The 138,941-nt window shown below is 46.2% G+C and overlaps 10 protein-coding genes across 16 annotated transcripts in view; 6 read left to right on the plus strand and 4 right to left on the minus strand.

Annotated features, from left to right (window-relative positions):
• Positions 1-4,142: 4,142 nt before the first annotated feature.
• On the minus strand, positions 4,143-24,491 carry GCKR (glucokinase regulator; the record flags this gene model as incomplete). Its single annotated transcript, XM_080911554.1, is given in 20 exon segments — positions 4,143-4,175; positions 4,177-4,314; positions 4,759-4,893; positions 6,398-6,547; positions 14,123-14,206; positions 14,292-14,389; positions 14,919-15,015; positions 15,371-15,447; positions 15,757-15,854; positions 16,012-16,110; positions 16,552-16,670; positions 17,086-17,191; positions 20,038-20,132; positions 21,358-21,411; positions 21,586-21,652; positions 21,982-22,055; positions 22,405-22,473; positions 23,309-23,377; positions 23,768-23,923; positions 24,432-24,491. Coding segments are annotated over 20 exon segments (1,878 nt in total).
• Positions 24,492-26,286: 1,795 nt separating this feature from the next.
• FNDC4 (fibronectin type III domain containing 4) lies at positions 26,287-29,151 on the plus strand. The gene is made up of 7 exons (XM_080932521.1): positions 26,287-26,466; positions 26,643-26,788; positions 26,878-26,993; positions 27,162-27,366; positions 27,772-27,861; positions 28,140-28,264; positions 28,802-29,151. Exons 2-7 carry the CDS (start codon positions 26,656-26,658, stop codon positions 28,835-28,837), a joined length of 705 nt encoding a protein of 234 aa, XP_080788647.1. The 5' UTR covers positions 26,287-26,466; positions 26,643-26,655; the 3' UTR covers positions 28,838-29,151.
• Positions 29,152-31,160: 2,009 nt separating this feature from the next.
• On the plus strand, positions 31,161-69,544 carry IFT172 (intraflagellar transport 172). The gene is made up of 48 exons (XM_080926320.1): positions 31,161-31,280; positions 35,214-35,357; positions 35,544-35,656; positions 36,089-36,128; positions 36,371-36,436; positions 36,681-36,760; positions 36,872-36,959; positions 37,998-38,212; positions 39,097-39,220; positions 39,620-39,715; positions 40,373-40,534; positions 40,886-40,939; positions 41,137-41,240; positions 41,410-41,495; positions 44,582-44,694; positions 45,275-45,442; positions 50,152-50,288; positions 50,515-50,622; positions 54,611-54,695; positions 54,962-55,054; positions 55,926-56,003; positions 56,232-56,480; positions 56,655-56,733; positions 56,889-57,009; positions 57,189-57,333; positions 58,450-58,539; positions 58,979-59,076; positions 59,209-59,344; positions 59,421-59,537; positions 59,828-59,970; positions 61,117-61,210; positions 61,516-61,580; positions 62,177-62,357; positions 62,550-62,659; positions 62,772-62,901; positions 65,197-65,295; positions 65,479-65,588; positions 65,709-65,772; positions 65,962-66,048; positions 66,281-66,397; positions 67,009-67,119; positions 67,276-67,395; positions 67,907-68,002; positions 68,184-68,243; positions 68,328-68,426; positions 68,619-68,772; positions 68,931-69,022; positions 69,154-69,544. Exons 1-48 carry the CDS (start codon positions 31,242-31,244, stop codon positions 69,241-69,243), a joined length of 5,250 nt encoding a protein of 1,749 aa, XP_080782446.1. The 5' UTR covers positions 31,161-31,241; the 3' UTR covers positions 69,244-69,544.
• On the minus strand, positions 69,383-70,888 carry KRTCAP3 (keratinocyte associated protein 3). 2 transcript variants are annotated; one of them, XM_080926333.1, is made up of 7 exons: positions 70,781-70,888; positions 70,492-70,676; positions 70,347-70,406; positions 70,024-70,230; positions 69,783-69,917; positions 69,570-69,679; positions 69,383-69,472 (listed from the first exon to the last, which is right to left on the minus strand). In XM_080926333.1, exons 1-6 carry the CDS (start codon positions 70,806-70,808, stop codon positions 69,575-69,577), a joined length of 720 nt encoding a protein of 239 aa, XP_080782459.1. In that variant the 5' UTR covers positions 70,809-70,888; the 3' UTR covers positions 69,383-69,472; positions 69,570-69,574. The 2 variants fall into 2 exon arrangements, with proteins under 2 accessions (XP_080782459.1, XP_080782458.1); XM_080926332.1 differs by lacking the exon at positions 69,383-69,472 and having other exon boundaries at positions 69,567-69,679.
• Positions 70,889-71,055: 167 nt separating this feature from the next.
• Positions 71,056-81,262, minus strand: NRBP1 (nuclear receptor binding protein 1). Its single transcript, XM_080926330.1, has 18 exons — positions 81,168-81,262; positions 78,379-78,607; positions 78,086-78,208; positions 77,823-77,924; positions 77,354-77,443; positions 77,014-77,054; positions 76,576-76,670; positions 75,012-75,095; positions 74,674-74,732; positions 74,424-74,522; positions 72,924-73,056; positions 72,606-72,711; positions 72,457-72,507; positions 72,229-72,364; positions 71,986-72,039; positions 71,839-71,902; positions 71,654-71,709; positions 71,056-71,579 (listed from the first exon to the last, which is right to left on the minus strand). Exons 2-18 carry the CDS (start codon positions 78,586-78,588, stop codon positions 71,475-71,477), a joined length of 1,608 nt encoding a protein of 535 aa, XP_080782456.1. The 5' UTR covers positions 78,589-78,607; positions 81,168-81,262; the 3' UTR covers positions 71,056-71,474.
• A 16,978-nt stretch (positions 81,263-98,240) lies between these two features.
• Positions 98,241-114,369, plus strand: PPM1G (protein phosphatase, Mg2+/Mn2+ dependent 1G). Its single transcript, XM_080936680.1, has 10 exons — positions 98,241-98,534; positions 108,695-108,764; positions 109,033-109,118; positions 109,459-109,591; positions 110,662-111,077; positions 111,974-112,105; positions 112,397-112,631; positions 112,810-112,939; positions 113,366-113,468; positions 113,780-114,369. Exons 1-10 carry the CDS (start codon positions 98,415-98,417, stop codon positions 113,963-113,965), a joined length of 1,611 nt encoding a protein of 536 aa, XP_080792806.1. The 5' UTR covers positions 98,241-98,414; the 3' UTR covers positions 113,966-114,369.
• A 445-nt stretch (positions 114,370-114,814) lies between these two features.
• Positions 114,815-117,996, plus strand: ZNF513 (zinc finger protein 513). Its single transcript, XM_080922526.1, has 4 exons — positions 114,815-115,070; positions 115,321-115,470; positions 116,230-116,817; positions 116,905-117,996. Exons 1-4 carry the CDS (start codon positions 115,016-115,018, stop codon positions 117,729-117,731), a joined length of 1,620 nt encoding a protein of 539 aa, XP_080778652.1. The 5' UTR covers positions 114,815-115,015; the 3' UTR covers positions 117,732-117,996.
• A 120-nt stretch (positions 117,997-118,116) lies between these two features.
• Positions 118,117-123,775, minus strand: SNX17 (sorting nexin 17). Its single transcript, XM_080922537.1, has 15 exons — positions 123,526-123,775; positions 123,034-123,108; positions 122,050-122,167; positions 121,323-121,387; positions 121,002-121,112; positions 120,817-120,907; positions 120,597-120,684; positions 120,303-120,372; positions 119,946-120,038; positions 119,648-119,851; positions 119,251-119,376; positions 119,050-119,127; positions 118,833-118,907; positions 118,707-118,748; positions 118,117-118,625 (listed from the first exon to the last, which is right to left on the minus strand). The coding sequence occupies exons 1-15, from the start codon at positions 123,586-123,588 to the stop codon at positions 118,512-118,514; spliced, it is 1,413 nt and encodes a 470-aa protein (XP_080778663.1). The 5' UTR covers positions 123,589-123,775; the 3' UTR covers positions 118,117-118,511.
• A 123-nt stretch (positions 123,776-123,898) lies between these two features.
• Positions 123,899-129,288, plus strand: EIF2B4 (eukaryotic translation initiation factor 2B subunit delta). Of its 2 annotated transcripts, none has more exons than XM_080924633.1 (13): positions 123,899-123,998; positions 124,367-124,410; positions 124,712-124,847; positions 125,159-125,365; positions 125,595-125,677; positions 125,818-125,909; positions 126,135-126,249; positions 126,432-126,508; positions 126,641-126,743; positions 127,152-127,279; positions 127,404-127,581; positions 128,781-128,961; positions 129,051-129,288. In XM_080924633.1, exons 1-13 carry the CDS (start codon positions 123,968-123,970, stop codon positions 129,248-129,250), a joined length of 1,575 nt encoding a protein of 524 aa, XP_080780759.1. In that variant the 5' UTR covers positions 123,899-123,967; the 3' UTR covers positions 129,251-129,288. The 2 variants fall into 2 exon arrangements, with proteins under 2 accessions (XP_080780759.1, XP_080780758.1); XM_080924632.1 differs by having other exon boundaries at positions 123,966-123,998; positions 124,222-124,410.
• A 6,309-nt stretch (positions 129,289-135,597) lies between these two features.
• Positions 135,598-138,941, plus strand: part of GTF3C2 (general transcription factor IIIC subunit 2) — a 25,713-nt gene continuing 22,369 nt past the window's right edge. For 3 of the 5 annotated variants that reach the window (XM_080909649.1, XM_080909651.1, XM_080909650.1), the window contains exons 1-2: positions 135,773-135,781; positions 138,781-138,843. The gene's annotated coding sequence lies outside the window, so the exon portion shown is untranslated. Of the gene's footprint in view, positions 135,782-138,780; positions 138,844-138,941 lie in introns of all 5 variants that reach the window. The other 2 variants (XM_080909652.1, XM_080909653.1) reach the window with 1 other exon arrangement.

Here is a 138,941-nt window from a genome sequence, read left to right on the forward strand (position 1 = left end):
CCTATGTACTATGTTATATCTATACCTAGCAGAGAACTCCTGTTTGTAATATTCAGCGAGGTCTTTCAAATCACAGCACTACCAACCCAACCATTAGGAATATACTGAGGGCCCAGGGAGGTGGCTCAGCTGGTAAAGATGCTCGCTGCACAAGCCTGGGGACCTGAGTTCATACCTACTTAGAGTTAAGGGATGAGGAGAGAAACTCCACAAACCCGTCCTCTGAACTCTGCAAGTGAACAATGCCAAATGCGTCCACACATTCACACATGCATGCACATGCACACACACAAATTAAAAGTGCACAGATGACGTGAATGAACAGTTTACATGAGTTTCCAAATGCATAGTAAATGTGAGAAATCTCTCAGCATCCTAGTCATGGGAGAATGCACATGAACTACAACGTGACATCATACACTCACTGGAATGACTAAAATAAAAATGGCGGGTGTGTCGAGTCTGGGCAAGATGTCAGAACTATGGGGGAGGCAGACACTCATGGTTCAGAGAGGAAACTCAGAAAAGAGGCGTGACCTACTAACGTTAACCGTGTGCACCATGTCTGCAAACAACTCCTCTTCTGTCGGAAATAAAAATTCCCACCCACAAAGTTGTCACTTGCAATCGATGTTCCAAGACCTTCTTTGTCTTGTCACAAGAGTATAATATACAAAATGAACTCAGCCTTCTGCCGCCCATTTGATGGACAATATCCACCTCTCTCTTAACTCTTATCACACATAGGCTCTATGTCTGCCGGTCTGAATGACTCAGGTCAGCTCGAGCTCCTAGGAGCACCTCTTCAGTATCTGGTATGCTCTTCCTCAGTGTCATTTGATGTGATCCTAAAGCTACTACTGATGCTACCACCACCTCCTCCCCTTCCTCCTCTTCCTCCTTTTTCCTTCTTTCCTCTTCTTTCTTCTTTCTCTTTCTCGTCTTTCTTTTCTTCCTTCTTCCTCTTCTCTTCTTGGCTTCTTGACACAGTAGCCCTTGCTGTCCTGGAACTCATTATGTGGACCAAGATGACTTTGAACTCAGAGAGATCCTCCTGCCTCTGCCTCCCAAGTGCTGACCACCGTGCCTGGCCTAAAGCTTCTTTAAGTAAATTAAGAAAAAGACATTTTGGTACACTGTCTAAACTCTCCCTACCCTCTGCTCATACCCTCAGATGGCCCAGAGGCTAAGCATTTATACACACCTACGGGGGCTCAGCACAGAGAGAAGAGGGTTTTGAGAGTAGCTATCACATACCTCTGTCTTGGCTGCCCCCTGTGTCCAGCTCCGATACCTAGAAAACAACACCCAGATGCTACAAACCAAGAAACTAAGTAGAATAAGGCTGAGATGGTCCAGCAGTAGAATAGCCAGCCCCCAAATTGGCTCCATTACTCAAGCCCATGTCCCTCTCAACTAAAGAGTCTCTGACTCCAGAATGTCCCCATATGACATCACAATAGGGACGTCATTGTGAATTCCAGCCACTGCCCTTCCATGGGGCTGCCCCTGGCTCTGAAAGCCCTGATATCCCAAATCTCAGGGAAGAATACATCTATAAATCTTCCAGGGTCCAGCTTGACAAAGTGTCATTAAGGAGGAAGTGATGAGGCAGTTTCAAAGTCTTCTAGTCTGGCTTGTTCTGATTCACATCTTCTTTGGAGCTGGCCACTGACCTAAGTCTGAATTAGGTTCCCTGTCATACATTTCAAACTGCAGGTTAGAAAGCAAAGTCAAGTGGAATCAGAGAGAGTTAGGATAGTCGGAGTGGGAACCCTCATAGGCTTTGAGGTGCTTGGTTCCTAATCCACAGCTCTCCAAATTTCCTGGTTGCTGTTGACCTGAGATGCATCAAATCAAGTACTGGCCTTAGAGGAACGCCTTATCCTAGGACCTACTGTCTTACTGCCAAGTTTATTTATACTTTTTTATTTTTGGAGTAAGGAACCACAAAAGCTGCAATAACGTTACAGTATATCCCACTAACCCCTTTTCACCTACCCTTAACATCTTTTTTTTTTTTAATGTATTTTATGTGTAAGTATATTTTGCCTGCATGCATGTTTCTGTGCACATGCATGCCCAAGAGAATCAGAAGACAGCATCAGATCCCCTGGAACTGGAGTTATAGTTGTGAGGGGACATGTGGGTGCTGGGACTCAGCTCAAGTCCTCTGCCTTGCTCTAACCATAGGGCAACCTCCCCAGTCCCACTCTTAACATCTTATGTAACTTCAGTACACTTGTAATCAGGAGATTAAATGGGAGGTGGCGGATCTGGAATCATTGGTGGCATTGCCACAAGCCGAGCTGAACAATGCTACGTAAGGTGAATCAACAATATACATGTCATTAGCGAAGACTAGCGAGGCAGAGCGAAACAAGCCAACGCTCAGTGCTCCTCTCCCATTGTCTGTGGGGTCACATTTGTGCTCCTTCATCTCAGGTCCTTTCGCGTGTCTGCTTCAGCAGGACATCCTTGCACCCATGTGCCCCAGGAAAACATCATTTGACATAACTGACTTTCCGAATAAACCAGAAGTTCCCACTTCACATCACTGTGGAGCCGAGTCTGGGCAGCCTGTAAGACAGGGCTCATCTTCGATGTCTCTCACTCTGAAGCCTTCAGTCACCAGCTGAAGAGACCGAATTCTTCCCTCTCCCATGAAGGGAGTGTTTCATAACAGCTCTATCTGCAATGTTTGCTCTTTGAACACTAAGATTTGATTCATGTTTACAAACCCTGCCTTGAGTTTAGTTATGGAATATGCTGTTTCTGTTGAGTCCATATATGGAGCCAAGTTGGTACTTTCATCCTCTATCTGATTTAAACTCCCTTCTTTGACCTTACAGACTTTTAACATATATATCCAAGACCCATGCTAGCTGACCTAAGTTATGAAAAATAGCTGCTGGCTGAACTAAGAGCATGATTGTTCCACATTTAACACATTCAACTTCAAATGTGCTTGATATCTGTCTTCTACCTAAGTCCTCTCTGTTTTGATCTGGCCACTGGGTATCCCAGAGATCATTTCCTTTTACCGTCTCTGGTCCTAGAACCTTCTGGGACAGCTGAGACACACACACCCTGCCCGTCAATGGTTCAGCACCACCAAAGCCTGTTGCCCGTTTGTCTGTGAAGAACTCCGTGAGAGGGAGAGCGATCTTGCTGTGCCTCCAGTGCACACCCTGCTCCTCAGCAACTTCCCACACAAAGGGACTGAAGGCATGGCTCCACCCCTTACTCAACTCTAGCACGTTTCTGAACTTCTTTAGCTCTTCCTGGAACCCAGAATCCCGGGACAAAGACCTGATTCTCCATTATTTCACTCCACATAACTACTGTAAGCCAGAGACATTCTCAGATTTTATCTGTTGTACTTAAACTTCCTTTGTTCCACAACTCTCTTTGATTCTTGACCTCCCCTGTCATGTCCCAAAATATATCTAGCCACTAAAATTTCCCCTAACTCCATGGGGGAGCTCCCAAGGGCATCTATTAGTTGGCTATTTCCCTGCCACAAGGGGGAGCCAGATCTCAACAGTGAGAGCCTTGACTGAAGGCGCCTGAAGACTAGGGAGGAATGGGGTTCCTTTGATTTATCAAAAACCTGTGGCAGCTTCAGTCGAAAGCAATACAGGCAACTTTCTAGTGCTTACGGAGTGCACCAAAGGGTGTCCAGCACCACCCAGAATGCATTCTCTTGCAAACACAGAGAGAGGATGTAGCCAGCGACCCTGCTCACTGGTCTCTGAATGGATGTGGCATTCATCCTAGTCCGCAAAGATCTTGTCTAATTGGCATTGTCTTTCTCTCTCAGATGTCTGGAACACAGCAGCCACGAATACCTGAAGCCCTTGCTCTGTGTGAAGTGGGTCTGATGACCGGTTTTGTTGTTGTTTTTGTTTTGTTTTTGCAAGGTTAGATTCCAAAACAAGACATTTAGTTTTATTTCTGAGTTCAGAAGATGCCAGTAAAAATGAAAATGGTCTGGTTGAGAACAGGAGTCTTCCACAATTCTGGGCTGTTAGTGCCCCACCCACCCAAAACTGAGTTTGTCCCACAACTTGTATTGCTGGCACAAGTCCCCTTGGAACTGGACGGAGACTTTGCCCCTCCATGGTCTCAGAAACATCAATTCAGGTCACCGCAGGCCGAAGGGTCTCCAAAGGCTTGGGTGCTGCGCTTCTGACCTGGCCCAGAGAGCGCGGTCCTAACAACCTCACAGACTGAAGAAGCTGCGGCCAGGCGAGCCTTAGCCTCAGTGATGGAGCACCGCAGCAGGAGGCTCAGCAAGGCTGTGGGGATCACCTGTGGGGAGGAGCAGAGAGAGCTGAAGAAAAGGTACGGCCATTTGAGGAAGGACCCTGGAGGAGCTAGAGAATTGGGCACCGGGGATTAAGTCGGAAGCAAGTATATGAGGCTGTTATCCAGGCTACAAAGAAGTGTGGTCAAGAGCAGAGAAAAACAGCCACCAAAGTCGGAAAACTCCTGCGCAGACCCTTCTCTTGCTCTTTCTTGATGCCCCTCCAAAGCAAAAACAGAAGACCCCGTCTTGGTATCTTTTTTGCCTCTGTAGCTCCTGTCACAGTGGTACCTCCTCGCCCCGCCCCTACCCCATCCACCCACCCTCCAAATGGGAGCTCCACGTGGCAGGGTATCTCTGAGCTTTGTAAACACAGCGTCACACAAAGTTCCCAAGATGCTTAAAACCCTCAGAAAGTGTTTGATGAACAGCCAGCTGGGGAAGGCTACCTTTTCCTTCTCATGGGCAACCTGGACGTGGCGGGATATGGGAGCAGCACGGACGTCATCCGACAGCGGTTGAGGAAAGTGGATTGTTTGAAGGAGGCTCTCGATGCAGCGAGCCTTGGATTGTCCGGAGAACCTCTGTGGTAGAAGCAATGAGGTCAGCATCGGGGTAGATGCCCAGAAGAACTGAGAATAGTGTCGCAAGCGAGGGAAGAGACATGAGAAAGTGAGGGCTGTAATCCTGAAGACAGGGCAGAGAATTTGTCTCTTCTGGCAGTTCCTTCATCACGAGGTATAAAAAAAAATGGGTTAAAGCAGTTTGTGGTAAACCATCACCTCCCATAATGAATAGGAAATTGGTATCCAACAATCCCATACAGCAACCTTTAAGGCCATGCTCTCTGGTCAGCAGCCATTTTCTCGCCCCTCTGGCATTAGCCCCCCTTTTCCGCTGGAAAACGGTTAGTCTTCATTCTGAGGCTATAAGGTCTCCCATCCCACCCTAAAGTCGGCTTGTCAAACAAAGCAGGTGGGCAGAGCATCCTTTCCCCTGGAGGACAGTGATTGGTTCACGGTTGTGCACATGACCTAAGACAAGCCAATAAGAACCCTCTGCCAGGCACTCCTCAAGTCACTGGGGACAGAGAGACTCCTTCCCGCTGTGTTTTAGCTTAGAGGAATACAAATCGGGTTTCTGTTTTTGCCTATTTGTTTTTGTTTTGTATTGAGACGGGGTTTCTCTGTGTAGTTCTGGCTGTCCTGCAACTCAAGAGATCCGCCTGTCTCTGCCTCTGCAGTTGAGATTAAAGGCGTGCGCCATCACCGCCCCGCTAAGAGTTGGGTTTCTGTTGCATCCTTGAAACGTTAAGAGGGTTATAGTTTCACACTCATGTACTGGTCGGGGGCACAGAGGTCCGTGCTCTCACCCAAAGCACTAAGGGAACCAGGACTGTTAATCAAGCGTATTTATCTCCTCACTAAAGGAGCTAAAGATCAAATACCTGCATTCCATCCAGTAAGCTGCTAGTGAATTTTGTTAACACCTTGTAACCTTTTGCTGTCTGGGGAGGCTAACCTCCCTTGCCTTTTTGTTATTGAGACAGACCTCGCCCAAATTCCCCAGAATGTTCATCCCAGACTCTTTCCCTCCCTAGATCATTACCATCCTTAAGGAAGATGTCATGTGTTCTTTACGGCCTGCTGACCTCTGTGCTCAGAGACCTCACTGGATTAGCTACAGAACCCACCCTCATGGTCACATGTACTTTGTAAAAGAGTTCCAGCGTAACCACACCTTTAACTTTATTGTGCACCTGGAATTGGACTGATTGTTGCCTGGAAACCCTTTCTGAAACTGTACTGTGTTTTAAATATGCCTACAATGAACCAGTTGGCATTAGACTCCCTGAAGTCTGATCCGGGTTGACAATGCCAGTCCACACTGGGTTTTCATTCATAACTATCCCTGTGGTTCGCTTCCCCATGTGACACCTGCAGAGACCCCCTCAATATACCTGTGTGTGAATGAATGCATGCAGACCAGAAGTTATGCCCGAGAAAGATACGTCTACACCCCTCCCCAACTTTGCAAAAATACTTTCTGTGGCCATCTAGGTTTGGAGGCCTCCCACCACGCTCTGACCTGCAACATGGCCAGCGCCCTCCAGAAGAGTTTGGAGTTGGCGATGCGGAGGTCCAGCATGTGGTTCTGTAGAATCTTCCCCAGCAGCACGTGGGCCCCGGTGCTCACTGTATTCAACACCCACTTGGTGCTTAACTCACGCTGGAACTTCTAAAATGCAAACACACGGGAACACCGGAAGTTAGAGGCTGGGAAAGGAACAGAACGAGAGCTGCCTGTGGTAGGAAATCAGCCACCTAAACGCAGATCGTGTTCGCTGAGACCAGGCTTTAACAATCTTTTTTACTTTTTATTCTATTCTTGTGAGAGCTAAACTTAACCCGAGAGCCCCAGTTGCCCAAGGTCACAGAGGCAGAAGTTCAGCAGAATGAGCGCTTGCCCCTGATTGGATGAAGGCAGGATATATAAAGGGTTCTGCCTTTATAAGCACCCAATTAACTTAATTTGATGCCATCTCTGGGAACCCAGGTATGGACGGAGCTGGTGTCCATCTTCGCAGCGGTATTTAATAAAGCTTGTTTTATTAACAATTATTAGACAATCATGGACTTGGTCTTTCACCTAGAAATTTGCAGGTTTAATGTTCTACTTTATTCTTTAAAAACAAGTTATTGTGTTTTTAATATGTATGTGTGGATGTGTCTGTGTGCCACATGCATGCTGTGAACTTGGAGGCTAGAAAAGGGGGTCAGATTATTTGGAATCGGGGTCCCTGACAGTTGTTATCCTCTGTGCTCGTGCTGCCATTGAACCTGGGTCTTCCGGAAGAGCAAGAAGAGCTCCTGACTGGCAGGGCATCTCTCCAGCCCCTAAAGTCTTATTTAACCCTTGGGGTAGCCATAGATCCTCTGATGTGGGAGGAGGAAGTTACTGGGCACTTATCAACTAGTCTCCCTTGAAGGCAGAGGTGGTGCCTAATTCTGTTCTAGAGTTGAGCCCTTCTGACAGTATAAAATTGTCATAAAAACTCTTGGGAGAGTGTACTCTAGAGATTTTTTGTTCATTTTTAAAAGATTTTCTTTTTATTGTGTTTAACCTCTGAACAAGCCTGTGGAAGTCAGAGGACAGCCAATGGGAGTTCAGTCTCTCCTTCCACCACTTAGGTCCTCGGGATTGAACTCAGATCATCAGATTTGGTGGCAAGCACCTTTGTTCACTGAACCATTTTACCTCCCCACCCTTTTGTTGTTTCTTAAGACAGAGACTCACTGTGTGGTACAGTCTGGTCTCAGCCTCCCGAGTGCTAGGACTGTAAGCATGCAGCAGCACACCTAGATATAAGTTTACCATCACCATCACCACCATCATCATCATCACATGGACAGCAGGGATTGAACTTGGGTCTTCAGGTTTGTGTAGCAAGTGTTTTTTACCCACTGAGCCATCTCACTGGCTCACTGAAACATTTAACAAAGACATGACACAGCCTCTAAAGAGGACAATCAGATTGGTTGGTTCTCTGTCAACTGGACAGTGTCATCTAGGAAAAGGAAGTGCTAGTCGAAGAATCATTCCCCTCAGATTGGACTGGAGGCATGTCTATGGGGCATCTTGATTAATGATTGACATAAAAGGTCCCTCCTGTGCCAAGTGCCATCCCTGGGCAGGTGGTTCTGGGGCATAGAAGAAAGCAAACTGAGCAGGCCATGGAGAGCAAGCCAGTGACCTGCATTCTCTATGGCTTCTGCCCTGGCGTCCCTCACGGATGGAGTTTGACCTGTGAGCTGTGAGAATCGATAAATGCTTCTCTCTGATGCTGTTATGGTTATGGTGATTTATCACAGCAATCAAAACCCTAACTGAGACAAATGCTACAACCATTTATCACTTCGTAGGAACGAAGCCAATTAAATCTGAGTTATATTATTAGCCATTTGTCCCATAAGTATCACTAACAAAGTTATTTTAAATTTTACATGATTGACTTTAAAGTTTGAATAGAAAAATAAATCTGCAATTATAGCTGGGAACGTCCTTAGTATTTAATGGAGGGCTGGACTTTCCAAATAGTAAACGTGCCATAAACTCTTTGTAATTAAGCTCATGGCGTTAGCACATTAAAGGACAGACCAGTAGAACAAAACAGAAAATCCAGAATGTGCCAGGCGGCAATGGCATACAGTTTTAATCCTAGCATTTGGGAGACAGAGGTAGGTAGATTTCTGAGTTCAAGACCAGCCTGGTTTACAGAGCAAGTTCTAAGACAGCCAAAGCTACAAAGAGAAACCTGGTCTTGAAAAAACAAAAAAAAACAAAAAAAAAAACAAAAAAAAAAAAAAAAGAAAAAAGAAAGAAAGAAGGAAGGAAGGAAGGAAGGAAGGAAGAAAACGCCAGATTTCTCACATTACAGAAATGCATGCAAACTCACTGTATTGTTATGGGCCAGTGCACAGAGCTCTGGGTATATGGCTCAGGTAACATCCTAAATCACTCAAGCTAGACTTAAAATCAAACAGAAACAACAGTTATGGTTGTTTGGAGAGAATGACCCCCATAGGCTCATACATTGAACTTGGATCTTTTTGGGAAGGATTAGGAGATGTGGCTTTGTTGGAAGAGATGTGTCACTGGGAGTGGGCTTTGAGGTTTCAAAAGCTCACACCATTCCCAGTTAACGCTCTATTTTATGGTTGTTTTAACATGTAATCGCTCAGCTACTGGCTCAACACCAAGCCAGCCCACCTGTTACCACACTCTTCCTGTGATTGTTATGGACTCACCTCTGAAACTGCCAACAGGCTTCCAATAGAACGCTGTCTTAGTCATAGCAACAGAAAATTAAATAAGGAAAATAGTTGCTTGGGAAAACATAAATGGGCTCATGCCTTACTGTATATACAAGAGTAAACAAAATTCCTAAGAACTGCACACAAAAAAAAGAGACACAGAGGTACCACTCTAACACGGGTGTGAGCTGCTTTCTGTGCATCAAGACCCAAACAGTAACTGAGACTGACAAATTCAACCTCAGACAAATTAAAGCAGACTTTTTTGCAGATTAAAGCCAACAGAATATATTTACAACATATATTAGAAATAGAACACTAACATCTTTATAAAGAACTCAAGGTCAAGGGTCAGAAAAGATTTAAAATCTGTTAGAAAAAGGAGCAAAACCTGGGCCTGGTGGCTGACATCTGTAAGCCTGGAGACAGAAAGGATCTTTATAGATTTGATACTCGTGGATTTGTTCTGGGACAACTGAGAGGATGGGTAAAGTGGGAGAGAGAAGCAAAAGAGAACAGGGAGGGAGGTGGAGGAGACAGAAAGAAGGAGCAGGGCTGGAGGGCTCAGTGGTTAAGAGCACTGACTGCTCTTCCAGAGGTCCTGAGTTCGAATCCCAGAAACCACATGGTGGCTCACAACCATCTGTTATGAGATCTGATGCCCTCTTCTGGTGTGTCTGAAGACAGTGTACTCACATACATAAAATAAAGAGGAGGTGAGGGAGGGAGAGAGAGAATATATTAGGGGGAACTGGCATGTTGGAACATGCCTTTGGTTCCAGCCTTCTGGAGGCAGAGGTGGGCAGATCTCTTTGGGTTTGAGGCCAGCCTGGTCTACAAAGTGAGCTCCAGGACAGCCAGGGTGGCAGAGGGTGGGGAATAAAGGCTGAGTGTTGAGGGGCTGGAGAGCTGGCTGAGTGTGAAGAACTCTTGCCACTCTGGCTCTGAACTGGATTCCCAGCACCCACACTGTGAGGTCCGCAATCACCTGTAACTTCAGTTCCGGGAGACCCAACGCCCTCCTCTGGCCCACAGCACTGAATATGCATGGCGTACATTCAGACAAGCAGGCACTCACATAAATGAAATGAAAAATTTTAAAATATATTAAAATACATCTAAGCCATGCACAGTGGTGGATGTCTGTAATCCTAGTATTCTGAAGGCTGAGGTAGGAGGGTTATGAGTTCAAGGCCAGTCTGGGCTTTATAATAGTTCTGGTCCAGCTTTGGCTACATAGAAACCCTGTCTCCAAAAAAAAAAAAAAAAAAAAACCAAACAAACAAAAAACCAAAAAACCCCAAACATTTAACAACAAAAGAAAATTTATGAGTTCATAATGACATTAAACAAATACAGTTGGGGTGGGGAGTGAATCACAAGCTCCTTAGAAAAGAACACCAGTTAATTAATGTATAAGAGGAAGAGAGCTAGAAATAGAAAAATCACCAGTTGAGAGTCACCACGGGAAAAACTGAGTCAAATGGAATCAGCTGCATGTGCAGAAGCAGTGGATAAGGACGCTGGGGGGTGCTGGGGGACGCCGGGGGGACAGGATATGGAGAAGCAGTAGCCATTACCACCACTCAATGCCACTGTGGTCTCGCCAAGGAAGAGACACACTTGTCAGGTGACTCCTGATGTGACATGTTAGTTTCCTCCGAAAGGAAAAAAGCCCTTAAACCTGAGAATGAGGAAAAGACGACACAGCACAATGGTATATTCTGGAAATGTGAGGTAGATTCCGGAAAACGATTTGCCTAGACTTCTAAAAATGTCAGTGTCATGAGAGTCAAGGAAAAAAAATAAAAAGACCGAAGACTGTGGAAAAGGAGAGACCTAGTGACTATGGTGGGTAGGTTCTCCTTGGTTGTGGCAGAGGAGAGACCTAGTGATTGTGGTCGTCAGTAGGTTCTCCTTGATTGCGTTCTAGGCCTGGAAAATAAAACTGACTTCCCCAGAGATAACTCAGGAAATCTGAATTTAGGTAATGGGATCAGACTTACTGTCATTCCCAGAGTGGATAAGAATATCATACTTACAGTGGCAAAGGCTTTTGCCCTTGAGGGGCATATTCTGAAGTAATTGATTTTTGGGGTTTTTGTTTGTTTGATTTTAGACAAGGTCTCATGTAACCCAGAGTGACTTTGAACTCCTCATGTAGCTAGGGATGGCCTTGAACTCCTGATCCTGCTTTTGCCTGCAGATGCTGAGATCACAGTATATGCCACTCTGCCCTGCTGGTGTAGTGAGAAGCTGCCTTGTTTGTCTGTCATGTGCTCTAGGGAAGAGAGAGGGATAAAGGAAACGTGAAAGAGGAGGCCTGGTGAATAGGACACAATGTTTTAAATTTAGAGTGAAGACCATGACGGTATCAAAAATACCTTTACAACTAAAGCAACAAGTCTGAGCTAGGTGTTGTCAACTTGACATAAACTAGAATCTGCTGGAAGAGAAAACCTGAAATGAGAAACAGCTTCCATCACACTGGCCAGTGGCCATGTCCTGGTTGATGATTGATTTATAGGGCCTGGCCCACTCTAAAGGTTGTATAAGAAAGCAAGCTGAGGGTTGGTGAGATTATTCAGCGGGTAGAGGTACCTAACAACTTAAAGTCAATCCCCTGGGTCCAAAAGGTAGAAGAGAACCAACTCCTTCAAACACACACACACACACACACACACACACACACACACACAAAATGTGAAAAGAAGGGAAACTGAGCAAGCCATAAAGAATAAACCAGGAGGCAGCTTTCCTCCATGCCCCTGCCTCTGCACCTGCTCCCTGCTTGAGCCCCTGCCCCGACTCTCCAAAATTATGGGCTGTAAAATGTTGGAATAAACTTTCCTTTCCAAGCTGGTTATGGTCAGGGTTATAGCACCAAGGCAGACGGCAAACTAGGACAAGGTCCAGCGGGAATCTTGGCGAGCGCTGCTGCTTAGCCAAGTTCCAGCGTGGTGGATATTGCATGTCACGGTTCTCCAGCATCCTTTGACTTTCATTTTGATGATTCTCACTATACATTATGGGAGTTTCCTTAAGCCTTTTTCCTTTGGGAAATTTTGTATGGGCTTTGTTAAAAGATATGAATGTATGCAATGGCAGTCTTGCTGAACAAAGTAATTCTTTGGAAGCAAAGCTCTGCCTCGGTGGAACCATATACCATGATAACCCTGCCTACTCCTGCACAAGAACCCTCTTTGTGAAAGCATACGGTCAAGAGAGACAATGGTCCCAGGCTCACAGGACGAATGGCAAGACCTGGTGTGCCCCACGAGAAGCAGACTCTGTTAAGAAGCTAGACCGGCTTGAGCCCCCGCTGCCATACGCAGGAGCATACACTGACGGAATTAGGATGCTCTGGAACAAGGGAAAGAGTAGGATGCCAGGACCTTCCGTTTGGGGATCTTTGAGACCAGGGCATACAGCAACACAATCAGGAAATGCCTCAATGCTTATGCTTCCTGGTGCAAACACTGCATCACTGCCCCTGGAGGAAGGAAAATTGCTACCATGGGTTTGTCTCACAGGACTCCATATCTGGTACCTCCTGACCACAAAGTTGAGAGCTTGCAGGAGGGGGTACCAAAGGGCACGTGGTGGGGTTGCTGAACCTTAGAGAACAATGGGGACTTAGATGCTTGCTGAACTTATTGCTTTTGCTTCAGAAAAAAGTGCTGTATTAAAGTCGATGACCTCGTTCATAATAAGGTGTGTCCTTTTGTTCAATAACTGCCAGCTAGCCTAATTCACCCTCAGATAAGATCAGTCCCTTCCCTCTCCGACTCCACACCTCTTTGAGACCTAAACCCCCCGCTGGAACTGGATTTCACCAGAAACCTTCTTTCAGACAATTCCATGTGCAGAGATGAAACCAGCATCAAGTGAAAGATTAACAACCACCAAGGGAAAAAACCTAATAGATTGGAATACAAACCAAAATCTAAATAAAATATCACTACATTAAACAGAGAAACGAGGGGTGGTGGTGGTGAAACTGAACACTCCCACTTTGGGAGACCGCTCTGCGAACTGAGATAAAAGATGAAATATTCACCAGGGCGCAAAGGGCTGTATTTGCATTAGAAATCATGACTGTGTAAGTGTGGAGAAGAATGTAATATGGAGAGCCAAGACAATGTAAAGCTAATAAGAGAAGATTTTTCCAAAAATGGGCAGTCGGCGGAAATGTGAACATGGGAAGCATTCCAAGTAGTAGGGACAACTGAGACATTCTTTAGAACAAGGGACAAAGGAGAATGTGACCTCTCGCGGGGAAGAGACATTTCTGTAAGAGCCCTAGCTTCCTAGAGGCCGAATGCTGGCTCCATCTGGTCAAGCTTAGAAGCTTCCAGAAGGAAGCAGTTTAAGTAATGTCGAGAGACCACACCTCCCCCAGACCCCTTGTGGACCCTGCTTCTGCCCTGTGGAGGAGGAGAGGCAGGTCATGTGTGAGAACAGTAAATCACAGAGATAAAGCTTTGTCTTCTTTCTTGGGCCACACAGCAGAACTTGTCTGACAACTAGATTTCCCGGTGCACACCCCAAACCAAACTGCAAAAGGCATACAAACTACTCAGTTCCCGTGAGTCCTCTCGGCGCATCTCCTGGATTGTAATTTCACCATTGAGGGAGGACGTCATCAGAGTAATGTCTGGATTATGTTCAGCATAGTGAACCATGAAAAAAAATGCCTTGAAAGCTTTTGGGCGGTGATAATGACTTCAACGTCAACAATGAACCTGATCCCCCCTTCCCCCCAAAACCAATGATTGTATAGTAATTGGTGGCCTGTCTTGCCCTTTCTGTATATTCCCAGAAAGAATTGAACCCCGTTGCCTTGGCAACTCTCTTTAGAGACATGAGAAACAGAGTATTTACCCAGCTTGGGGAGAGGAGAAGAGTAAACAAATATTCAGGCTTTTCTCCGTCCACCTAGTGTTGGGGGTTTTGGACTCTTCTCCTTAGGAAACATTACCTTCTCGTCCCCACCTACCTGAACATAGCTCCCTTCGTAATCGAAGAAAAGAAGTGGCCAGGTGATGCTGATGATCAAGGGAAAGAGTTTCTTTAGAGGTGCCTGAGGAGAAAGAGAGGAAAAAGGTTTGTTCCAGAAGGCCTAGCTGCACCACGCCTAGGTCTTCTCCCCAGTGCCGGACGCTCACCGGCAAGGACTGCCCCACAGTGCTGTGCACCAGGGCCTGGATGTTCCGGCTCTTCTCCCTCACTCTTTCTGCCAGGGCCTGTACTTCTGTGAGGTTATCTGAATGGGACAGGAGACATCGGAGTTAAAAGGCTGGGCTATAAAGCAGTTCTTCTTGCCACCCCAGGGTCCTGCCAGGACACTCATTCGGTCCCTCTGTGCTGGACAGTTTGATGTCAACTTGACACAAGCCAGAATCATTTGGCAAAAAAGTGAGACAATGCCCCTACTAGATAGGCCTCTGGACAAGCCTGTGGTGTGGTTTCTTGATTGATTGATTAATGGGCCTAGCTCAGAGTCAGTGGTGCCACCCCTGGGCTGCTGGTCTTGAGTGCCATGAAAAAGCAGACAGGAAAGCCATGGGTTATAAGCCCAGGGCTTCTGCTCAGGATCCTGCCCTAACCTCAGTGAGAGACGTATACACTGTAAGATGAAATAAACCCTACCTTCCCCAAATTGCTTTAGGTCATGGTGTCTTATCCTGACAACAGCCTACCCTAAGACAGCCTCCCTCTGACAAGGCACCCTGAGACTCAGAAAAATGGCCATTCCTCTAAACCAACCCCACCATTCTCACCCTCCCACTCACCATCCAGGGTAAAAATGAAGACCACGGTGTCAGCTTCCGTGAGGGATGGCAGGACAGAAGTCAGGAAGTCTTCCTGGGAGAAGGTGAACTGGGGACCCTGAGACAGAAGAAGAAGATGAGAAAGTTCTTCCCAGCAGGGCACTCAAGAGCAGAGACTTAAATTCTGAACGGGCCCTTGGGGGCATCTAATAAAGCCTTTCTGGTTTTAGTTGAGAAAGATTAGAATCCAAAATGGTAGCATTGTGCCAAAGGTGATGTTGCAGGTGAGTGAAATGAAGCCAGGCAAACCCAGAGTCTCCCATAGTCCACTGCTGCAAATCTTTGTGTCCTCTGATCAGTCCTTCCTGGGACTGATTACCCACTCATCCTCCCCCACCTCCGGGCCCCACTCCCCTACTGCCTTCAGCACACCAGTGAATTCCACAGCTTCCCAAGTCCTGTCCTCTTCCAACCTGGTTAGTGAGCTCGCCCTTCTGGTTAAACATGTCATTGTGATCACCAATAAGAAAGCCACGGATATCTCGGAAATCTGGCAAATTTAAAATCAGAGAGAAAATAATGGAGGACTTTAGAAGGAAGGCTCTAGACTTCAAGGGCTATGATGATGTCAGAAAGTGAGCGCTAATCTGTGAGAGAGACTATTGCAAGCACTGGACTGGGAACCAAGAGATCAAGGACCCACGTGGAATCCAATACTTCAAATGAAAGAAGTGTTCGATGGAAGTGCCTCCTTATGTAGGATGGATAAACACTAGGGAACCTTGGGGGTCTGCAGGAAAATGTGGACCATTTGGCTGGGGTACTTGGAGTCAGGAGCACACCAGGACTCAGGACTCACCAGCACCAAAAGTGTGGATGCACTCCACTCCGTCCATGATGGCGATGATGCCCAGGGTTTGCCAACCAACCAAGTGCACGCGACCTTTCTTCTCCAGGCTGAGAAGGAGCCGGAGGCCGGGCCATGGTCATCATGAGAAGAGGTGACAGAGGAACACAGGAGTAAACAACCAAGACCTGCCGACATGTGGCCCCATCTCACCCCTGCCGTGTTAACACACCTCCCGAGGTCCCCTACAAACTCACAGCCACATACCTGGTGCCAACTTGTTTCATCAAGGTGGCAATTTTGGAACTTTGACTATAGGTCACTTGATGAGCCCGCTCAAATGTTCTAAGGATTTCCAGAAGACATCTAGAAGAAAATTTATTAACTCCTAGAGAGGGCCTAGTATTTCCCACAAAAGACCTAGGTATGCCTACCCATGCCTAGGGCAAGTCACAAGTCCCTTTTTTTTTTTTTTTTTAAGTTTTGCTAGTCCCTGCTAGAGAAAAGTGGGGTAAGAAAGAGGGAGAAAAATACCCAGACTGCCTTTCATAAGGGCAGAAAGGGTTCTAATTTAAAGGGGCTTCAGCAGGAAGAACAAAAAAGCCAAACAGAGGGTGGGTCTGAGCATTCTGGAAGCCCTGGGAAGGAAAGAAAGGCACAGCAGGGCTGGTCCTAGACTGCATGACCTGGGCCATCCTCAGGTCAAAGGTCTCTTGAAAGCTTGCCTCTGGAGGCAGAGCCTGCTCTCTTCTCCTCCATGTCACTTCTGATTGGATCCGAACCCCAACTTCTCTGTTTCCTCCTTACCTTTGAGAGGACACAATGCCTTGGTCCACAGTCTTATGGGCTGCTAGTAGCAGGGTTTCCAGTAGAATCTTGGTGGCACTTCCGCCTTTCATCCGGGAGGAGCCGCTGAGCCCCTCGGGCTAAGGAGGCAAAGACACTCAGAGGAGTTGGTAGAAAGAGGACAACCCAGGACTCTACCAGTGCACCAGTTCAAGTCCATATATATATATGGAATTTCCCTTCCTCTCTTATATGAAGATCAAGAGGAAGGTCTCAGATGTGTCTGCCACTGAGACTCCATCACTGTCTGTAAAACCCCAGTTGACTGAATGGGACCTAGCGATGGTTAGGCAAGGTTGTCTGTGCATAGATGGCAAAGGAGATACAGATTAAAGAAAGGCATCCCAAGGTGAGAACAGAAAAGAGAAACTAGGACTTCATTGATAGGAAACGCCTTGGGGATTTAAGCAAGATACACAGAGGCTTGAAGATCAAAGGGTCCCTGTGTGTGACAAGCTTGAAGAAGTGTGGGGAGAAAGCAGAGTCCCACCCTACCCCAATGGCAGGATTGAGGACAAAAGCTTCCTGTTTCTCTTGCTTCTTCTGCATTCTCTCCGCCACTTGCCGGAATGTTGATCTCCAGTCTTCAATGGGGTCATTCCTAAGGTCCAGAGAAAGAGAGGGAAAAGAACAGTCTGTGAGAATCTAAAGAAAACTCCTCAACTAGTAGTTAGGATTGGTGAGAGAGTGGGGTCAGAGGTCAACTACATCACAGAGAAATGTGCTTTGAAGAATATGGGATGACGTGTCCCCAGATTCCAAGGATGTATTTTAATAATACCTTCAGCAAAGAAAGCCCACGTGAAAGCCAACATCCGAGTTAATGTTCTAGCTGGAAACCAAAGGTCAAAACCACTGTGGTGGCACACGCCTTTGATCCCAGCACTTGGAGGCAGAGGCAGGGAGATCTCTGTGTTTGAGGCCAACCAGGTCTACAGAGTGAGTTCCAGGACAGCCAGGGATACACAGAAAAGCCCTGTCTCAAAAAGTAAAACCAAACCTTAGCATCTCACATTCCATCTTAGGGCCCTTTGAAACCCTCTTCCATTCTTGGAAATTCATCTGAAACTCTCCCCAACAAGTGCTCCCTTCACTGCCCCAGGGAAGCATGTTGGTCCCTAATGAGGGATAAACTTTACATTGTTAACTATAGCGCCTGCTGGTGGATAATCTACACCAAATTCACCATAATGAAGCAATGTGTTAATAAGACAAGAGAACCAGTACGAGCTTACACGCCTAGTTAAAATTGTGGAATCTCATAAATAAATAAATAAATAAATAAATAAATGAGGACCTTCTGAAGGGGATGAATATGTGAATTGCTCACTGTGTCAGGACTTCAAAGACTGAGCTAACTATTCACACATTATCCCAACTGTCCTTTATCGTCCCACCCCTGACAGGATTTCATCCCTTTTTGAACTATTTATTTTATTTTTTAATTTTATTTGAGTGTGCATGTGTATGTGTTAATGCATGTGTGCTCACATGTATGTAGTTCCACATGACATGTATGTGTAAGTCAGAGGCTAACCCCAGTTATATTCTCCAGTTGTTCTCCACCTTATTTTTTGAGACTAGGCCACTCCCTAAACCTAGACCAGCAAGCCCAGGCATCCTCCTGCCTCTGCTTCCCCAGCTCCAAAATAGGCACAGGCTAACCCCTTCTTGAATAGTTTTTATAGAATATTTTATAGAAATATTTTATATAAATCCTGAGGCAGATAACATCCACCTATTTCATACCTATTGTGTAAAGTGCTTCCCATGGCTGTTGTGATCATTTTTAACACTTCCTAGAGGCCCGAGAGGAAGGGAAAACATGGTGCAGTAAACATCAGGATTCCAAGACTTGACTTCACTGAACATCAAAACCTGCCAGGGAGTACTTCTGTTCTGCAGCAAGCACCTACTTCTAGACACACACACACACACACACACACACACATGCACGCACACGCACACACACCCTGAGGTTCAGCCTCTGCAGGTGTGCGTCAGAACCCCAAACTGCATTTCTATAAAGCTTCCGAGACAGTTTTGAAGATGAGCCAAGACAGGGAGCCACCACTTTAAGGAACAACTGGAAGATCTCCACGCCCACATTGTTTGAAATTCTTCATTTCACTTAGTCACAGGGCCTGAAATTAGCACGCACTGCTGCAGATATATTTTGGGTGAAGAAGAGTCCTCCATGAAAAGGATCAGGGTTAAGAGTGTCACAGACGCATTTGCACATTAGTGTGAGTTACACTACAAGCCTGGAGTCTGGGACTTGGAAGAGCATCTCTAAAAGAACTAGGCTCCTTCACTGCAGTCCCCAGGGACAGGGTGCCATTAGGTGATCCAATTCAATGGCTTACTTAGCAGAGTTCCTCAAACCTGGCTGTACCTCAAAATCACCAGAGACACTTTAAGACAAGAGACATCTCATGGCCTTACCCCAAATGAAACTATACCTACACAGTACTGGTGAGCTACATAGTGTTAAGATTAGACTGACTGGCCATTTGGATAGGGAAGAAGGAGGAGGTTTGGGATGTGGTGATTCATGCCTAAAATCTCAGCAGAGGCAGAAATTGGAGGGCTTCAAGTTTGAGGCTAGCCTGGGCTACATAGCAAGACTTTGTCCTCCCCACAAAAGAAGGTAGTTCTGTAGCACAGGGCTCGGGGTGGGAGGGGCAGAGGTATGGAGGCAGAGAGGAGCCAAAGGCAGCCAGGAATGAAGAAGGAAAGAGCGTACAGTAGGAAAAGCTGCACTCTGAAAGATGCTCACCCCAGATGAAACAGACCTTCCTAACGCTGTTTGTTTATTTGCTTTGTTTTGTTTTGTTTTTCCCTTCTAGTTCTTGTCTCTCTACCTCTCCAATCCTTGTTTGAATCCATGCAAGTTTGTGTTTTATGTAGCTTTTGTATTTGGGGGAGTGGATTATGTGTTTGTTATTTTTCAAGACAGGGTTTCTTTATGTAGCCCTTGCAGTCCTGGAACTTGCTCTGTAGACCAGGCTGGCCTCAAACTCAGATATCCTGTTTGGCTTACATAGTTTTTGTAAGCTGCCTTCCAAAATTCTTTAAAAAAAAAAGATTTATGTATTTATTTTATGTATGTGCATACATTGTTGCTGTCTTCAGACACACAGAAGAGGGCATCAGATCCCATTACAGATGGTTGCGAGCCCCCATGTAGACTTCTGGAAGAGCAGCTAATGCTCCTAACCACTGAGCCATCTCTCCAGCCCCACAATTCCGATACAAGGAGAGAACATTTCAAGTGAAGAACCCAGTGAAAACTTCATGCGCTGAGAGACCACCCCATATTTACTTTTACACCTTGAGACTCGACAAGCAAGACTGTCTACCTGTCTTTTCCTTGGCATCATATAGACTTCAACATGTCCCTTTCCCAGGCTTCCCTCGGCCTGGTCGGTCTTACAGAAGCCTCACCTGGCCATGCTCACCGGATTGAAGCCAACCAGGACCGGCAAGAAGACGGCTGTGTTCTCCATACAGTAGTCCATCTGGCCGGCCACAAAGGGCGCCTGATGTGACAAGAAAGGAAGACCGGATAAAGGAGGCTCCTCTGCATGTTTCCCCAGAGCCACATGGGATCTGCCTCAGCGTGTTTACTAGCACTAGATTCTTCAGCCAGGACTTAGTGAATCCACCACCAGATTCAGCATACAGATCTTTAATCCCAGCACTTGAGAGGCAGAGGCAGGTGGATTTCTGGGAGTTCAAGGCCAATCTGGTCTACAGAGTGAGTTCCAGGACAGGCAGGGTTACTCAGAGAAGCCGTATCTCAACAAACAAACAAACAAAAACCTTATTGAATAAAAATTTGAAAAAGCAGAGCATACTTTTAACAGGTTCCCCAAGAAAACAACTTTTTCTTTGAGCTACGATTTCCCTGTAAACAGTCCGTGCTGCCCTTGAACTCACAGCGGTCCTCCTGCCTCTCCCTCCCGAGTGCTGTTATCACAAGCAACTATCACCAAGCTAGTGTTACATTCTTCTCTTCCTTCACAGAAATCTTCCAAACGGTAAGGTTTGAGAATTACTAACTCAACTGTGAGTTCCTTGTGCTCAGGCTCCTGTTATCTTCTTATGGCACAGCTGCTGGGATCTAACTCTCTGCGCCTGAACCCTTAGAATCAAAACTGTTGGGAGGGGTAGGAAACCCAGCCAGGTGGTTTTCATACAAATATGCTGAGAGTTTGTTAAAATGCACACTGACCCGCTGGCACCCGAGATCCCATACTCCTAACCAGAGCTGATTGGGATATTGCTGGTGGGATGAAGCCAGAGGCCAGAGTCAGGTGAAAAGCCAGAGAGTAAATACTTCAGGCTTTGTGGGCCCTATGATCTCTGTCCAACCACTTAAGCCCAGCACAAAAGAGGCCATGGATTCTGAGTCAACACAAAGTTTGCATGCCCATAAAACTATCCACAAACTCAGGCAACTGGCTTCACAGACTGCGAGAGTAGCTTGCTGACCCCAGGACTGGTCTGTCCATCTTTGTTGTTGATGAATCAGTACACAGTTATGCTGAGATGAAATACCCTCCTCTCTTTTTTTTTAAGCTATAAAAATATACCCAAAACTTTCTACCAAACTTACCGATTTGGTAAAAAATTAAAATAGAATCCCCGTGATGGTTTTCTACTTCCTAGCACCCACTTCATCACTAGCACCCACCTTCCACACCAAGCTAGTCCCACCCACTTCATCCTAGTAACACTGACCCACTGTGTTCTCTCACTTACAGAGAGTCCCACAGAAATGCCTATGACGACCACTCTCTTCTTCCCAGCAGCCACCTAGGAATGAAGGGGGTGTGTGTTAGAATCCCTAAGGTACAAATCTAGTGTGTGAGTAAATCGGGGCTGGAGCAGGGGCCAGGCCTGAGCTGAAGGTTTGTTTGTTTGTTTTTTTAACCCTATGAAAAGCAACATATGGGCGCGTCCAGGTGAGTAGTGACAGGAAACACAGACCTTCTTCAGCTCCTCGATCCCGTGTACGGCACTGTCCTCTGTCCGTTCCCGGGAGGCCACAACAGACCTGAGGGTGCAAACTCCATGGAGATCAGTGGCAATAGCTAAGAGGCAGATGCCTTAGCTGGTTAGGGAAGGGGATATTGAAAGAAAGAAATGGAAGAAAGCTATCATTGAATGGACACCTACTGTTTATCGGGCACCGAGATAAACACGCCACAGAATTTCGAAACCTGACTAACTGAAAGTGGCAGGGTCAGCACTAAACATCTGTGACAGGGTCAGATACAAGACGACCAGAGATGGCGGAGACTGAGACAGGTCCAATACGATCGTTGACTAAATTCAGGCTCTGAGAGGACATTCGGGCCACGTGTACAGGTCTGGGTAACTTACTTGTCACCCCCTGCAATGAGGTAGGTGTAAAGAGGCTTCTGCCCCAGGCCCTTCATCAGCTGGTTGAAGGACACCTGTCCAGGGAGAGAGTATGAGGAGGGAGTGAAAAAGAGGACAGAACATGGATTCTCTGTTCCTAGAGGATTGATAGTGCTCTTCTTAGGCCAGTGCTTAATCCTAACTTATCTTGAGTCTGGCACTTAAAGATGCAACTTGAAGATGATTAATTACTTAGTGATACATGAGATGTGGGGATGTTAGCCAGAGAGTGCTGGGCTCTAGTGGGGCCTGAGAAATCCAGCTCCACCGTGGGCTCTAGGTTTTGGAGAGGAACTGAGGAGAGAACTTATCTCCGATGAGCCTTTTAGTTCTGGGGGTTATCCCCAGGAAGAAAAGGGAGAAACAGGAAATTAAGGTACTCACAGACATGAGGAATGCCATACGGCCAGAGGTTCCCCCTCCACTAAGCACTACCAGGCCCCCATCTGGCTCCTGAGGAAGGAAAGAAGCCCAGTTCAGGAGAAAAGCACCGTTTCTGCCTGTCAGCAGCTGAGGAAGACTTGGAACTCCTTACTCTTCTCCTCATCATAAAGTTGAGAAGCGCACAGGCCACGTGAGGCAGCCAAAAGAACAATGATCAGGAGAAAGAAATCCTCCTGGCTCTCCTCTCTAACCATTCATTAAAATTCTTATTCCAGAAGGGACTTGAGAGCAGCTTTGTCAATTAAATAAAAGCAAACAATCAAAGCAGCCATGGCGGCAGGCAGTTATTAGCTGGGTAATCTGAGCAAGCGACTGCGATCAGCCTTTCTTTGTTTTCCAGTCTGGAACAAGAAGAGAAAAATGTAAAAAGATAATACTACCAACTTCCCAGGTTTTTGTGGATGTACTATGTGAAAGTTCATTGCTGGGGATGGAGAGATGGCTCAGCCATTAAGACACGGGCTGCCCTTCCAGAGGACCCAGGTTTAATTCCCAGAACCCACATGGCAGCTCGGAACCATCTGTAACTCCAGTTCCAGTTGATGTAGCACCCTCTTCTGCCTTCCATGGGCACCTGGTACACGTATGGTACACAGACATACATGCAGCCAAAGCATCCATAAGCGTTTTAAAAAATAATAATATTTTCAAAGGAAAAGCACTGCTGTTGATAAAGTGTTATCCCTCTGGTAGCTGCCGTCACTGTCACCAATGACTAAGACAGCAATTAATATCCAACGGGAAGGCCAAGAGAATGAAGAATTGAGATGAATAAAAATGAGAAGAGGAAGTTACAGGGAACATCAGTGTTTGGGAAAATGAGAAGCAGGAGGAGAGTTCGTACCTTCAGAACTTCCTGGACTTTGCCAGCCACTTGCAACATGGTGGTCAGAACCGACTCGCTGTACAGTCGCTGTAGAGAGAGGACAAGAATCAGGATGGAGAAAAGGGGGGTAGAGGTGGGAGGGAGGAAGGCAATGCGATGGCTCAGTAAGTTAAGGGAATTGTGGCCAAGTCTGAAGATCTGAGTTCAATCCCTGGGACCCACGTAGTAAAAGGACAGACTGATTCCCAAAAGTTGTCCTCTGACCTCCACACATTTACCCATGGAACAAATCCTTCCACATCACAAGATAGATAAATAAATTTTAAAAATGGGAATGAGGGGGGGGGAAAGAAATGGAGGATGATGGATTGGGATGGAGGAAAGGACTGAGGATGTCCTGTATCAGGAAGGTAGAAGTTGAGATGTGACTGGCTTGGTGTCTCTGTTTGCAGTGTCTGAGATTTGACTCTGAGTCACCTGGTAGGTGGGCATGATTTGCCCTTCCTCCTGGAATATCTCAGCATCACACTGCCCCAGCAGTTGAACAATTTTCTCTGCATCTGCTTTGTCCAGGTTCCGGGTCAGTGGGTTGGATTTCTCTGTGATTGGCACAGCAGCTTCATACCCTGACAACTAGAGAGAAGGGGACACAAGGGTAGGGGCAGAAAGCCAAAGTGCTTTATGCCTGCTGGACTGGAGGTGGGAGTGGCAGTAGGCTCAGTATTTGGCTTAGATTCACATCCTTCACACACACACATACACACACACACACCGACTTGTGCATATACATGCACACATACAGGCATACACCATTCACATACTAAAAACAGTCTTCTTGTGATGTTCTCAGCCTATTAGGGAAGGAAGATCATAAGGGAACACAAGGAAATGGTGCCTATCACTGGATGTGTGCCTGCAATTCAGGCATTTGGAAAGTGAAAGCTGCCTCAAAGGGATCAGACGTTCAAGGCTATCCTCAGACACAGAGCAAGTTTGAGGCCAGCCTGGGCTAGACCCTGTATCAAAAGGCAAAAAGAAGAACAGAAGGAAGAGGGAGGGAGAAGTCCAGAGCTGAGGCCAGTCCAAAATAAAAGTATTTTAGGAATCAGAACAGAAGGCTGAAATTGAAAAGGGACCTCACCTCCCATTCACCAGGCTCAGGAGTCTCAATCACATGCTGGTATCGTTTGGTGCCTGGCATGGTCCCACTGTGGACTCCCCCACCTGCCTGCCTCTGCAGTCACACAAACCGTTATGGTCCCAATAACTTTGCTTCCAGTTGGCAGGGTCTTATCTGAGCTATGGAGATGATTAACCTAAGAGCACCACCCCCTGCACCCCTCTTTTCAACACCCTTTCCTGTCACTGGCTTCTAGCCCTCAAGCAAGCTCCTGAGGGTCCTCTTTGCATATACTCTGGCTTGCCAGCCTCTGCTTTGCCTTTGGAGAAGAGGACCAGAAGTTTCTTTGCTTTTGCCCTTTAGGCACAGTGCCCTCAGGAAGGCTGAGAGCCTGAGTGTGCAGAACACCCAGGTCAGAAAGAATCCCTGAGCAAAAGAACTCTGTGGCCCAAATGCCTCCCAAGGCCAGAGATCAGGGTCAGTAGAAGTCAGAGGACTCGGGTCATGGCTTGATCACATGTCAGCATGCAGTCCTTCCCTGCCCCACTGGCCCATTTTTTCGGCTCCTCTCAAAGAAAAGCAACAGAAGCTTCTGGGCCCCAGGTGTGCGAACACTGAACTGGATATCACAGGAAATTTCACAGAAATAGAAATACTGTAAGAACAAGGAGGACCGAAGAAACTGCCCTAAATACAGTCTCTGTTTCTCCCAACCCAAGTACTTTCTCCCAAATGGTAGGCATCAATGGATACATAGACACTTAGAAGTCATCGTTTACATTGTTTTTACATGAGGAAGCACCCTCACATGAGTGGTTGGTTATTTAGGATCAGATTTCAGACTCAGCTAACATATGAAATAAAAAAAAATAATAATTTAAGGACCTAACACGTGTTACTGGATGACTATAACAACTAACAAGATGGTCCACATGAATAATACTCATTCATAGTGGCGCAAGGTCTTAAAAGATCCTCGTCCAGTGTTTGGCATTCCAAGTGTTTCCATCTTTGATGTTCTAACAACTGTTCCATGTTTCTGTGCTTTGAGGGTAGGAATCCTGAGGTGCAGGTTAACGGATTTCTCTCAAATGAATGAGTTTTACACACACACACACACACACACACACTCACGAGAGAGAGAGAGAGAGAGAGAGAGAGAGAGAGAGAGAGAGAGAATTTCTATGCCCAGCCCTCTTTTTAAGTCCTCTCCAGTTCTTAAAACGATGCCAGACACATAGAAGATGATCAGTAAACATTTGCTGAATAAATGAAAGAATGAATGAGAAAGTGAACGGAATCAAATCAGATCATGAATGGGAAAGAGACTTAAAAGCTGACGCAGTCTCCTAGAGGTTGTTAAAACAATTATTATCTCCATCATCCTCTGCTCGTGGCCCCCTCCTGCATTCGGAGATGGAATGCCTCCTCCCAACTTGGCTCATTTCAAGCGTGGAAGGAGGGGCGCTCTCTCGGGTGCCCAAGACCCTCGCACCTGTGCCTGTCCGGGTGCCCTAGTCAGTTCATCTGCTAGAGCAGGGGAGGTGGAGAGACAGGGGCCCCGGCAGGCCGCCATAGGGAGGGTCGTGGGAGGAGCCCGGGGAGAACAGGGCTGGGGCGGCGCGGGGGGAGGGGGATGACGGCGGCGAGAACCCCAGCTGGGTGGGGCGGGCCCGCGCGTCCCAGCCCGGCTGCTGCGGAGCGCGCCGGGCCAGCTCTGCAGAAGGCGGCGGCTGGCTGGCCCGGACGGTCACATCCCGCTGCAGGGGACCAGCTTCGGCCGCCGCACTGTCCTCTGCACCCGGGCCGCAGGCCAGTTGCCAGGCCTCGCCGGCAACGCCCCCCGCTCAGAGTGAGACCACGCGGGGCCCTTGGGAAGGCTGGGGGCCCCCCGCAGACCCGCCGCCCCGCCTCTGCCCTCTCTGCCCGCAGCTCGGCCGTCGCTGTTGGCGGGCCCCTGTCGGGATGGGGTAGGGCCAGCGCCAGTCTGGCGATGGGCCGCCCTCTGGACACCGAGCAGCCCCCCGAGGCCTGACCGACCACGAGGACCCGGGAGGTGGGTGTGGGCTGATTAGACCGCGCGGGTGGGGGCTGGGGTGGGCAGCGGGGTTATGCGGAGGCGGGAAAGGCGCGGGGGAAATGGGCTGTGGGCCCCGAGAAGCCTAATAGAGCTGCAGCATCCCATTTGCGTTATGGGAAGCTCCTGACCACCTCAACTCCTGCCTCCTCCAGGATCCTCGCCTGGATGTCAAACGGATGCCTCTGGGCTCCTCCAGCGAACTCGATGGAAACCATGGCTTCTTTGATGCCTCTTTCCCCATATCTGAGTCCCACGGTCCTCCTGCTGGTCAGCTGTGACCTGGGTTTTGTGCGAGCAGGTGAGTGAAGAGGATGCCCGCAGTGGGAGTCCGTCAGAACTGGTGTGGAGGTGAAACCTCTTAACCTGTTAACATTCGGGCACCCCCAGACCGACCTCCCTCTCCTGTCAATGTGACGGTCACTCATCTCAGAGCCAACTCGGCCACTGTGTCCTGGGACGTCCCAGAAGGCAACATCGTCATTGGCTACTCCATTTCCCAGCAAGTATGAATCACCCCGTTTCCCCAACCTGTGCCCTTGGATTTCTGAACATCCCTCCAGTTTTCTCTACACTATTCCTTTTGAGTGGTTGATTGTTACAGAGTCCTGAGTTAAGCCTGATGTCGAGAGACTGGGGCTAGGCTGCCCTCCTTTCTCTCCATCTCCTTGCAGAGACAGAATGGCCCCGGGCAGCGTGTAATCAGGGAAGTGAACACCACCACCAGGGCCTGTGCTCTTTGGGGCCTGGCTGAAGACAGTGACTACACAGTGCAGGTCAGGAGCATCGGCCTCCGGGGAGAGAGCCCCCCAGGGCCCCGTGTACACTTCCGCACTCTCAAAGGTTCCGACAGACTGCCCTCCAACAGCTCCAGCCCAGGTAAGAGCCTGTGTTAGTGGCTTTTTACCTGGCTTTTACCTCCTGTTTACTTGCTTAGGGCTAACAACTGTCTAGCTCAGATGAATAGGATGATTTAATTCCTTCTACTGCCAGGGAAGGAAAGAAAAACAGGTGGGCAGGGGACCAGCTATAGAGACGCTGCTAATGAATCCTTTGAGGGAAGGGCTTTTAAGCATTCTTTTACCCAAAGTCACATCAGACCCGCCACAGCCTGATCTGAGCAAGTTCTATAACCACCCTTTGATCTCTAAATGCTACCTATCAAAGGCTTCTCCCTGAGCAGGACTACCCCAGAACTTCAGACTCAGTACAGTGATGGACCCAGCCTGACTCTAACCTCCAGCATCTCCCTTCTGATGTGACAGAGAATGGCTCTCTTCTTAGGTGATATTACAGTGGAGGGTCTGGATGGGGAGCGGCCACTGCAGACAGGGGAAGTCGTCATCATTGTGGTGGTATTGCTCATGTGGGCTGGTAAGTACTGCATAGGGAAGCAGGGACTTGGGTCTGAGACAGTGGGAAGTGGCGAAGTATCTATCCAAACTGGAGAAAGGGGAGCAAAAACAGGGTGGGTGGGTGGAGGGAGGTAATCAGGGCGGGGGCGGCTACTGCAAGCCCGGAGATGAGGGTTGCCTGGGCACCAAGAAGTCAAGGATATCCCTAGCTACATGGATATCTCAGTACCCTGCAAGGCTTCAAGAACCTTGAGTCGAGACTGAGGCTCAGATGCTCAGATGGTGTTGTGTTTTCAGCTGTCATCGGGCTATTCTGCCGCCAGTATGACATCATCAAGGACAACGACTCCAACAACAACCCCAAGGAGAAGGGGAAGGGGCCTGAACAGAGTCCTCAGGGAAGGCCAGTTGGGACCAGACAGGTGATGTGGGACCAGTGAGTGTGAGAAAGGGGGATTTGGGTGCAAAGGGATAATCAGTGAAAGTTAGAATAGGGTATGTGTGTACATGCTTGTTTGTGTGTGTGTGTGTGTGCGCATGCTTGTTTGTGTGTGTGCATGCTTGTTTGTGTGTGTGCATGCTTGTTAGTGTGTGTGTGTGCATGCTTGTTTGTGTATGTGTGTGTGTGCATGCTTGTTTGTGTGTGTGTGTGCATGCTTGTTAGTGTGTGTGTGTGCATGCTTGTTAGTGTGTGTGTTTGCATGCTTGTTTGTGTGTGTGTGTGTATGCTTGTTTGTGTGTGTGTGCATGCTTGTTAGTGTGTGTGCATGTTTGTTAGTGTGTGTGTGTGCATGCTTGTTTGTGTGTGTGTGTGTGTGTGTGCATGCTTGTTTGTGTGTGTGTGTGTGTGTGTGTGTGTGTGTGTGTGTGCATGGGATATCTAGGATAAAGAAGTCTAGAAGGCGAGGGTAGCACATTTACCTTTCTGGAATTCAGGATGGGTAATTTTTCTCTTACAGAAAAAGTCTCCATCCATCAACACCATTGATGTTTGAGTGAACGAAGAACCAGAACCAGAAGAAAGGATGCACTGTATGAACATGTGAGGGTGGGGTCGGGTCAGGAAAAACCTAAGATGGCGATCTGCTTGAGACTCCCACGAGGCAGTACGCTCCCAGAATCTCAGGCTGGTACCCATCCCTTTTCCACTGGGAGCAGGGCCAGAATGTAGGTCTGGTAGACTCTGTACCCCTGGACCTGGAAGTGGATATCAAATAGAACATCTCCTCCCATCCCCCAGGTCTAGGGGAGAATCGCTTATTCAACCCTATCCCACTAGGTCCCAGATAGGGGCCCCACGTCACCTGCATCAGGACGGTTGGCACCCACTAGCTGCCCCTACAGCTTGCCTCTGGGCCTCATTTCTATTGGTGTTGCCCTCCTCCGGTAAGAAGAACCATCTGGGCCTAGAGGCAGACGCTGCACTGCACTGTTCCAATGTCTTCCACGGAGCCTCGGGTGCTCCTCCCTCACCTGGCAGTCCCTCCAGCTGCTGGTGATCTCACCCCTGGGACATTTTTCCAATAAAGGTTCTTGGACAAACTGGAACTGACTGGTATACTGTATGGTATGCTGAAGACATGTCCACGCCTTGTCAGTTCTCCTCACCGCTCCACGACCTGAAAGGACAGAGTCATTCTAAGACATTTGACCAGTGTATCAATGCGTACATCTAAGATGGGCGGAGAAAGACAAAGGGGAAGGGGGATGGAAAGCCAGAGGCCTCCCTTCTTTGTCTTTGCTGAGTGAGAAGAGAGAAAATGAGAAGTTACAGACTTTTTATACCAGGAAACCAGGCCACGTCACATAAAAGGGCCAGTAGATTTGTTTTTTATCTTTGTTCAGGACCTTGTGCATACTAAGCAAATGTCCTACCACTGAGTTATATAACCAGTTCCTTCCCCACTCTTTTGACTCCACCACTCACTTTGGGGAAATGGTCAGAAGGGCTGAGCTGTCCTGGGGGCTGAAGGGAGAGCAGCCACCACTAATGTGCCCTTAGTGCCATGTGTCCTCACCCCGGGCACATCAGTGCCTATTCTTTGTTTCCTTTTTCATCTATGTCTCTGTTCATTCAAAGTTAATACTAATTGTAATCCATAAATGAGTTTATATTTATACTCTAACATATCCAGAGGATTATAGAAATAAAGCTGAGGGGTTTGGATGCCCCTATCCAGAAAATTATAATTTGAGTTCTGGGACCTATTTGTTACCTGTGAAAAAATGGGACCTGTACTCTACTGGTTCTTAATTTTCAAGAGGGATGTCGTGGCAGGAAGAGAAATACACGTTGCCATTGGCAACTACTCTGCGCTCAAGGATTTGGACCCAGCATTTGCCTGGAGAGCATATGCTATGCTTTTAGGGGGATATAGAGCTTGCCAACCTTGGACCATTTAGAGAAGGCCTATGGATAGATAGTGTTTCTGCATTTTATTCCGTCTCTTGATCTGGTGCAAGAAACGAGGCCAAAAATTGTTCAAAGGATCCCAATCAAACAAAGAAGATGTTACCTTTTCTGCTTAACTAAGCCCAGGTGTCATGCAGCTCTAAGCTAGAAGGGGAACCGAGCTCTGGTCGGCTTCCTGCACTGGCCCATAGAGACATCTGAATTTCAGCAATCAGACTCAAACTCATCATTCACTCAATGACCAAACAGGGTGCCTTTTCTTTCCCTAGCCAGTCCTTCCAATATATCCCCCAAATCCTGGACCATTTCCTGAGACTGTTGTTACAGGGTAGAGAAGTTGGGCACGGAAACTTTGAGTTGAGGAGAATTTAGTCTTTTTATTAGCTGTGAGTTGAATCCCGGTTCTACCCTTTGTGACCTGTCTTAACTTCAGCGAGTAACCCCTTTAATCTGCCTCCTGTTGTGTAAAATGTACCGCTGCTCGATTCAAACACGGTACCAGGTATATCCTTGAGCTTTCACTGTTACCCATCAATATTGAGTGGCCTCCCGTAAGTCATGTAAGTTTGGGGAGGACGTGAAGGTTTCAGCTCTGCGAATTGTCTTTCGCCTCTGCCTTGCTCCAGAATTTAAGCAACTAAAGCGCACCTGGCCAGGTATGGCAAAAAGAAAATGTAAAGATTTAGAGATGTAGAACCCCGAGAAAGATGAAGACTTGTAGGCGGGGCTTTCCGTTAGGTTTGCATGCAGCTACGGGATTGGTCGTGGAGAGAATTCGACAACCCCTCTTATGGTCCCGCCCTAGGATTCACTGCGATTGCGCACGCCCAGTTTGCACCGTCGCGAACTACTACGTGACCTTATGACGTGTGTCGCATTCACGTCGCCTGTGCGTCAGCCGCGCTAGTACCGCTGATGCTTGGCGGGTTGTCCAGGTAACCGTGGGAGTTGTCTCGGTCAGCAAGCATCGGAGAGCGGTGTGCGTCATGCAGTTGAAGCACCTGAGGACCCTGCTGAGCCCTCAGGTGAGGAATCCCAAGCCTCTCCCATTTCCCGGCCACTAGGCGTTCCAAAAAAAAAAAAAAAAGTTAGGATCCAGAAGAAGTTCATACTTTTGATTGTCTACTTTGCGCAGAAGATTGTGAAAGATCTTTCAGCAGGCGATATGCATCGCTAACGACTATAAACTTTCATTGCATCACATACAATAGTTAGTTGAGTGCCAGGCCCCAAGCTTAGGCTCTATGGGACCAAATCCATCCGCATTACGTCAAGGCTTTCTGGAGGGAGAGGCGCATATATAGACAACGATCATAACTCTACACAGGACGAAATAGACGCTTTAGATATAAACCCTAAAAAAGGTAGAGCGGAAGCTGAACCCTCTTTTGGATTGAGAAAGTGTCTCTTCGGATGCAGAAGAGGCTGGGCACTGGGGGAGAAGCCCAGAAACAAAAACGGAAGATTGGGTTTGGGTTAGCTTAGCTTTAACACTGACTTGACCAAACGGTACCTCTGACTTTAACCCTCACCATATGCAGTCTTTCTATCACTGGCTTCTTCATCTGGTAAAGAATAGGCGCAGTGAGAGAAACTGTAAGCAACTTAGGAGAATGTTAAGTAAAGTTCTACAGAGAACAGAACCTTATAAACCTAGGTGGCACAGGCTAGAGTAATCTTAGCAATCAATTGTGGAGGTAGGAGGGTCAGCAGTGCAAGTCCATTCTTGACTACATGGAGAGTTAAGGGCCAGCCTTGGCTACATGAGGCTCTTAAAAAGAAGAAAAAAGAAAGAAAAAAGGACAGAAGGAAGGAAGGAAGAAAAGACCACTGAGGGGGCTCAGTGGATAAGGTACTTGCCACTAAGCCTGCCCACCTGAGTTTGAGCCTTGTGACCCACACAGTGGAAGGAAAGAACCAGCTCATGCAAGTTGTCCTCTGCCACACATGTCCCATCCCACCGTAAATGTAAGAAAAAGGATTAAAGAGTGTTATAAACGGAAAAGCCATGAGAAGGACGACCGACAAGAGAGGGCAGTCTCAATCGAAAGGACAGGCTAGCACAACACTGATAAGAAGGTTGGCTATGGGAGAAATGACTCATCATCAGCATGAGAAACTGAGTTCCATCTCCAGCATCCCCTTCAAAGCCAGATACCCCTGTAATCTCAGGGCTACGAAGGCAGACAGGAAGGTCCCTAGAGTTCTAGTCCTAGACCTCCAGCCTAGCCACATGTATGAGCTTTCAGTTCAGTGAGAGACTCTGTCTTCAAAGAAGCAAGGAGGAGACTGTGAAAACACTTGATGTTGACTTCTGACTATCACGTGCACGCACAGACAGGTACATATGACCCCCAACACACATACAAACAGACAGACAAATCGACATTCAGAACAAGTATGCAGTTTGCAGGAGATGTTGCTAGCGACAGAGCACACACTTAGCGTGTGTGAGCCCTTGCATTCATCCCTAGCACTCAAAAAACAAGTCCTTATCTGATTGTTCTGTTACATGCTGTGATCGTAGAACCTGGGAGGTGGAGGCAGAAGGATTGCTGGGAGTTCAAAGCCAGTTTGAATACATAGCAAGACCTTCCTTTTAAAAAAGTAAGAGTAGCCAGGCATGATGGTGCATGCCTTTAGTTTGAACACTCAGGAGCAGGGGCAGGCAGATTTCTGTAAGTTCGATGCCAGTGTGGTTTACAAAGCAAGTTCTAGAGCTACATAGAAAGACCCTGTCGAAATAATAATAACAATAATAATAATAATTCTGAGAATAATATGTGGCAGAATTAAGTCATTGATACATCTGCCACAACAGCTTAATTAAAGACATTAGAATTACAGCTTATGAAGTCAGACATACATAAATTCAAATATTGCACCTGCCATCTAAAAACTGCATATATGAGCCCAAGAAAGCTTTTAAGTCTTCAGTACCTCGATTTCTCTGTACGTAAGATGGGAATAATGATAGCTTCTACTTCAGAGTTATGAGATGTGGTACTTAATGAGTGTCAAGCATTTATGAAAATGCTCACCTGGCTTCGTTCCACTCAATCCACAAGGCAGTCCAGTCAGGGCACTTATTGTAGAGGAAGGAGAACTCACTGACTCTGGGGCTCAGAAACGTTTGCAGAGTATGCTGACTGTAGTGGATGGAGCCTAAGCTCAGTGATAGAACAATAAAAAGTTGTACTCCCTGCTAGGTGAACTGGTACTGTAATCTGTAATTTCAAAATACCCTAATGGGAATATTGGCAATAGAACCCTTTGGTGTCTTAAAAAAAATAAAAAAACAGACGCCGGGCCAGCTGCCAGGATGGACTCAGCCCAGGAAGGAAGGAGGCTGATCAGCCAAGCTGATGGAACACCTGCACCCTTCTAACCTACTGTAGAGAATGGTTGGCATGGCAATGTGATGGTGTGGCTGTTTTCTGGCTCTGATTTGTGGATTTGGGTGCAATGATCCTTTCCCCTTCTGCCTTTGGGGGTATTTGGGTTAGGTCTGGAAAGTCAAAGTGTGTTAATCCAGACCTCCAGTGGCCCAAGTGGCTAATCAGACAGGAATAGCAGCCACACTTTATTTCAAGAACAGAAACCTTTAGTGGCAGAGCCTGAGGGGACCAGAGCTGCTGCAGTGAGGGACAAAAAGGAAGAATGATGTCACTGGGTGGTGGTCACTTAGTTTCTCCTTTGATTTTTTTTTTTTAAAGATGGGGTCTCACATAGCCCAGGCTGGTTTCAAGCTTGCTGTGGAGCTGAGGAAGACCTTAAACATCTGATCCTCCTGCCTTTGGCTCCCGGGTGCTAGAGTTACAGGCGTGTACCACACTGCCAGAATCTTTTTGCCTATTTACTTGCTTAGTGTTTTGAGGTGTCAGGGATCAACCTCGGGGACTCATGAATGCAAAACGAGTACTTTTCCAACCAGGCTATGCAACCCCCTTTGCGGTGGTCACTTTTAACTCCAGACTTTCGATGGGGGCTTTTGCGCAGGGAAAGAGGCCTCATTTCTATTCCCAGTTGAACAGGTCTCCGCTCAATTTGTGCTACTCCTTCCTTGTTCAGGACCCCCACTGTCTCTCCCTTCAAAGCCTCTCTCTGGAGTGGCCCCGTCTATGCTTCTCGCCCTTCCTTCCATCTTGTGTACAAACTCGCAGGTCTCTTAAGCTGCAGATCCTTGGCTTAATTAATTGTGCTATCCCTACATCTAAAGCAATGCGCCATTCATCAGTATCCTTCCTTCAGGGGTTGATTTTGGTCATGTAAGCATAAACATTGTCTTGGGCTTCTCTAAGTCATTACTGCACTCAGCACATTTTCTTCTTGTGGGGCCTCTCCAATTTTGTAGCATCTTATTAGGTCTCGGGGTAGGTTCTGCTCTTTGTTTCTCTGTCAGTTCCTGGCCAAGTGCCTTTCTTGATAAAATGCTTGAAAACGTTAATTGAATGAGTAGCTATAAAGACAAACATTCATCAGATGAATTGATTTTTTTTTCCAGTAGCAGACTTGAGAGATGAGGGAACAAGGAGGCTGTTGCTTTTGGAACAGCTGATGCCTTACATTTGTATCATGAGTCTCAGAAAGCACATTAGGGGCTCAGGAGATGGGCTGGTAGGTTAGCTTGAGTGAAGCCTTGGGTTCCCTCCCCAGCATGGCATAAACTAGGCGTGATGGTGCATGCCTTGAATCCTAGCACTCAGGAGGTCCTGGAGATCAGTTCAAATCACCCTTGGCTATAGAATGAACCTGAGGCTAATCTGAGTTACACAAAGCCCTAGAGAATATTGTTCCTACATTCCATCTGTACAAACAATTTCTTCTATTTTGTTTCATTTTGAGAGAAACACTGTAGAAGAATGGAAAGCAAAGCCACACTAGGTGAGCATGAGACTGAAAATGCTTTGTACATTGTAGACCAGCACTGTGGTTACATTAACTCTTTACCTCTGCAGGATGGAGCTGCAAAGGTGACATGCATGGCCTGGTCCCAGAACAATGCAAAATTTGCTGTCTGCACAGTGGACCGAGTGGTACTGTTGTACGATGAACACGGGGAGCGGAGAGACAAGTTCTCCACCAAACCAGCTGACATGAAGGTGGGGAGAACCCCTGTGCCCTGCACCCTGTGTCCTGCCCCCTAACCTATTACCCTAGGAAACATTGTGATCTGTCTTCCAGCTCTGGCTGTGGGAAGTGGTCCAGCCCTTTCTCAGTATGATGCCTGGACATGTGTGTGTGTCTTCTCTTTTTCATTTCTACTCACTACCTGTTTTGATTCCTAGTATGGCAGAAAGAGCTACATGGTGAAGGGCATGGCTTTCTCTCCTGATTCCACAAAAATTGCCATAGGACAGACTGACAACATCATCTATGTCTACAAGATTGGAGAAGATTGGTGAGGATAGATGTGGGGCGGGGGGTGGCCTGCAAAAGAAATGCCTGGCTAGGGTAGGGATGGGGAATTAGTGCCGGGTATGAGAAATTCCTGCAATAACAGGGTGGGAGCGGGATTGGTCCCAGGGTCAAGTGTGGGAGGCAGAGACTTTCTAGAATATGCTGTGCCCATACCTTTACCTATTCTGTACGTCCGTCAGTCCCATCCCTGGAAGGATGAATGTAAGGCCAGTGTAAGGTCTGAAAGCCAGCGTGTTGCTGTCTTTGATGCAGCTCCAGGGCTTCTTGGGCACCCTCTCACACCTCCATCAACCTTTCACAGAAGGATAGGAAACACCATTGGGCCACGAGAGGTTTTCTGTCTTGCCCTCCTCTATCACCATCATTTTGGGGCAGTGACTTTAAGCATGCTTCCTTTCCTTTTGTTTGGCAGGGGTGACAAGAAGGTCATCTGCAACAAGTTTATCCAGACGGTAAAGTTCAGAGTCTTATCTGCTTGTGACTGCAAGCAGGAGTCGCCTTTGCTCGTGTCTAAAGCTGGGTTGACCTGCTAAAGGCTGGCATTGCCTGGCTGCTCATTGTCTCCTACTAGTTGTGTTCCCCCCTTTCAGACCTCCCCTGTAGAAGACTAGAGTGCTGGCTGTGGTGGTGGGTGTTGGGTGCCACAGAGGTGCTGATCCACACAGGCGGTTGTCCCTTTGCCTTCCACATACAGAGTGCTGTCACTTGTCTGCAGTGGCCTGCGGAGTACATCATTGTCTTTGGACTGGCTGAAGGCAAGGTAAAGGAGGGGAGGGAAATGGGGGTGGAGTGGGAGGTGGAGGGTAGGTGTTAGGTGGGGAGAATGGTCCTGGGTTGGAGTGGGGGCAGCAGGGCTCATCCTTTCCCCTAGAACCCCCACTGCAGAAGAATGCATGAGGACCAGTTTTGCACATTTTGGGGCTTTTTCTTTGTTTCTCAGGACCTAGGTAAGTTTGAAAGTAGTCTAGCAGGACTCGTGTGTATTCTTTGTTTTTTTTTTTCAGGTTCGATTAGCAAACACTAAAACTAACAAGTCATCTACTATCTATGGGACAGATTCTTATGTGGTAGCGCTGACAACCAAGTAAGTTCCAAAAGTAACACTTGGAACTGTCAGGCACAGAGCATTTGACAGGAAGGAGCCTTTGTCAGCGAGGTGACGGTCTCTCCTTCTGTGTCTGCCTTTGCTCTTCAGCTACTCTGGGAAAGGGATACTCTCCGGTCATGCAGATGGCACCATTGTCAGATATTTCTTCGATGATGAAGGCTCTGGAGAGTCACAGGTATGCTTAAAGCATACTGCAGGGTCAGGGTGGACATTCCAGGAGCCCTTTCAGGGGCGGTGGGGGGGGGGGGAGCTGCATGTCTAAGCACCATGACGGAGTGATTGGGGGAGGAGTATGATCTTAGAAGCACTTGGATGCCACCACAGAGATTTGTGTTTAGGAGGCTAGAGCTTACTATTTATAGGGAGGTGTGGGTGGAAGGGACCTTGAGAGAGGGGAAAATAAAGACTCTAAGGGGGATAAAAAGTGAAAATTATTTCCGTTTATGTAAATATATACATATACACAAATATGCATATTTATTTATGTGTATACATATTTATGTAACACGCATATATATACAAATGCATAGGGGGAAAAACAGGCCAGCAAGATAGCTCGGCAGGTAAGGTGCCTGGTCCCAAACCTGACAGGACCCACGTGGTGCAAGAAGAAAAGGGACTTCTGCAAGTTATCCTCTGTCCTTCAACCATGTGCACATATGCAGTGCACACATGCAGTGCACACAGTTATGAACATGCACACACACAAACTCATACAAATAAATAAAATGTTAGAGTTTAACTTTTTATTTTAAAAAAAAAGATAGGTATAAAGGGAAATTTTCATGTTTTCCTCTATATAATTCAGTACTTTATTAATCATTTACATTGTGAATTCCCTGTATGATTAATTAGACATGGCCATCCTTGAAAAAGAAGCCATATGCTCTCTTGGATATAGACATTGTTGGTTACTGTGTGCTGTCTCCCTTGGGGTGGCCTCACTTTGAACATTCCCAAGATCTGTAACACACCACTATGTTGCAATTTCTTTAGAGTACAATGTCAGCAAATGTGTAAAATGGTTTGTGTGTGTTCACGGTACAGAGCATAATTTGCTAAGTCTTTAGAACTAGGATGTGTTTGTGTGGGGAAATGTTGGTAGGAAGGATTTTTTTCCTATGGTCAGTCAAGAATGTGTGGATTAGCCTCTGGGACTGAGGAGTTTCTAGGGTGGCACCCTCACAGTAAAAACTGGAATGTTGTGTCTCAGGGGAAGTTGGTTAACCATCCATGCCCGCCCTATGCCTTGGCCTGGGCCACCAATAGCATTGTGGCTGCTGGCTGTGACCGGAGGATTGTGGCTTATGGAAAGGAAGGTCACGTGCTACAGACTTTCGACTACAGCCGTGACCCTCAGGAGCGGGAGTTCACCACAGCTGCGGCAAGTCCTGGAGGCCAGTCTGTCGTGCTGGGAAGCTATGACAGGTAGATCTCTGTGCAGTTGCAGCTCCTACCTTCCTCCTCTGTGAGCTGTGCCAGGCAAGTCATTCTGAACCTCAGTGGGAGCCTGGACGTAGGCCATGTCTGTTGAAAAGGATTCTCAGATTGCCATCCATTGGCGCATGGGCAGTTTCAAAGTGCAGGGTGCTGGCTCCGCCTGCAATTCCATGGCAGACTTCATCACATTCTTCATATTCCCCTTGCCTCCTTCAGACCTTGAGTTCATTCCACAGAAGCAGTTGTTGCTTATATTTTGTGGGGTCCTTCAGAAGAAGGCTGAGCAGTCATTTTTTTCCCCTCCAGTGCCTACATTGGCATCTGGCATGTGATTATAGGCCCTGGTTGGTGAGTGAATAAGAAGGAATCGGCAGATGAGCAGCTGTCTGGGTCCCCTCTCTGACAGTCCTCTGGGTCTCTTTTGGTCTCATGCATCTCTGCTCCTCTCTGCCTTGACTCCCACGCTTCCCTCTCCCTCTGCCTGTATTCCTGGCTGCTCATCTTTCTTGTTTGTCCTGCTTTCTCCACGGCTGTCCTTTTGTGTCATTTTTTTGTTTGTTTGCTTTTGGTTTTGGTTTTTTTTTTTTTTTGAGAAAGTGTCTCATTCTGTAGCTCTGAATAGGCTGGAACTCACTAGGTAGACCAGGCTGGCCTCAAACTTGCAGTGATCCTCCTGCCTGTGTTCCCAAGTGTCTGCATTTCAGGTGTGTGCGTTTCTTTTTGCCTTGACTTTGCAAACTCCCTTTGAGCCGTTTTGCCATCCCTTCCGGGTGCCTCACTGGGCGGCTGTTTTGTTGTCGCTTCACTTCTGGTGCTTGTCTTCATTCTCTTGCTCCACCCCTATCTCATCTAAAAGCCACAAACCTTTCTAGACTTCGTGTGTTCAACTGGAGTCCTCGAAGGAGCATCTGGGAAGAGGCGAAGCCCAAGGAGATTGCCAACTTATACACCGTCACCGCCCTGGCCTGGAAACGGGATGGCTCACGACTCTGTGCGGTGTGTCATTAGTAACCCCTTTCTGTAGTGCTGATGGCCATCAAACTAGAATAAATGCTTCTTATGCCAGGGCACTAGAGAAGCCCAAATTGCCTTGTGACTTCATCCTAAAAATCTGCTGTTAAAAGCGAGAAAGGGAACTATGTACCATCGGAGGCCCCAAGGGACAGAGTTTTCCAGGCCAGCCTGATTTCTCCCTCTTTATCCAATCCACATGAGATTTCTGTAAGTCCTAGGGTTGCCACCTTTTGGATTTTGTTAGGTCTCAAACCTACCTGCCCTTTTGCTAGCCACTCATCTTTAGACTGTGACAGTGAGGTTTGAGGTCTTGGGGGTATCTCGCACCTTCCCTGTGCCAATGCATCATGGGTTGCCTCTCATGCTGTCTCTCCCCTTCAGGGAACACTCTGTGGTGGGGTGGAACAGTTTGACTGCTGCCTCCGAAGGAGCATTTACAAGAACAAGTTCGAGCTGACCTATGTGGGCCCTAGCCAGGTGAGCAGCCGATGGCCTATCGTGCTGAGATCTGGGGCTCCTTCATTCCCCGCAACCATATGGTGGCTCACAACCACATGGATCTGATGCCCTGTTCTGGTGTGTCTGAAGACAGCTACAGTGTACTTATATATAATAAATAAATAAATCTTAAAAGAAAAGAAAAGAAAATCTTAGAATTCAGGAGGCTGAGGCAGGAGAATGGCCAGTTGGAGGTCATCTTTGGCACATAGGGAGACTGTCTTAAAAACCCAAAATAGTAGTAAATAATCATTATTATTTATTATGTTTAATTACCTACTACTACTACTACTACTACTACTACTACTACTACTACTACTACTACTACTATTATTATATAGTAGTCTGTCTTAATAGGTAGAAAGACTTGTACTAAGAGCTGTAGAAACAAAGTGAGAGATTGTGTGATTCTGTAGAACTTTTGGGATCAAATGTATTATGAACAGGGACTGTGGAAGTATCTCCCAAGTAGCAATCCCCATGTAAGTGTAAGGTATTGCTATTCAAGAGCATCCCAGGCCATGTGCGGATGCAGGCATTAGCTGTGTTCAGCATCATGGAGGTGTATGAGGGACACACACCTTTGCTCTTCCTCTGTGCTGGAAAAGCCTGAGGGTTCCGACTTGTCCTTACCAGGTGATTGTGAAGAACCTGTCTTCGGGGACCAGGGTAGTGCTCAAGTCACACTATGGCTACGAAGTAGAAGAGGTGAAGATCCTGGGAAAGGAACGTTACTTGGTGGCTCACACATCAGACACACTGCTGCTGGGAGACCTGAACACAAACCGCCTCAGTGAGGTGGGAACCAAGGATGGAAGACTGGGTAATGGGATCAGTTGAATAAATTCTGGGGACCAGGACCCCAGTAAGTAAGATCCCCAAAAGAGACCCTGGCATTCTGATGTTGGTGACCTTGTTTCAAGGAGTGAGGGGTGTAGAATCCTGGAGTATGAATTCCCATAGCTGGGCTGTCTTCATGCTGCCTTCTCTTGGAAGTGTAGGAATCAGGGCAAGAATCTGATACAGAGCATCATTGTTGGTGTGATATGAAGCCTTCCTGACGAGGTCCCTCGTCCTCCCCAGTGACATCCTTCCAGCCTCGTCTTGTGTAATTGTCTCCATTGTCTCTGGTGTCCCCTTACTTTGCAGATAGCCTGGCAGGGATCTGGTGGCAATGAGAAATATTTCTTTGAAAATGAGAATGTAAGTAGAACTCAGCCCCCGCCAACATTTCCGTAAACCCCATTTTCCAGCTCCTAGTCAGGAGGTTGAGTGGGAGGGGCGGGAGGCAGCAGGGAGAGAGAGGGTAGGGGTCAAACAGGAAGCATGAGGAGAGAGATCACCCTAAAGTACACTACCTCTTCCACTGTTTTTCTGTGCTTCCCTCCCGTTCTCCCCAGGTATGCATGATCTTCAATGCGGGAGAGCTGACCCTGGTGGAATATGGGAGTAATGACTCCTTGGGTTCTGTGCGCACTGAATTCATGAACCCTCACCTCATCAGGTAACCTTCCAAGGTTCTCTGAACCCCCGAAAGCCAAAAGAATTCCTTTTGAACTTCTAAACTATGTTTAGATTGCCCCCAGATGATCTGAAACTTCCATTCGGTCCCCAGAACCCTCACCAAGACCCCAGGCTGAGCCTTTACCTCACCAATGTCCTTTACATTTCAGTGTCCGGATCAATGAGCGGTGCCAGCGGGGGATGGAGGACAATAAGAAATTGGCGTATCTTGTTGACATTAAGACGATTGCTATAGGTAAGATGCTCTTGTGTGATCACCAGTGAAGAATCTAAGAAACTGAATGTTTACGTCCCTGTGGATGTTCCTCTATGTAACTCCTTAACTGCGGATACAGATAAACAGGCCGGTCCATATCATTACCACATTCTCTGGTCATGTATCTCAGGTCCAGCAAGTCGTGAACAGTAGAGAACCATCAGCAGCTGCAGGAATTTTCCTTCTTGGATATCATCTAATCACAGATGCTTTAGAACCAGAAGGGCCATCAGTTTTTAAATCCCTCCTTAGTAACTAGTAACAATAGAAACTTAATTTGCATTCTGCAAGTATTTCATTTATAAATCTTTATCACTTTACCCCCCAATGTTACAGGCATCAAGAATAGCATAGCAGCCTCCAGAAAGTATAGGCATGAGAAAACACGCGCAGCTATGGCTGTAAGAACGGGACTCTGGTCAGCCCGCCACCCCGTGAGCACTTGCTGCTGTGTGAGTTCACCGAAGTTCTTTAGTCTTTCTCACCCTGTGGGAACAAAGACACTACCTACCTCAGATGGAGGCGCTTAGATCCTGGCCTGATGCAAAATTGCTTAGTAAATCCCAGCTGTCGATCGTCATGACATACTATTAAAACTTGCTTACCATGCCTAGTTCTGCCGGACCATAACATTGTGTCCTTTTATGTTGAGTATTTGCTTCATATCTGACTCATGGCATTTAAAGTGTTAAATTTTAAAAGATTTATCTTTTTTTTATATGTATGGCTGTTTTGCTCGTACTCGAGTGTGTGTACCATGTGCATGCTGATGCTCTTGGCGGTAATGCTGAGAGTAGAATTGCTGTATGGTGTAAGAGCTGTGTTTCCCACTTCACTAAGGGGTTCCCGGCTGATCGCCATAGAGCTTGACCAGCTTCCGGTCCTCTCACGCCCTCTCTGGGTCTTGATTGTCTGGTGTGTGTGAAATGCTCCCGAATTTCTTGTCGTCACTCGTGTCTTCTGTGAATTGCAGTTCTCACCCCGGACACATTGTGAAAGTCAAGTTGTCTCTGTTAGAGATGTGAAAGTCTTTATGTGTGTATGTGTCTGTGTGTGTGTGTACATTCGTGAGTACATATTTGGAGTCTCTGATGGTTACTTACATTGCAGATTTTTTTTCTCAGTCTTTGGTTTGATTTTCTCTTTTTAGCGTCTTTAGTATTCAGACATTTAGAATGTCACGCTTATTTCTGCACTGGGCTTGGGGGAAGCATGTGCACATGACACTCAAGTGGAGGTCAAAGGGCAACCTAGGGATCAAACTCCAGCCCTGCATCAGCACCTTTACTTAATGTAGGGCCAGGGAGTTGACTTACATCTCGAGGTGCTTGGCACCACGCCGGAGAGCTTGAGAAGGAGGGAACTGTCTCCTGTAAGCTGTCTCCTGACTTCTGCCTATGCTCCTTGCAAATTAAAAATAAGTAAATAACAGTGATTAAATGTTGGGTTTGTTTTTGTTTTTTGAGACAGGGTCTCTCTGTGTAACCTTGGCTGTCCTGGAACTCACTCTGTTGACTAGGCTGGAAAACAATTTTAATTAAAAAACCACTGAGGTTCGGATGTAGCTCAGTGGTGGAGAGGGGCAGGCAGGGACCTGGCACCAGTACTGCCAACATGAAAGCCACAGTGTTGCCGATTTTAAGGTCTCGTTTAGATGCCCTCCTATACTTCTACATCCATAAGTTTAGCTTTTCACCTGAACTTTATTTTTGTATTTGATTGTGGGTAGGGTTTTAACTTTATTTCTTCCACCTGTCTAACCATTTACCCACTGGTTTGTTCTGCCATCCCTGTCATAAGTGAAGCTTTCATGGACATATGGGCCTCTTCTTAAGATAGTTTCATATTTCATGAATATTACATTTCAATTCTGAGCTCAGAAATGCAGGTATCTGCAGTGGAAATGATACGTAGGCCAAGAGGCAATGCCAAACTATGAAACTTTAGACAAATTCAGTGTGTGTGTGTGTGTGTGTGTGTGTGTGTGTGTGTGTGTGTGTGTGTGTGTTTGTCAATTTTCCGAGTTGCTAGTCCCTTTAAATATAATGAAAATTATCAACATTTTCCCAGGAAAAAAAGTGCATATACATAAAATTTTGCATGTAGTTTCAGGGTTCATGTGGCCCTTGCTGCTCTAACATAGTTTGGTTTGGCTTAGTTTTGGTTGCTGTTTTGTTTTATAGTTTGGTGTTTTAAGACAGTGTATCATGTAGCCCAGATTTGCTTTGAGTGCCTGATCCTCCTGCCTTAGACCCTTGAGTCCTGGGATTACAGATAGGAGTCACAATGCCTGCTGTCATAATCTGTGTCTCCAAAGTACTCTAGCACACTACCAGTCTGCATGCTGGCTGGCCTCTAGTTGGTCACCTCCCCGACTAGGCCTTCCTGCCTTTGCTGGCCTCCTGGTGTGAGCCACTGAGTTCACTGAGCCTGGCTGACTCAGAGACTTCCTCTGCCCTGGCCCATGCTGTCTCACCTTGAGTGCATTTGAGCTCAGGTGGTTCCTTGGAGTACGACATCCCCAAGGTCATTTTAGTTACCAGTTATCTCTAGGACTCAGTGACACAATCACCCATTTTCGACTTGTATCAGAACAGGGTCAGACTAGGTACTGGAGCTGACCTCCATAGAAGGGACTGGCCTCAAACTCCTCTTTGTGCCTCAGTTTTCTGAGGGCTGGGTTGATAGCCATGTATCACCATTTCTCCATACGACCTTTTAGTTAGCTCCAAGGTCAAGTAAAACCATCTGTAATTCTAGACGAGTTCCTTAGCCTTCTTGTGTGTGTCTTTGTGTCTGTGGCTGCATCTAGCCTGGGTTGGACTCAAATTTGCACTATGACTGGCTTTGAACTGATTCTTCTGCCTTCACCTCCTAAGTTCTGGGACTATAGACACGGAATACGGTGTGACAAGACCCAGTTTTGGAAGCATCCTCAAAAACCTGTTCTGTTTTGGTTTTTGCCATCCCCACTGATCCCTGGGCATGATCATAAGATGAGAGTTGTACAGATCAGCTGCTGCCGTACACATGGCTGGAACCACCTTCTCCTATCTTCTTTGCAGTGGATCTGGTTGGTGGCTACAACATTGGTACTATCAGTCATGAAAGCCGTGTGGATTGGCTGGAACTTAACGAGACTGGACACAAGCTTCTCTTCCGGGACCGGAAACTTCGAGTGAGAAGGGTTATTCGGGTCTTAGGCATAGGTTGGTCCACGGGTGTGAATTAAACTGTTCCCAGGCCTGTGATGGGCGATGCAGAACTAAGTTAGCATAGCAGAAGGAACAAAGGACACTGTACCATGACAGAGCAAAGTCAGGAAGGGCGTTTGAGAGTTGTCCTCGTGTCTGGCTGACCTTTGCCACACTTAGCTCAAGGCATGGAGGCTTGAGTCGTCACTCCCAAACCTTACATATTTTCTCAGCATAGTGTCACCAAAGAGATTTAGCCTTTCTTGTGATTGTCCATCTCAGTGAATTAACCCTGTGCATTGCCCACTCATTGAGTTTTGTTTGGCAGCCTCTTTAGTCTGGTCCAGGCTCACTCCGAGAATGAAAGTCTGACCACCTTCTCCTAACAACACCTTGACTGTAGGTCTTAGCTCGTTTGGTCATCTCATCCTTCACCAGAATTAGGATTTACCAACTTAGACTAAACTCCAGGGGCTGTAAACTCATTTTATCGCTGAAGAAATTGGGAAATCCAGATGATGTCATCACACCCTGTTTAACTGTGCCGTCTCCCTCCTTCTCCAGTTGCATCTGTACGACATTGAAAGCTGCTCTAAGACAATGATCCTCAACTTCTGCTCCTACGTGCAGTGGGTTCCCGGGAGTGATGTGCTGGTAGCCCAGAACCGAAACAGCTTATGTGTCTGGTACAATATTGAAGCTCCTGAGAGAGTCACCATGTCCTCTATCAGGGTATGTTGATACCAGGAGACCCCAGACATGTGTCAGTCTAATTGATTACAACCCTGAGAAGACTGCGCAGGCTGCTTGGCTTTCTCTTTGTACCACCCATAATCTCTATGATGAAATTGACAAGTGCACCCTGCACCCCTCCCCATTAGTGGCCTGGCCTCCACAGGCATCCTCCATTAGGTTTCCTGACCTTGTATTAGATTCCTAGAGATTATCTCACATTGCAGTGACCCTGACACTATGACATCACTGTGTGCAGTTCTCTCTAGGCTAGAAGATAGATCCAGTGGGAGGGATGGTCCCATGCCTTCACCAGTGGAACCTTGTACCTGTCACTGTTATAGGCCATTCAAAATTTTTCCTTCTTCACACCACTGTTCCATCCCAACATCTCACACACACACACACACACACACACACACACACAGCAGCAGCAGCAGCAGCAGCAGCAGCAGCAGCAGGAGCAGCATCCTGTTAGAGGTATCCTTGAAAGCTCAACTAAGTACTTAAAGGCTCAAGTTAGCCGACCTGTAACCTTCTCTCCCCTACAAAATACAAGAGCCTTTAAAGTCTTTGGATTACCTCCCTTTTTCATTTATTGTCCAGTATTTTAAATCAAACGTTTAAATTTTTTAATTAGATTTATTTATACACACACACACACACACAAGTCATAGATACCGTGACATGCATGTGGAGGTCAGAGGACAACTTGTGGGAGTCGGCTCTCCTTCCACCATGCGGGAACTGGCGTTGAATGCAGGCCATTAAGTGCCTTTACTTGATGAGCCATTTCTCTAGCTCTTAGTTCTAATCTTCATTGTTGCTGCTGCTGCTATTGTGCTGGGATCAGACCCATGGCTTTAGGTACAGTGTGCAGGTATTTACCACTGTGCTTTTAGATTATGTGCAGTGGGTTTCTAGAAGTGAACCTTTAGTTTAGTCCTTTTTTAAAAAGAAAAGATTTATTTATTCTTATGTGTATGTTTGTTTTACCTACATGTATGTCTGTGTACCACATGCACGCCTGGTGCCTGTGGAAACCAGAAAAAGGGGTTGGGTCCCCTAGAACTAGCAAATCAGTGAGCTTTGAGTCTTTCAGTACATAGCCTGGCGGCAAGCCCATACTAGTCTTGAACTTTCTGTCCTCCTGCCTTTCCTCCCCAGGGTCTCATAACTCCCACAATAATCGTCATTCATATTCATTTTCTAGCTCTTTCTCCCATCTCCACCCAAAGACCTAGAGCTCAGGCTGGCCTTCTGCTGGCACCACAAGCATGGGTTACACACGGTTCACAGCTTTATAATTTTTTTGGACAGAACTTGGATTCACCACCACCGTGTGTGTTTCCACCTTTTCTTCCTGAAATGTTGCTCTTCCCTCAGGAATGACTTTTCTTCTTGGAGAATCACTTAGAAATCCCTTAGGTGAGAGTCTCATTAGTGGAAAATTATAATCTCACAGTTTTTGATGATCTGAACATGTTTCTGTTTAGCTTTTGTTCTATAAACACTCTTGGGCTCAGTACCTAAGCTTAGACCAACAGCTAACTTTTCTTAGTGTTTTGTAACATGTGATCCCAATAATTCACTTTCATGTTCTGAGAAATGTATTAGCAGCTCTTTTTTCTTTGAAGATTTTTTTTGTTTTGTTTTTGTTTTTATTTTTTCTCTTTTTTTATTGGATATATTTATTTACATTTCAAATGTTATCCCCTTTCCTGGTTTCCCCTCCATACTTCCTATCCTATCCCCATACCTCCTTCCCCCGCTTCTATGGGGGTGTTCACCCACCCAACCCCTCCTTCCTCCCCACCCTGACGTTCCCCTACACTGAGGCATTGAGCCTTGGCAGGACCATTGATGCCCAACAAGCCCATCCTCTGTTACATGTGCAGCTAGAGCTATGGGTCCATCCATTTCTACTCTTTGGATAGTGGTTTAGTCCCTGGGAGCTCTGGTTGGTTCGTATTGTTGTTCTTATGGGGTTGGAAACACCTTCAACTCCTTCAGTTCTCTCTCCAACTCCTCCATTAAGGACCCCGTTCTCAGTTCAATGGTTGGATGTAAGCATCCACCTCTGTTGTGTCGTGCTCTGGCAGAGCCTCTCAGGAGACAGCTACATCAGGCTCCTGTAAGCATGCACTTCTTGGCATCAGCAATAGTGTCTGGGTTTGGTGGCTATATATGGGCTGGATCCCCAAGTGGGGCAGTCTCTGGATGGCCTTTCCTTTTTTTAAATTTCTAATTCTGTTTGTGTGTGTGTGTGTGTGTGTGTGTGTGTGTGTGCGCGCGCGCATATACATGTATACACAAATGAGGGCAGGTACCTGCTGAGGCCAAAAGAGGGCATCAGATTCCCTAAGCTGGAATTACAGGCTGCCCTGAGCCTCCCAATTTAGTTTCTGGGAACCGAACTCAGGTCTTCTGCTGGAATGGTACACACTCCAAGTCTTCTACTCAAGGCTTCTTTGATTGCTTTTCAAATGACTTAGATGTTTTGACACTATATTATAATTCTTCTACATAGAATTTATTTTTCTTTGTCATGGCTTCTTGCTATAAAGGACGGACTGGGCTCAGGCAACCCTGCCCTAGCCGCCTGAGAGTAGGGGGCTACAGGCACAAGTCACTTCAGGTTAGAGGTGTGGGGTTTATCTAGTGGATGGCTAGCAATGGAACCTATGCATTGGAAGTAAAATCTCTAGTACCGAGCTGTATCTCTAGCCTTTATATACACACACACACACACACACACACACACACACACAGAGTAAATGTTATTCCATGTTATTCCATTTGGCATACGTTGTGTTTCCTGTAATTGTGAACTCAAATGCCTCCTCGGTCTTGGGACCTTGTCAGCCATCCTCTCCCAAGATTCTCAGCAGGTGTAGGCTGCACTTCTCCTTGTGTCTTGTTTGCCTTTTCAGCCTCTTCTCTGTTTCCTTCTTCTTGCCCGAGAACATTCTGGATGATCTTTAGCTCCATTCCTCAGTCCAACCATTCAGGCTTCATGCTTGCCTGTTACCCAAGCCGCCATTGAGGTTTTACTCCAGAAGTTAAATCTGGGCTGGGAACTCGCCCATGTTCAACATCACAGATAAATTTTGATTTGATTCTTTTTCCAGTTTCCCGACCACTGCATAACTTTTCCATGTCATCTCTGTAGCTCTAAAGATTTCATACGTAATCGTATAGCAATGGATTGCTTATGCTTTTTTTAAAGATTTATTTATTCATGTATTTTATGTATACAGTAGGTGCTCTGTCTTCATACACACTAGAAGAATTGGATCCCATTACGAATGATTGTGAACTAACATGTGGTTGCTGGGAATTGAACTCGGGTCCTCTGGAAGAGTAGTCAGTGCTCTTAACCACGGAGCCATCTCTCCAAACCCCCTAACTGCTGTTCTTAATACCTAAAATTCTTAAAACTCTAAAGTTGCTTACAGTTACAAATAACCCTTTCATACTGGTTGTATTGTGTGTGTGTGTGTGTGTGTGTGTGTGTGTGTGTGTGTGTGTGCGCAGATCACACTCCTGTTACTCTCCATGCAGTCTTCAGATCTAACTTTAGAACCTACTATAGACTTTATAAACTACTGTCTACAGTAGGTGTTTGTTTGCTTCTGTGGCAGTCAGGGTGCTAAGGATGAGTTCCACATGCTTTGAGCCCAGGTTTTCTGAGATGGTCTGCGCCTCAGCCTCTCCCCCTGGTGAATTCTGGACGCTCATCTCCCTGATCGTGTGGCTGCTTCAGGGCAGCTCTGCCGCTGTCACCCACTCACTTTCCATCTTCCTTGCTTCTTGGCCTTTGCTCCTCTGTCTGTCTGCTCTCTTTCGCTTTTATGTTTTTAAGAGGGATGGATAGCATTCTTAGCTTCACGTGAACTCAGCAGCCATGAAAAGGAAAGGTGTGTTCTGGTTTCGGGTTCAAGTTGTAATTTAAAAGGAGGACCCTCAAGGATAGTCTGGGGCCTGGTGAGATGGTTCAGTGGATACGGGTGCTTGCTGCCAAGCCTGACCTGAGTTTAGTCTCCGAGGCCCACATGGATAAACACACATGCCCTAAACAAATAAATGTAAAAAAAAAAAAAAAAAAAAAAAGTAAGATATTTTAAAAGAATACTTAGTCTGGGAGTTGAGGATAACTCATTTGGCAAATTGCTTATTTTGTAGAACATACACCAAAAACATGAGGCATTATTCACACTTAAGAGTTCTAGACCTGGAGAGGCAGAGACAAGCAGATCCCTGGGGCTCAGCCCAGCTTATTTGGTAAATGCCTAGGCCAAAGAGAGATCCTGGCTCAGGAAAGAAAAGGTGGAGCCCTGAGGAATGAGACTCAAGAAGCTTGTCTTCTGGCCTCCTCACTGGTGTACACACGAAGTGCACACAGTCACACAAGTACACACACACACACACACACACACACACACACACAGGAGTCATGTGGCACTGCTGAAGAACTGGTTCCACCCTGTTAGTGTCCCTGCAGGCAGGAGCTGCCATCTCTTAACTTTAACCCAGGGATACTCCGGAAGCTCAGACATTTTTATAAGCCTGAGAGAAGTACAGTAATAAGAAGCAAGGCCACTGTCATTCCCTCCTGTGAACCCTGGGTTAGGTGAGAGCAGGCCTGCTCAGCCACTGGGGGCGTGGAAGCACTAACCTGGAATTGGGTGGGGGGTGGACTGTTTCAGGGTGATGTTGTCGGTCTGGAGCGAGGTGGTGGGAAGACGGAGGTCATGGTGACAGAAGGTGTGACTACTGTGTCCTACACCCTGGACGAGGGCCTGATTGAGTTTGGAACAGCCATCGATGACGGCAACTACACCCGGTGAGAGGCTGCTAACAGCCAATGTGGTGCAGAGCAAGTGTGGAACACCTGCAGTGACCCGTTAAACTGCCATAACTAACAGGGTCTTGTGATCCTAGGAAGAACCTAGACAAGAAGGACAAATACTTTTGGCCTTTGTTCCTCCCCTCTTCCTGCCCAGCACCAGTGTTCCACTGTCTTTCCAGATCTGGCTTCACTCCTGCACTTTGCTTTTCTTCCTCTCCAGGGCAACAGCCTTCTTGGAGACCTTGGAGATGACCCCGGAAACAGAGGCAATGTGGAAAACCTTGAGCAAACTGGCCCTGGAGGCAAGACAGCTTCACACTGCTGAGAGGTGAGAGTGATGTGGTGTTGCAGTAAATATTAAAATGTGGCTTAACTTTTTATCCTGCACACTAGAGTCACCCAGAGGCACTCTGGCACTGCGGGGATTTCAAGCTTCACGTTCCATGTCGCCTCTAAGAATTCAGGCTTGGTTCACTCCACTGCCCCTACTGTTTCTGTCCCAAGTGGATACAACCTCCCGATGTATTCCTTTCCTCCACCACCCAGTACAAACATGACTCCATATCCATTAACTTATCAAATAGGTTTATATGTTAAATTCTCATTCCACAAACCCTCTACACAATAAGCTTACAACCAATGGACAAAGCTATAAACTGCCCATCTATATGAGATAAATTAGACCCATAGAAACGCTTAGAAATGATCATGACAACCTCATCAAGGTAGAGATGTGCTAAGAGGAACATACACATTGGCTTCCAGCTTGCCTCTGTCAATCTCCTCCTCCTCTCCCTCTCTTCCACTCCTCCAGCTTCTTTCCCCGCCTACCTCTCCACTGTCCAGTCATGTATTGCTTTAACATAAACCTACAGTGTGGATCCAAGATGCTGGCAGCTAGGAGGCCTCTGAGTGCTCATCTGTGCTACTCCTCTACCGGGTGCAGGCCCTACCCCACCCCCACTACAACACTATCAGCACTCCCTGATGCACTGACAAACACCCACCCACCCTAGATTTGAAGAATATATCTTTTTAAAAATAGTTTAAAATTTTATATATAAAATGTTAGTGTGTGGGTCTGTGCACCTGACTGCAGGTACCCACCAAGGTTAGAAGAGTATCAAATCCCCTGGAGCTGGAGGTTCAGGTGGTTGTGAGCTGCCTTGATGGAGGTGCTAGAAATCAAACACCAGTCCTCTACAAGAGCTCTACACATTCTTAACTGCAGAATCATCTACCTAGCTTTGACTATGCCTTAATATTTTTTCTTCCCTTTCTTTGCATGGTTCCTTTTTTAGAGGCTGTTTGTCAGCTGGAGAGTGGTTTAATCTCAGCACTCAGGAGACAGAGGCTGAAGGATCTCTGAGCTCTAGGCCACCCTGGGTCCATAGAACAAGTTCCAAGACAACCAGGACTATACAGAGAAACCCTGTTTCTACCCCACCCCCAAAACCCAAAAGAATCCCAAGTGCTTGGATTAAAGGCATGTGTTGCCACCACCACCTGGCTAGTTACTCCTAAGGGTGTCTGTATTAGTCACTTTTGTATTGCTATGATAAAACACCATGACCAAGGCAGCTCATAAAAGAAAGCATAAAATAGGCTTATAGTTCCAGGGGGTTAGACTCCATGATGATAGAGTGAAATCATGGTGGCCTAGACAGCTGAGAGCTCACATTTTAGAACCAGCAAGCAGAGAGCACTGAAGTTGGCAGAAAGCTTTGAAACCTCAAGGCTCCACCCCCAATGACACACCTTCTCCAACAAGGTCACACCTTTTAATCCTTCCAAAACAGTTCCACCAACTAGTGACCAAGTCTTCAAGCATCTGAGCCTGTGGGAGGCATTCTTATCCAAACCACCACAGTGTGCATGTGTGTGGGTCTGTCCACATGAGTGCTGGTTCCTGCAGAGGCCTGAAAGTATAGCTTCCCCAAGAGCTAGAGTTACAGGCAATCGTGAGCCTCTTGATGAAGGTATTGGGAATTGAACTCAGGTTATCTGTAAGAGCAGTATACACTCCTAACCACTGAGCCATCTCTCCAGCCTGCCCAAGAGTTTCTATCATGCCTTCCATGTCTGTCATGGTCACAGTATACATGTAATAGACAGGTTTGTGACTTCAGAGTCCTTCAGACCTTGGCTCCACTTCCCAGCAGTGATGATGTCATCACCATATAGCATTATAATTAGGTGTGGCAGTGGTGATGGTGATGAAGAACATTAAGAGAATTATTCCAAAAGGATTATGGGACTGTTAAATTCTCAGCACATATCAGCTGCTTATTGCCTTGAGCTTTCCCATCCTCTCCCCCTCCCCTCTTGCATTCACACAGACTAGCAGCAAGTCCTAAGGATTCCATCTTACCTGTTTACTGTTTACTTTTTTAGGTGTACTTATTTTTATCTGTATGGTATGCTTGCATATATATTTTGTGTATCTGGTAAACATAGAGGTCAGAAGGTGGCATCAGGTCTCCTGGAACTGGATTTACAGATAGTTATGAACCACCTTGTAGGTGCTGGGAACCAAACTCTAGTCAAGAGCAGCAAGTGCTCTTAACTGCTAAGCCATTGATTTTTTTTTATAGCCTAGGCTGGCCTAAATTTCATATGTAACTATGGGTAACCTTGGAATTCTGATCCTCCTGCCTCTCCTTTTTGGTGCTAAGATTACAGCCTTGTGCTACCACACCCTGTTTAAGCAGTACTGGGTGATGTGTGCCACCAACATCTGGCAAAAACTTTCTTGAAATCATCAATGAGAAGGCTAGAGATGTAGCTCAGTCAGTAGACACTTGCCTGACATGCTTGAGGCCCTGGGTTTGATCTCCAGCACCACATATACCAGCCATTGTAGCACGTCTGTAATTTCAGCACTCGGGAGGTGGAGGCAGGAGGATCAGAAGTTCAAAGTTATCCTTGACTATATAATGTGTTCAAGACCAGCCTGGGCTACATGAGGCCCTGTTTATAAAACAACAAAATCCATTATATTATATAATTGGTTTTGCCCAGAATATTCCAATAGCTTAGTGTTTATTCAGTATAAAATCTAACTGCTTGCCTTGGCCAGTGGCCCTGCAAGTATTTGCTTCTGTTTCTTTCTTATTCCCTTTATCTGCTTGCCCATCCGTCTCTAGCCACAATGTCTCCTTTGACTCTGAGCATGCCCTACTCATCCTTGCTCAGAGTGTTACATGGCCATTCCCTGCATCCCATCTTGCCAAGACAAACTCTGTTAAAAATGTTTCTATTTGCATATATTAACCATACTATACATACTAATGGGTTTCCTTGTGGTATAGCAATGTGCTTTTCCATATTCACCTCTTCTCCCTGTCTTGTCTCTCACTCTCTCTGATCCCCTTCTTCCCAGCCAGTCCCCTTCTACCTTAATCTCTCTTGTTAATGATTCAGTGAGTTTCTCTAGAGTTGCTTACAGGAGCATGGGTACCTTACCAGTGGTTATACACCACTGAAAAAATATCTCCTCCCCTGACCCCTGCACCAACCATTAAATAAATGCTCATAGATCCCAAGGGAAGGGCGGGGCCTTGTGAGTGTCTCTGTCCCCATAATGGGATATTGATGGTCCCCACATGCCACAGCCATTCTGGCCTGGAAGAAAGCATTCCTCCACACTATGCTTTCTTCCCTCTCTTACATTCTTCCCAGTCCCTCTCCTGAGATGTTCCCTGGGCTGTAGTGGGGTGCACATGCACCCGTTTATGGCCAAGGGCCCAGTAGTCACTTATCCCCAGCACTCAGACCTCTGCAGTTCTGGCTCTGCAGTTAACATCTGCCCACTACACAAAGCAGCTTCCTGACTAACACTGACAGCAGCGCTGGTTGGCGGGCCTAGCCACATTATTTAGAAGGCAATCAGATGATAAAGCATGTCCATTTAACAAAAATAACAGCAGTGGCTTCCCCACTGGGGCCTGTGACTTCCCCAACACAGACTTTGGACCAGGTTTACAGCCTCACATTTGGGTTCCCTGTTGTAGAACAGCCGTGAAATCCAACGAGAAAGTTCCTGGTTACCCCCTTAACAGAGTTCCACTTTGTAGCAGTGAGCATATTTTTCCTGGCCAGTGAGGAGCTGCTCTTTGTTGCCAGTGCCTCCCCAGCTGTATTCTCTCCTTGTCATCCACAGGCTTTCCTCTTCCTTGTCCTCAGGGCTCTCTGAGACCCTATCAGCGCAGGGTGGATGGGGACACAGAAGATACTTGTGACATGTATGTTGGACCGATGGTGTAATGACGGTCCTGCGATAAGGTGACTGTTGTGTTATTGCTTTTCTGCTGTAGGTGCTTCTCTGCTCTGGGTCATGTGGCCAAAGCTCGGTTCCTGCATGAGACCAATGAGATTGCAGATCAGGTGTCCAGGGAATATGCAAGTATCACCTCTTGACTCCTTCAGCCTCCCAAGCTGTAACGTCTGGTAGTTTTTAGTTCCATGATTCCTAGTTTACAGCCTCCCTACCTTCTCTACCCTGCCCACCCCCATCTCTAAAGTTGGACCACCTTGGAATTGCCCATGAAACCTCAGGCTGCTAAGTGCCTTAAAGATCCTCAGCTTTCCAAGTCTCTTAGCCTCCATGTCCCCTGGTCTTCCTGGGTCTGCCTGTGCCGAGTGACCAAAGCTCCCTTTCCCTGCAGGGTGGAGAAGGCACAGACTACTACCAGGTCCGAGCCCGCCTAGCTATGCTGGAGAAGAACTACAAACTGGCTGAAATGATCTTTTTGGAACAGGTAACGGGAGAAAGGGGTCCAGACAGAAGACATGCTCCTGGGCGGGGAAGAGAATGAAAGAGCACTACTCAGTGAGTCCTCCAAAAGCCTGGGGAGAACATAAGCTTAGAGCGCTTAGCCTATGCCTTCCTTAGGTTCCTCCTCTGTGTTACTCTTTATCTAGGCGAGCATCCTCCTTTGGACTTTAACTTTTTTTTCTTTTCAGAATGATGTCTTAGCTTCTCTCTGTAATTCTTGTGTATAGAATTGTGTATAGAATAAAATCCAAATTTTTGTAGAGCCCCAAACTTACATAGTCTGAGAAACCTTTAAGCTTCTTTATAGTAAATCCATCACTGGAGCCAGGAGTGTAGCCCAGTGGTTGAGCATGGGCTTAACATGTGCAAGGCAGTCAATTAAACTTTCAGTGAAAGCATGAGCATATGTACACACACATACACACAGACACATACATACACACAGACACACATACATACACACATATACACACATACATACACACACAGACACACATATATGCACACATACACATACACAGACACACATACATACACACACAGACACACATATATACACACAGACACACATATATACACACAGACACATACACACATACATACACACACAGACACACATATATACACACATACACATACACACATACATACACACACAGACACACATATATACACACATACACACACAGACATAGACACATACACACACATAGACACACACACATACAGACAGACACACAGACACAGACACAGACACACACACACACACACACACACCTTAGCCAGGCTGAGCAGGGCTCGCTAGTATTTGACCCTGCCTTCTGGGCATCCTTTTCTTCCATGTGGTACCCTAGAATGCTGTTGAGGAGGCCATGGACATGTACCAGGAGCTGCACCGCTGGGATGAATGCATTGCTGTGGCTGAGGCCAAGGTATCGTTTCTGTCCTCTCTCCACAACTGTTCAGAATTAGGCATCACCAATTCCAGAAATCTTTCTAAGGAAGCCATGGGATCCGGAATGGATTTGGGGCTGTCTCATATGATTCGGAATTAACATACTGGACCATGGGAGGAGCCACACTGTCACAGAGGAACCAAGAGAAATGAAAAGTAGGAGAGGGAGGCAGGATGGGATTCCCAGTTCCCTCTGCATGTCCAGGGACACCCAGCCCTGGAGAAGCTACGCAGAGATTACTATCAGTGGTTAATGGACACCCAGCAAGAGGAACGAGCAGGTGAACTTCAGGAGAGTCAAGGGGATGGGCTGGCAGCCATCAGCCTCTACCTCAAAGCTGGGCTCCCTGCCAAGGCTGCGCGGCTGGTGCTGACTCGAGAGGAGCTGCTGGCCAACACAGATCTGGTAGAACATATCACCACAGCCCTCATCAAGGGAGAACTCTATGAAAGGGTATGCTGATTTCTGTTTCCTGGCTCTTCTCCAGGACCTGAATCCCTCTCCCACCCAAAGGAAGCTTGGGGAGGGACACATAACTGACTGTACACATCCCTTCCTCGGGGAGCTGATTCTTGATTGTTTGTGTTCTGTGGGTTTCATTCACTGTAGCCATATATGTATTGATAGGCAGGGGATCTCTTCGAGAAGATTCGGAATCCACAGAGGGCCCTCGAGTGCTACTGCAAAGGCAATGCCTTCATGAAAGGTACTGGCCACGAGCAAGCCAGCATCCTTGACCCTGCATACTGCTGCCATCTAGCTCCTCCCTGGGACATCTGCTTTCCTCTGCTCCTCGCCCATCGGCCATGCTTCATCCCTGCCCTGTTTTCCTGAGCCAAGTGCCTCTTCTCTCCCCGGTAGCTGTTGAGCTGGCTCGACTGGCCTTCCCAGTGGAGGTGGTGAAGCTAGAGGAGGCCTGGGGGGACCACTTGGTACAGCAAAAGCAGCTGGATGCGGCCATCAACCACTATATCGAAGCTAGGTATGGTGGTACAGGGACAGAATGGGGATTTGGGCATGAAGTGGGATTCTGCGCAAAGGAGGGCACCGTAGCCTGAGAGGGATCTTGGGATATGGGGTAGAATGTGCAGGGGGGTTTCTTTACTCCATCTCACCCTCCCCTTCCTCATACATATTCACTGTCCTTCCTGCCTGTGCCAGGTGCTCCATTAAAGCAATTGAGGCTGCCCTGGGTGCCCGCCAGTGGAAGAAGGCAATCTACATATTAGATCTCCAGGATAGAAACACTGCGTCTAAATACTACCCTCGAGTGGCCCAACACTATGCTTCTCTGCAGGAGTATGAGGTGAGGAAAAGTCCCTTTCTGCAGCTTTGAAGCAGAGCAGTGCAGAGTGATAAGGAGGTCCCCTAGAACAAGATGTGGGGGCGGCTCATCCAGCCCCTCTTGCTGGAGCTCAAACAACATCACTGCGAATGAGGAGGCTCACTTCCAAGCTGCCATCCCAGTCAGTTCAGGTGATCCTTCATGAATAGCTTCAGCATAGCTAGCATAGTGCTTCCTCCATGGCAGAGACGGGAGGCCCTCTCAGTCCCACTGGACGAGACAGATGCCCCAGCAGTTAAGAGAACCTAAGTTCAGATCCCAGCACCCACATGTCCTTGTACACACCTGTAGCCACAGAGCTGCAGGGTAAAGCCTGGGGCTTCATGGGTACCAGCCCAACTAAACATTACAAACTCCTGCTTCAGACAGAGACCCTGCCTCAAAGAAATAAGGCAGAGGTGATAGAAGAATAACACTCTCTCCTTACTTCTGTGTCCATGTGTGTACCTAACACACTTACACAAGCACACACATGAACACTGACACAGCACACACACATATCACACACATGCCATATATACCACACAAACACCATATATACCACACATACACACACACACCATATACATACATCAGATGCACACCACATACATCACAGACACACACACCATATGCACCAGACATATACAATACACACACACATATACACAATACTACATATATACACCATATACACACCATATACATCACACACACCATATTTACCACACATACACACCATATACAATACACACATACCATATACAACATACACACCATATTCAATACACACACCAAATACAGCATACACAGACCACATACACCACACCACACATATCACACACATATACCATACACACACCACACATACACCATACACATACCATATATACCACATACAAACAAACCGTACACACACTATATATATCACACATATCTCATATACACCACACAAGCACACACACACACACACACACACACACTTTGATAGAGTCTTTTTTCCTGGAGACACACTCACTTGTACACACCTTTTTCAGCATCGCTACAAAGTGCTGTGTCAGGCTCTGCACCATCTCACCTGAACCCTTTCGATTTCAGATTGCTGAGGAGCTCTACACCAAAGGAGACCGGACCAAAGACGCTATAGACATGTACACCCAGGCTGGCCGCTGGGAGCAAGCCCACAAGGTAGAAAATGGTAGTGTCCATGAGGAAAGAACTCTGCATTAGTGGCCCTGTTGCTGCAGTCCTTGATCTTCAATACCTCTCCTTTTCTGATTCCCTGAGAGCTCAGAAAGACTACTGAAATATACCCAAGACAACATGGATCCCTAGCAACTGGGGACAAGATGAAGAGAGGTCCCCATTCCTTAGGCACCCCTGGTTACTTGATAACTCTGTCCTCTCCCCTGCACTGAAGATCTCAGTGGAATAAGTGGGAGTGTGGTGACGCAGAGTGTGCCCTGCACTCAGGGCCTCACAGTCTAGATCAAACCTCAGCAGAATAGTTCTTTGTCGGCTCCTCGTAGAGCTGTAGGAACGAAACACCAGTGGTTGTTGGGAGAATCGAGTCCCTGAGCTGACGAGTCTCGCTTGGTGGGAACCCACCTGGGTTCCGTGTTCACAGCTGGCCATGAAGTGCATGCGACCGGAAGACGTGTCAGTGCTCTACATCACACAGGCTCAGGAAATGGAGAAGCAGGGCAAGTACCGAGAAGCCGAGAGGTGAGTGTGCGGAGATGCTGAGGCACCAGAGTGTGGAGAAGGGGTGGGCTGGAGGATGTGTGGCCTCTACCCCGAAGCAGTCGCAGCGGGGCTCTGGGTGTAGGCCGCTCCAGGTGCCTTCCCTGTCCTCAGGCTGTATGTGACAGTGGATGAGCCTGACCTTGCCATCACCATGTTCAAGAAGCACAAGCTGTATGACGACATGATTCGCCTGGTGGGGAAGCACCATCCAGACCTCCTCAGCGACACACACCTGCACCTGGGCAAGGTGAGCCTTCCCCCTGCCCACCCCATCCTCCCGGCCAGAGTCCATCACCCTCCCATCCTGACACACCACCCTACAGGAGCTGGAGGCGGAGGGCCGACTGCAAGAGGCTGAGTACCACTACCTTGAGGCCCAGGAATGGAAGGCAACCGTGAACATGTACCGGTCCAGCGGGCTCTGGGAGGAGGCCTACCGGGTAAGAAGTTCATGCATCCCTCTTTCCTGTTCCCACATGACTAATTTCAACTAAAGAGTATTTTTGTCAGAAGCATGGCCACACCTGTATAAACAAAATTTTACTTAAAATTGTAAGGGCTTACAGATTTTCTGAAACCCATCCTCTGTCCTTAAACACCGTGACCTAAGTTAAGAGACCTGATGCTTGGCCCTCTCTAGTGCTGACCCTCATCATGGCTGAGGCAGGAGGCCAGTGTTGACAAGAGGCAGCTGTGCAGTGAGCAGTGCTCCAGCCGCTTTGCTTTACAGGTGGCCAAAGCCCACGGAGGAGCCAGTGCCCACAAACACGTGGCCTATTTGTGGGCGAAGAGCCTGGGCGGAGAGGCCGCAGTTAGACTGCTTAACAAGCTGGGGCTTCTAGAGGCTGCCATTGACCATGCTGCTGACAACTGGTGGGTCCTGGATGACGTTTCCTCTCTATCCCTCCCAGAGCATCTTCTACACAGAGAAAGAAAACTGACCTGCAAATATAAAATAATCCCAAAAGCTGAGGCAAAAGTGAAGACCCGTGAGCCAGGCATGGTGGCCAGCCTATAATTCTGGCATTTGGGGGTGGAAGCAGAAGGAGAGTTCAAGGCCAGCTTTACCTACATAGTGAGTTTGAGGCCAGCCTAGACTACCTGATACCATGCTCCAACTAAAACAGACAGACAAAGAGAGAAAAATTGACCAGACATGACAATGTACACTTTAATCAAGAGACAGAGGCAGGCAGATTCAAGGCAAATTCAAGGCAGTGTGGTCTACACAGCAGGTCCCAGGTGAGCCAGCCTCAGTTAAATTTAAAACCCCATCTCAAAAGAGAAGTAAGGGAGGGAGGGAGGGAGGGAGGGAGGGAGGGAGGAATGGAGGAAAGAAGAAAAGGAAGAGAGGAAGGGGGAAGGAAGGGAGGGATGAAGAAAAGGAAGGAAGAGAGGAAGGGAGGAAGGAAAGGAAAAATGGAGAAGGAAGGAAGGAAGGACAGACATAGTAGAGATCTTTGGAAGGAAGGTGTTTTGTCCATGGTTCTGAAGAGAAGGGTTGAGCAGGAACAGCTTGAAAAGCTAGGACTATGCTAAGTCAGCAACACTGCTGGGTCATCAAAGCATAGTCGGACAGTTTCATTTCTACCTGCGGTGCACTGCGATCATGTCTCTCCAGCACCTGTTTATCCTCTGCTTCTGCTGGCCCCCTTCTTATTCACAGCTAGTGTCCCCACTTCTGACAGAGATTGTCTGTGACCCACTGTGTTTAATTAGCATTGCCTGTATTACTGTGGGTGGGGATTCGTTACTGCAGCACAGGCAGCCATCAGTGCATTGTCTGGATTTCTTGAGCAAATATCACAAAGACCAGGAGCGAGTCAGGGGCTGGGACCTGGTAGCACCTGGGGAGCAGGGATAGGAGGTGCAGGAGCCCTCCTGCTGGCCTCAGGAAAGTACAGGATTGGCCTGACCCCTTCCATCTGGTATCTTTAAATCTGCCCTGTTCTTCCCCCTCTATTTTCTCCTTCCTTCTGTAAGTATTAAGTACCAACTATTCCAAATTGTCCATTTCAGCTCCTTTGAGTTTGCCTTTGAACTCTCTCGGCTAGCCCTCAAGCACAAAACCCCAGAGATTCATCTCAGATACGCCATGTACCTGGAAGATGAGGTATACCCCTAACGTGGAGGTTCTCAACCTGTGGGTCATGATCCCTTTAGGGGTGGTATTGAATATCTGCATATCAGATATTTACATTAGGAGCCATAACAGTAGCAAAATTACAGTTAGGAAGTAGCAATGAAAATAATTCTATGGCATGGGGTCACCAGAACATGAGGAACTGTATTAAAGGGCTGCAGCATTAGGGAGGTTGAGAAACACTGCAGACCACAGTGACCAGTTCAAACCCCTGTCTCCTAGTTGCTTGTAATACTAGGCTCTTTCTCACCACATGTGACTGTCCTTCTGTCTAGGGCAAATTTGAAGACGCTGAAGCTGAATTCATCCGGGCTGGTAAACCCAAAGAGGCAGTCCTCATGTGAGTTTTCTCACTTCCTTTTTTTTTCCCATTTATTTATGGGTATAGAAATGCATGCACTATATGGAAGTCAGATATTCATGCACCATATGGATGTCAGATATGCAAGCACTATATAGAAGTCAGATATGCAGGCACTGTATAGAAGTCAGATATGCATGCACTGTATGGAAGTCAGATATTCATGTACCATATGGAAGTCAGATAGTCATACACCCTATGGAAGTCAGATAGTCATACACCGTATGGAAGTCAGATATGCAGGCACCGTATGGAAGTCAGATATGCATGCACTATATGGAAGTCAGATACAGGCACCGTATGGAAGTCAGATGACAACCTTCTGGAGTTGTCTCTCTTGCCACGTGCTTCTAGGATTTGATCAAGTTATCAGTTGTTGTGGCAAGTACCTACCCATTCCAGCCCCTGTCCCTTTATAGTAGGATAAAGATAGTGCTCCTGGACCTTTCCTGGTCATTTACTTTCAAACCTAGTATAAATAGACCTAGTAAGTCCTCAGCTATATGACTGTCTGCTCCCACTACTGAGGCTTCAGTCCTGTACTCAACATCTCCTATGTCCTCCATCTTGGGCAGGTTTGTCCATAACCAGGATTGGGAAGCAGCTCAGCGTGTGGCTGAGGCCCATGATCCTGACAGCGTTGCTGAGGTTCTTGTAGGTCAGGCCCGTGGGGCCTTGGAGGAAAAGGACTTTCAGAAGGCTGAAGGGTTGCTTCTTCGGGCCCAGAGACCAGGCCTGGCCCTCAATTATTATAAGGTAAGTGCTATGTTTGTGCCACAGAGGACAGATGAATTGGTATGATGTAAAAGGCAGGGGAGGGGAAGGACAGTTGAGAGGAGGGACGGGAATGTCTAAGAAGACAGCAGTCAGGCCCGAGGAGTCTGTAGTGAGTGGCAGGAAGTGTTCAAGCCCTCACTGTGCCCTTCTGATACCTGAAAATCTGAGCAGGAGGCAGGACTCTGGAGCGATGCTCTGAGGATCTGCAAGGACTATGTGCCTGGCCAGCTAGAGGCCCTACAGGAAGAGTATGAGAGAGAAGCTACCAAGAAGGGGGGCAGGTAAGAAGCCCTGTGCCCTTTGTTATCAGGACTCGGGATGGAACACAAGGTATGCACACAATGGCCCCTCCCCCTCCCCAGTCCTGGTCATTAAATGCCCTGATCCCCACAGAGGCGTGGAGGGACTTGTAGAACAGGCACGGCAGTGGGAACAGGCTGGAGAGTACAGCCGTGCAGTGGACTGCTATCTCAAAGTTCGAGACTCAGGAAGCAGTGGCCTGACAGAGAAATGCTGGATGAAGGTGAGGCTCCAGGCTCCTGCCCTGATTCCCTTAAGCCCATTTCCACATGGCTACCTTTACAAATACTCATCTTGATCCCCCAGTGACTCCAGTTCAAGTAGATGTCTACTAAGTACCTACTGTGTGTGCTAGAGCCAAGATATCTGAAGACTAGATGAGATGTAAGACAGGCAGGATTAGGGACTTAATTACCAAGTCTGAGTACAGATGGAGGTGGATAAAGTGAAGTGCAGAGACACTGAGCTCCCTATGGGCTGAGGAGGGAAGGAGAGCTTGAACAGTAGCTAGAAGGGCAGCTCCACACCCAGGCCATAGGTGAAGGCCATGACAAACATGGGCTCCTCTTCACACCTCCACACAACAGCCAGCTCCTTCAAAGAAACCACCCCTGCAGCAGACTAAGCAAACCCAATGCACTTCACCAATTCTAACACAGATTATTAGTCAGGGACACAGAACTGATAGTGTGTGTATATGCCTGAGATGAGAAATTGGCTCAAACAGTTACCTAAGTAGGCAAGTTCTAAGATCTGCATGGAAACTGGAAAGCAGGAAACCCTGGGACAGAAAGTGATGTACTTCCTGTTTGAAGGCTGGAGACCCAAGAAGAGCTAGCATTTTAGTTCCAGAGTGAGGGCAGGAAAAAGCCAGTGTTCCAATCTAGACAACATTTGGGCAGGAAGAGTTTTCCTTTACTCAGGGTAAAATAAACCTTATGTTTGGTTCAAATTCTTAGCTGATTGGATAAAGCCCATCTGCATTGGGAAGGTCCATCTGCTTTACAATTTAAACACTAACCTCATCCAAGTACATCCTCAAAGAACACCCAAAGTGTTTGAACATTACCTATTTTCCATGTATCTCCATCATTACAAAGAACTAAGCAATAAGTCAGCCCATTTATTATCTTTGCAGTTGGGCATGCCTATATGGTTTAAATGATGAACCTCAGGTGCCGGGAAATGTGCTACTGGGAATCTGAGAGGCTGAGGGGACTGGCTTTCTAAATTAAATATTGTTGTGTTGATACCTTTACATATCTGGGGTCCTTGACTAGGTCCCAGGAGATGGGACAAAAGTAAAGGGGCTGGTGTATGGTTGTCAGATTTGAGACTTTAATCTGCAAGCACTGGATACCTTCTGTGCTGTTTACTAAAGTCTGCGCAAAGATGTGCTTTCAGATTGCTCACAGGATGGCTCTCAGGATGGAGGGAAAGCATGCCTTAAGCCTTGCAGAGTTTCACAGGCCAAAAAAAAAAAGAAAAGGGAAAGGGCAGGGGAATTAATGTAGACTATAGTTAAACTGGATCACGTGGAAGATGAAATCAGTGAGGATGTAGACATCCAGTGGAAACAGAGTTAAGCAAAGCTGTCGAAACCATCCAGACCACCCCTGCCTGCTAGAAACATAATGCAAGGTACAAATGTGTTCTTTCCTTTTTTGTTTTTAAGATTTATTTATTTTATGTGAGTACACTGTTGCTGTCTTCAGACACACCAGAAGAGGGCATCAGATCCCATTATAGATGGTTGTGAGCCACCATGTAGTTGCTGGGAATTGAACTCAGGACCTGTGGAAGAGCAGCCGGTGCTCTAACCACTGAGCCATCTCTCAGCCCCTTAACTGAACATTTAAAAATTGACATCTTATACTGGAGAGATGGTTCAGTGACTACGGCACTTGCTATTCTCCCAGAGGACTCAGATTATGTTCCCAGCACCCACATGACAGCTCACAACCATATGGAAGCCTAGTTCTTAGAGGCTCCATTGCCTGTTTTTAACCTCTATGGGCACCAGACACACAGACAAAAATGCAGTCAAAACACCCATACACATAACTTAAAATAAGTAAAATCTTTAAAATGCTGACATTTCAACATAATTCCCATTGAACTTAATATTATTAGTATTTGCCATTCTTTTTTTGTACCAGTGAACATGAATAGTCTGAGGCTCACAAATAGTTGCAAGGTCTCCGCAGCTCTTGTCTCAGTTTTCTCTATACTTTGCTACCAAGATTCTATCTTTAACAGAGAAAATGTGGTGGCCTCAGGTAGCAAAGGAAGCGTCTGAAGAGCTCCAGTGAGCCAGATGGAACAGAGCTAGGTTCAGTGGTGCTCAGCCAGAAGACCCTCCGGCCAGGCTTAGCTGGGGGTGGGGGCCGGAGGTGGAAGTTGAGGAAGGATCCCAAGGACGCTGGAAGCTGGAGGACAGCATGAAGCCTCCCCACCCCCTAAGCCTTGGCACACTTTGTTTCTTCTGCTCACTTCCAATCTCTGTCCAACCACCCAGGCGGCTGAACTGTCCATCAAGTTCTTGCCTCCCCAGCGCAGCCTGGAAGTCGTTCGGGTTGTAGGTCCCCAGCTGATTGGAATTGGAAAGCACAGTGCCGTGAGTGGGGACTGACCCAATATCACATGCATGGTGGAAGGATGACCTATCGCCCGGGTGTGTGGGACTGGGCCCCGCGGCAGGTGTGGCAGTGTTCTGGAAAGAGGGAGGGTGGAGTTCACCAAGTGGAAGGAAACCCTTGCATCAGATGGATAGTTTTCTCTCTGATATCTCATTATGCAGGCTGCAGAACTCTATCTGAACCTGGACCTTGTCAAAGAAGCAATTGATGCTTTCATTGAGGGAGAAGAGTGGAACAAGGCCAAGCGTGTGGCCAAAGAGCTGGATCCCCGGTAACTGCTAGGAGCTTCGCTTTTTTAGTTCCTTTTGTAAACACCGGGGTTGGGGTGGGGGGAAGCTCTTATGGGGAGAGTGTGGTGTCCCAGATTAGCAATCTCTGTATATCTCCCCAGGTATGAAGACTATGTGGATCAGCATTATAAGGAGTTCCTCAAGAACCAGGGCAAAGTAGATTCGGTAAGGCTCTCAAATTAGGAGGCAGAATGTGGGAAGAGTCTCACCAGGAGGCTGAGCTCAAGCCTAGCATATATAAGGCACTGGGTTCAGTCCCCAGCAACACAGGAAGGAGAAGAGTAACACCAAATTCCTGAAGATGTACCAGAGACCCTCCCTGTCCCCTCAGCTCATCTTTTTCTTGCTCCACAGCTGGTAGGTGTGGATGTGGTAGCTGCCTTGGACCTGTATGTGGAGCAGGGCCAGTGGGATAAGTGCATTGAAACAGCGACCAAGCAGGTACTGTGGCTCCTTTCCATCCCATCTGATTCCCTCCTTGCTTCTGAGCATCCCAACTCTTAACTCCACCAGCGGCTAACTTGCAAAGGCCCCTAATGAACATCAGCCATCAGTACTGTTACTATGGTCAGAATTGTACGTGCCCTTTACTCACTAAACAAAACCCAAGTCTCTTGTCGCTGCCAGTTCTTACTGATCTGAGCCTTGTCTGTGTTCCCCCACCCCCACACAGAACTACAAGATTCTGCACAAGTATGTGGCTTTGTATGCAACTCATCTGATCCGAGAAGGTGGCTATGCCCAGGCGCTGGCCCTCTATGTGCAACATGGAGCCCCTGCTAACCCACAGGTACAGCCTTCTTGGGAAGAATGTTTCCACTAAGGAATGCATTCTGCAGCCTCTAAAAGCAGCCATCCTTTCAGTCATCTGTAAGGACCCTGTCCTTAGAGAGCAACAAGCCCAGAATCCTGTCCTGAGACACACGGACTCCTTGGAGGATTTACCCTTTGAAGAGGTTACTCAAGCAGCCGTTCGTGCTCTTACTAAAAACACACAGACTTGTCTGTCCAAGAGTGGACACCCTAAGACAGATCTCATGCAGGCCAGGCTAGCCTGAAACTCACTGCAGAGCCTAGGATAACCTTGAGATTCTGGTCTTCCTGCCAAAATAGCCTTTTTTTTTTTCTTTTTAAAAAATTATTTATTTATGTATGTGAGTACAGTGTCACTTTCTTCAGACACACCAGAAGAGGACACTGGATTCCATTACAGATGGTTGTGAACCATCATGTGGTTGCTGGGAATTGAACTTAAGACCGCTGAAGAGCAGCCAGTGCTCTTAACAGCTGAGCCATCTCTCCAGCCCTAAAATAATTTTCTTAACACCTTCTCCATCAGTCTAAGCTTGGCTCCTCTACAAACAGCTGGCTCACTCAGGTCCCCTCCCCCTTGACCTCTAGAATTTCAACATATACAAAAGGATCTTCACTGACATGGTTAGCTCTCCTGGCACCAACAATGCTGAGGCCTACCATAGCTGGGCTGATCTTCGGGATGTCCTCTTCAACCTGGTAAGGAAGGAGGGTCAGCGATGAAATAGCAGGGTTCCTTCTTCTGTTCCCATCCTGGTCTCAGTATAGATGGCCAGCAGTAACCACTGTGCAACCCTGTATGGCTTTCCTCACACCCCAGAGCCTAGCTGTGCTCTCTTGCTCTCCCTTTCCTAGTGTGAAAACCTGGTGAAGTCCAGCGAGGCAAACTCCGCAGCTCATGAGGAGTTTGAGATGATGCTGCTGATTGCTCATTACTATGCTACACGATCTGCAGCCCAGAGTATCAAACAGCTGGTAAGATGCAGCCAGGGAGATCCATAGAGCCCTCAGTCACAAGGATGCATGTTCAAAGCTATGAAACTAAACAAGGCCCAGTTCTGGATCTTGGAGCTTAGGCACTTAGACTGCCATGTTTCCCTCTGTGCTCCTCGACCTAATCAGTCTGCAACACTTGCTGAGTTTCTTCACATACTGCTCTGATGTAGGGCTCTGTGCCCATAGCCCTACCACCCTCAATATATTGAAACATTTGGATGTCATAGTAGTTTTCATGTACCTCCTACAAGTACACAAACTTCTGACTTACTTGGTTGTAACTATGTGTACATTTCATGTACTTAGTCAAATTCTAGAAGGAACCCTGTACGTAACCTGGGCCCAGTTACATTGTGCTGATGAAAAGAACTAAGACCGGAAGAGCCTGAGATCTTGAGTGGTTCAGAACCCGTTTTCTAGCTCCATGCTACCTCAGTTAATAGGCTCAGTCACCATAGGCCTGGGATCATAAACTGCCTTTAATCCACAGGAAACTGTAGCTGCCAGGCTTTCTGTTTCACTCCTACGCCACACCCAGTTACTACCTGCAGACAAGGCCTTTTATGAAGCAGGCATTGCTGCCAAGGTGAGCTGGGACAAGGGAGGGGTGGGGCTGAAGAAACAAGGAAATCTAAAGTGGGAAGATGGAGACTCCCTTGAGCAAAGCTGAGTATGGGGCTGATGCTGAGAGTAGTCTGTCTCTTCCTGGAGTGTCCTAATGCCCAGAGTGCTCAAGCTCATGGCCATTCGCAACTTTTCTGTTACAGGAAGTTGGCTGGGAGAACATGGCTTTCATTTTCCTCAACCGATTTTTGGATCTGACTGATGTAAGTAGGGAAACTGTCCAGAGATGGGGAGGCCTTGCCTGTCACAGGCTGTGCCTATCTCATGGTTGACTGCTATGCCCTCAGGCAATCGAAGAAGGGACTCTGGATGCCCTGGACCACTCGGATTTTCAGGATACAGACATTCCCTTCGAGGTCCCACTTCCAGCCAAGCAGCATGTCCCGGTAAGGGAAAGGTGTTACCGGTGGGCTGGCACTGAAAAGGGAGAGTGGCTCTGGGTTGTGATCGTTCAGTGACCTCAGCCCTCACAACTATTCAGGGAAAGCAGAGGCAGTGTGACTGTGTCCCTTGGCTGAGGGCTTAGGAAGGCGCTGTCCTCACCCCATATGAAGCCAGCGCTACCTCTCTTTCCCCAGGAGGCCCAGAGAGAAGAGGTTCGAGACTGGGTGCTCACAGTCTCAATGGATCAGAGGCTGGAGCAGGTTCTGCCCCGGGATGAGCGTGGTGTCTATGAGGCTTCCCTAGTAGCAGCGAGCACTGGAGTCCGGGCACTGCCCTGCCTCATTACAGGTACAGAAGCCCACATTGCCCCATAATAAAGTAAAAAGGAGGGAAACACAGCAGCATCCAAACTTCATCTCAGTGTCAGGGCCACCCCTCCCTACTCCCAGGCGCCTATTACACTTCCCGTTCTCTTGCAAACGCCACCTTTTCACCTTCTACCACAGGTTACCCCATTCTGAGGAACAAAATCGAATTTAAGCGGCCTGGGAAGGCTGCTAACAAAGACAACTGGAACAAATTTCTTATGGCCATCAAGGTTAGAGAAGGAGTCTTAAAGGCAAAGTAAACAGTGGTGGGTGGGGCGCTGCAAATAGGGTTCTCAAAAACCTGCTCCTCATAAAGGCCAGGAGCTGATGATTCCTCTCCTGTTCTCTACTTTGCTCACAGACCTCCCACAGCCCAGTGTGCCAGGATGTGCTCAAATTCATCAGCCAGTGGTGTGGCGGGCTCCCCAGCACCAGCTTTTCCTTTCAGTGACTGGTGCAGCTGAGAAGTTTAGAGCTGTTCCTCATTAAAGCTCTTCGAGTCGTGGAGACCGTGCATTCTTTGCTCAACATCTCTCCACCACGGCACATTGCCCTCTAACTGAATCAGGCAGAAGACAAAAAACCAAGTTCTTTTATTAAAGTTATTTACACCACCCTAGGGTCAGGGTCCCGTGCGTAGTAGAAAACACCTGTGGACTGCACCTCTGAAGAGCACCTGCCTGACAAAGAAAGAGAGACAACCTGAGTCAGAGAGCAAGTAAAGTAGCAAAGGCTAGCCCCAGTCCCCAAGAATGCATCCCACCCCAGGGCCTTCACCTGTACTAAACCCAGGTTTTCTGGAAGGCCTGGGAGTCCTGCTGGTGGAGCAGCTGCACATTTTCCTGCCTTTTCCACTCGGGATGCTCAAGCTCCATCAGCTCCTCCAGCTGCAGGAGAGGAAGAGTTCGGTAAATGGCTTTAAATGACACTCCACCCCCTTTTCAACACAACCAGGGTATGGAATGAGCCCTTCCTGTTCCTCTTCCTTACCTGTCCCTGCAACCCTTCCTTCCTGCAGGGCCCAATTCCCCGTAGCGTGAGTGCAGCCACACAACAGTAACCAGAAAGAGCAGCCTCAGCTGCAGACATGAACAGAGAAGGGATCCAGAGAGCCAAGGCTGTATCCTAAAACCCAAAGTAACAAAAAGGACTAGGCCTTGGAAAGAGGCAGGAGCAGCTCACGGGGCAAAGGTGAGGACCAGAGTTTCTCGAACAGCAAGAATAAGCTCACATAAATTCTTGTGGGATCAAAGGGGCAGTCGGTGTGTCCAGACCCCTGGTCCAGCGGTATGGAAGGATCCATCAGTCCTGGATGGCAATCAGCAATAAGACGGCGGCCACCATTGGCAACAGTGAGCGATACAGCCAGGAGGAGGCCCATGGAGCAGGCAGCAGACAAGAGCAGGTTCACCAAGGCCAAGGTCAGCAGGGCCCAGTGCTAGTGGGGTAGAAGACCTGGGTCAACAGCCTGTTAAGTTTCCCCGTGTTACTTCAGTTTCTCTATGAGGCTCCTGCCCAGGCAGTCTGCTGAGACACCTCCTCCACCCCTCTCACCAGTCGTGGGCGAAGAAGGTTCCTGGATGCCAAGAGGGCCACAAGTCCCACGGAAATGCTCTGTGGAAGCAACAAGCCTATGACTTACTGGCTCTCAGCGCCCAGCCCAACCCGCCTTGCCTGTCCACCCTCCTGCGACGCTCACCAGTAGTCCCGAACCCACAGAAATGACATTGGCTGTGGTGTATTCAGGAGTGACCGCGCCACGGGGGTTGGCCACGTGCCGCAGGACAGTACCATGCAGCACAGCTCCCACCAGGAGGTTCACATGACCCACCAGGATCAGCGCGAGTCCCACGCGCATCAGCCGCCTGGGCCCTCGGGCGGCATCTGCAAAGTAGGGGGAGGGGCAGCTGTTGGCCGTGCAGGGCGGGGCCACAGGCCCAGCGTCGGCCTGTGGGAGCACAGGTGCGGATGAACGCCACCCAACTTACCGAAGGCGCAGACGCGGCAGCACCTCATGGTGGCCGCTCTGCCCCCTCCGTCCGTCAGCTCTACCGGGACCTGTCTTCGCCCAGACGCCGACCCGAACCCCGGCTTCCGCACCGCCGCAGGCAGCTCCACCTGTGCCCGCCCCGCCCCGCCCCAACCCTAAGATCCGGCCTCCAAGGACCCGCCCTACCTGGGCCTGCCCCGCCCCAACTGGGGCGGCTGCGCCACCCACTGAGCCGCAAGCACAACACAAGATGCTTTAGCAAAAGTAGACTTTATTACAGCAGCAACTGAGGCGATTCGAATGGCCCTCCGGGGCCACCCCTGCAGCACCACCTTTCTCTCCCGCCCATGCGCCCCAGCGGGATTGTAGAACTCTGCTCCCCTAGTGCCCGTGGGCCTCCTGTCCACACAGGCAGGGCAGGAGCCAGCAGGTCAGCTACTAGCCCCCAGCTAGAAGGTGGCTGCTGAGAAGGCCCAGGCCCACGTCTGTGCAAAACAAGTAAACAAAGTGCAGAGGGGAGGAAGAGGGGGGAGGGCAGGATGATACTCAACCAGGGAGCCCCTAAAACCCTCCTGAATAATATGGGGAGAAGGGGCTTCACAGGGTAATACTGACTGGGGAGAGGGAGCAGGAGGACTGCAGCATGCCCAGGGGCAGCCACAGCTTGGCTAGGGGCCTGGCTCAAATGAGCTCTATGAGGAGACCGTGACAGCGGCTGAGTTGAGTGTGCTGTTCCTGGCGAAGTTGAACTTGTTGAGCGTCTCCTCCAGCAGAGAAGTCAAGCGGCTCTGATCAGCCTGGGGAAGAAGCTCAGTGAGACAGGGCTGAGAAGGCAGGGAGGCACCCAGGGAACAGAAGGCAGGAACCTCACCTCACTAATGAAGCCCAGCTGCACCAGCTCAGCTGCCAAGTCAGGTATGTTCTCATCTGACAGAAAAACAGGAGAGGTGCCTGAGTATAGTCTGGGACTGTGAATCAGTGTCCCTGTCCCCGACATGTCCCCTCGAAGGATAAGGCTCACAGATCCTCCCGCTCCAAAAGAAAGGAGACCCTCACTTGGCATCAGGTCACAGCTCAGGTGCCGGTTCAGTTTGTCCTCCAGCTTCAGCAGCAGTGTGAGCTAGAAAAAGGATGACGAGAATGAGGCTGCTCCTTCCCACAGGCCCTGCGGCCCGCCCTGTGCAGCCCTGGCCCTGAGCTTACATGGTGTTTGACTCCCTCCTCCACTGACTCGATGTTGCACTGCATCAGCACCACCTGAACAGAAGAGACACGGAGGACCGTCGGTAGAGACTGCTCAGTGACATACCAACACCTGAGACTTCCCAGCCCACAGAAGAACGTGGTGGCCAGCAGGCAGAAATGCAGTCCATACAGGACAGACGGTGCCTTAGCTAAGACATCTCTACCCCATGGCCAAAAATACAATCCCACCAGAGTCCCCACCTTTCGTGTCTCCACTTCAGCTGGCTCAGGGGTTGGAGTCTTGACAGAGGGGGGCACAACAGGTGACGTCACCTCCTCCTGCTGTGGCTGCTGAGGCCGAGGCAGCCCAAAGGCTGTTAGAGGGTAGATCCCATTCCTGGTGGGAGATGACATAAGTCACTCTTATGACTCTGTGAAAGCCTCAAAACACCTGCCTCTACTTCCTCCCAGAAGCCCATCCTCTCTCACCTGACATCTTCAAGGAATTTGTCTAATTCCAGGGCTGGTGACTGAGAGTACCTAGAAGAAAAAGAAAACCAGCATGAGAATCACTCTCCAGAGCCTTGGGTAGTAGTGAGCAATCTATGCCTTTCAGACCCTCTCAGTTGATTACTCACAAAGTCTGAACTGGTTCCCGTCCTGGCCCTGCAGGGATTTCAGCTAGTACAGCACTGGTGTCCATGTTTTTGGTGATCTCCTCTAGAGCATTCTCTGGGATCATGTCTGGTGGGTATAATGGGGTGGAATATTATGTGAAGACGGGCTTGTTTCACACTAGGCAGAGAAGATAGGGGTAAAGAATCCCTTTGATAACAGAAAACTGAAGACACCATGCCAGTAATGGAAGCCCTGCACTGGATGAAAACTCCTAGTAATCTTTGCATAGCATGGACTCAGTCCCAGGACCAATTCCTAGTAGTGTCTAGGTGACTCACGTTGGTGTCCCACAATACAGTGAGCAGCAAGAAGTTTGAGTGAGGGCACTTCAAACAGTGCTGGGTGAAACAGAAGTTCTCTGGCTGTTGGTCTCCGAGCAGGCTCAGACTGCAGGCACTTTTGAATAAATTCCTGTAAGAGAATAAGAACCTGGAACAGGCATCTGGCAAGACTCTCAAGTCTGTATAACTTTCATAAGATTTAGCAAAATGTTTCCTACATGCTTGGAATTCAAAACTTACTGGGGACATCGATACACTTCCTGACGGCTTTATGTCTATACAGCAGTATATATACACTTACCTTTCTAAGTCATTCTGGGTTTTCTTTCTAGGGTCTCATTACATGGCTTTGGTATTATTTCTCTACTCTCCAACCACAATTGTTTTTGGAAACAAGGTCTGTCTGCATATCCCTGGCTGCCCTGGACCTCACTCTGTAGACCAGGCTGGCCTTGAACTCAAGAGATTTGCCTTCCAAGTGCTGGGTTTAAGAGACACACCATTACTGTCCAGCATTATTTTTTCTTTAAAGTTGAAACCTAGTATATCTTTTTATTGTTTTTGTTTTTATTAGCTCATCCAAGCCAACCTTTCTTGGATCTTTGCCAAATTTAGTTTTTCCATTCCCAGACTTAGCAAACAATTATGGTCAGTGATGTTAACTATCTTCTTTTGTCTCCCAAGTCTATTACCACAACTTCCTTCATCTACAACTCCTGATTGCCCAAGTTCTCTCTAATCATTCTACCTCCCTTCCTGCCTCTAGTCAAATCCCACACCAACATGCTTTCTTATTTCAGTTTTAAAGGTGACAAAGTCACACACCTCATCTTTCACCTAATAATCCCACCCTAGTGTGAACTAGAACCTGAATTCTCTCTTAACCCTTCTATTAGTCCTCTATTTCTTGCTCCTCACTATTGTCTCTGATTAACACTAACTGTTCCCTGTTTTTGAGACAGGGTCTAATGTAGCATAGGCTAGCCTTGAATCTTCTATGTAGGGGAGGATGACCTTGAACTCCTGATCTTACTATCTCCCCAAGTTTTGGGATTATAGATGCATTGCCTCCATGCCTAAACTGAGTTAGTTTTTCTTGTTTAGACTGTCCTGTCTCACTATAGTTAAGTTACATACTGATTCATACATAATTCCTTCATCCTTTAAATCTTACTTACCTCATTAAATATAAAATCCCAAATGACTAGTTTGATATTTAGTGCCAAGATATTGTATAAAAATGTGTGGCAACTGCCTAAGGTAACCACCCAATCAGCTCACCTCTATGTAGAGACACTTAACTAGCAAACAATTCTTAACTTCCATAGTACCTTTCTCAACCCTCTGTGCCTAGAATTAAAATTTTCTCACAGGTAGTAGTTTAGGCTTTTCTATTTTGCTTCTCTTCTTTTGCTCTTAGAACATTTAGGACCTCTTGGGAGGTATAACAAGCCAGAAAGTCAGTTAAGGAGGAAAGTTGACCCTGATGAGTCTTACCCTCTGTAATGAGTCTTCTAGTAGCTGGATGGCACTACTGATGGCTTCCTGTGGCACATATGAGGACTCGCCATTGCCCTGAATCTCCAGCACTGCCATCTGTAGTGAGGAAAAACCCAAAGGAACAACTGAGATCTAAGACACAAAAGCACAAACCCAGTGTTCCCACAATCTCTCCCCGAAGACCAGCATTTCCCTTCCCATGTTCTAATTTCTTATGTTCTCTCACCCTTCCCTCAGGTCTCCTCACCTCCAGTGCACACATGCCAAAGGAATATATGTCCACTGCTGTTGTCACGTTTGTGACTTCTAGAGAAGACAAATGGTTATTAGGAGAGAAAAGATTGGGGGTAACAAGTGACAGGAATACTAAAAAAAAACAACAATGTGTGCAAGTACAAAAGCTGACGTTTTTGTTGTATTATCCCTGTATCTCACTCAGGTTATAAAGTATAAAATCAAGATTTGGGGTGGCTCTGGCTGACCTTTCAGGGAAGGAGTAGGTTTAGGAGCACAATCTGTCTGAGGGACTTCTTTTTCAAAACAAGCTGAGTCTGAGAATGGGGCAGAGAGACACAGCTATCTCACCTCCATACTCTGGTGCAAAAAAGTGTAGGTTCTTCTGTTCTTCCCGGCAAGTCTTCACATGATTGTTGATAGTGTCAGGAGCCACTAGGAGTAGGGAGACACCCACAATCTGACCACCACCAAAGCATGATCTTGCTCTAGAGAGTCTCCAAAAGCCATTTTTCTCCTGAAGCCTCCTTTCTAATACTCAACAGACAAGAACTATCACTTTCCCAATCCTGAGCTATAAACTACATATTAACACCACCTAGGTCTCCTTTCTATTTCTCTTAACTCAGGAACAACAAAGTCTATACACTCTGCAGGCAAACACTGAGTGGGAGCTTTAGGCTCATCAGGTAACACAGTCAAGGAAAAAACTTTCATTTATGACCTGCTCATCTTTTCAAAGTCCCAGATCTATGAAATCCACAGCCCCACAAAAATGCTAGTTTTAATTCATTCATCCATCCTGCAATTAACAAAAAAAATACAGGCAGCCCTTCCTACTATGAGACCTCATGAACCTGGATGAGAAAGGCAAAGCAGCAATAACATAGATCCAAGGAGCTAGCCTCTTCCTTACCCATCTGTGATGACTGAGACTTAAACAAACAAAAAAGAAAAACCAAAAAACCTCAGAAGTGAACCAATACCTAAAATCAGTTTCACTTTTTAATCTACCAAAACACTTTAGACCCTCGTCTGCAACCTTATTCCTCAACAACACCTACCACAAGACTGAACGAGGAACCAGGGCCAGGCCCAAGCTGGACTCACTCTGATTGTAACAATGACTACAAATCACAGAGAATCTAGGAGCACAGAATGATTTAGGGAGCCAGCCTGATGATGAAGGGGATATGACTCCTAGGAAGTGTCCAGCCAGGCAGAATCCACAGGAGACAAGCAGGTTACAAAGGGGCAAGCAGGTGAAGGGCTGGCAGGGCAAAAGCTAAGCAGGCATAATTAAGCACAGGAAACAGGGAACAGGCCTTGCTCCCACGACTGCATGCACTGGGCAGCCGCAGAGGGAGCAAAGGGAGCACAAACAGAGCCCCAAATGGGGCAGAGGGAGCTCTCACCATTAGCAAAAATCCTATGAAAGACTGTTGGGAACAGAGCAGCCCGTAAGCGGGAGGGAGGAAAACAGAGAAAAGTTGTGAGCGATGGAGCAGCCAAGCCCCAGACAAATGGTAACCACACACAGACACGGCACACAGAAATGTCACTGCACACAAATACACAGCAAATGAAAACACTCACAGCAGGCATAGTCTGGAACCTCTTTGGTAGGGTTTGGCCCAAAGGGCTAGAGTCAGACCTCAAATCCATCCTTTGCCCATTCCCAGCCTCCTATCAACTTCTCTGTATTATTCCAAGGTTCTCTTCAAGAAGTACAAGATTAGATAACCTAACCCATTTCCACTAATTGGTCTCTCCCTATGAATTACCTCTACTAAAAGCCTATCTATTATCATCAGCTCATACCTCAAAATGTGCTGTTCTCCCATGCCTTTTCTCTTACCCCCATGGTTCCCAAATTCCCGAGGCTCCCCTGCCCAGAATCTCTCCCTCCCCTCACCAGAGCCAATCTTGATGAGTCCGTTGTGCTGGATGAAGATGGTGTCACAGGTCAGGTTCCCATGGATGATGGGAGGGTCACAGGAGTGCAGGTAGCTGTGGGGGCACTGGGCTGTTAGAGGGGCCACTAGGAAATTAAGGGCAGGGGGAACCCAAGGGTTAAGAGGAGTAAGGACCAGCTCTCCTCATCATCATGACAATCCCTATGCTCTGAACCTCCATTATGCCAGGTATCTTAAACAGGATAAGCACTAGGAAAAAAGGTTGGGACACTGATGGTTAAGACATCAGGAGAACCCCACAAGGGGGCCTAATCTTTTCAGCATGTGACTCAAAGAAAAAGGGGGAGGCAGAATAGAAAAGCAGAGTAGTGCCTTGTAATGTGTGTAAGGAACTAAATCAGGAGAGACTGGGGAAAAACTAACCAGATATTACCTACCTTAGGGCAGAAAGGATCTGTGTACACCAGCGTTTCCAAGCCTGGAAAAGTTTGATCCCAGGATCAGAAGTAATATTCTCTCTCTCCCTCTTCCTTCTCCCCTCTCTACCCACTCTCCTCCATGGTTTCACTATATATATTGCCTTAGGTGTCCTGAAACTATAAAGACACATTGGCCTCAAACTCTCTACCTTCCGAAACAAAGGCATGCAACAAACACCACACCACAACTAGTGATCCTTTCCTCTCTTAGCCTTCCCACTAGTCCCTGCCATCCCTCCTAAATGGCTTTACAATTTCCACCATCTTTTTAAACCCTATGTCTAGCTTCTCTTCGTACCTTTTCATTCATAGTCTTGTGGTTCTTTTTGGTCTTCTTCAGAAACTGCTTAAGACTCCCAGAGGACATGTATTCTGTGATGAAAATCACCTAGGGAAGCAAAGCACTTACTATTAAGGTTTAATACTAGAAATTCTCTCTATAGCCTGATGACTTTTACACCATATACAAAATTGTTTTTTCAACTTTCCTTTTCTTTAGTGTTACTTTCATAGGTGTAACAGCATGATGAGAACAAAGGGGCAAACAAATGTCTACTTACTTCTCCCCATCTTTAACTGGGAAACGCTATGGGTATCAGAAGAAACCCTATTCTCCCTGCCATAGCAGCAGATTTCAGTTCTTGTCTCAAAATTGCCTAGTTGCAACCTCTGAATGTAAAATGGACGATAAATGCACTTGCTCTCTGGCAAGTTCAGGAAACAATAGGCAAAAAAAGAAAAAAGAAAAAAGAAAAAAAAAATCTTACCCTGGCCTTGTTCTCTTTAACATCAGCCCAATACTTGTGAAACTTAACAATGTTAAGATGTTCCAGCTGAATGAGATTATCAAACACTGCACGGACCTTTTCCTGGAGCAAGGAAGACAGAGGTACAACAGAGTTCACAAATGATTGTAATGATATGAAAAGCCATTCCCTACCCATCCCCATAGATGATCTAACCATGAAAGCTTTCCTCACAGTACCTCCCATAATAGCTTCTTAAGTAGGCCCCAGGCCTCATCACCTACCTCCTGCAGTTTGTAGTTCTTGCGTTCAGAGAACTGTACCTCATTCCACACAACCTCCACACCTTCCTCTGTATCCATGGCCAGGTATGCACTGTCAATACCTGGTACATTGCGCTGATTCACCTGAGAAGCAATTCAAGTGGAATTAAGTACTTCAAGAAGCTGCCATTTTAGTGTTCTGTATGGTCATCTTCCAGCCCTGCCCTACTCAAGTCTGCTCTGCTCTTCGGGACAGCTGCTCCAGGTCTCGCTGTTTACAATTTACTCTCCTAGGAACTCCATCACCACCTCACCTCTTCTCGCCTCTTCTGCCAGCGCCCACAGGGTGACTCTTCCAAGATCTCAGACTCATCTTCACTTTCTTCTTCTTCCTCGGGAGAAGCAGCTGAAGTTGTAGAGGTCACAGGAGGTGACACAGAAGTCAGGCCAGGAGCTGAAGATGAGGATTCTACCTTTGGGTCTGAGCCACTGCTGACTACTGTTTGGGACTCCCCTTCCGACATGCTGGAATGAACACTCAGCCTGCATTTGTTAGGCAGAGTCAGAAGACAAAGGTCAGAAACAGATGTACAAAACTTTAATAGTCTTAACTTCATCTTCAGCCTCAAAAATACATCTCCCTTGTTTCCTTTAAATCTAAATTCAGATTTACTCCTACCTAAATACTGAAATGTGAATGACTCTCCAGCTTCTAGAAGAGGAGTTACCTTGGTTGAAGATCACCCAGCAGTGCCACACAGGAGACTAATGACAATACAGTCCACTTTAATCAAACCCAAAAATACAGTAAAATCTGGTACCCCATTCCTTCTCAGCAAATAGTGTTGCAACTAATATATTTTCCATTGGCTCTCCATGGGCCACAATTCTCACTGTGCTCACAAACTAGGGCATACAGGCATTGCTCAGAGCAGATGGCTCTGGACTCTAACCCTAATGTTCCACTCGAACAGACAGCCCTATGGGCCTATACCATACTTAACCAAATAGCAAAAACTCCCAAGGGTGATGTATACTACTAACAGTGACATTACCCATTTTTCCTATACATAGGTAGAAGCTGCCTTTGGGTCAGGTGACTGGCAGGCATGACCTCACCTTCCTTATGATGTGTGAGTGTGACAATTGGGTACTGTCTAACAGCATTTTTTTTCATTTACTCACTTAGATGTTTAGTAACATTTGTAGGTTATTGTAGGTCACACACTGGGAGGGTGCTTGAGATAGATCAGTGAATTAAATGAAATGCCTGCACTTAATTAAGCATAAATTCAAAAGAAAAGCAAAGACCTTAAATTTACACCTTTCCTTTCATTTACATTGCTCAAAGGCTCTAACTTTTTCAAGATCTGAGGCACTAGCTCTGATACCAGTTACTTCCTTTCAGAACAAATAATTCAAGCTATAGCTTTTGTAGGCAAAACAATAACATTTCTGCAGGGGCAGAATTGCTTTAAGAAAAACCAAGTTTCTAATTAACCCATACCAAAACAACAACAACAACAATAATAATAGAACAATCAAATAAACAGAGACTGAAAAAAACAAAAAACAAAACCCTGAAACCTGTGTGTAATTAGCTCAAGGAAGAGCTGCCTAGTAAGAAATCAATACCCTGGAGAGTAAACTTAACTGCAAAGTCAGTTCAGAATACCTGAAACCTGCAACCAACACCACTATGGCCATACAACTCTCTGACACCCCTTTCTACACATCTCTCTCCAGCCTATACTGTTTTACCTGAATCAGTAGATTTGTACTAACGTTAGAGTAAACTCAACGAACACATCACTACGGGGGTGGGGGTAAATCTGGTAGGATACGTCCCCACTTTAAATGTGTAAAGAAAGTGCTAGCCTAGAAAGTCTCTTTTAAACCAATAAAAAAAATCGATGAGTTAAGGATCACTTTTTCCTCCTTCTCCTACGGCAAGGAGCTAAGAAAATAATAGTCTGTTTCAGTTACATTCATACGAAGTGCCTCCAATCTGAACTGTTTAAGTGAAATTCTACCAAGATATAACAGAAAATACTCTACAATGTCAAAGCTGTAGTCTATGGAATCTAAAACTACTGGACCAAGGACAGAGACAGCCCCTTCACAGGGCACTTGGAGAGAGGATGAACTGTCATCAGAGACAAACGTCCAGAAGGTACACTGCCCTCCCCAATCATGTCCCAGGGGGTAAAATAAGAGCAGTGCCTAAAGATCTCCAAGCACTCCCTCAACAGATGCAGAAACTTGTGCAACACTGGGGGTTATGCCTTAGAGCTACTGGCAGTTTTAACAGGGATCACACGTGGAGAAACTCATTGACATAAGTGAGGGCTATCTCCTCGGAGCCTCTAGCTACCCTGCGGGCGCATAGTACATTCACTCCAGGGCATTGTCTGTCAACTCGCAAAGTGGTTCTCCCGGCTTCCTTTATTAGTTGGAAGCCCATCCCGCATATCTCGCAGCCACAGGCCGCTCTGAGGAAACCCAGGTCAGCAGACCTGCATAGTCGGAGAGAAAGCAGGCTCGGAGGCAGGAGGCCCTCAGCACGTCAACACTCCAACAGGTCGCCCGGCCAGTATCTGGAAGGAAGCGGCGGCGGCGGCGGCCAGTGGACCGCCAGGCGAGAGAGCAGCACAGCCACCTCATCAAAGGCCAGCCCAGCCGCGCCGTCAGGCCGCAGACCACGCCCCCGCGCTCGGCGCACCGCCCCGCGAGCAGGCCCGGCCCGGACGCCGCGCTTCCTTCCGCAGGCCCTCGGGCCAGGGCCCCCGCCCCGCCCCCGCCCGCGCCGCCTGCCCCGCCTCTCGCGGCCGGAGTTCCAAGAGAACGCCGGGGCCCCCCGACCCGCGCCCGCAGAATTCCGGGCCGCCGCGGCCACGCCGGAGACACCAGGAGGGCGGGCGGCGCCCTGGGGCCAAGGTGGCCCCTCAGCTGCGACGGGCCGGGCCAGGTCGGGCCTGACTCCCGAGAGAACACGGCCGTCCGACAGCACCCGTCGGCCGCGTCCCGCCGGCCCGCGACTCGGGGTGATCCTGCCGCCCTCCCGCGAGCCCCTCCCTCCAGGGCCTCTTTCTCCGGAGCTCACCTCCCGACTCCGCGCCCGCAGCCTGCGCTTCAGCTCCAGCTCGGATTCCGGGGCCTCGGATCGCAGCGACTCCCTCACAGCTGCGCTCCGCAGCGCAACCGAACTGCGGGCCCCGCCCTCGCGGCGTCCGGACCAACAGTGGGCGGTGCCGCACCGCCGCCAGGTTTCCATTGGACAGGGCAGCGGGGGGCGGTTCCCACAGACAGGCGCTCTCAGGGCAGTCTCCTCCCCTTGCGGGGCTCTGGAGGACAGCCTGCCAGCGTTGTCTTGCCTCTCTGTCCATCCTCCGCCCAGTCGAGGTGCCCCCCAAGTAATTCTGCCGGACGAAAGGAAGGCCTTCTCTCTCCTTGAAAGCGCCATGACAGTTCTAATCCTCCGAAAAGACAAAAGGAACGGAAGACGTAGCCTCAATCCAAGGGACGAACCCACCCACATTCCCCATTTGGGAAAGAGACAGGTCATCAAATTTTCAGAAAGCTTTTTTTCTTTGTTTGTTTGTTTAATCGCTTAGCCTGAAAACTAATAGCCGCTGATTTGTATAACATTATTTACCCAAACTTAACCTGATTCAACTCTCATAAGGGAGAACTCATTGAAATTATCCAGTGGTAGTTGGCGAATGCGAAAATGAAACAAACAAAAAAAGTTACTCAAATTTAATTGACATGAGCCCAAAATAGAATCCGAAGTAAGAAGACCCATCAAAACTGTTTTTGAAAAGGTAATTGGAAAGTATTTACATTTGACTGTGAGTTAGAATTACAATAGATACTGGGTAAGCCATTGGTCTTGGGAACTTAAAGGCCTGGGATGAAAATTCATGCTGCCATTATACATGTATTATCAAGGAAGAAGGATGAATCATCTGAATCTGAGATTTTCACAGTCAACAATTTTACTGTCCTTAAAGAGACTAATTAATCCTAGTTCACCGGTTCAGACCGAAATTCTGTAGAGACTCATTTTTTCTCATCTCTTCACTTTAAAATGCTTGCTTTAAAAACTGAAATTTCAACAAGCATGCCAGGCAGATCTCTGTGAATTCGAGGCCAACCAGGGCTACATAGTGGGACCCTGTCTCAAAAACAAAAGCCAAACTTTTTTTTTTCACCCAGCATAGTGATGAATACCTGTAACCCTATCACTCCATAAGCTAATGCTGTGAGTTCAAGGTCAACCCGAGCAATATCAAAACACTGTGTCAAGGCAAAATAGAATTCTGATGTTGGGTTAAAAGATGCAGTTACCTAAAATGTATAGCGCACCATTTCAAAGTTTGTTCTAGTCTCAAAGAGGAGTGCTCATCCTCTCCAGATTAACCTTTTGGCCTCCTGGGCACCAATGTAATCGGAACTCCTGAACCATGGCAAGCATTCATTACATATCTGTTCATGCTGCTTTAGTTTCCATTATTTCCTGTCAGCACAATCAACCTTTGCATTCCAACTAGCTATTTCAAATGTGCGTAGAGGGTTCTGTGGCAGCCTCATTTCCTGTCATTTTTCTCGTGTGTACCTAAAATGGTCAACCACTACCTACATCTTTACCACTTCGCTTATGTTTCCTGCTTACAAAAGGGATAAATCCTAGCCAGACGATGGTTGTGCATGCCTTTAATCCCAGCACTCTGGGATTAAGGATTTATACAATCACTCCTGGCTGCAGGATGTAGTCTTGATTACTAAATCATCTCTCCAATCCCTATACCATATTGCCTATAAAATTTTTATTTTACCTTCTCAATAAAGTGTTACATTTCCCAAATGTATCCACATTTAATAGATAAACACCACCACTGGACAATAGAATGAATTCCAAGAATTCCAGTATTCACTATTACAATATTAGTTTATAGTTAGTTAATAGTTTTTGTTGTATCTTGTCTGTCTCCAAAATGATTAATTGGAGAAATAAACACAGGTATTGTACTAATGTGTTAGGTTTTATAGAGAAGGTTTATTGAGGTTCTGCTGGCTGGGTGATAATATGGAAGAATATGTGCTCCATATCCACTCCTGCCTGCTTGAACGTTATGCCATTTATATATCTGTACTTACTAAATAAAATAGGAGTGGCTCACTAGTAAAACGCATACCTAAAATGTGTAAGACTGTGTTTGATCTCTATCATGGAAAAAATGAGGATGGGGGTAATGGAGGGAGAAAGGAAAGGGAGGAAGAAAAAATTGGAGGGGAGAAAGGAGCTAGTTAATAAAGGGGCACTTTACTGAATGGTTAGAGGTTGTATAGCAGATCAGCAATAGAGTGTTTTGCTTAGCATACTCAACACCCTGGGTTCAATTCCCAGTACAAAAAGAAAAACTTGTTGTCTGCAATATGTTTGTTTTCGTTTGTTTGTTAGATAGAGGCTCACCATGTAGATCAGGTTGGCCTGGAATACACAGAGATCCACCTACCTATTCCTCCCAAGGGCTGGGGTGAAAGATGTATATCACCATGCCAAGACTGGGCTTAAACTTACTATTATCATACCTCAGTCTCCCAAGTGCAATAGCCCTCTCCAGCCTCACCTGGGTGTTCTGCTACATGTGTTTATTAATCACCTTAATCATCACCACCGCCATGCTATCTGGATCATCCATCACCTTACAGTTACTCTGTGGTGTGTGTGTGGGGGAACCACTTAAAATCTACTATTATGGGCTGAGAGATGGCTGAACTCGTCCAGAGGTTCTGAGTTCAAATCCCAACAACCACATGGTGGCTCACAACCATCTGTAATGAGATCTGATGCCCTCTTGTGGTGTGTCTGAAGACAGCTACAGTGTGCTTATATATAATAAATAAATCTTTTTTAAAAATCTACTCTTATTAGGTGGGTAGGGAGGTGAAGAAGCTCTAGGTGGAGTTGGTGGAAGACAAATAATATGATCAAAATATATTTTTAAAAAATTAACCAAAGGCGATAAAATAAATACAAGATGAAGCAGAAACTATCATATTGAAGTTGGACACAGCAACCCATCAGAAAAAGGGTCCCAAAAGCAGGTATAACAGTCAGAGACTATTGGCTCTCACAGTCAGGAGTTCTATAAAAATACTAAATAGCTATAATATATGTGCAGAGGACCTGGTGCTGTACCATGTAGGCCCTGTGCTTGGTGCTTCAGTGACTATGAACTCAATAGGGCCTTGCCCAGTTGATTTGGAGGAACTTATTCTCCTGGTGTCCTCCATCCCCTCTGGCTCTTGAAATCTCTAAAGGGAGAGATTTCATGGAGACATCTCATAATTTAGACTCTCTGCTGTGGTTCTCTGCCTCTGTTTCTGTATGTTACTGGAGGAAGCCTCTCTGATGATGACTTGACAAGGTGCTAATCTACAAGTATAGCAAAATATCATTAGGCATACGGTAATTTTTTTAACACGATTTCTTTTTTTAGCAGCCCTGGTTGTCCTGAAACTTGCTTTGTCAACAACCTGGCCTCAGACTTTCAGAGATCCTCCTGCCTCTGCCTCCTGAGTGTGGGGACTAAAGGCCTGCATCACTGTGCTTGGCAAGTCTCTCATAGTGCTTGGTGTGGATTCCTTCTTATGGAGGGGACTTAGGTCAAATCAGACATTGGTTGGTTAATCACACAACTTCTGTGCCACCATTGTCCTGGTATGGTTTGCAGGCAGGACAGACTGTAGATAAAGGTTTTGCCGTTCGGTTGGTGTCAACATGTCTCTCACAGTAGCCTGCAGAGTACCTTTTGCAGTACTTCTGAAGTATACCAAAGACACTTCACTAGGGCGATGGCTCCATGTAGGTACCAGCTTGACTTCTCTGTGTTCAGTGAGTTCAATGGGGCCCCACTATCAGTTTGTAGATAGCAACCCAACAGCCTGGGTTGTTTGGGAATTTTCATGGGACCCCCCTCAACCAGTGATTCGGCTGAATGCAAATCAGTCCTTCCACCGTAAGCCTTTCTTGGCAACAAGAGATGGCTAGTTGAGAATCCATATCGCTCATTGCTAGGAGTCCTCATTGGGATCACCTTCATAGATTCTAGGCAGATTTCCCATGCACTAGGTTTCCACCCCACCCCAATGGCCTACCAACTCCAACCTTTTTTGCTGCACTCTCTCCTCATCTACCTACACTCATCTCTCTAAATCCTGATCCCTGTATCCTTCCCCACACCAATCCACAATGGCTCCCAGTCTGCCCATAAAATCTATTTCTCCTTCTCAGAGAGATCCAGGTGTTCCCCCCTAGTCTGTCCACTTTAACTTTTCTAGGTCTACACATTGTTTATCTGTAGATCAAGATAACAGCTTGGTTATGTTTTACTTAAGGGCTAATATTTACATGACATACTTATCTTTCTCAGTCTGGGTACCTCACTCAGGATTTTTCTTTCTAGTTCCGTACAATCAGAAGCCTGCAAGTTTCATGATAGTCTTTTTTAAAAATTTATTGGGCTAGAGAGATAGCTCAGTGGTTAAGAGCATTGACTGCTCTTCCAGAGGTCCTGAGTTCAAAACCCAGCAACCACATGTTGGCTCACAACCATTTGTAATGAGACCTGATGCCCTCTTCTGGTGTGTGTGAATATCTTTTTCCGACTCTTTACCCTAAGCTAATGTTTATATTTGATGTTTCTTGGATTCAGCTGAAGGATGGATTTTTTTTTTCTTCCATTCTGTTAGGCTGTGTCTTTGTATTGGGGCATTGAGACCATTGATATTGACAGAGATCAATTAATGGTGCTTATTGATTCCTGTTGTTTTGTTTTGGTGGTGGTTGGTGGTCTGTGTATGTGTCTTTACCTTCTTTTGATTTTGCTGGTGTAAGATTATTAATTTCTTTTGTTTTCATGGGTATAGTTAATCTTCTTAGATTGGAGTTTTCTTTTAGCACTGTTAGGTTGAATTTGTAGATAAATATTGTTTAAATTTGATTTTATCATGAACTATCTCATTTTCTCTATCTATGGTGATTGAAAGTTTTGCTGGGTATTGTAGCCTGGGCTGGCATCTGTGGTTTTTCTCAGAGTCTACAGCACATCTGTCCAGGCCCTTCTGGCTTTTAGAGTCTCCATTGAGAGATCAGGTGTAATTCTAATATGTCTGCTTTTATGTTACTTAGTCTTTTTCTCTTGAAACTTTTAATATCCTCTCTTTGTTCTTTATTGAGTGTTTAATTATTATGTGCTGGGGAACTTTCTTTTCTGGTCCAATCTATTTGGTGTTCTGTAAGCTTCCTGTACCTTTATAGGCATCTCCTTTAGGTTAGGAAAATTTTCTTTCCTTTGTCAGTGAAACTTCCTCTGTAGTTCAACACCTGAGACTCTCACTTCCACCCCTGTATTCTATCAGTGAAACTTCCTCTATAGTTTCTATTCAAATTCCTACATTTTTCATTTCCAGATTTCTCTCTGTTTTTATTTTCTTTATTGATTCTATTTCCATTTCAGGTCTTGAAACAGCTTTGTTTCCTTTAACTGTTTATGGTTTTGGTTTGTTTGTTTAAGGGATTTATTTACATCCTCTTCAAGAACTGCTATCATCTTCATATAGCTGTTTTTAAGGTTTTTTTTCCTGTGCTTTTGCTATTTTGGCATGTTTAGGATCTGCTTTGATAGGATGGCTGGACTCTTGTGGAGACACATTTCTGGCTGTTATTGTGTTCTCTTCTAAGAACCTGGGTTTGGGATGATTATAGGTCTAGGTGCTGACTTTTTGATTTGTCTTTGTTGGGAGGGTGTTTTGTTCCTTGGTTTCTGATTCCTCCCTGGATTTCTAAAATCTGGTGGCTATATGTTGCCTAATTTCCTGTTAATGCAGCTGGTGTGTTTACAGGGAATACCTGCTGGTGTTGAAGGCTGGGATACTTAGAAGAGTTGACAGAAGGAAGGTTGGAGAAAGTCTTTGTGATTCCTTGGGAATGGTGTCAGAGAGGAAAGGGAGACCACAGCAAATTACCTGCTACAGAGTTTGGGATGAAACTGAGGGACTAGATCTCAGGAGCAAGAGTAGTAGTTTGCCTTCAGCCTACTTGGTATCTTGAAAGGAGCAGTCCTTGGATTAGTAGGGGGTGCCTGCTGGGGTTGGGGTCTAGGATAGAGAAACAAGTGGAGGGAGAAAGATTATAAGGGGGAAGATTGTGAGAGCCACAGGAGATGGAGTGTTCTTCAGTAGAACTGGAGATGAGACTGGGTAGCTGGAGGAATAGAGAGATGGTGCCTGGGAGAGGTGAGGGCTGGGAAAGGGGGCAAGAAGTTAGAAGGGAAAGATCTGTGGGATCCACAGGAGATGGGGTCAGAGAGACAAGGGCATGTTACCAAGGGTGTTCTGTTGCAGAGCTGGGGATGAGACTGAAGGACTGGATCTTGGGAACAAGGGGAGAGAACAATTGTAGGCAGCCTATCTGGTTTTATGACAGGTATGGCTTGTGGTTCGCTTGTGTCTGCTGGAGTTGAGGGCTAGTCCCTGTGTTCTGCTAGGCTGGTGTGTTCCCAGTGATTGAATTGCCTGCTGGTGTTTGGGATAATGAATCTCCTTCTATTTGTTCTTCCTCTTCCTTTCCCTCTTTTGGCTGCTGCTGCTACTCTTCTTCCTCTTCCTCCTCCTCCTCCTCTTCTTCTTCCTCTTCTTCTTCAACATTTTTTTCTTATTTCTGAGGACCCAAGTTTGGTCTAAACAAACAGACAGACAAATGCCAGGTGTGATGGCACAGTGCTGAGGAGGTAGAGACTAACATAATCAGTGAACCATAGGTCCTAGTGAGAGACCCTGTCTCAAAAAGTAAGGTGGACAGGTCCTAACCTCCATTTCACACACACACACACACACACACACACACACACAGGAGGGAGGGAAGAGGGAGAGGGAGGGAAGAGTGGTGCCATACAAGCTGGAGGTAAGTGATCAAAACATGAACCTGTGGGAACAAGACTTCAGATTCAAACTATGACATTTATGTTCTGACTGTGATATTTCCCGGGTAAGAGATATGTTACATGATACTCGGGATGCTAAGTGGCTCTTAGTGAGCCATCTCTCCTGAGATAGGACAGGCACTATATCCCATACTGTACTTACCACATACTGTGCTGCTCAGCTTCGATGCTTGGTATGCTAAGTGCATTTTCAGACCAGCAAGATTGCTCAGTGAGTAAAGCCCTTTCCACCAATCCTAACAACCTGAGTTCAATCCCCAGGCTCCAAATAGTAGAATGAGAGGCCACAAGTTGTCCCTTGACTTCCACAAATTTACAGTGTTATATATGTATGTGTGGGTATATGTATATCACACACACACAATAAATAAATAAATAAAATATAATAAAAAGACTAAGAGAGGACCTTTAAGAGGTGACTAGAGGGCTAGGGATGTAACTCAAAAGAATGCTTTCCCAGCATACACAAAACTCAAGGATCAAACACTAGCACCACATAAACCAGGCATGAGGATGCTCTCATGTAATCCCAGCATGTGAGAAATGGAAGCAGAAGGATAAGAAAGAAACTCATCATCCTTGACTACATAGCAAGTTCTAGGCTAGCTAGGAATACAGAAGACTCTGGCTCAAAATACCAACTTGCCACACCCATGTCAATGAAAGAAACCTATTAGAAGGTGTGAATGAGGATGTAAAGTGTAAAGTAATTGTGAGTGGGGGCTAGAGAGATGGCTTGGCAGGTGAGATTCTTGCTACAACTGATGACTCACAACTACTGGTAACCAGCTCCAGAAGGATCAGATGCCTCTGGCCTTCATGGGTACCAGCACTCTTGTATACATACCACACACACACACGTAATTTAAAATAATAAAATTTTTAATGTGACTTTTTTCAAATTAAGAGTATAAAGACTGATAAAATATATTAACATATATAGATCATAAACATGGGTAAACAAAATCATTTTGTTTTGAGACATTTTGTAGCCCTGGCTGGCCTTGAACTCACAGAGATCTGCCTGCTTCCTGAGTACTGTGATTAAAGGTGTGCACCACTGTACCTAGCTTGAAAGCAAGTTTCTACAAAAGTTAAACAGAAATAGCATATGACCTGGGCATTTACACTCTAGTATGTAACTCAGACAACATGGAAGCAGAGACTCAAAATGTGTACCACTAGCGTTATGCCGAGAGTAGAAACATCCCAAATGACCACTGAGAGATGAGGAGGTAGGGCTAGGGAGATAGTCCAGTGGGCAAAGCACTTGTGCACATGTGTGAGGACCACAGTTGAGTCCCCAAAATCTGTATAAATGCTGGTAGGTATACTGGCCCCCCTGCAATTCCAGAGCTCTGGAGGCCGAGACAGGTAAGCTGGCTAGCTAGGCTAGCCAAATAGGTGAGCTCTAGGCTCAAGTGACAGAGCCTGCCAAGTGTGTAAGGTGGAGAGTGACTGAGGAAGACACCTACATCAATCTCTGGCCTCCACATGTACATACACATGCAAGTACACATACAAGTATACACACACTCATGTACATTGCACATGTGAAAATTCTTTTTAAATGACTAGACAAAATGTGATAATAATGGGTAAGCAGAGCCAAGTATGATGGTCCATACCTGTAATCATAGCACTGTGGAAGCCAAGGGAGAAATAGTATAAGAAGCTATGTAGTGAACTGAAGGCCACCCTTGGCCACATCGAAAGACTCAGAACAACAAAAAAGATAAAATATGTGTAAGTAGATATGTGTACATAAGATGAGGGAGTTGGGAAGAGTGCTCACACTAAAATTGTTTGGTTTTGGAGGCAGGGTTTCTCTTTGTGATGCCCTGGCTGTCCTGGAACGTACTCTTGTAGGCCAGGCTGAGATCTACCGGCTTCTGTCAGTTAAGTGCTGGAATTAAAAGCGTGCACCACCACCACCTGGCTTCACACTACAATTTTTTTTAAAGAAATATTTTTTCTAAAGACAGTACTGTCGCTGTCTTCAGACACACCAGAAGAGGGCATCAGATCCCATTCCAGATAGTTGTGGGCCACCATGTGGTTGCTGAAAATTGAACTCAGGACTTCTGTTAGAGCAGTCAGTGCTCCCAGCCACTGAGCCATCTCTCCAGCCCTTCACACTAGAATATTATTCAGTTTTAAAAAGGAATGGAGTTCTGAAGGTATATGCTAAGTGAAATTAGGCAGACACAGAAGGAGAAACTGTATAATTCTAGTTACACAAGGAACCCAGAATTATCAAATTTACAGAGACTGAAAATATAGCTGGACTGGGGAAGTAATTTAATGGTTAAGTATTTGCCTGACATGCATGAGACAATACCCTGGGCTCAGTCCCTAGCACTGCAAAAACAAAACAAAACAAAAAAACCCAAAAAACAGAAATGAGAAGAAAAAAGTAACATAGAAACCACAATGGTAGTAGTATTTTGAAAGTGGAAGAAACAAAGTTACAAAGAGAGAATTGAGCTTGAGATGATAAACTTTTAAGGAAGGCAATGATGGCTGCTGCTTTTTGAGGCATATTGATTGTTTCTGAACTGTGTACTCAAAATGACTAAGATAGCAACATTTTGCTATGTGTATTTTACCACAATATATTTTTTAAGGAAGCTTATATAAATTGAGGAGCTTGCAGGATGGCTGGCAGGTTAGGCATTTGCCATCAAGCCTGATGACCTGAGTTCCAACCTGGATATTACACTGCCTTGTGACTTCTACATTTATGATGTCTCTCTCTCTCTCTCTCTCTCTCTCTCTCTCTCTCTCTCTCTCTCTCTCTCTCACACACACACACACACACACACACACCAATAAATAAAATAAATAATTTTAAAAATGTAAAATAAACTGAAACTACAACTTTAGATAATCATAAAATTGAAAGTGCTCGCAAGGTATTTAAAATTTGCTTGTATCTTTTTAAAAGGATAGAATACTAAATACCTCTAGATTTTATTATTTTTGGTGTGTGTATGTGTGCAAGCATCCACTCATATGTCTACAGAAGTCAAAGATGACAGGCGCCCTCCTCTATTGCTCTCTGACTTCCTCCCTAGACACACGGTCTTCACAGAACCTGGAGCTCACTATTTTTCAGCTATGCTAGCAGCCATCAAGTCCTAGTGATCCTCCTGTCTCTACCCTGCCCCATTGCCCAGGTCCATGTGACCCATGTGGCTTTTTAGGTGGATGCTGAGAATCTGAACCCATGTCCTTCTCACAGAGCCTTTTCTGTTTGGAGACTCCTGTATCCCACACTGGCTTGAGACTCCGATCTGTGGTTATGGGTGAACTTGACATTCTGATCCTCTTGCTTCCACTTCCAGAGCTTTAGGATTATAAGCTCATACCAACCACCAGTGCTGAGGTTCAGACCCAGTGCTTTGAGAAGGCTAGGCGAGCAGTTTACTAATTCCCAGCCATTTTGTTTGTTTGAGAAAGAATCTCGCTCTGTAGCCCATGCTAGTCTATCATTCAAGATGTAGCTCAGGTTGGCCTCAAATTCAAGATGATCTTCCTGCCTCAGCCTCTTTAGTGCTGGGATTACAGGTGTGATTTACCATGCCCAGTTTTAGATTTTTATAATAAATATTTATAGTAAGCTTAAATGTTAGAACATTAAAGACAAGGGCTCCCATCCCAAAACACAAAGCTTCCAATGACAAAAGAAAACAAAGGGAGAATTTAGGAAACATTGTTAATGCAATCCAATGAAAGGCAAGAAATGGTAAGGGGGCAAAAGCAAAAGTTAAACGGGAGAGTAAGCAGTAAGACAGCAGGGATAGATCTGAGTATCCCAGGAATCAGCACTGACACATGCTCCAGTCTTAGCAACAGAAAGAAAACTCACCTTGGACTTTCTAAAAGTCTAGCTGCATACTGAATAAAATGACTTTACAATATAATGCAGGCTGGTGGTGCACACCTAAAGTCCTAGCACTTGGAAAGCTAAAGCCAGAGGATCTTAAGTTGAGAACCAGTGTGGGCTACATTGCAAGACCCTGCCTCAAAACAAACAAAACCATAGTAATAAAGATGATCTGATCCAGTTAAGTTTAAAAATCCAAGCAGTGGCAAGACAGCCGGGAGACAGGCACGCACAGCCGCCATGAGAAGGCATCTTGCAGATGGCACAGGATTCCAGCTGACAGCTTTCCTGTTGCATTAGTTACCACTTCATACTTACAAGTACACCTGGAGTTGGCAAGATGTCTCAGCGCATAAGAGCACCTGTAGCACAAGCCTGGTGGTCTGAATTCATCCCCTGAAGCATCCGCATGTTAAAAGCCAGGTGCAACCTCAGCACTCCCATGGAGAAATGGGAAGTAGAGAGCAGAGGATTGCCTGGAAGATAACCATTCTGCCTCCAATAAAGGAGTCCTCTGTTCTAAAGAATGAGAAGAGTGAAGGAGTCTCTTATTCAGGGATTTTCATGGACTCTCCTAAAGAGAGGTTAACTACACGCCCCCCACCATGTTATTCCTATTTTTGCTTCTGTTTTTGTTCTAGACCACTACTGTCCTGGACTCTACCTATCCCTTCTTCCAAGTTCTTCACATGTCTCATCCCAATGAACATAAATTTATTTCATTGGGGGGTGGGATACAAGAGACTGAATTGGGGTTTTACATGTGTTAATTACACACACACTACCACTGAGCCCCCCCATCTCTTTTATTCTCAAGGCTACGATCTCTCGACCTTTGTCCAGACTCTTCAGTTTAACACGACACAGATGCCACAGGAGTGGACGCTTGGATTTTTTTTTTTTTTTTTAGTACAGAATAAAGTTTATTCAGGTCATGGGGAAGAGAGAGAGAGAGAGAGGAGAATAGAGGAGTAGAGGCCGGCCATGAGCACGTGGGGGGGGGGGAAGGGGAGGGGAAGAGGAGGGGTAGGGACAGAAGAGCAAGAGAGAGAGCAAGAGTGCAAGAGAGTGCTTGGATTCTTGATACTGCAGGTTCATCCTCCCAGGAATCTCCAAACTGTGCCATACCTTAAAATCCTAATGCCAGTGACAGACAAGAGTACTGAAAGATCCTTTCTTTTTCTGCTCTCAAATGGCTTCAAAAGAATTATACTTTTCCTTTATAGAGAGAAACACTTACCTCTTCCATTGGCAATATCAGGAGTCTCCAGTGATATCAAGAATTTGTATGATCTACCTTTAAATGGTACAACCTGTGAGATACTAGTGGTTCTGGCCTGTCTACTTTCTGAATGAAGCGTGAGGATGAGGTTCATACCTTCTCTGCATGGCCCCAGTTTTGTGATCTCCTGTGAGCAAAGGCTTGAAAAAAATATATAAATAGAGCACCTAGAAACAAATAAGGATTTTACAAGATACTTCCATGCACATTCTTATTTGGTAGGAAGAAAATTATCTTTTCTCCTTTCAAGGGTACAATCTTGCTACAGGCATCTTTTATACTATTAATAAATAGAAAAGCCCCAGCATCTCAAGTAACAAATTTGAATTGATAAATGGTCATTTCGTAATTTTATTGAGGACAAATTAATTTCCAGCACGAATGTGTAGGAGACCCACTCTACTAGTGATTGCTCAGAGTGAAACCAGACCACATCAAGATTGGTGTCTCACCTCCTAGAAACAAAAATACAACTGTAACTATACCTCTCTGGCTTAAAAGGTCCATGTTGGGAAGCTGACTTTGGTGGGACATGCTTGTAATTCTTGTACTTGGGAAGGAGAGTTTGAAGCCAGTGTGGACTACATGACAAGATGATGTCTCAACAACCAAAGCAGATGTGGTAGCGCTCAGGAAACAGAAGTAGATGTATCTCTGAGTTTGAGGCTAAACTGATCTACAGAATGAGTTCTAAGACAGCCAGTGCTACACAGAGAAACCTTGTCTCAAGCACACACACACACACTTTGAGTACAAAGAGGAAGATAGACTTAACACAGAGGCTCAGACACAGACTCTTCCTTAGTTCTTCTAGTAACTTCAAAATTCTGTATTCCTTCTTAGCTCTAAATCTATAATCTATCTCTGGTCTCCGGCTTCCAATGTCTCACTCTGTGTCTCTGTGTCTGTCTGTTTGTGTGTGTGTGTAACCACTAGACCAGGCTAAGTAGTCAGCAAACCTCCAGAGATCTATCTCTACCTCGCATCCCACCATGGCTGGCATTAGACACTCCCACCGCTGTGTCTGGTTTTTTATTTATGTTGAGTCTGCATATCTGTACTTAGGTCCTAATGCTTGTGGGGCAGAGACTTGTTATAGGTATCCAAGGATAACTTGAACTTCTGACCATCCTACTTCCACCTTCCTGGGGCCCAGCATGCCCAGGTTTATGTTTGCCATGGCTTTGTGTACTTATGGAAGCACTCTACCAGTATCTTGTCACTGAGGTGTTCTTCCCTGAACCAGTCTTTCACCTTTATTCACTCTGGGAAGGAACATACTAATAAAAGTGCTACTCTCTTGAGAAACAAGTATTAATTTTTTTAACCAATCATGTTTTAAGACCTAACAGATCGAGTGCTTTGCATGCATGTTTAGCCATTGGTTCAGTCCCCAACACTGGAAACAATGCTGCTAGGTTTTTATACTAACACTTTTATGAGTCTTCAGTGTGAAATATACAAAAAGGGATCAAAGCTGGATTTTGGAGCCCCCCAAAAGCCTTAAAGATAAAAGGCCTGGAAGGCCTGCTTGCTGCTCTTTGCCCTTTCCCAAAGCACACTCATTAACGTATTTCCTGTTCAAATTATTTTCTCATGTTGGCTTTTGATGATCATATGTTTCCAAGGCACTGTCAGAAAATGTATTTAAAAATGAATATATGAAATATATGAAATACAAACAGCATATTTTGCATCATATGGACTAACATTTTTTGAGTAGTCTTGTGTTTCCATTTACAACTGAGTTGGTCTCAGAATTAGAGCATTTGGCTTTTGAAGCAATATTGTCTGCACTGGGGTCCCTTGAATTCCAAAGATCTGCAAGTGTATGTAAGGAGTTCATATTACCCCTCCCCACATGCTTCCTTTTTTCTTGTCAGTGCTGAGCATTGACCTGGGCCTCGTGTTTTGTAGGTAAGCACTCTCCCTCAGCTGCACTCCTAGTCCCTATTTCTTGTGTTTGAAAAGCCATGGCCTAAAGCAACTTGTCTTTTCAAGCACTTTTTTTCAGGAGAGCCAAATGAAAATAAACTTTTAAAGATGACATTTGGAAGCATTTTTTTAGTATTCAACCAATCTGAAAATGGTCAAGAAAATCTTAAACAACCTATTGATCCTTAGATATGTTGTTGTAGGAGCTGTCAAGTACAAGGTCTATTCACAACCACCAAATCCACGTCTTTTATTTTTGCTGTTTCTGCTTCTTAATCCTTTGCTTTTAAACAAACTGTGTACTGTTGAGACTACTTTATCCTTCAGGCTAGCCCCTCACGTAATAGATGCAGGGGTTTTTCTTTTAATATTTGTGCAGAAAAGCTGGCACTTCTTTTGGTTTTTGAGTTTTGATTTGCAGACAGTCTTTCTGTGTAGCTCAGGCTTGGTCTGGAACTCTGGAGGTACTATATAAGTAAACCAGGCTGGCCTTGCCACCCTCTACCTCCATCCCTGGAGTACTTGGGATAGATTATCTTTTCTTATTTTAAAATCAGTCTTGAGCTGGGCAGTGGTGGCACACACCTTTATCACCAGGAGGCAGAGGCAAGTAGATCTGATTTCTAGGACAGCCAGGGCTAAACAGACAAATTCTGTCTTAAAAACAACCTTGAATATTAAATTTTTGTTTCTTACAGATGAAGAAATCAAGCTGAATAACTTGTAAGAAAACAGTTATATATATACACATACATACATATAATACACAGCAAAACCATGATCCTCTCACAAGGCCTTTGTCTGTGTTTATTTTCATATGGAGTCTAACGCAGGCCAGGCAAGACTAGAACTTAGTATGTAGCCAAGGCTGACCTTGAGCTCCTGAGCCTATCTGCACCTTTCAAGTGCTAGGATTATATATCACATGGCTCTCACCAGTTTTAGGGAAAAAAGCCAAACCTAAGATTAGCAGCAGAGTAATTTCATGCTTCCCCAAGTACCACATTTTCAGAGATCTCATTGAGGTTCACAGCAACTTGCAAGCCCCATTCAAATCTACCCAGAACTTTCACTCTTTTATAGGGAACTCTCACCTTAAATGGGACACTTTCTCTCCAACTTGTGCAGATACCAAACAGCATCATTTTTTGTTGATGTGCCCATCAAATTTTGCCATCATAAGTCAAAACCTTGGTGCTATTTATAAATTCAACAAAATTTAAGATTTAGCACACACAGTATGCTAGGGACAATGAGGAACAGGAAAGATTGATGGGGATCCAAACTACTGCAAGGGATAGAGAGAGCCTGGAGAAGTTCCATTCAAGTAAGGTAGGTAGAGAGTTGTAATTTGTGGGTGAAAACATGGCTCTGAAGGCCCAATAAGGCTAAATGCTGAACTATGAGTTATTAGGGAAATGCAGGAGAGTTCTAGAACCCACAGAAGGAGAGAGTTGTGGAGAGGAGACCAACTTTAGTGATTTCTTTTTTTCTTTTTTAGTGATTTCTGATAATTAAGAAATTTGTGCTGAAGAGATGGCTCAGAGCACTGACTGCTCTTCCAGAGGTCCTGAGTTCAATTCCCAGCAACCACATGGAAGCTCAAGACCATCTGTAATGTGATCAGATGCTCTCTTCTGATGTGTCTGAAGACATCAACAGTGTACTCATATACATTAATTAATATTTAAAACAAAAAATTTGGACCGAAGAACTATAACTAATTCTGGGATTTGCTTTTGAGTTGAGGGTCTAATTCTATAGCCCAGGTTGGGTTGAAACCTGAAATTTGTGATCTTCTTGCCTCAGCCTAAGTGCTGGAATTACTGGCATGAGCTATAATGCTGGGCTTAGTTTTTGTTTTTTAATTTATGTGTGTTTTGCCTGCATGCAGGTCTGTGCAACACTTGTATGCCTGGTGCCAGAAGAGGGCGTCTGGTTCCCTGGCACCAGAGTTAAGGACAATCTTGTGGGTGCTAGAATTGAACTCGGCTAATGTGAAAGAGCAGTCAGTGCTTTTAACCTCTGAGCCAGCTGTCTAATCCCCAGTTATGTTTCCAATGAGTTGATTTTTTTAAAAACTTTCCGAGAATTACTCCCTTCCGTTATATACAATCTATACAATGAAAACAATCTGCTGGATTTCTCCCCTCTGGCTACTACCCGTGGCCAGCACCCCAGTTTTAGTTCATCACGTTCAGATTAAGAGCATTCTAACCAGTTACAGTACCCGCCAGACTTTCTCTGCTGTACAGTGCACACACAAAATCAGACTAACAACGCAAAAAAGGCCGCACTAGTGTAATGACGTCCACATTACCCATCTCGATGCTTAAGGCCACAGCTAGATCTGTTCCTACTTAGAACCTTTCTTCCTCAATAAGTCTCCCCAATCTAGCTTATACTTTCCTCAGTCCTCCAGCATTGAAACCGTATTCCCTTCTCCCGTGGCTTAACACCACCCTCGGCACCTTCTCCGAGGGTCTTAAATCTACACTCGGGAAGAAGCAGCTCGTTCCCGCCTCTTTACTCTCGTCTCACCCAGCACTGCACCAAGCAGTTTTTACCCTGGATTAGTTCGAATTCTTTTCACAGACCTAGGTCTCCGTTTTCCTTTGTCAGTACAGGCCTCACAAAGCCTGGGCCAAATACCGCGGAAGCGCAGAACAAACGCTCGTCAACTTTAATAGAACCGAATCCGGCGGGGTTTGTCGGAATCGGAGGGCGTGTGGAGGGAGGGACAGGAGTGACAGAACCGCAGGACGCAACTGGAAGTCCCGGGTCCCACACAAAAGAGACTTCGGGGTGAAAAAAGAAAATACTGAGCCCAAAGCCCGGGAGTAAAGCACGGCAAGAGAGGAGATAGCCGCACATTGCCGCCGCTCCCTCCGGCCTGGGCCGTTGGTGGGCGTGGCAATCAGTCTCGCGGGAGCGGCGGTTGGGCGGGCCGTTGTCCCCGAGGGCGGGGCGAGTTGCTAAGGAAATGACTGCCCGCAGCGGCTCACCGCGCCAGTAGGGCGGGGCCTTGAGCAGCGCGGTTTCCGCTTCCGCCCTCTCCCCGCTCCCGTCCCGTTACCGCCTCCTAGCCGGCCTCGCGCCTTTCGCCGGCACCTTGCGTCGGCTGCGCAGCCGGGCCCGTTCCTTGCCACGCGCGCCCGGGGGGGCTCCGGCTCCGGCGCCGGCAAGGGTCGCGTCCCGCTCACTTGCCCCACAAGCAGCCAGCCATCCACCGCCATGGGTGCCTACCTCTCTCAGCCCAACACGGTGAAGTGCTCCGGGGACGGGGTTGGCGCCCCGCGGCTCCCGCTGCCCTACGGCTTCTCCGCCATGCAAGGCTGGCGCGTCTCCATGGAGGTGAGACAGGGCCCCAGAGGCTGGCCACTGCATGACAGGAACCTGACAGAGAAAGGGAGCGAGGGGGATGGGGTTCTCCCGAGCAAGGGTCCCTGACGAGTGCCTGCAGCTACGGTGCGGGAGGCGGCGGCGAGCGCGGGATTCGGGCGGAGAAGGAGCGGCTGGAGCTTGGGGACCGCGGCCTGATGGCTAGTGGCTGCGGGAGCCCTGCCATGTGAGAAGAGGCACCTTCCGCCCACTGGCCGCCGTCTCCGTACCTTCGCGCCATCCTCTGGTGGCAGCCCAGCCCTCCAGGTTTACAGGCGGCATGGGGTGTAGTTGTCAGAGTGAAGAGGGGAAGACTCGCTATTTGTTCGCTTATTGGTCGAATAGATATGAATATCTGGCTCGTTTTTATTCTTCAAATATGTGATGTGGCAGGCCTCTTGGGGCTACAAACTTAATGGCAAGAAGGAGCCCGGATAATAATGTGCTTCCTATTCTTAACCCTCAGTTGCTTTTGGCCTTAGACACCTCGTGTTAATTTCAGAAGCCCCGCTTGACCTTCGAGAATTGTCCCTCGTTCGTATTTTTTTTCCCGAAACCTTTTTACTACCGTTAGGAAAAGAACTGTGTCTGTCACTAGGCTTGCTTTTATTTTAAAAATATGCTTGTAATTTTTTTCTTACTCAATTTCTTTAAAACTTACTGAGTTGTCATTTTCCTATGCATATAATTTAGTTTACTCGATTTTTCAGCCTTTTTATCAATCTTTTTCGTCACCATGTACCAGTAACTTTTTTTTAGAAGAAGAAGAATTCACTTTGGATGAAAGGGAAAATAGCCATGTGGATTAGCGTTGAGCAAATGGATGTGAAACTACAATGAGCAGGGAAGCTGGTGTTAGGATGGAAAAGATGGACAGTGTGTCTTTGAGAAATTTTGTGTAAAGTCTAGGTGGAGGGACTAGTCAAATGTTCTAATTATGTCTGGAATCGAGGATTTATCCATTTAGTAAATGGGCTACAGGTAACAGCCAAATAGTTTCCCTTGGGGATTTTTCTCAAATTCCCTCGCTCCTCCCTGTGGTTAGCTCTGGAATGACAATGCAGACCTAAATGGTTTGTTCTCGGACTCAAAATTTATTCACACCAGCTTTTGATGATGGCTCTAGCATTATCTAGATGTAGTATCTAGATGGACAGTTTCAGCAAGGAGAGGGTCCTATTCATCTGGCTCAGTTACCCACATTTGACAGCTTGGAAATTGAGGCCTAGAGAGATTAGGGTGCTTGTACCTTGATACAAAGAATTGTATTAAGTTGTTCAAGACAGTAAGTGCTGTTCTTATAGGTGTCAAACTAAAGCACGGCTTTCATGTTTCTCAGTGACATGCTGTAGAACTGACTGGGTAAAGTTAGAGATACCTGAAGATAGCTTCAGAAGGAAAGCCTTGGGGATGGCTCAGTAGCTAAGAGCACTTGCTGTTCTTACAGGGGGCCAGGGTACAATTTTCAGTGACCATGTCAAGGAGGTCACAACCACCTTTGAGTTCAGCTCCACCAAACCCATTGCTCTCCTGGCCTCTGCTGATACCTCATTTTCTCAGAAGGGGGTATGTGGGGGAGCCATAATGTTAGTCTGGCTGGTGTTTTCTTTAGGCTATGGTGTTTTTAGTCTCATCTCATAGACTTTTCAAGTTTCTTGTTTCTTAATTTCCATTGATGTAGAGTGAAATGTTTTTTCTACTTATGGGAGAACTCTTTCCAGTTTTCTTTATGAATTGAGTTGCTTGAGTGTTTTCAGATCTAGGAATTACGTGATTTTACTTCTCTGCTAAGCATTTCCCTTTGATTGTTGGTTCCTCCATTGGTGATTAGAGATCGACTTCATTTTGAGTTTAGGGCTTCTTGGTATGGAGAATTTTGCTCAACTGTTCTTGAGACCATAGCCTTCATTCTAAAAGGCTATCTATTAAAGCATTAAAGCCTTCCTGTTGTGCTATTCCTGGATTTACTTTTGTTTGAGTAAATATGCCTAATCTTGAAGTACTATTTCATATCCTTTTCTGCTTCGTGGATACTTCTTTCTAGGTGTGTTTCCTCCCTGAAAGTATTATATTACATAGTATCTTTGCTATTGTAAGAAAGTTACTAGATAATATAGTTTCTAGTCTCTTTAAGAATCTTTAGGAAAGTAAGATCTTGACCTAAGAGTGTTAATATATCTCAATAGGCCAAAAAGGTAGTGAAGGGTTATTCTGTGTCTCTGTTCCTATTTTCCTAAGGAACAGGCTTGGTTCTACGAATTAATGAAGCCCATTTACATTGTTGGCTTGGTTCTAAAGACTGGGTTCAGGTAAGGTTATATTAATGTACCTTACAGAAGTTACTAAAAATCCTGACTCAGCCTTAGATCTGTTTTATTCCCTCTCTTGATCCAAGGGTGGATGGGAAGGTAGCTGGCATTTTATGCCTTTTGCCTCTTTGCTACCCTCTTGCTGTGGAACTAGAATTGGAGGGCAGGGGTGTCAAAATGTTGAAGTTATGTTCACCTTCTTTGTGGTTTGGAGGGATCCTCCAACTTACTGAGCTATCCTGTGGAGTTGGGGTGTGCTGAGAAACAAAATTGGGATGTTTTGGTGGCTGATGAAGTTCAATTAAAACACAATGTATTGTTAAAAGAGGTTCCTCTGACAGCAGCAAAACAGTTTGGAGAGTTGAGATTTTACAAAATTCAGTAAACACTCTCCATTTAAATTATTTATTTATTCTTTTGAGGGCATCAGATCCCTTTATAGATGATTGTGAGCCACCATGTTGTTGCTAGAAATTGAACTCAAGACCTCTGGAAGAGCAGCCAGTGCTCTTAACTGCTGAGCCATCTCTCCAGCCCACTACTTTCTTTTTAAAACTCTGTCTTATTATTTTTTTTAAACATTGTTTGTGTGTGGGTATGAATGTGTCATAGTACACATGTAGAGTTCAAAGGACAGCTTGTGGAAATTTCATTTCTGTTCCTACCATGGAGGTCCTACGGATTGAGCTCAGGTTGCTCAGACTTGGTGGCAAGTGCCTTTACCTACTGTTACTTCTGTAGCGTTTTTTGAGAGGCTGAGAGGAGGAGACAGGGATTTCCGATGTAGCCCTGTCTGTTCTGGAACTTGCAGTTACCCTCCTGTCTCTGTCTCCGTGCTAGGATTACAGGTTTGGATCACCATCCCCTATTTGGTATTGGTATGTTTTGAGTAGTTTTTATAAAAGATTATTGAAGGGCTGAATAGATGTGTCTCTGCAGATAAGAGCAACTTGATGGTCTTGCAAAGGACCCTGGTGTGGAGGGTAACAACAGCCTTCTGAAACTCCAGTTCCAGAGGACTTTACACCTTTGCCAGGCCTCCTTAGGTACCAGGTACACATGTAATGCACAGATAATTCAGGCAGAATGCCTGTATACATAAAATAAAAATACATGTTACAAATTTTTTAAAGAACATCTTGAATTAAATATCACGCTGAACAGAAAACTCAGGATGCATTGTATGATTTATTTGTTTTGATTTAAATGGTCTTATATAACCTCAAACTTATTGAAGATGACCTTGAACTCACAGGAATGTCTTATCTGGTGCCCATAGAAGTTAGAAGAGGGTGTTGGATCCTCTGGAACTGGAGTTTCAGATCATTGAGTCATCATGTTGGTGCTGGGAATGAAATCCAGGTTTTGGTTCAGTAAAAATAACCAATGCTTTTAACCAGTGAGCTCTTTCCTCAGCCTCCTGGATAGTATCAGTGACACCAACTCATTCCATCATTTTTTTAATAGCTGAATAACGTTTCTCTTAATTTTGTTTCTTCATTGCTGATAGATGTTAAGATTTGCACATTTGTCTACACATGTATACAACTTTGTGTGTGGAAATATATCTTGGGTATATACCTAAGAATAGAATTGCTATGAGTGATATTAGGAAGTAGATATTTGCTCTTTTCCCATATTTTCTGTCATTAAAATCCTTGAATTCATCAAATACTGTCTTTTTTATGCTAATGAACTGAGTGATAGCTGTTAGCTCCTGTGTGTGTCTAGGATGAGGACTTGTCACAAGGAAAAGTGATGTGCAGTAGATAGTTAGGACTTTTCAGCACACATCCTCAACCTCCCGGACAGTAGGGGGGCTGATCAGTTAATGACCAGTAATTTAATTAATCAGTGCCTATGTAACACCAAAGGAGTTTCAGGGGGCCTGCAATAGAATGTATGAAGATTCTTGAAAAATGTGACCAGGCTGGAAAGATGACTCAGTGATTAAGACCACTGACTGCTCTTCCAGAGGTCCTGAGTTCAAATCCCAGCAACATGTTGGCTCACAACATCTGTAATGGGATCCAATGCCCTCTTCTGGTGTGTCTGAAGACAGCCACACTTATATATAATAAATAAATAAATCTTTAAAAAAAAAAGAAAATAGAAAAATGTGATCACCAGAACTGAGCCTTAGTCTGCTGAGAAGATTCAGTGATGCCCAATCCTAGACTCACTAAATGCTTTCCTGAATTTAGAGATTTGCACTAGCAAACTAATTGAACACAAGGAAGGAGTTTCAGGAACTTCCTGTGCACTGCCTGTGTGTAAGGAAAGAGACCTGTGGCCACAGAAGTTTGTGTATTTGGAGAATACTGCCACTGAGGTATGTCTCCATCCCTTACAGATAAGCTCACCAGTGTTTTTTCCCCCTAGTTTGGTTAAGTCCTAGGCTTTGTTTAGTACTGTCTTTTTTAAAAAAATAAGGATTTTATTTTATGTCTGTTTATGTGTATGTACAGTTGTCCACAGAGTCCAGGAGGGATTGTAGAATCACTTGGAGGTAAAGTTTTGGGTATTGGTAAGCTGCCTAATGTGTATGGGTGCTAAGATTTGAACTCTGGTCCTGATAGAGCAGTAAGTGATCTTAATGGCTGAGTTTTCTCTTCACCTTTGTCAAATGCTTTTATTTGTTTTTAAATCTATTAAGCTAACCATGTGGCTTTGGCATACTGCATTAATTTTGAATGCTAAGCTTAGCTATATTCAGCATATGAATTTTTTTGGTCATTAAGTAGAAATAACCCTTTTGAGGAGTTGCTAGATTTGGTTGGCTACTATTTAGTTGATGTTTGTTTTGTTTTTGTTTTTTGTTTTTTTGAGATCGGGTTTTTCTACAGAGCCCTGGCAGTCTTGGAACTCAATTTGTAGATCAGGCTAGCTTTGAACTCACAGAGATCCACCTGCCTCTGAGATTAACAGCATGTACTATCACCAAGTGACTAGTTTGTTTGGTGTTAGTATGAGAATAATAGAGCCTCATAGAATGAGTTAAGAAATATTGCCTCTTAATCTATGTTTTGGAGAATTTGTGAAGAATTGGTACAAGTGTTTCTTGGAATTCACAAAGGCCCTGGTAATTCAAGTCACCCTGTTGATAAGATTATCAAGCCCCTTATATGAAATGATGAAGGTATGATGTTGAATGCCTTTAATGCCAGCACTCTGGAAGTAGAGGCAGTTGGATATCAGGCCAGCCTGATTTTTATAGTGAGTTCCAGGCTAGCCAAGGATATATATATATAGTAAGACCCTGTCTCAAAAACCAAATTATTATTAATAATAGTAGTGTCATATTAAATCATCTCTAGATTACTTATGTTATCCAATAGGACCAATTTTATTAATATTTCTATTGGTAGAATTTACCGATGCAGCCATCTTAGCTTGGGCTTACTGGTGTGGAAAGTTGTGGGTTGTTCTCAGACCTCTGAGACAGTGCTCGCTGGTTGGCCCAAACTGGCCTCTAACTCACAGCGGTGCTCATACCTCCCAAGCCTCCCAAATATTGCAATGCACTGGTGTGTGTTACCACTCCATAAACTTTACATGTTAACTACCTGTGTACAATTGAAAGCTGAATGTGGTAGTACATCTGTAATCCCAGAACTTGGGAGGTCGGGCAGGAAGGAGTTCAGTGATTCCCTATGCTACACAAAACCCTATTTCAAAATGAAAATGGAAATGCGGTTTTGTAGTGTTGAGCATATTCACTGTGTAACTAAATTTTAGCACTCTTTACTTTGGAAAACTAGAACTCTACTTGCATGATGACAGCTGCTGCTGTTGCTGCTACTACTTTTTCCTCTCCTCCTCCTCCTCTTCCCCCTTCTCTCTCCCCCTCTACCTCTTCCTCCTCTTCCTTCTCTTTCCTTCTTTTGATTGTAGAGGAACTGAGGCAGGATCTCATCATGTAGCCCTAATGTAGGCCTAGAATTATTTACATAAATTGAGCTATCTTTATGTCTGTGCCTTCCAACTACTGAGATTACAGGTATGTACCAACCATGCCTGATTTAATGTTTATTCTTCAACAAATACATGCATATAATGTATTTGCTGTGTGCTTGTGTGCATGTGCTTGAGTGACAGCCAGAAATTGGCATCGGGTGGTTTCCTGTGTCTTGTTGAATCTGACATTTTTTGAGATGTCACTGATGAGCTCACACAACCAGGTATAGGTTCACAGACGTGTGGTGCAGTCCAGCTTGGTTTGTTTGTTTGTTTTCCAAGACCAGGGTCTCTTGTTTCGCTATTTGGCTTTTATCTGAGTGCTGGGAATCAAAACATAATTGCATGGTAGGCATTTTACCAACTGAGCCATCTCTCCAGCCTGAATGCACCTAATTTTTAAAGTTATATGATATTATATTATCTCTTAGGGCTGTTTGGCTTATTATTATTACATTTATTTCTTATGTGTATGTGTGGGGAGAGCCATTCACATGCCATAGTGCATGTGTGAAGGTCAGAGGATAACTGGCAGGTATCAGGTTTGATGGCAGGCATCTTTACTGCTGAGCCCTATCACCAGTCCTTTTGTTTGGTTATTTGAGGCAGGGTCTGGTGTTGTCTAATCTGGTCTTTTGTTTGGTCTTAGTTTTTTGTTTTGTTTTGTTTTTTTTTTTTTTTTTTGACAGGATTTCTCTGTGTGGCTCTGACTGATCTGGAACTCACTGTGTAGACCAGGTTGGCCTCATATTCACAGAGATGTGCCTGGCTCTGCCTCCCAAGTACTGGAATTAAAGGCGTGTGCCGCCAATGCCCAACTAATCTTCTAATTGTTGATTCGCCAGATTTCACCTCCCATATTCTGGAATTATAGGCGTATGCCACTACAACTGGCTTTTTAATTAAAAAGATAATTAATTCCTTTTCTGCCATTGAGTCTTTTATCTTTACTTACAAGGATATATATGTATAATATATATGATATATACATTTTATATATTTATATATATATTAATCTCATAAATCTTAAGTGGTTGATTTGAAAGCAACAGCTGTCAGGAGATTGGCATCAGAGAATTACCTAACCTTTTATTAATGTGGATGAACCCATTGTTTAGAATGTCAAAGACCAAGGCCTAATAGCCTTACTCAGGTGACTCATGCTGTGTGTATTCTGAGTCATCTCTCCTAGACATCACAATAATTATTATATTTCTGGGTGTCATGCAGCAAATGAAGAAATTATCTTTATGGTAGTTGTCCCTGAGACATTTGGGAACACTTCATCTTTGTTGAATCTATTTTGCATTGCTGTGACAAAATACCTAAAGCCATGTACTTTATAAAGAAATGTTTCAGCTCACAATTTGGAGGTTCAAGCACAGTTTGCTTCACTCTTTTGAGAACCATGTGGCAAATGTTAGGAGTACATGTAGAAGAAATCATTTGTTGTTAAGACGTAGGAAGCAAGAGACTAGGGATGACTCAGGCTCTCTCTGTCTCTCTCTTTATGATAAGCAATCTAGTGGGAGTAATACACCCTGCCAGACTTGACCCATTCCTGAAAGCCAACATTATTCTGTTCATGAGGTTGGGGTCTTTACCTAAATCTCTTCTACTAGGTCTTACTTTAAGGCTCTGTTACTTCAACAATACCACACTGGGGGCCTGGTCTCTATAGAGCATATGCATGCTTCTCTGGAATAGCAAACCATATCTAAACCATAGCACTATCCTAAGCAGACATGGAGGATCTCCCATATGTGGTAGCATTAGACCCCAGAGCAATAAGGAAATTTAAGACAGCCTTTGCTTTTGCATGCTGGTTTAAAATCTGGCTTTGGACATAGGACTCCTCTTTCTCCTGGAACATTGTATGACAATATGAGGTAGTATCTCTTCAGTGTCCAATGCACTGGTGTAGTTGGGAAAGGCCTCCTAGTGTCACTGAGATTTAGAATATAACAGACAGGAATAAGTATGGGGAGGTAGTGTTAGGAAGAAAAGACTGAGTACAGACATTGTTTGCTAGGTAGTAGAAGGAGCATTTGTGTTAAGCTGGGAGTAGTTGGAAAATAGCTTTAGAGGTAGGAAGATTGGGTTATACTCATGTGTAAGGGTGACTGAGTGCCTTAAAGCAAAGGCAGGAACAATGTGATGAAAGTTACCATGGATCATTCAGCAGCCCTCTGTGATGAACAGCAGCTAGGAAGGTGAATATGAATTGCTATGAGGTTTGGCTGGGGCAGTTAAAATTCCTCAGGAAGAAAGAAGACCAGGGCTAAAGCTATGATTTAAGAAGTTAAGAATACTTGTTGCTCTTGCGGAGAATTTGGATTCAATTCCTAATATCCACATGATGGTTCACAAACATCTGTAATCCTCTTTCCAGGGGATCCAGTGCCTCCTGACCTCTGAGCATCAAGCATACATATGGTATACACACAAACATGCAGTCAAAACACACACAGAAATTAAAATGAGTAAACCTAGTAATGTTAAAAGAAAGAAGATAGAAGGTGGAAACTCATTTTTTTTAATGGCATCTTCTGTGTTCCTGTTTATGGGAGTATTAAAGTAGAGGACAGAACCTATAGGGACAATCAGCCTAAAGTATAGAAGTATTGTTCTTTACTAAACTCAAGAAAACGTGAAACTGACAGGTTGTACTATTTTCTAAATATTGATATACATTTTTAAATGCTGGTACCTGAAAGAGAAAATTATGATTGAAATTAATTCATGCAAGGTAAGTAACCAAAGTAGAGTGCTGAATAGCATTTAACCCTCTGTCTGAAGAGAGTGTCTGAAGGGAGTACGGACTGTCTCCAGGGTGTGGTAGAATAAGCTGCAGTACACATCTACCAGAGACTTGACATACTTGCTTGAACTTTGCCCTACTTTGCAATATTAGTTTGAGGCATTAGAGATTTGTTAGAATACAAACATTTTTTAATGAAAAAAATGTTAATGTGACCAGGGCCTTTTCTAATTTCCTTTCAGATGTGTTGTGCCTTTGGAATTGAATTTGTTATCAAGAGAATTCCTTTGTAAATCTAATTTCTCTAAGCTAAGGCTTTAGGAAACCTTAGGAAGTTAAGCTTTAGGAAGAATTTGTTAATGTGTTGCAATGCTTTTTTAGAAAGTATGTGCAATATTGTTTGGTACTGTTAAAGTCTTCTGTAGGAGTCTCTGATTTTTCAGGTTTGTGAGGTCCTAAGGAGGTTTTCTTGCTCTTTAACATTTTTTTTCCTTGAATATCACTATTTATTTAGAGAATGGGTCTAGAAATAGCTTTATCTTAAAAAAAAAAAAAAGATTTGGGGCTGGAGCAATGGCTCAGTGGTTAAGAGCACTGACTGCTCTTCCAGAGGTCCTGAGTTCAATTCCCAGCAACCATATGGTAGCTCACAACCATTCGTAATGGGATCTGAAAACAGCTACAGTGTACTTACATATAATAAATAAATAATCTTAAAAAAAAGATTTATATGTTTTCTTAGGTGAGTAAACAGTATCTGGCTCAAGACACACCAGAAGAGAGCATCAGATCCCATTTCAGATGGCTGTGAGCCACCATGTGGTTGCTGGGAATTGAACTCAGGACCTCTGGAAGAGCAGTCAGTGCTCTTAGCCACTGAGCCATCCCTTGCCCCTGATTTTGCTTTTCATATTCCTTTCTTGTGTCCTTCTTTGCCTTTCTCTCCTGTATTCTTATATCCCCAACCTTCCTTTCTCGTTTGTAGCCCATGTTTGGATAGCCAGAGAAGGGTTATGCTACAAACATGAAAGTACCTTGTGACCTGAAATATAGGAGAAATAGTGTTTGAACTTGGTGAAACATTCTGATTATGTTCTTTCTTGTAGGATGCTCACAACTGTATTCCTGAGCTGGACAATGAGACAGCCATGTTTTCTGTTTACGATGGACATGGAGGTAACTTTATCAGATCATATTGGAAACAGTCTCAGGCTTACAAATGGGCAAGAAAGGGATTCTTTGTTCTTCCACTTTTCAGGATTGAAACAAGTATAACGGATACGAAAGTGTCGAGGAATTTATTAATGGACTTAGAGGAGTCATAGTGAAATGTTTTCAGGGTCACACTTTACTGGTTATAGCTAGGTCTCAGGTGTGCTAAAGTGTTCATCACCTGTGTCCTTGTGTGGGACACACTGTTATATTAATAAAGCCTTTCTTTTAGGGGAAGAGGTCGCCTTGTACTGTGCCAAATATCTTCCTGATATTATCAAAGATCAGAAGGCCTACAAGGAAGGCAAGCTTCAGAAGGTCTGTCTGTCTACATTGTCAATTCTTCACTTGAAGGGCTCTCTTGCTTATCGTATTTCTTTTTAGAGGGTGTTACACCCAACAGGCTTCTTCCCACTTGGGAGTTTTTAGACTTACCTTATTTTCTGAAGTCTTTAAACTACTTTGTCTATTTGTGTGTCTTGGCGTGATTGATTTCCCCCTGAATGTGAATCTATATGGTGTGCCTATAGCTTGTGTACTTGGTGATTGACACCACCTGCTCCTCACCCCCATGGATTCCCTTGTGTGCTACAACTGTGTGTACTGGGCAGTTGATTTGTATGCGTTGTAGTTGTCTTACACTGCTTTGCCTATTCAGGCTTTACAAGATGCCTTCTTGGCTATCGATGCCAAACTGACCACTGAGGAAGTCATTAAGGAACTGGCACAGATTGCGGGGAGACCCACTGAAGATGAGGATGATAAAGAAAAAGTAGCAGATGAGGATGATGGTGAGTGTGGCGTCTGTGTTAGAAAGAAATGAGCAGTTGATTATCAGTTCTGAGAAATCATGGCTTCCCAGGGACCTGAGGAATTGTCCCATGAAAGGACACCACAGCAACTAAACTGGCTTATGGGGGCCTACAGAGGCTGAACCAACAATCAGGGAGCCTGCATTGGACTGACCTAGGCCCCTACATATATGTTGTGTACCTTGATCTTCTGGACTCCAAACAGTGGGAACAGGGGCTGTCTCTGACTCTTTCCAGCTTTTGGGACCCTTTTCTTCACACCAGATTGCCCTGTCCAACCTTTATAAGAGGGGAGGTGCCTAGTATTATTGCAACTAGACGTGCATGTTTATGTTTGATTGATAGCCTTGAGGTGTCTGAAGAGAAACAGAGGAGTAGATATAGGTGGAGGCACTGGGAGGAGAGAAGGGAGGGGAAACTTCAGTCGGGATGTAAGAAATAAAATAAGAAAAGAACCCTATGTGGGCTAGATGGTAGAGGCATGCCCTTAATCCCAGCACTTGGGAAGCAGAGGCAGGCAGATCTCTGTGAGTTCAAGGCCAGCTTGGTCTACAGAGTGAGTTGCAGGACAGCTAGGGTTACACAGAGAAAAACTTTTTAAAACACCTAACCCTTCCACCTATACTATATAGGTATATATTATGATAGAATAAAGTAACCTTTGTTCAGTACATAGCTCTAAGCATTTTTGCATGAATTTTGTTACTCTGATGGGGTTTTCCCAGTTCCTGTTGTTATGTATATGCTGACTTTTTCTTCCAACTTAGCCCTTCTCCTAAGCTATTATTTGGGCTTTCTGGGCCTCAGTCAGAGTAAAGGTTTCAACTTAATACAAAGGAGAGGAGGTACAGTGGGGAAGTATAACTGTTGTTCTTCCGACTAAGAAAGGTGTAAAAAATCAGAAAAGGCCTACTGAGAAAAAAGTGAGGGACTGTTCTGACTCATAGTGGGGTGATGAGGAAGTTCAGCCTCGGGTTACAAACATTAGTGAAAGGCATGCTGATCTGTGAGGAGTCCGGGGTGGGCTCTGACATAGCCCTTCCCTGCAGTGGACAATGAGGAGGCCGCACTGCTGCATGAAGAGGCTACTATGACTATTGAAGAGCTGCTGACACGATATGGGCAGAACTGTCAGAAGGGCCCTCCCCATACCAAAGCTGGAACTGGGACAGGTGATGAACCAGGGCCCCCAGGCCTCAATGGGGAGGCTGGACCTGAGGACCCATCTAAGGAAACTCCTTCCCAGGAAAATGGCCCCACAGCCAAAGGCCACACAGGCCTTTCCTCCAACTCGGAACATGGGACTGAGGCAGGCCAAATTGGTGAGCCCGGTACTGCTACTGGTGAGGCTGGACCTTCCTGCTCTTCAGCCTCTGACAAGCTTCCTCGAGTTGCTAAGTCCAAGTTCTTTGAGGACAGTGAGGATGAATCAGATGAGGTGGAAGAGGAAGAAGATGACAGTGAGGTAAGGGCCTATGAGGACAGACGGGACTGAGGTTGCTGTGGGGATCTCTTTGGTACTTGAAGGTTTTTATTTCATGGGGGGGTGGGGTGGGATTCATGGCTTGTTGAGGTCAGAGGATAAGATAAATTGCATGAGTCAGTTCTCTACTTCCCTTCATGTGAGCCTGGGTTATTGGGCTTTATAGCAAGTGCTTAATTGGCCATCTCATCTCTTTTTCCTTATACCTTAAATCATTTTCCAAGACTCGTGTATTCTAAATTTTAGCCTTTGAGTGCATTGTCTCCACCATTACAAGTTTCTTTAACCCTCTTACCTTTTTTTATTTAGTTTCAGAGAAAAGAAAAAGCTTTTCTTTAAAATTTAAAAATAAACATTTATCCAATTTTGTTTTGTCTGTGTATGTACCTGAGTGTCGGGGCATGCTTATGGAGTTTAGAGGACAACTGGAAAGGGATAGCTTTCTCATGGAAGCTCTGAGGGTTGAGCCTCAGAAATGGGTCACCAGACTTTACCCATGGAGCTATCTCTCTAACACAACAGAGTGATTTATTCTGGCCTTTCAGGATCTGACTCCTAGAGAAGAACAGGGAGGTGTTTTTTTTTTTTTTTTTTTAATTACTTTAGGCATTTGGGGTTCTCCTTTTTCCAACAATTTATTCTCTGGAAGGTGTTTCAACTGGTTAGTTTGATCTTCCCCAGAGAAAATTGCACAAACACCTGTGCTGATAACATCTGAGCCCAGTTCAGAATGCGAGTTTTTCATGCTTTTCCTAGCTTGTCCCCTGCCCCAGATTTTCATATTGAGATTAATTATATTTTTGAGTGTTAAGTTGGGGAAGGTGGGCACCAGGGAGCCTCAATATCCCAGTCTCAGTAGCTTGGAATCTTTCTGGTAGGAATGTAGTGAGGATGAGGACGGCTACAGCAGTGAGGAGGCAGAGAATGAGGAAGATGAGGATGACACGGAGGAGGCCGAAGAGGATGATGATGAAGAGATGATGGTCCCTGGAATGGAAGGCAAAGAAGAGGTGTGTGTGGGAGGGAAGGAATGGCTTGGGAAGTGACAAGGAACAAGTCCCCTGGATTTGATTTTAGGAAGTATATCCCCTTGGTGTTTCAGTCTTTAATTCATGATCAGGAGAATTCTACAGTAGAAACTCTAAGGGTAGTCTGAATAGAAATGTTTTGAAAAGGGCAAGGGAACATGCTGCTGTCTCTGGACAGCTCTTCCTATAGGTTAAAGCTCTCCCATAGATAGCTGTGTCAGGAGTGCACTCATACCTAGAGGCTTCCATAAGGCTTTGTTTCTTCCTTTTAAGCCTGGCTCTGACAGTGGCACAACAGCGGTGGTGGCTCTGATCCGAGGGAAGCAGTTGATTGTGGCCAATGCAGGGGACTCTCGCTGTGTGGTGTCTGAGGCTGGCAAAGCTTTAGATATGTCTTATGACCACAAACCAGAGGATGAAGTGGAGCTGGCGCGCATCAAGAATGCTGGTGGCAAGGTCACCATGGATGGACGAGTTAATGGCGGCCTCAACCTCTCCAGGGCCATTGGTAAGGACTAAGAAACTAGGGAAGTCTTGGGGTCTTCTCCTTGTATTCTGGATGATAAAAATGGCAGATGAGCTCTTCGTTCTGAGAGCAGATCTGAAACTAGATAAGATGGAACTTTGACCTACCTCTTATACAAGTCTTGGAATTATTCAAACTGCTCACTGCTCTTACCTTTCAGGAGACCACTTCTACAAGAGAAACAAAAACTTGCCACCCCAGGAACAGATGATTTCTGCCCTTCCTGACATCAAGGTGCTGACTCTCACTGATGACCATGAATTCATGGTCATTGCTTGTGACGGCATCTGGTGAGCACTGGTGGAAGAAACACCTTAAACACCCTTGTGCAACCTTACTTCTGTGAGCCTTGGAGCTACAGTAGGGTAGCTTCTTGTAGGATGGCTTCTTGGTGAGTTAAAACCACCGAGCCTGGGCTCAGCAATTAAGAGCACTGACTATTCTTCCAGAGGTCCTGAGTTCAATTCCCAGCAATCACTTGGTGGATCACAACCCTCTGTAATGGGACCTGATGACCTCTTCTGGTGTGTCTGAAGACAGCTACAGTGTACTCATATACATAAAATAAATAAATATTTTAATGATATTTTGAAAACACCCACTAAGCCTAAGGCAGAGCTGAGGAGCATTTACACATTGGCATTGGCCTGCATCAGTACTACTGCCTACATGCCTTTGGTAGGACTAAGGATTCTGACTGTCGTTTTTTGACCCAGGAATGTGATGAGCAGCCAGGAAGTTGTAGACTTTATTCAATCAAAAATCAGCCAACGTGATGAAAATGGAGAGCTTCGGTTATTGTCATCCATTGTGGAAGAGGTGAGTCTAAAGTTGCAGGAGGGTGCCTGGTTTACACAGAAACATCTTGATGAGACCAGAGGCTAGGAGTAGTATTAATCATGAAACACACTAGAAGACCTTGATTAAAAAGGTGGACCTTTCTTCATTTCCCTGATGTAACCTTAGGCCTCAAAAATTCACCAAAAAAAAAAAAAAGTCTGTTTTGTGATAGCTGTTGCCCATTCCTTCTCTCCTGCCACCATTTATCAGCAAGGACAAGCCTTCTTGTATTCTTGGTTCCCAGGAAGGTGTTCAAACCCCATGGCTAAACTCCCTCAACCTTTTTGTAGTTGCTGGATCAGTGCCTGGCACCAGACACTTCTGGGGATGGTACAGGGTGTGACAACATGACGTGCATCATCATTTGCTTCAAGCCCCGAAACACAGTAGAGCTTCAGCCAGAGAGTGGCAAGAGGAAACTGGAGGAGGCTGAAGAGAACGGCAACAGTGACAAGAAGAAGGCCAAGCGGGACTAACAGTCAACTGGACCCTGCCCATCTAGACTGTTTTTGAGCCCTTGGACCCGAGACTGAGTTTTGTCCTTTTCCTTTAGCCTTAGCAGTGGGTATGAGGTGTGCGGGGAGGGGGGCTGGGTGGCTTCCCTCAGCCCATTCCAAAGAGGGTCCTCCCTCTGGACGCGGCAGCCTGGGAACCTCTGCTGTCCTCTGCAGCCTCCTCATTACTCCTTGGGCTCATCGACTATCGGTTCTGTGCCTGTGCTCTGTTGTGTTGGAGGGAAGGACTGGTAGTTCTGATTTTTACTCTGTGAACACTTTATTTAAGGACATTCTTTTTTATTGGCGGCTCTGTGACCCCTAGCCGCTTGCACCCGCTCTCTGTTGTACACTTTCAAGCAACACTTTTTCAGACTAAAGGCCAAACAAAAGCTATTCGTGCCCATAGTGTCCTTTTTTTCCTCTCCTACCCTAACCCCATTTGGGGGAGCTGTTGGTGTATGCTTGCCTGTGTGTGAGTCCCGAGCCTCTGGAGGGGGGAGCAGTGAGTGTTGAGCAGAAGCTGGAAGTAATAGCTAACTCTTGAGCAAGCAGCCCACTGGAGGCCATCCTGGCGCTGTTTGCCTTCAGGCATGACTTCCTAGTTCGTAAGCGGAGGGGGCAGGGTACCTCTTGCCTGGTTGGCTGGTCGGCTCACTCATTTAGCTTCTGATTGGTCGGCTAGCAGCGCATCACAATCATTTCCTGGTCATGCTGCGGTTGAGCTCCCGTTGACTATCTCATGAACTACGCGTCCCGAGTTGCTCTTCGGTGGCGGAAGCGGAAGCGGGTACGGAGGTACCAGCTGGTCTTCGGAGGGGGGTAGGGGGCTCCATGAATGGAAGCGGCGGCGGCGGCGGGAGCGACCTGAGCTGGGCTCCGGGGCCAGGGCCAGGGGCTGCCCAGGGCCCGCTCCGGTGTATGGGGGCGGCTCGTGGACCTTAAGAGCAAGGACCGACGGCTGGGCCGAACTGGGAGGGGCGGGGCCGGGCGGCCTCGGGCCGGAGGCGCGTCGGGCTGGAGCCGGTCACGATGCCCCGAAGGAAGCAAAGCCATCCACAGCCCGTGAAATGCGAGGGGGTCAAAGGTCAGGGGTCAGGGGCCTTGAGCGGGGAGGAACAGGGGTGGGGTCAGTAGAGTGGGCTCAGGTCAGGGTGGAGGGGGATTCCTGAGGGTTTTAGGGGCGGATGATGTGGTATCTTAGCTCCCTACCAAAGTATTAAAGGAACCTGAGGGTCACCGAGTACGGGAAGTGCAGTTCACAACAGCTGGCTCCCTGGTTCCGATTATGGGTACGGCTTGGGAGGGAGATTCCACAAGCACCCTCCCCTCTTTAGTCGATACTGAAGATTCCTTCGACGAAGGACCTGGAGCCCTGGTGTTGGAGAGTGATTTGCTACTAGGCCAAGATCTGGAGTTTGAAGAAGAGGAGGAGGAAGGTGACGGCCACAACGACCAGCTCATGAGTTTTGAGAGAGACTCTGAAGGTGTGTTTAAGGGTCGTGGTTAAGGATTAATGGCTATTGGTAACTCAAGTCCTTTAGAGGGCGGTGTCAGCAACTAAAACACTTCTTTCTACAACCTGGGAACCCCTCCCCAAAGGTCCCTCAACAGCATCATTTTGCTGAGGTGAAGTTCTGGGTCTGGGCTAAAGGTGGTGTGGATACAAGAGTTGGTAGTCTCATTTCTTATGTGCACCTCAGGAGGTTCATGGAAGGGAATTATGTAAATAAGCTACTCATAAAACTCTTTGACCGGTAGCAGCAGATCCTTTTTGTACTGAGGTTTCAGTTTCTACCCTTAGGTCTCTCCTCATTTATTTCTTGGGTAATTCTTAAAGTTAGAGGAAACCATATAAAAGAAACTGTCCCCTGTGTAATTAGCCCTACATTGTTCCCACTTTCTCCAGATTGTGCCTACTTGAGTTGGCTTTCATAGTTAGCCTTATATGAAAAGGAGTCTTACCAAACGGGGCTTACAAAAAAAAAATAATAATAATCCCAGGGTCTTTCATATTTTTACTTTTCTTATATTAAGGATTAATGTTGCTTCACATCAGCCTGCACCCCACTTCAAGCCCTTGATATTTTCCATTTGTTGAAAATATGTCAACCCTAGTGATCGAGAGGTAGAACAAAGTCAAGGTTGAGGCAGAGTAAGTAAGTGGGGCTGTATGTGAGAAATGAGAATTTGGAACTCGGTCTTGAGCCATGTTGATTTTTTTTCCCATATTTCTGTTTTACCAGGAGACTCTCAGGGGGCCAGACCTGGACTTCCCTATGGGCTGAGTGACGACGAGTCTGGGGGCGGCCGGGCACTAAGTGCCGAGAGTGAAGTTGAGGAACCAGCCAGGGGTCCAGGGGAGGCCAGGGGTGAGAGGCCAGGCCCAGCCTGTCAGCTGTGTGGGGGGCCGACAGGTGAGGGGCCGTGTTGTGGGGCAGGAGGGCCGGGTGGGGGGCCCCCGCTGCCCCCACGGCTACTGTACTCATGCCGCCTCTGCGCCTTCGTGTCCCACTACTCGAGCCACCTGAAGCGGCACATGCAGACACACAGTGGAGAGAAGCCGTTCCGCTGTGGCCGCTGCCCCTACGCCTCAGCCCAGCTCGTCAACCTGACACGACATACCCGCACCCATACTGGCGAGAAGCCGTACCGCTGTCCCCACTGCCCCTTTGCCTGCAGCAGCCTGGGCAACCTGAGGCGGCATCAGCGTACCCACACAGGGCCTCCCACTCCTCCCTGCCCAACCTGTGGCTTTCGATGCTGTGCTCCACGACCAACCCGGCCTCCCAGTCCCACAGAGCAGGAGGGGACAATGCCCCGGCGATCAGAAGGTAGAAAAGACACTGGAGATCTTGGGACATGGGTAGGTAGCAATAGGGATATTTGGATTAATGGCCCATATCTCATTGTTTCCACAGATCCTCTGATCCTTCCAGATTTGAGTCTCCACGTGCCACCAAGTGGTACCAGTTTCCTGCCAGACTGTGGGCAGCTACGGGGTGAAGGGGAGGGTTTGTGTGGAACTGGATCAGAACCACTGCCAGAGCTACTGTTCCCTTGGACCTGCCGGGGCTGTGGACAAGAACTGGAGGAGGGTGAGGGAAGCAGGTTGGGAACTGCCATGTGTGGGCGTTGCATGCGAGGAGAGGCTGGAGGGGGTGCCAGTGGGGGACCCCAGGGCCCTAGTGACAAAGGTTTTGCCTGTAGTCTATGCCCCTTTGCCACTCACTACCCCAACCACCTGGCTCGGCACATGAAGACTCACAGTGGTGAGAAACCCTTCCGCTGTGCCCGCTGCCCATATGCCTCTGCTCACCTGGATAACCTGAAACGGCACCAGCGTGTCCACACAGGAGAAAAGCCCTACAAGTGCCCCCTCTGTCCGTATGCCTGTGGCAACCTGGCCAACCTCAAGCGTCACGGTCGCATCCACTCTGGTGACAAACCTTTTCGGTGCAGCCTTTGCAACTACAGCTGCAACCAGAGCATGAACCTCAAACGTCATATGCTGCGACATACAGGGGAGAAGCCCTTCCGCTGTGCCACCTGCGCCTACACCACGGGCCACTGGGACAACTACAAGCGTCATCAGAAGGTGCATGGCCACGGTGGAGCAGGAGGGCCTGGGCTCTCTGCCCCTGAGGGCTGGGCCCCACCTCATAGCCCACCCTCTGTCTTGAGCACTCGGGGTCCAGCAGCCCTGGGTGCTACTGGTAGCAGGGCTCTTCATACAGACTCACCTTGAACTAGGTTCTTTTTACCTGGGGCCCTAGGAATTAGCCCTACACCTCCTGCATTTTATACAAATGGACTAGAAAACCACCTTTCCCTTTTTCCCCCGCTGGTCAGGGGCTCCACACAGACTAACCTAGGCCATATAGACCAGGGGGCCTTGTCTTGGCTCATGTACCTGATGAGCTAAGTGATTAGGACCTTGGATTCACCGCCACTGCTCCCAGGGGCCATGGATGAACTGGTTGGGAACTGCCCAACCTTTTACTGTTTTAACTTATTTCAGTGCTTTATAATAAAGGAAACACTAACAGAGCCATGTCTATGCTGAATTGGCAATGGCAAATATTTAGGCCTTACCCCTTGTTGTGACGGGGGCAGTGAGAGGGAACCAAAGGTAGGCAGCAATCAGGCTAAGTTTAATGATGGGGAGCTGCTTAGAGCATTCACAGACCTCTGCCCACCCTTTGCCCATGGCTTGGCCCTAAAAAGCCAGAAGCAACCCATGGAGAGCTCTAGTTCCTCTCCAAGGTAGGTAGCCACTATCACTGTCCCTTGGACTTTGTGCAAAATACTAAATGCTAATTTGGCATCAAGGGCCAGCTCTGACACAGAGACAGTGATCTTTTGTGTAACCAGCCCAGGAAAGGGAAGGTACGTTAGGCCCCTGGCCAAGAGGGAACAGAAGTAGGAAGGGAGTAGGAAAAGACTCCCCTAACTTGGGAGTATAGGCACAGGGCAAGTTTGTATAAATCTCCTCTCGGGTAGAGGGCAGACATCCAGGCAGCTGAGATTACAGATCCTCATCTCCAATGCCCTCGAAGGCGAAATTGCCGTGGACGGCACTGGCACTGGCATCTGTGCTGGGACTGCCAATTCCCCGCAAGCTCACAGCGCTAAGTTTGCTCTGTAACAGAGGTGGGAGGTGGGTCAGAGGGTGGCAGCCTGTGAGGCCCCCACAGTCAACCTCACCAACCCTGTAACTCACTGAGAGTTTGACCATGGATTCCCGGCTGGCATCTGGTGACTCCTGGGGGAAAGGCAGAACAGTTAGATTTAACAGCAGAGGAAAAACAAGGCTGAACTGGGAGCCAAGGCACTGACATTAACTTACAAGCAATGGTGGGGACTTCACTGCTTGCTGGCTGTCTGACCGTCTCAGGGTGCCCCCCACCCTCCGACGCAGCATCTGCGGACAGACCAAAGTGCTGATCCAGTCAGGAAAATTCACTTCTGAACCCAACCACTTCCCCTTCCTCCCGAGAGAGACCTTATTCCTAGGACAAAACAGGAGGGCACAGCCACTTGGCTGCTTAGTCTCTGCCACTTACCTTCCTGATACTGCCACCAGATTTCTTCACCATCAGCTCATCTACCATGGACTGCAGGCAGATGCTCATCATAATAGCCTGAGGGTAAGGTGAGGGCTCAGTCTGACTAGAGAAGCCAGCCCTGCCCACTCACATGGGGTCCAAGAAACCTAGACTCGGGGACCTGAGGGCTCCATAAGCGTTCTGAGGGTGGGCTCATACCTGTGGGCTGGTGATGGTGACCCACTGTAGCCGGTCCTTGCTCATGAGGTATTCAAAAGCCAGTTCTAGACGCACCTCACCCCGACCCCGGTTTGGACTGCTTGTACCCCCACTGGGGAGTGGCACCTAGAAGAGAAATAGGGCTCAGGCTGAATTCATCTTGGACAAGTTGTGGACCTCTGCAGCCTGGAAGCTTATGGCCAGAATGCCTCCAGTCTCAGAAGAAGTCTTCTTCACAAAAGAAAGCCAGGATTGCTAATCCCAGCCACTGGAAAGCTGAAGCAGGAGGGACATGAGTTTGAGAATAATTGAGCTACACAGTTCCAGGTCAGCAATAGGAACATAATTATGAGTTGTCTTTAAAAAAGAAAGAAAAGAAGAAAAGAAAAAAACTCACAGAGGAGGTGACCCGCCAGCATCGCATTCGAGTGACCCGGAAAGAGCCTTCACGGAGTTGCTGGCCTGGCAGTCGCAGCTGGAGACTGAGCTCACTGTTGCCTGCGCTGACCACAACAGGGCAATCCTTCTCTGGAAAGTCAGCCACACAGGCATCAAAGCGCAGATAGCCATAGTGCCGCAGAGTTTGGGCCAGCCGCAAGAACTGAAAAAGAAGGTTACCAGGTTTGCTTAGTTAAGAGAAAGGAGTAGCTCAAAGCTAGTAACCCTTGCAGGGAGACAAGGCAAAACCAGCTCACCTCCTTTTTGGAGACCTTCTCTTGCAGAGATTTGAGCTGCCGGTGCTGCTCTTTGGTGACCAGGATCCAGCCATGCTCAATGTCTGACACCGTCTACATACAGTGGAGACAATGAATGGAAAGTTGGGGCTCCCAGTTAGTACTTCCAGTGAAGTGATCAAAATGAGCTCTGTCTTCGTGAACTGACAGTTAACTGCAGTGAGACCTTGACCTTATCCGTTTACAGAATCAGTGTCAGGAGCTCTGACCATACTAGGAACTTCCCCATGAACTGGGAACCAGTCATGGAATTTTCTTGGGAAAGTGGAATACCATAGTCACTTCAGGGCAAGGGTTCTGAGACAGCTCCAAACTTACCTGAGCATAAAGCAAGTTCAAGCCAACCCGGTTCTCCATGACATCATCGTCATAGGCAGAGTCCCAATAGCTGTGAGGCCAAGAGGTAGAAATGGGTAATAGGCGGCTAGGCAAAGGCAGAATGTAAAATGGGCAAGCAAACAACTGCAACTATGGAGTCACTCATGGTGGGCCAGTAGAAGGGTGGGAGGTGTGGGTACAATAGTGCTGTTCCCTTGGCCAGATAAAGCTACTTCCGTGTGTGGCCCAGCCATCCAACCCACGCTCCCTTCTGCTTTAAGGCTTGGCCCTGACCTCTTTCTGAGCACAATCTTATACTCTTGACTTCGAAGACTGGTGACAGATACGTAAGGCAGCTCAAACTCCTGCAGCTTCCGTACAACTGCAGATTAAAAAAGGAAAGTGTTCAGACTAAAGAGGAAGGGAAGACCAAGGACGCTTGGAGGAAATGTCCCATTCTGACATCAGGAACTCCCTGCCTGAAGTGTAAGCAGTAAGGGCCAATGGCACTCACAAGAAAAGGCGCCATCTTCTTTTTCTCGAACAAGGAAGAGACTAAAATATCCGATCAAGTCATCTGGAAGATCCAGCTTTGCAGCCACAGCCTGGGAACAGGAAGTACAACTTATCCAACCAGCTATTTTAGTGCAGAACCTAGTGTGCCCTGGGCACTTGGGCTATTTTCAACAAATACCTCACCTCTAAGACATCTTCTGTCTGGTCAGAAGTTAGCACATTGACCAGAACTTTCTGTCCATTGCTGAGTAGCACTTCCAAGGAAACCTCCTCTGTGGGGACCTGTTGTGTCTCCTGTATGAACAAATGAGATTGGGGGGGGGCTGCCTTGTTAATGTAGGCCTAGGGTCCAGCTCAGATGCACCCCACTTTCATAACTTCCTCTGGTATCATCCTTAAATAAAGGCTGGCCTTCCCTTGACTTCAGTGGCACATCAGAAGCTTTGTTCCATTAAAAAACAAAAATGGCATGGTTCCCCATCAGGTCTTTCTCTTAAGCCTTACCTGTTGGGCCCGACGTAGAAAGCTATTAAAGGTCTCACTGCTCCCAAGCAATGGGTCTTGCCGAACTGTGGGGTCAAGAGAACAATATTCTAGTAACTTAAGACTCATTCTTGGCTTCCCCAGAGTCCTGTTCTTAGTGGTTCCCCCAACCCCATTTCCTGGGCTGATGGTGGCCTGCCACATCCCCCAGCTGGCCTCACCTCACATACTGTTTGCATAAATTCTTCACCTGCCCCACCCTTGGCTGCCATCTAGTTGAGTCCAGTCTACAGAACTAGGGAAATAACAATGATGTTAATCTAAAGCACAGATACAAAGTACTCTTAACTCTAGTATTTCTCATAGAGATCAGTTTCCACAATGCTTTACTAATATGGAAAGTTTAAAGTCCATGATGGCTATTCACTTTGCTGATTAACGTCTGACAAGAGACTTCCTAACTCTAACCATTAAGATGGGGCAATTAAGACTGGAGAGATGGTTCAGTGGTTAAGAGCACTGACTGCTCTTCCAAAGGTCCCGAGTTCAATTCCAGCAACCACATGGTGGCTCACAACCATCTGTAATGGGATCTGATGCCCTCTTCTGGTGTGTCTGAAGACAGCTACAGTGTACTTATGTATAATAAATAATTAAAAAAAAAAAAATGGGGCATTTGATAGAGCCACCTGATTTAAGTCTCTCCCTGTGGTCCTCAAAACAGCCTAAAGTTCATCCATACACTCACCAGCTTGCATGTACTTCTCTAACTGTTCTCTCCTCTGTTCTACCTCAGCAGGCGTCAAAGAGAAAAGCTTCTTTGGGGGGAATGCAGGAAGCACATTGGCCCCATACTCCTTCCGAAGCTATGTAGAAAAAGAAATACAATTCTTCACACAAACACAGGAACTGAGGTGACAACTGAGATTAACCCAAGTCCTCCTGGGTTTCTGTAACAACTCTAAGTCACATGACAAAAAGATGACTTTGGCAGAGTCAGGACCCCCAAAGATCTTAGGTATAAATTCTCGTATGTAATAATGTGTATAATGCACCTTCACATTATAGGGTGGGTTTTCATGGGGTTCAGGAGCCCTTTGACTTACCTAGCAAAACTGTTCAGTGGTGAACATTTATAGGGAACACTAATGTGTACAAATAAAGTCACAGTGTGCTTAGTGTGTTGAAGGGACTTTGCTGATCAAATAATCTATTTTTCATCTGGAGAAACTGAGGCCCGAAGAAATAAGGCATCCTGCTTCGGACTGACAGCTAGTAGAGCCAGGGTTATCTACAGACTTAAATACAGAGCTCACCCTCTGGCGAGGAAGGGAAACTCTGCGTCAGTGGTACATGGCCACTGGACATCTTATACACTGAAAGGGACCAAGAACATACAAGGAAATCAATGAATGGTTTGTATTAAGCAGGGGAATGAACTTCTAAGTTATAGCTTAGGTGACCAAAAGGATGTGCTTGGGCTAACAGAGTTCAGTTTTTCCATGCATGGTCAACGGATGAAAAGACAGCAAGAAAAGGAGGAAGGATGTGAGTATAGGAAAGAGCAGGAATTGTGAGAGACAAGTTGCTCAGAGTTTCCGGAAATGTCACACTAACAAAGTCCACTTTCCACTGTAGCAGTGATAAAAGGGTAATGTAAATGAAAGGGGATTAATGTTCACGAGTATGGAAGGGCTTGAAGCTGCATCTAAGACAGGGGTGCTAGTCCCACCTGCTCGTGCAGCCCCAGGAGCTGGCTGTAGCGCACCCGACAGTGCAGGACTCCATTCACGTGAATGTTATAGGCCTGAGGACACAAAAGCAGGCAAACGTCTCAGGGTCGAAGTCCAAACCACCTCTTGTCCCCAGAAACCTGGCCGGAAGTTGCCTGACTGACAGATCAGTCTGCGCGACGCTCAGAGACTTCCCGGGATTGAGTCTGTTTTTTCCCCAGGGCAGGGTTCCAAACAGAAGGCCCAATCCGGAGGAAACTCAAGAGCTTATGCGGCAGTGTCCCTCCCAGAGATGACAGCAATGGCCACCACCAGAGCAGTCGCGGCCTGGCCGGGGGCGGCAACTGCCCTAAGAATCTATTGGAGCTTGGGGTGACTTCAGTACGAAGCTGAGACATGAGATGGCTTCCAGTGAGGTTCGAAGGCTGGAGGCCGCTCCAAGAGCTCCGGCCCGTTATCCCCGCCCCGGCCCAGCTCTAGCAGCTCCTCACCACATAGGCGGAGCCGCCGCTATCCCCGCTGCGGGACTCGGTTTCAGGAATGGAAAAGTGCATGTTCCCTAAGGCAGAGCTCCGTACAACCAGGGCCGCAGCGGCTCTGCTCGCTTTTTCCGCCACTCAACGCGTCTCCGCAGCCCAGCTCGCCATTTTGGGGGGCCTGAACTCCGAGGTGGGAAGGCTGTAGGACGTCGGCTCTGCGAGCAGCAACCTCGGCATGCTGGGAGCTGTAGTCGTGGGCCGGAGACTATCCTAATTGGGACCTCAACAGTGCTTGGTCCTCACCGCGACCCGTAGTCCGGGGCGGAACCCAGTGCACGCCGGAAGTTGTAGTCCGCTGAGGACTGACTCCGCGGGAGGCGTCAGGGGAGCCTGCAGCCCAGGTGGCGCTGTAAGTGTGAGTGACCTCGGCGGGAGGAGCTTAGGACCCACAGTCATGGCTGCGGTGGCGGTGGCCGTTCGCGAAGGTGAGTGAAGGGTTAGATCCACCAAGTGATAGAAGAGCAGATGAGCACTGGCTGGCTGATGCGGGGTACCGAGGGCCTTTGGGCCTTGCCGCCGAGTTTCTGCGCGGTCGCGGCACTCTGGTTTACAAGATCTAGGGCGCAGCCGGGTGCTGCTTGAGGGCTGTTCCCAGAAGGGTGACTGACCCTTTTCCTCCCCCGCCTGTTCTTTGATCCTGCCGCGCAGTGCGTCCCCACGCGGATCCCAGAGCGCCTCGCGCCCGGCAGCCGAGCTGTGGTCATGCCAACCCAGCAGCCAGCTGCGCTGACAAGTCTCCCCAAGTCCTCCCGGAGCCTCTCTGGCTCACTCTGTGCCCTGTTTTCTGATGCAGAATCGAGATCCGAGATGAAGACTGAACTTTCTCCTCGGCCCGGGGTAAGTGAGGAAGAGATCTCCCAAGTCGCCTGTCAAGAGCTACACAGAAAGCTGTGTCACCTTCATTCGGTCCCATCTCCCACCCTTTTCGGTTCATTTCTTAGTAGAACTAGGATATTTTTACAGAGCCAAAATGGTGTGTGACTATGGCTCTGAAGAAGTTTCTTTATTTATGTAGACTTGTAACAGTAGTCCGAGAAAGTTAGCGACTTAACCTTATAGGAATCTAGTAAGCATCCAGTGTTGTTGATACACTTTTGGAATTGCCTGGGGTAGAGCAGTTCCCGTGTCTGTGTCTCAGGCAGCGGGGCGGGAGTTGACCCAAGAAGAAAAGCTTCAGCTTCGGAAAGAAAAGAAACAGCAGAAGAAGAAACGGAAGGAGGAAAAGGGAGCAGACCAAGAAATTGGCTCTGCTGTATCTGCAGCTCAACGTCAAGGTGCGGGTACTCTTTAAAAGGCTGGGGGTGGGATGCTGGTTGAGGGATTTGCAAAGGGAGATAGAACAAAGTTGATTTGAAAAAAGTACAAAAGAGGTTACTTGGAAGGCAAAGACAGGTGGTGGTAGTTGATGGTGGTTTCACAGCACACCTTTAATCCCAGCACTAAGGAGGCAGAGGCAGGTGGATCTCTGGTGAATTCCACCCTGTCAAAAAGGGGGGAAAATTAGATAAGGTAAAAAGGAAACTTTGGTTGAGTCAAAGAGCTAACCCTCCTAGGGCTTGTGCAACTCTTCCCTCTGCTTTAATAGACCCAATCAGAGAACTTCAAGGACCCGGTAGTCAGTTGGGAGGCACTGCTGGAGAGAAACTTCCAACTGGCCGGAGTAAGGCAGAACTTCGTGCCGAACGGAGAGCCAAGCAGGAGGCAGAGCGGGCCCTGAAACAGGCAAGAAAAGGGGAACAAGGAGGGCCCCCTCCTCAGACCTGCCCCAGCACAGCTGGAGAAGCCACCTCAGGTATCTATCTCCTCTTCATGCTCACACTCTAGTTACCCCAATTCCCCTGCCCACACAGGCTTTACCTTGGGAGACAGTTTAAAGTTTTTCTGTGAACTCCATCCCTGCCCCTGTAGTGTCTCCTCAGCTCCGTCTTCCCAGTTCCCTGTGTGCTATGCTGTCCCACATGCACCGAACATATCACCTGTCTCGATGTATAGAGTCTTGGTAGAATCTCCTTAACTTTCAGGAGTGAAGCGTGTCCCTGAGCACACCCAGGCTGATGACCCCACACTTCTGAGGAGGCTCCTTAGAAAGCCAGATCGACAACAGGTAGGAAGTAGGTTTGATACCTGCAGAATCTCCCTGGGCAAAGAAAAGGTCTGGAAAAAGCACAGAGTATTGGTCAAAAAAATGAGTTTACTTTATTTCCCGCCTTGTCCCATTTGATTACATCTCTTTGTTTCATCAAGGTTCCTACACGAAAGGATTATGGATCCAAAGTCAGTCTCTTCTCCCACCTACCCCAGTACAGCAGACAAAGCTCCTTGACCCAGTACATGAGGTAAGATCTTGGTGTTGTAAGTCTGAGGAGATTGAGGAACTCAGTGTGTTAAAACTAATTGGAAATTGGAGATAGGATGTGTGGGTGGGTGGGGTACAAACTCAAAGCAAAACTGCAGGAAATGGGGGAGCCCCTGCTAGTGAAGGCAGTTCCTTCTCATGAGGGGCAGGGGCCAAGAGGAGCTCAAGTTCCCTTAAAAAGTATGTGACACCACCGTCCCATCAGCATCCCATCCTCTGTGATCCACCCAGCCATGGTGCGACTCGGTCTGCAGTACTCCCAGGGCCTTGTCAGTGGCTCTAATGCCCGGTGCATTGCGCTGCTTCACGCCTTGAAGCAGGTACGTCCAGTTCTATTATCTATGACCCTGCCCCATTCCCTAAGACTGCACCAGTATGACTCCCCCAAGGTCCTCTCTGGGACAAAGAAGCAATGATCCTCACAATCTGAACACTTCCCTAGTGAAGCTTGCCCCTGTCCCATATTAGAGACCTTCTTTAAGGGGCATTTTGTATTCTATAGGTAATTCAGGATTATACAACACCTCCCAGTGAGGAACTCTCCAGGGATCTTGTAAATAAACTAAAACCCTACATCAGGTGAGCACAGCCTTTCGGGTTCATCTACACTTTACCTGGTTCTTTCTAATGCCCTTCTTGACTTCCATCTTGCTCTTCTCTATCTCTTTAAGTCCTAACCAGTTGACCTAACCTAAGGTATTATTATTGCAGCTTTCTAACCCAGTGTCGCCCCATGTCAGCAAGCATGTGCAACGCCATCAAGTTCCTTAACAAGGAAGTCACTGGCATGAGCAGCTCCAAGCGGGAAGAGGAGGTGAGGAAGTATTCTGGGGGTGGGAAAGGCAAACACCTGTGGTTAGGATAAGCTGCATGTTCTGAACTCCCAGAATACATGTATAGACATGCCACAGGGCCCTAGTCATGGCTTAGGGGAGCACTTAGGCACTTATACTCAAACCCATTGTCGTGTGTGTGTGTGTGTGTGTGTGTGTGTGTGTGTGTGCGCGCGTGCGTGCGTGTGCGCGCGTGCGTGCGTGCAAGTTTTAAGATTGTCTATGTAGTCTTGACTGACCTAGTGCTCAGTAGCTAGGCCAAGTTGGCCTTGAATTCAGAGATCCCCATACTTCCTGAGTGCTGGGATCAAAGTTGTGTGCCACCATGCTTGGCACTTGTGGCATGTCAAGCAGAGGGTGACCTGCATCCATGTTCTCTGAACATTTAGGCCAAGTCAGAACTTAGAGAAGCCATCGATCGGTATGTGCAAGAGAAGATTGTGCTTGCATCTCAGGCAATCTCACGCTTTGCTTCTAAGAAGATCAGTGATGGGGACGTGATCCTGGTTTACGGATGGTATGGTCAACACCTGGCCAGGAAACCTTGGAGGGGAATGTCAAAAGAAAAGGCTGCCCTTGTCTTTGCAGACAGGCTGGCTACCAGTCACGTCAATAACATCTCTTCTCCATCCATATTCTAGCTCATCTCTGGTGTCGAGAATTCTCCAGGAGGCCTGGGTCGAGGGCAGGCGGTTTCGGGTTGTGGTGGTGGACAGCCGACCCCGGCTGGAGGGAAGGCACATGCTCCACTCTCTTGTCCGTGCTGGGGTCCCTACCTCCTATGTGCTGATTCCTGCGGCCTCCTATGTGCTCCCAGAGGTGAGGGTTCTCGCAGGAAAAGGAACACCAGAGATATAGTAACACCAGCATAATGGTCTTGTCTTTTGTTTTGGTTTTTTTTTTTTTTTTTACATTTATTTATTGTGGCAGGGAGTAAGGGAATAGTGGTGGTGGGGTAGGCAAAGGCATGTGCCCCAGTTCCCATGTGGAAGTCAGGACACCATTCAGAAGAGTCAGTTCTTTCTCTCTGTCTCTCAGTTTATTTTTTTATTTTTATTTTTATTTTTTTTTGAGACAAGGTTTCTTTGTGCACCAGTCCTGTAGTCCTGGCTGACCTGGAGCTCAATTTGTAGACTAGGCTGGCCTTGAACTCAAATCTACCTGCCATCATACCAGACTGAGTCAGTTCTTTTTTTCTACCATTTATGTCCTGAGGCTAGAACTCAAAATGCCAGGCTTCACAGTAACTTTACCCAATAAGCCACCTCAGTGGCTATTACCTATTATTTATTTGTGTATTTGTTTGTTTTGGGACAGAGGATTTTCTGTGTAGCCTTTTTTGGAGGGGAGGAGGAGAGTCAAAGTCTCATTGTGTAGTCTTGACTGGCCTGAACCGACAGAGTTCTGCTTGTCTTTGTTTCCCAAGTACTGGTATCAAAGCTGTGCACCATACCCAAAATAGGGAAAAGCAACTAGCTTCTAGGTATGACATTTGGGAGGCTGAGGCAGATGGATCTCTGAGTTCAAAACCAGCCTGGTCTACCGAATAAGTTCCAGGGCAGCCAGGGCTACATAGAGAAACCCTGTCTCAAAAAGCCATCAGAAATGTTTGGTGAGGTAGCTCAGCTAGTTAAGAGCACTAGCTATTCTTCCAGAGATCCTGAGTTTAATTCCTAGCAACCACATGGTGGGCTCATGACTATCTTTTAAGGCAATCTGATGCTCTCTTCTGGTATTTGGACGTATATGCAGCAGAACACTCATACAATAAGTAAATTTTTTTTAAAAAAAGGAAAAGCATCTGCTACATGAAGTGCAGTAGTATAGTTTAGCTTTTACAAGAACATTACAGTAAAGTAGCAGCTATTAATAGGACTAGGCAGTTTCACTGTTCTGTGATGATACAAGCTGGCAGCGTATTTTCTAAGAGCAGCCACTGTGGTTGCTTACCGTTGCTGTTCTGGGCAGTTATACTGATATAACATGACATTCTTTTCTCCATTGTCTAAAATAAACAGGTTTCTAAGGTGCTATTGGGAGCTCACGCACTCCTGGCCAATGGATCTGTGATGTCCCGGGTAGGGACCGCACAGTTGGCCCTGGTGGCTCGAGCTCATAACGTTCCAGTACTGGTCTGCTGTGAAACATACAAGTTCTGTGAACGCGTGCAGACTGATGCCTTTGTCTCCAATGAGCTAGGTAAGCAGAACAGAGACTTTCAGGGACCTGAGGAAACTGGACACAGGGAGGCGAGATAAAAGGATGCTTACACCCACTTCTCATTGCAGATGACCCCGACGATCTCCAGTGTAAGCGGGGAGACCAGGTAGCCCTGGCTAACTGGCAGAACCACCCATCACTCCGGTTGTTGAATCTGGTCTATGATGTGACTCCCCCTGAGCTTGTGGATCTGGTGATCACAGAGTTGGGCATGATCCCTTGCAGTTCTGTGCCTGTGGTCCTTCGAGTCAAGAGCAGTGACCAGTGAAAGGGAACAAGAGTCAATAAAAAACTTACTCCCTACTGTCATAACTCTGCTGCCTTTGTATCTCTTTGAGCATCTCTACCTCTTCGGTCAGGAACCCACTCTCTGCGACCTTTATCACCTACTTGAACTTGTCTATGGAAATTCTTTTAAGGTGGTTAGCTCCACAGGTCAGTGCCTCAAATCTAATCATAGGCCAGACATGATGGCTTTAATCCTAACAGAGGTAGCCAGTCTCTGTAAACTTAAAGACCAGGCTGGTTTACCTGTAAGTTCCAACACAGCTAGGGTTATAGAGCCAGACCTTGTTTCAAAGGCAACTACTGGAGTTGAGAGGTGGCTCAGTGGTTAAGAGCACTGGCTGTTTTTCTGATGAACTTGTGTTAGATACCCAGCACCCATATGGCGGCTCACGTCCATCTGTAACTCTAGTTTTAGGATATCAGGCACCAGGCATGCTTGTACATATACACACAGACAAAATACTACCATACACATAATAGCTGGGTGTGCTGACACTTGCCTTTAATCCCAGCACTCAGAAGGCAAAGACAACTAGATCTTCCAAGTTTGAGGCCAGCTTGGTCTATACCGAAAGTTCCAGGATTACATAAAGAAACCCTGTCTCAAGTAAAAACCTAAGTAAATAAAAATAAAAACATTTTTAAACAAGAAGCTATTCATGTTTTGAGTCATAAGTGCTAGTATTTTGTGTAGTACCTGAGGCAGGAATTAAGAGGAATATAAATATAAGTCATAACTATCCCCAGTGCTCAGATGCAAATACAGAAAGACCAAGTCAGAAAGCCAAGGGCTAGAGCTATAACTTAGTCTTAGAACACATGCTTACCTTGAACAAGGCTTTGAGCCCATTTACAACACAAGTCCTAGCCTTAACAAGTTGGCACTTAAGTCATTAATTTGTCTACTGGTTTTTTAAGACAGGGTTTCTGTGTGTATCCCTGGCTGTCATAGAACTCACTGTGAACACCTGCTTCCTGAATGCTGGAATTAAGGTAGGCACCAGGACACCCAGCTCTAAATTGGCATTTATGTCAGAAATAGTCATGCCCTTTCCTAATGTTACAAAGATTAATATATCTATATGAAATCTTACAGATGAGAAAAGGAAGTCACAGAGAGGTTAAGTTACTTAGCCAAGGAAACCAGATGAGGCTTAGAAAGTCATTTACTTAAAATCATCAGAACTTAAGTCAGGATGTGGTCACAGCATTCTGAATCCAAATCATCCTCAAGATTTTCACTTTGGGCTGGAGAGATGGCTCAGACCTTAAGAGAACTGACTGCTTATCCAGAGATCCTAAGTTCAATTCCCAGCAACTACATGGTGGCTTACAACCATCTGTAATGAGATCTGATGCCCTCTTCTGGGGTGTCTGAGGACTGCTACAGTGTACTCATATATAAAATAATAAATCTTAAAAACAACAACAACAACAAAAAAAAAGATTTTCAGTTCTTGGGCAGGGTTTTTGAGGTAAAGTGGTAACACACCTTCCATTAGGAAGCAGTGGAGGATCTCTAGTCTGAGGCCAATCATGGATCACCATCTCAAAAAAAAAAAAAAAAAAAAAAAAAATCAACTGGCAGGCATAAGCCTTTGCCTTTAATCCCAGCACTCAGGAGGGAGAGGTAGGTAGAGCTCACCCCCACCCCGAAAAAGGATGACCCTGAATTTAACTTTTTTGGCTTCAACTTTCCAAGCACTGAAGTTACAGACTGCACAAACACCTGTAGAATTTGAGACACTGGGGACTGAACCCAGAACCCAGAGCTCCATGCATGTGTACCAGGCAAGCATTCAATCAGCTCAGCTATATTCCTAGTCTTTGGTGGTGGTGGGGGGGATGTTTTGAGACAAATTGTTGGCTATGATGCTGGGGATGATGGCTCAGGCAGTGACAAAGGAATTAGATTTCAAGGCCACAGTGAATTTGAAGCCAGCCAACTACAAGGGAACCTTTCTTAAAAAGGCTAAGAGACGTGGCTTGCTACTCTCGAAGAGGACTTGGCTTCAGATTCCAGAATGCAGGTACTTCATCCACTTCCAGTTCCAGAGGATCTAATGCCCTTGGACCTTCAGTGGCACATGCATACACATAAACTCACACAGGCATACACACATCATTTTTTAAAATGGTGTTGGTTTTCCTCGTGTCTTCCAAGTTCTGGGGGTTGCAGGTACAATGCCTTGATTTCTATTATGGACTTCAGGTTAACATACAATGTTGGAAGACAGACAAAATTTCTTCAGTGTGAGCTAAACTCTGGGCAGCACAAACAGGATCCTAGAATGATGTGACTTGGTCTATCATAGTTGTCTTCACTGAGTAACATCTGACCAAGTCCTTAAAAAATATTTTCTCAGGAGGCTAAGCAGCAGAAAACAGCTTAGACATGAAAAATCGTCCTTAGAGGGAATGGCCAGTTCAGAGTCAAGAGTAGTGATGTCAGAAACAAAGCTTAATGTTGGTAGCTAAAGCTGCAAAGGTAAACTGGGGCTTGACTGAGAGACAACTACCAGTAACCTATGCAGCAGAAATCATCTGTCTACAAAGGTGTATTTTGTTGTGCTTTTAAATTTTCATGTAGGACAAAGGGAGAGTGAACTGCGCACAAAATTCTCATCATAGATGCATCAGTTACCAAAACTTTTTCCTTTGAGGCCAGGTCTTAACAGCCTGAAACTCTAGCTGGTGCTAGCCTTGAACTCAGGTTCATCCCACCCCACTTCCCAAGTGCTGAATCAGTCAGTATGCCACAAACTGGCTTCTGTTTTTTTTTTTTTTTTTTTTTTAATTACATTTACTTGTGGGGTGGGGCACACAGCTGGTAGTCAGGTGACAACTTTATCTCTCCAGCCCCTAGTTTTTTCCTTGCTGAAGTTACTGTATGGAAAAATCCCAGATACTAATCATTTTAGATCTTGCAGGCGTAGATGTGTCTTTTAAAAATATGGAAGACCATGCATTCCAAATAATGCTTTCTTAGTATTATCTAACCCATAAACAAATACCTCAATATTGGCTTTTTACATCAGGTCACTTTGAACCAGAGTCAAACAGATGCATACAACTAACTTGTATTTCCAAAAGCAGGCTGAGCTGTGGCTCAGTGGCAGAGTATCTCACCTGCCTAGTCTATAGATCTTATGATCCCATCGCTGGCATTCAAAAGAAACATGTTTCTCTTCTTCTTTTAAGATTTATTTATTTTATGTGAGTACATACATGGTCGCCATCTTCAGACACACCAGAAGAAGGCAATGAATCCCATCATAGATGGTTGTGAGCCACCATGTGGTTGCTGGAAATTGAACTCAGGACCTCTGGAAGAACAGTTAGTGCTCTTTAAGTGGTATAGATTCATTTCTCTAAGCCCTGTAATTTCCTATTTGCCTTTTTGTAGGGATACCTAAATGCATCAAAGTGCTTCATATTGCTTTGTATCAGGAAGCAAACAATGGTATGTAATTTTATTTTTAGTAATGGGTGTGTCCTGGCATTTTAAGTTTTCCCTGAACTTTTCATCTAGTGGTTTTATACAACTGCTAATAGCTACTGAATAGTTGCACTGGAATATAAAATTTTTCCCTCTCTTTCTTTCTATATTTAGTAATGACAATTATTTTATAGGGTATGATGGCACACATCTGTAAGAAGGCCAGCACAGGAAGGTTGAGGCAGAGCAATCATGTACTTGTGGCCAGCATAGGCTGCTACATAACTCAAATGAGAAAGGGAGGGTGGGAGACTAAGTCCTTCATGACACTTTATTTTTTTAAACTCTATACTGGAGAGGCAGGATAAATACCTAATTGTTCTTTTATACTCTCTATAGTTTTTGTTTTTCCGACAAGGTCTTATCACGTGGGCCAAGCTGTCCTTAAATCTGTATTAGCCTTCCAAGTGATTCTACGTGCTGGGTCTCTAGGTTTTGGCCTACCATACTTGGTGGCATCTTTTTATTTTAGGTCAGAGTTTGCAGGATTTTTATATTGAATGTACCCCTCAGTCATCACATTAGAGCAAATCAACAGGTTCAGATTCATGCTTTAGAAAGCTAACTGTCAAGAAATTAGAGAATGAGAGAGAACAATTAAGGGAATGTTTATTGACTAAAAAAAGAAAAAAAACTACAAATGTGCTTACCTAAACATTGACCCAGTAATTCAACTTCAAGGCATTCATCCTAGCTATACAGTAGCATGTCTTAGACATTAGATTAATTATAACAGCAATATTTTTAAACAAAATATCAACTGTTCAATTTTATCAATGAAGGCTCATTAGGAATCAGATGCTGGGGTGAAAGCCTGCTAGCTCAGAGAGGCAGAGAAAGCACCTAGCTGACCTTCTCAGCTGACATCCCTTAAGTCCCTCCTTCAAATCAAATGTCCCTCTATGTCCTGTTCTCCATCTGTCCCCCTGATTCGCTCTGAATCTATGGTTTTTTTCTTAATAATCCTATGTTCATATCCTGTCAACTGGTTGCTTGTTCTGTTTCTTGACTTTATTTATTCCTGTTTACAATATTCAAGCAGAAAGGTCTTGGATTAAAGGTGTGAGCTGAGCCACACCAAACTAAAAACAGGTTTTTCCAGTAAATAACCATCTCAGAGGTCACAGTATGATTAAATATCCTTCAACAGCAATGCAGTAACAGCAGAAACCACATATTCAGTAGTATTAGCAAAGGACTAAAAAATTAACTATACAGTTACATGCTAAGTAATTAGCTACATAGTTACATACTAAATAATTAACTAAGCAGGCAAGTAGAAAACTTTCATGTACAAAAATAGAACAATATATAGGAATATGTCCAGTTAAACTTAGCCAGATAGTGGCTTACAGCTGTTACCTCCAGCACCAGGGGACCTAACACCCTCTTCTGGCCTCAAAAGGCACCCACATGAATGTGTGTATATTCTCTCACACATGCACACTGGTAAGACCTGATTTGCTTTGTTGCTTACAACAAACTAGACATGGAGATTTGTGCTTGTTATGAACACACTTAAAAGGCTGATGCAAAGCAGTGATGAGCTCCAATCCACCTGTGGCAAGATGAGATCCATAAAGTAGGAAATTTCAGTATAAATACATAAAATGTATTGGACCAACAGTGAGAAATGGATTAATTGCCTGCGGGTTTTGTGAAGTTTGAAAATAGCCTTCACCCGTTGTATTTTAAACTTTGATCTACAAGAATCTTTTTTTCCAAAACTAAAGTTATTTAAAATTTTTTTGTGTTTAGGAGCCATTATCTAAGAGGAAGAAGACAACCATTCAAAATGCTGTTGTTTGAGCATGAGGGGATGTGTATTCTCTTTCCTTTCAGATTTTGGCTAAATCTTTTTTCTTTCTCCTCCTCCTTTTTTTTTTTTTTTTTTTTTTTTTTTGGATACGGGATTACCCAAGTAGGACCTGAAGTCCTGAGTTCAAGAGAACTTCCTGCTTCGACCTTGAGTACCTAAAGACTAATGGTGGGAGCTGACGTGCCCCGCTGTGTTCTCCCTTTTTAATTTTTTTGAGACAAGGTCTAGTATCGTACAGGCTGGTTTCCAACTTCCAAGTAGTCAAGGATGACTTTGAATTGCTGATCCTCCTGACTCCAGCTCTGGTGCACATAAGTGTGCACCAATATGCCCGACTTCCACACATTTCGTAAATATTTAACCAACGGAATTAATGGACAAGACTATTTAGAAAGGGGAAACCTGGCTTATTCCACCTCTTCGTGTTCATTTTATTCACCTGTGTAAGAACAGACCTGTGAAATTTACATGGTTTTAAAAGGCTCTAGAAAACTTGTTGCTCTTGTTTTCTCCATCGGAGGCCACCTCCCAGTGAGGCCTGGGTTGACGTTCTCCTTAGAAGGGAAACCTACGCATCCAGGCGAGGCTCCCCCGGCTTGTTTCTTCCCTTGGCCTCTTTCCAAGCCCCCCCCCCCCCCCTTTATCTTCTTCCTGTCTTGGCTCATTCTCTGGCAGCAGAAAATCAGTAGACCTCTGGCAGCCTGCGGCGAGAAGTTGTCTCTTACTCCGTCGAAGCTCAGGACTGCAGTTAAGCAGCGCTGTGGTCCGGCTCTTTTCGCCACAAAGCCAGCAACCTGGGTGGAAGGGCAGGTCGGAACGCTCGGCGACAGCTAAAGCGCGACACTTCCCTCTTCAAAGCTTTTCGGCAAGGCTACTGGTGAAGCCACTGTGCCGCGCAGGCGCCGACCTCCCCTTCCGGTCGCTGAAATTCCCAGAAGGCCCTGCACTGTCCTAGGGCCGCGGAAGCCACGCTCCAGCTCGCGGGCGTCGGAGGGCTCAGCGCTGCGCCGCGCTGCATTATGGAACACAGAGTTTAATAGAAAGCTCGGCGGGGAACGCATTCCAGACCAAGCTTGCGTTTACCTTGTCTCGGGGCGGGGCAAGGAAGAGCCGATCAAGATTTCGTCATAAAACCGCGACCCGACAGGCGGCGCCATCTTCGAACTTGGACTTCCGGAAGGACTTTGGCGCGGGTGAGTGTACCGCAACGGGGTGTGCGGGGGACCCAGAATTACTCCTCCCATTCTTTTGCCGTAGGGTTAAAGCAATGGGAACCGATTCCTTATTCCTCTCTTACCCCCTCGCAAGGCAGCGCGCCTCCTAGCCTTTGCGCTTCTCCCGAAAACCGTCGAGCTCTCTCTCACCTCCGTCCCCACTGGGGCCACTGAGCATCCCCCATCTCTGCCAGCCGGTCTTACCTTCTTCCCCAACTCGGTCTATGCTTCGCGGTAAACTGGGTCCAGGCTTCCGCGCTGCTGACGTTAAATTGGTTATGTTGAGCCTTTGGACTCGAGTGAACCTGCGGTTGTCCTCAGGCTTAGGGAAATCAGGGCTCGCCTGCTGCTCGAAAGCTGCCCCCACGGCCCGGATTGTGGAATGGCAGGTGGTGGTGTCTTGACTGATTGCAGTCAGTCCTCTTGTGCTCATTCCCTCTTACTGTGTCCCAGCCTTCTCCTCCAAATGGCTCTAACCCCGGGGGTTGTGCCCCGCGCGCTGCAACCCCATTGGCGCAGCCAAGGGCCAGTTATGTTTCCTTGTCTAGTCCTTTTATCCCGTGGCAAGTTGGCCGTCTTTTGGACAAGACAGAGGTGGCAACTTCACCTCCCCCAGGAGGTAATTCACTTTTCTGGAGAGGTTTAGGATATAACCAGATCTTTTTGCCCTTGGAGGCATATTGTTACATTAAATTAGCCTTTGTTAACGTTACCTTTTACCGTTATCAACTGTAGTGCCATTTTCTTAATAATTTTAAGTTGTTCTACTGTTCAAATGTACACTTTTTAGTTTCTAGAAGTAAATAACGTTCGTTTTTGTACAAGTAAAATTATCAGATATATCACCAGTTGCATAATAGGAATACTTTGGGAGCCAGTTATTAAACAGTGTATACGAAGTGAACCCATGTCTAAGATGTAGTATTATCTAATTGTTTTTCTTTTGCCAGAGTAGTCAAGTTAGCAGCCTGATGCAGCAAGGAAATTAGACAGTTTGGGATGTAAAAACTCCAATTAGAATTTACTGAACATTTCTTCCTTTACTGTTTAAATTTTGTATTGTAATATCCTAAATAGGAATTCTAACACTCACTGCCACTGCCTTTCACAAGAAGTGAATCTTTAAAAGGACTCTTTTTTTTGTTGTTGTTGTGGTATGTTGAGTCACTCAGTGATAAAAAATTATATGCTAACTCATGCATCAAGATCAAATACTGTAGTAAGCCAGGTAGGCAAGATCCTATGAACTTTCAAAGAAGGTAGATTTTTGTCTTGGTTTACTACAATCTGAATATTGTTTTGTTATTTGTTTTGCAAGACCACTCTCTTTGAGACAGGTTTATATTCCTGGTTGACCTGGAATTCCAGATCCTTTAACTTCAGCTCCCAAGGGCTGAGATAACAAGCATTCACCATCATGGTCAACTAAAACCTTTAAAATTTGAAGTTAGAACCTGTTTCATAGCTACAGTTATGAAATCTCAATTTTACGTTCCACAGTTAGTAAATGATACCAGTCTTTGATATTATAGTTTCTCTATTAGAAATTCTTCCCTCCTTCCCTCCATCCATCCCTTTGTTCCTTCCTGCACTGGAGATTGAATCCAGGACGTTGTGAAATGCTAAGCAAGTGCTCTCTACCCCTGAACTATTTCTCTAGCTCATAGATAAGAACAAATTTAAGGATCTTAAACTTGCATGTCCAGGATGTCATGCTGCTGCCTGTACATGAATGATTCTCAGCCCAGTGAAGGCTTTCTCAAGGCTGTAATTCTTTTCTGGTTTCAAGCATTTGTGAGGATTTTGAAGCAGGTCTGGTGCTGTTCCTCAGCACCCCAAAAGTGCTGAGATGAGCAGAGAATTTCGGAATTTTTTGTTTTCACTCAGATAGTTTTTGCTGTAATACTTGTTTGTTGATTTTACTTTTTTTGTACAATAAGCCATTTCTCTATTCAATGTTTATGGGTGTTCTGCCTGCATGTATTGTATGCATGTGCACCTTTTATGTGCCTGGTGCTTTCAGAGCTCAGAAGGCATCAAATCCTTTTGAATTGGAGTTGTGGTTGGTTGTGAGCTACCACATGGGTCCTGGGGACCATACCCAGGTCTTAAGAGCATCAAGTACTCCTAACTGTGGAGCTATCTCTGCAGCACCCCAGTAAATGTTCTTGATTTATATATTGAAGTTTTCCTTATTGCAAGGTATTTCTTATTTCAGTATTTTGGAGGGAGAGGGTGTGAGAGGAGACAGGGTCTCATCGTATCCCTTCTGGCCTGCAAGTCTCCCTCCCTCTGCCTGAGATACTTTCCACTGCTGGGATTGCACGTGTGCTACAACCCCTCTTTTCTATTACATTTTTTGTTTTGTTTAAAACAAGGTCTTAACTATGTACCTCTGCTTGTCTAGTACCCCTGATGTAGACCAAGCTGGCCTTGATCTCACAGAAATTAAAAGCATGTGCCAATAGCCCCACCTCTTCTAAGTTTTTTTCTCTCTTAAACACTGAGCTCTCTCTTGCCATCTTGCTCTCCTCACCCCATCCCCCATTCTCATTTCTTTATTTGTGAGGTGGGGCCTTTCATGTTTTCCAGGCTGCTCTTGAACTCCTGATCTCAGCACAACACCTTCCAAGACACGACACTTGTCTTCCTTAAAACATACATTTCTTAAATCAGGGATGGTGGAACACACCTTTAATTCCAGCAGAGGCAGGCGAATTCTTGTTAGATCAAAGCCAGTCAGGACAGCAGAGTGTGAACCTGCCTCACAGACAGCAGAGCCCATAGATTTACTACTGTTTACTAGAGTCTTTCCTTCTCTTCTGTCATTAGCGCCATGTTTATCATGTCCTTCAGTCCAGGGCTTTCCTCAGCCTGCCTTCATCTCACTGTTGAGCAGTACAGTTTTCACTTGACTCCTTTCCCTACTGCTTCCAGTTTACTCAGGCCCCCTGCCATTGTTTTCTTTTGTTTCCTAGATCCTGTAGTGTTTGTGTTTGCTGAAAACTTTCTTCTGTTTTCTGGAATAGTTCTTTTGAAAGGTACTTTTCCATGTTTTTCTTTCTTCCTGTCCTGTCTGTGCATAAGTCTCACATTGGATCCTTTTTTGCTTATTAAGGGATACAGACAGGTCTACTAT

The sequence above is a fragment of the Micromys minutus genome (genome assembly GCF_963924665.1).
Source record: "Micromys minutus genome assembly, chromosome: 1".
In the NCBI taxonomy this organism is placed as follows: Eukaryota; Metazoa; Chordata; class Mammalia; order Rodentia; family Muridae; genus Micromys; species Micromys minutus.

Coding starts and splice junctions, on each gene's coding strand:
- FNDC4 (XM_080932521.1), top strand. CDS start 26,656: ATGTCAAACGGATGCCTCTGGGCTCCTCCAGCGAACTCGATGGAAACC. Junction 26,789..26,877: donor CCTGGGTTTTGTGCGAGCAG/GTGAGTGAAGAG, acceptor GGGCACCCCCAG/ACCGACCTCCCTCTCCTGTC. Junction 28,265..28,801: donor GGCCAGTTGGGACCAGACAG/GTGATGTGGGAC, acceptor TTTCTCTTACAG/AAAAAGTCTCCATCCATCAA.
- IFT172 (XM_080926320.1), top strand. CDS start 31,242: ATGCAGTTGAAGCACCTGAGGACCCTGCTGAGCCCTCAG. Junction 65,773..65,961: donor ACCAGGGCAAAGTAGATTCG/GTAAGGCTCTCA, acceptor CTTGCTCCACAG/CTGGTAGGTGTGGATGTGGT. Junction 68,773..68,930: donor ACTGCCCTGCCTCATTACAG/GTACAGAAGCCC, acceptor CTTCTACCACAG/GTTACCCCATTCTGAGGAAC.
- KRTCAP3 (XM_080926333.1), bottom strand. CDS start 70,808: ATGAGGTGCTGCCGCGTCTGCGCCTTCG. Junction 70,231..70,346: donor ACCTTCTTCGCCCACGACTG/GTGAGAGGGGTG, acceptor CTACCCCACTAG/CACTGGGCCCTGCTGACCTT. Junction 69,918..70,023: donor TTGATCCCACAAGAATTTAT/GTGAGCTTATTC, acceptor TTTGGGTTTTAG/GATACAGCCTTGGCTCTCTG.
- NRBP1 (XM_080926330.1), bottom strand. CDS start 78,588: ATGTCGGAAGGGGAGTCCCAAACAGTAGTCAGCAGTGGCTCAGACCCA. Junction 77,444..77,822: donor TTAAAGAGAACAAGGCCAGG/GTAAGATTTTTT, acceptor TTGCTTCCCTAG/GTGATTTTCATCACAGAATA. Junction 73,057..74,423: donor TAGAAGACTCATTACAGAGG/GTAAGACTCATC, acceptor ATTCTCTTACAG/GAATTTATTCAAAAGTGCCT.
- PPM1G (XM_080936680.1), top strand. CDS start 98,415: ATGGGTGCCTACCTCTCTCAGCCCAACACGGTGAAGTGCTCCGGGGAC. Junction 109,592..110,661: donor AGTAGCAGATGAGGATGATG/GTGAGTGTGGCG, acceptor CCTTCCCTGCAG/TGGACAATGAGGAGGCCGCA. Junction 112,632..112,809: donor CAACCTCTCCAGGGCCATTG/GTAAGGACTAAG, acceptor CTTACCTTTCAG/GAGACCACTTCTACAAGAGA.
- ZNF513 (XM_080922526.1), top strand. CDS start 115,016: ATGCCCCGAAGGAAGCAAAGCCATCCACAGCCCGTGAAATGCGAGGGG. Junction 115,071..115,320: donor GAAATGCGAGGGGGTCAAAG/GTCAGGGGTCAG, acceptor TCCCCTCTTTAG/TCGATACTGAAGATTCCTTC. Junction 115,471..116,229: donor TTTTGAGAGAGACTCTGAAG/GTGTGTTTAAGG, acceptor CTGTTTTACCAG/GAGACTCTCAGGGGGCCAGA.
- SNX17 (XM_080922537.1), bottom strand. CDS start 123,588: ATGCACTTTTCCATTCCTGAAACCGAGTCCCGCAGCGGGGATAGCGGC. Junction 121,388..122,049: donor AGAGAAGTACATGCAAGCTG/GTGAGTGTATGG, acceptor TTGACCCCACAG/TTCGGCAAGACCCATTGCTT. Junction 119,128..119,250: donor TCACCATCACCAGCCCACAG/GTATGAGCCCAC, acceptor CCTTACCCTCAG/GCTATTATGATGAGCATCTG.
- EIF2B4 (XM_080924632.1), top strand. CDS start 124,276: ATGCCAACCCAGCAGCCAGCTGCGCTGACAAGTCTCCCCAAGTCCTCC. Junction 126,744..127,151: donor GCTCCAAGCGGGAAGAGGAG/GTGAGGAAGTAT, acceptor CTGAACATTTAG/GCCAAGTCAGAACTTAGAGA. Junction 127,582..128,780: donor CCTCCTATGTGCTCCCAGAG/GTGAGGGTTCTC, acceptor TAAAATAAACAG/GTTTCTAAGGTGCTATTGGG.